The 139800-nt window shown below is 37.1% G+C and overlaps 1 protein-coding gene across 1 annotated transcript; it reads left to right on the top strand.

Moving 5' to 3' along the window:
• Positions 1–24108: 24108 nt before the first annotated feature.
• LOC123824824 (leucyl and cystinyl aminopeptidase) lies at positions 24109–120477 on the top strand. Its single transcript, XM_045848232.1, has 18 exons — positions 24109–24289; positions 67399–68239; positions 70120–70258; positions 71700–71831; positions 85880–86000; positions 86627–86781; positions 88569–88682; positions 90341–90472; positions 93586–93717; positions 96083–96243; positions 96498–96586; positions 103666–103849; positions 104998–105154; positions 114256–114440; positions 115889–116050; positions 117579–117719; positions 118404–118485; positions 119118–120477. Exons 1-18 carry the CDS (start codon positions 24271–24273, stop codon positions 119247–119249), a joined length of 3078 nt encoding a protein of 1025 aa, XP_045704188.1. The 5' UTR covers positions 24109–24270; the 3' UTR covers positions 119250–120477.
• The last annotated feature ends 19323 nt before the right edge of the window (positions 120478–139800 follow it).

Here is a 139800-nt window from a genome sequence, read left to right as displayed (position 1 = left end):
ATTGTAAATAATGCTGCTGTGAACAAAGGGGTGCATAGGTTCTTTTGAATTAGTGCTTTAGGATTCTTAGGGTATAAATCCAGTAGTGGAATTGCTGGGTCAAAAGGCAGTTCCATTTTTAGTTTTCTGAGGAAATTCCATACTGTTTTCCACAGTGGCTGTACCAGTCCACATTCCCACTAACAGTGCACTAGGATTCCCTTTTCTCTGCATCCCCCATCATGGCCAGTGCTTGTTGTTTGTTGATTAGTTAATGATAGCTATTCTGACTAGCATGTGGTGGTATCTCAATATGGTTTTAATTTGCATCTCTCTGGTGGCTAGTCATGCTGAGCATCCTTTCATAAGCCTATGGGCCCTCCATATTGCTCCTTGGAGAAGTGTCTATTCAGGTCCTTAGCCCTTTTTTTAATTGGATTTTTGTTTTACTGGTGTTGAGTCCTTTATATATTTTGGCATATGAGTTCTTTATATATTTTAGAGATTAAACCCTTATCCGAGGTATCATTGGCAAATATGTTTTCCCATAGGGTTGGTTCCCACTCATTTTGATGATGTTTTCTGTAGCTGTGAAGAAGCTTTTTTAATTTGATATAGTCCCATTTGTTTGTTCTTTTCTTTATGTCCCTTGCTCTAGGGGATATATTGGCAAAAATATTGCTGCATGTGCTATTTGAAATTGTAGTGCCTTCATTTTCCTCTAGGAATTTTATGGTGTCACAGTTTATGTTTAAGTCTTTTATCCATTTTGAATTTATTCTGGTATATGGTGTAAGATCAGGGCTGTTTCATTTTTTGGCATGTACCATTCCAGATCTCCCCAAACCATTTCTTGAAGAGGCTATTTTTACTCCATTTTATACATCTATCCCTTTGTCAAATATTAATTGACCTTAGAGACATGGGTTTATTTCTGGATTTCCTATTATGTTCCATTGACCTATATGTTTGTTCTTATGCCAGCACCAGAATGTTTTGTTAACAGTGGCCTTGTAATATAGTTTGATATCAGGTATTGTGATTCCCTCCAACTTTGTTCTTCTTTCTCAAGATTGCTGAGGATATTCAGGGTCATTTCTGGTTCCAAATAAATTTTTGACATATTTCTTGTAAATCTGTGAAATATGTAATTGGTATAGTGATAGGGATTGTGTTGAATCTATAAATTGCTTTAGGTAGTGTGGACATTTTAATGATGTTGATTTTTCTAATCCATAAATAGGGTACATGCTTCTATTTATTTGTATCTTTCTTAATTTATTTAGTGTTCTGTAATTTTCCAAGTTCAGGTCTTTTACCTCCTTGGTTGTTGATTCCCAGGTACCTATTTTTCTTGTTGCTATAGTAAATGGGATTTTTTTTCCTAATTTTTGTTTCTGATAAATCATTTTTAGTATTTAAAATTGCCTTTGACTTCTGAATATTGACTTTGTATCCTGCTACTTAACAAAATTCACTTATTTGTTTGATTAGTTTTTTGCTGTAGTCTATTGGGTTTTCTATTTACACTATCATGTCACCTGCAAAAAAAAGAGACAGTCTTACTTCCTCCTTTCCAATTTGGACACCTTTTATTTCTTTTTCTTGTCTCATCACTCTGGCTAGAACTTCCATTACTATGTTGAATAAAAGTGGTGAAAGGAGACATCCTTGTCTTGTTCTTGACCCTAGGGAGAAAGCTTTTCATTTTTGCCCATTGAGTATGATGTTGGCTATAGGTTTCCTTTTCTTTTTTTTTCTTTAATATTTTTTATTTTAATTCTTGTTGCAGTACAATTTTCTATCTTTTACTCCCATCCCAACCCACCCACCCAGCCCTCCCCTCCCCCCTCCCATTTCCAGCCACCCCTAGTTTTTATCCATGTGCCCTTTATACTTCTTCCTGTAAACCCTTCCCCTTTTCCCCTGAAATTCCTCTGAAATTCCCCTGAAATTCCCTCTCCTCTCCCCTCTGAACACTGTCAGACTGTTCTCTATTTCAGTGTCTTTGGTTATATTTTGCTTCTTTCTTTGTTTTGTTCTTTAGGTTCCTGTTAAAGGTGAGATCATATGGTATTTGTCTTTCACCGCTTGGCTTATTTCACTTAGCATAATGCTTTCCAGTTGCATCCATGCTGTTGCAAAGGGTAGGAGCTCCTTCTTTCTTTCTGCTCCATAGAATTCCACTGTGTAAATATATCATAGTTTTTTGATCTATTCATTTACTGATGGGCATCTAGGTTGTTTCCAGCACTTGGCTATTGTAAATTGTGCTGCTATGACCTTTGGGATGCATAGGTTCTTTTGGATTGGTGTTTCAGAGTTTTTAGGATATAATCCTAGCAATGGAATTGCTGGGTCAAAAGGCAGATCCATTTTTAGTTTTTTGAGAAAATTCCATACTGTTTTCCATAGTGGTTGTACCAATCTACAATCCCACCAACAGTTCACTAGGGTCCCCTTTTCTCCACAACCTCTCCAACACTTGTTGTTTGTTGCTTTGTTTATGATGGCCATTCTGACTGGTGTAAAGTGGTATCTCATTGTGGTTTTAATTTGCATCTCTCGGATAGCTAGCAATATTGAACATCATTTCATGTGTCTCTGGATCCTCTGTATGTCCTCCTTGGAGAAGTGTCTGTTCAAGTCCTTTGCCCATTTTTTAATTGGGTTGCTTGTCTTCTTAGAGTGGAGTCGTGTAAGTTCTTTATATATTTTGGAGATTAAACCCTTGTCTGAGGTATCATTGGCAAATATGTTTTCCCATACAGTTGGTTCCCTTTTTATTTTAATAGTGTTTTCTTTAGCTGTGCAGAAGCTTTTTATTTTGATGAGATCCCATTTGTTTATTCTTTCCTTTATGTCCCTTGCTCTGGGGGACGTATCAGTAAAAAAGTTTCTGCGTGAAATATCTGAGATTTTCCTGCCTCTGTTCTCCTCTAGGACTTTAATGGTGACATGACTTATATTTAAGTCTTTTATCCAACTTGAATTTATTTTTGTGTATGATGTAAATTGGTGCTCGAGTTTCATTTTTTTTGCATGTAGCTGTCCAGTTCTCCCAACACCATTTGTTGAAGAGACTGTTTTTACTCCATTTTATGTTGCTGGCCCCTTTGCCAAATATTAATTGGCCATAGAGACTTGGGCTTATTTCTGGGCTCTCTGTTCTGTTCCATTGGTCCATGTGCCTGTTTTTATGCCAGTACCAGGCTGCTTTGATTACAGTGGCCTTGTAATACAGTTTGGTATCAGATATTGTGACCCCTCCTACTTTGCCTTTCTTTCTCAAAATTGCAGCAGCTACTTAGGGTCATTTATGATTCCATATAAATTTTTCAAGTGTTTGTTCTATGTCTGTGAAATATGCCATTGGTACTTTAATAGGTATTGCATGGAATGTGTAAATTGCTTTGGGAAGTATGGATATTTTGATGATGTTAATTCTTCCAATCCATGAACACGGTATATGTTTCCATTTGTTTGTGTCTTCCTTAATTTCTTTCTTCAGTGTTGTGTAGTTTTCTGCATACAGGTCCTTTACCTCCTTGGTTAGATTTATTTCTAGGTATTTTATTTTTCTTTTTGCTGTATCGAATGGGATTTTTTTCTTGATTTCTGCTTCTACTGTTTCATTGTTGTTACACAAAAAATGCCTTTGATTTCTGGATATTGACTTTGTATTTCGCTGTTTTGCCAAATTTGTTTATTAGGTCAAGCAGTGTTTTGGGGAAGTCTATAGGATTTTCTATGTACACTATCATGCCATCTGCAAACAATGACAGTTTTGTTTCTTCCTTTCCAATTTGAATGCCTTTTATTTCCTTTTCTTGTCTGATCGCTGTGGCTAAAACTTCCAGTACTACATTGAAAAGAAGTGGTGAAAGTGAACAACCTTGTCTTGTTCTTGATCTTTGTGGAAAAGGTTTTAGTTTTTGCCCATTGAGTATGATGTTGGCTGTAGTTCTCTCATATATGGCCTTTATTATGTTGAGGAATGCTCCCTCAATTCCCACTTTGCTGAGTGTTTTTATCAAAAATGGGTGCTGCACCTTATCAAATGCTTTTTATGCATCTATTGATATGATCATGTGACTTTTGTCTTTGCTTTTGTTTATGTGCTGTATTACATTTACTGATTTGCAGATATTGAACCATCCTTGCATCCCTGGGATGAATCCCACTTGGTCATGGTGTATGATCTTTTTAATGTATTGTTGGATGCTGTTTGCCAATATTTTGTTGAGGATTTTAGCGTCTATGTTCACCAGTGATATTGGCCTGAAGTTTTCTTTCTTTGTTGTGTCTTTATCTGGTTTTGGGATTAGGATGATGCTGGCTTCATAAAGAGTTTGGGAGTCTTCCATCATTCTGGATTTTTTTGGAATAGTCTGTGAAGGATAGGGGTTAGCTCTTGTTTAAATGCTTTGTGGAATTCACTGGTGAAACCATCTGGACCCAGACTTTTGTGTGTTGGGAGTTTTTTTATTACTGCTTCAATTTCATCTGCTGTTATTGGTCTGTTCAGGTTTTCTGCTTCTTTTTAATTAAATTTTGGGAGATTATATTTTTCTAGAAATTTGTGCATTTCACCTAGGTTTTCAAATTTCTTGGCATACAGTTCTTCATAGCAATTTCTTACAATCCTTTGTATTTCTGTGGTGTCAGTTATAATCTCTCCTCTTTCATTTGTGATTGTGTTTATTTGGATCCTTTCTCTTTTTTTCTTGATGAGTTTGCTTAAAGGCTTGTCGATTTTGTTTATCTTTTCAAAGAACCAGCTCCTGGATTCATTGATCCTTAGAATTGTGCTTTTAGTCTCTATGTCATTTAATTCTGCTCTGATCTTGGTTATTTCCTTCCTTCTGCTTGCTCTGGGCTGTCTTTGTTGTTGTTCCTCGAGTTCTTGTAGACATAGGGTTAGACTGTTTGTTTGAAATGTTTCTATCTTTTTTAGGTAGGCCTGTATTGTTATGAACTTCCCTCTCAGGACTGCCTTGGCTGTGTCCCATAAGTTTTGGGTTGTAGTGAGTTCATTTTTGTTTGTTTCCAGAAACTTTTTGATTTCTTCCTTGATCTCATTCTTGATCCATTCATTATTTAATAGCATGCTATTCAATCTCCATGATTTTGAGTGTTTCGGGTTTCTTCCTTTGGGGTTGGTTTCTAGTTTCAGTCCTTTGTGGTCAGAGAAAATGCTTGGTGTAATTTAAATTTTCTCAAATTTGTTGAGACTTGCTTTGTGTCCTATCATGTGGTCTATCTTTGAAGATATTCCATGTGCGTTTGAGAAGAATGTGTATTTTGCTTCTTTGGGATGAAGGGCTCTACAAATATCAGTTAAGTCCATTTCCTCTAGGGCATTATTCAATGCCACAATATCTTTGTTGATATTTTGTTTGGAAGATCTGTCCATTTTTGACAGTGAGGTGTTAAAATCCTCTACTATAATTGTGTTGCTGTCAATATCTTTCTTGAAGTCCTCTAAGATTTTCTTTATGTGTTTGGGTGCTCCTATGTTGGGTACATATATATTTACAATGTTTAAGTCTTCTTGATGGATTCTTCGCTTGAGTATTATGAAGTGACCTTCTGGGTCTCTTTTTATGGCCCTTTTTTGGAAGTCTATTTTGTCTGATATGAGTATTGCTACCCTGGCTTTTTTTTCCTGTCCATTTGCTTGGAAAATTTGTTTCTAGCCCTTCACTTTTAGCCTGTGTATTTCTTTTGTCCTGAGGTGGGTCTCTTGTAGGCAACATATGTGTGGGTCATGCTTTCTTATCCATTAAGCTATTCTATGTCTTTTGATTGGAGCATTTAATCCATTTACATTTAAGGTTATTACTGATAGGTACTTATTCATTGCCATTTTTGTACATGTGTTTCTCTCGTCTCTCTCTCTCTCTCTCTCTCTCTTCCTTCTTTTCCTTAAAGCAGGCCCTTTAGCATCTCTTGCAGAGCTGGTTTGGTGGAGGTATATTCTTTTAGACTTCTTTTATCTGGGAAGCTTCTTATTTGGCCTTCTATCTTGATTGAGAGCCTTGCTGGGTAAAGTAGCCTTGGTTGGAGACCTCTGGTTCTCATTACTTGGAATATTTCTTGCCATTCTCTTCTGGCTTGGAGTGTTTCCATTGAGAAGTCAGCTGTTAGCCTTATTGGGGCTCCCTTGTATGTTACTTCCTGTTTCTTCATGGCTGCTTTTAAGATTCTCTCTTTGTCTTGGTATTTTGCCATTTTAATTATGATGTGTCTTGAGGTGGGCTTCTTTGGGTTCCTCTTGATTGGAACTCTCTGTGTTTCCTGGATTTGTGTGACTTTTTCTCTCATCAAATTAGGGAAGTTTTGCATCATTACTGTTTCAAATAGGTTTTCTATCCCTTGCTCTTCTTCTTCTCCTTCTGGTATCCCTGTTATATGGATATTATTACGTTTCATATTGTCTTGCATTTCTCTTAACCCCTCTTCATTCTTTCTGAGCCTCTTCCCCTTTTCTAGCTCTTTCTGGGTGTTTTGTTCTACTTTGTCCTCCAATTTGCTAATCCAATCTTCTGCTTCATCGATCCTGCTTTTCATTCCTTCTACTGTGTTCTTCAGTTCAGAAATTGTATTCTTCATTTCCTCTTGGGCCTTGTTGATAGTTTCTATTTCCTTTTTCATGTTGATATATTTTTCAGTGAGTTCATTGTAGCTTCCCTGTAGTTTCTGGTAGCTCATTGTGAGCTCATTGAGCTTCCTGATAATCATTGCTTTGAACTCAATATCTGATAGTTGAGTTGCCTCTATTTCATTTAGCATTCTTTCTGAGGCTTCCTCCTTTCCTTTCATTTGGGGATTGTTTCTTTGTCTTCCCATTGTTTGTGAGACTCTTTTGTTAGCCTCAGCTTCTTAAATTGATCTGTTCTGGCTCCCTGGGTTTGTGGTGTGAAGTTCTGTGGTAGAATACCAGTGAGTTTCAGTGGTGCAGTTTCCTTGATCTCCTGAGCTCACTGGTCTTGGGCTGTCATTTAAGTTGGCTCTGTGTTTGTCTTTGGGTTTTGATTGTTGTTGGGTCTTTCTTTGGTGCTTCCTTCTCACCAGCTGGTTAAATGAGGGTCACTCTGTCCACCACCTCTTGTATTTTGTTGTGCTGGTGAGGGCAGGTTTTGTTGAAGCTGGTTCTTCCATGTGTATAAGGTTTTGAGGATTTTCTCTTGCTCTTGTTCAGTTGTTTGTACTGGGTACTGTCTCTACTGTTTAGTTATATTTCCAGATAGGTCCTGGATTGAGGTTTGTGTGGTTTCCACTCCCTCCTTCACCTTTTTCTATTGTTATCTGTTAGTGGTTCCTTTGTTGTTGGGTTTCCTCATCCAGTGGGTATCCTGGTGTTCACTTCCACCTACACTTTTTTGTGATCTGTTGGAGGGGGAAGGCAAAACGACTTAAGACAGCAAGAGAGTATTCTATGATATTTACAGTAGCAGCCAGGAGAGAAGAGATAGGAGATCCTTTGACTATGTATAGTATTAACTGTGATCCTCCACCCAGCTAGCTGATTTTTAGAAAGGATGGAAAGAAGATAAGACTCTTACTGGGAAAGGAAGGATTGTGAGTTGGATCTATAAAGCAGTGAGGTTGTGGGAGGTCAGATTCTGAGGTAAGGTGAGAGTAAAGGATAGTAAATAGGTGTAGTATGTGAGAGAATAGAGTTAACCACTACAGTAATAGAGTTCAGGAAATTTTGAAGTGGGCTAAGATCTGGGAGGGGTGTTGTGAAGTATTTACAATTGCATGGAACAGCAATTATTTACAATAATATTAGAGCAACAGTCATACAACAGAATCTATGAGATCTAGATAACAAGAATAGGGAGTATAGAACCTTGAGTAGTGTGCTAATGGGACACAGGTGAGGTGAAGGACAGTACATTAGCAATACACTATAAAAGAGATATCAGGGGAAACCTGTCAAGTGATACAATAATATATCAGCCTAGCAAAGCATACTATACAGAAAAAAGAGGAATACAAAAATACTATTAAAAAAGATGTAAGAATAATAGAAAAATAATAATACAAATATGCAATAATTTGAAGGCTCTCTAATAGCAGAGTGAAATTTGTTTCACTGTCACAGCTGTTGTGATTCCCCTTCTTTGGGTTCAACTCTGGTCTTTTCACAGATCCAGGTTTTTGTCTCACTTGTAGGTATTTAAAAAATAAAAATAAAAAAGGCAGATGAGGGAAGGAAGAAGAGATAAAATTGGAGGAAAGAAAGGAGGAAGGAATAAAACAAGAAAGCAGGAAAGAGAGTGAAAAATTAAAAGAGAATAAAAATAATAAAAATTAAAAAGTTAAGAATTTAAAAAAATAAAATAAAATTAAGTCTCTCGGTTTCAAAGTGGTCAAACCAGTTTTTCTGGTCTTGCTGGCTGCGGCAGGCTGAGGGGTGATTGGTATGGCTTTTCTTCCTTCGGAATCAGCACTTGGTCAGTGGTGCACTGTCTGGGGAGCTATGGTGGCTCCTGGGCCCTGCGTCCTGGATGTGGGAATCAGTTCTTTCTGCAGGGTTACTGCTGTGGACTGGGGTGCAGGGATGTGCTCCCATGCACGAGCACTCGAGCGCACATGCCCTCGGCCAACTGCCTCACCCTTCCCAGCGGTATGGGGGTGCACAGGTCCTCCACACAAGCACAACTCTGTGCAAACTTGGGATCGCTGCCTGGCTGGGTGGCAGGGAGGCGATTACTGTAGGAGAATTCCCCAAACAGTGTCTGTCTTTCATCCTTCCTCTTGAGAAATTCCTCCTATTCAAGCCTGCCGCTCCACACCTCAGCCTGGCTTCTCCTGCAGGCCAACTCTCCAGCCAGACCGGTGACTATGAGTGTCAGGGCCCACTGCACGACCCAATCCTGCCAGTGTCCACAGCCTCCGAGGGTGCTCACAGCCCTTGTGTGTTTGCTAGCAACTGGGTTCTTCTCAGTGCCTCTCAGACCCTGTTTGGCTGGGGAGGGAGCTGTTGTCCCAGCTCTCTCCCAAGGACTCTGTGGTAAACCTGACAACAGGCGCTGGGCCTGGGGCTGCAGCCCCCTGACCCCGTGCTGGTCCCTGGGACCTACCGTATTGCAGCACTCCTCTCACAGACAGGTTTTTCAGTTCTGCCACAATCCTTGGTCCCCTATTTTCACATATGCTGAGGTGTGTTGGTTGCTTGCTCGTCCACTCCGTAGATGGGCCAGGATTCTCTCCCGTGTGCAGAGGGAAGCTGAATGTGCTCCTTCCTACTCCGATGCCATTTTCCTCCCCGGCTAAAGGTTTCTTGCTTGTGGTTCTTACTATGTTGAGCTGTGCTCCTTCTATTCCCATTCTGCTGAGCGTTTTTTATCATAAATGGATGTTATACTTTATCAAATGCTTTTTCAGCATCTATTGATGTGATCATGTGATTTTTGTCTTTCATTTTGTTTACATGGTGTTTTACGTTTATTGCTTTGTGAATATTATACCATCCTTGCATCCCTGGGATGAATCCTACTTAATCATAGTGTATAATCTTTTTAATGTTTGCTGGATCCAATTTGCCAGTATTTGCCAGTATTGTGGAGGCTTTAGCATGTATGTTCATCAGCAATATTGGCCTATAGTTTTCTTTCTTTGTTGTGTCTTTACCTGGTTTTGGAATTAGAATAATACCACTCTCATAAAAAGAGTTTGGGCCCTGGCTGGTGTGGCTCAGTGGATGGAGCACTGGACTGTGAAGCAAAGGGTTGCCAGTTTAATTCCCAGTCAGGGCAAATGCCTGGGTTGTGGGCCAGGTCCCCCAACCTGATGTTTCTTTCCCACTCTTTCTCCTCCCCTTTCCCTCTCTCTAAAAATAAATAAAATCTTTTTAAAAAAATAGTTTGGGAATCTTTCTCTTCATGAATTTCTTGGAGTAGTTTGAGAAAGATAGGACTTAGCTCTTCCCTAAATGTTTGGTAAAATTCCCCTGCAAAGCCATCTGCTCCAGGGCTTTTGTGTGCTGGGAGTTTTTTTATTATTGCTTCAATTTCACTAATTGCTATCAGTCTATTTAGGCTTTCTGCTTCTTCTTGATTTAGTTTGGAAGATTATATGTTTCTAGAAATTTGTCCATTTTGCCCAGGTTATCAAATTTCTTGGCATATATTTGTTCATAGTAATTTCTTGCAATCCTTTGTGTTTCTGTGGTATCAGTTGTAATTTCTCCTCTTTTGTTTCTGATTTTATTTATTTGGGTTTTCTCACTTTTTTTCTTAATAAGTCTGGTTAAAGGCTTATTGATTTTATTTATCCTTTCAAAGAATCAGCTCCTGGGTTTAGTGAGCATTTGAATTGTTCTTTTAGTCTCCATGTCATTTAATTCTGTTCTGATCTTGATCATTTCCTTCCTTCCACTCATTTTGGGCTTTATTTGTTGTTCTTATTCTGGTTCTTGTACATGTAGGGTTAGGTTGTTTATTTGAAATCTTTCTATCTTTTTTTATGTAGGCCTGTATTGTTATGAACTTCCCTCTTAGGACTACATTCTCTGTGTCCCATAGGTTTTAGGCTGTTGTGTGTTCATTTTCATTGTTTCCAGAAAATTTTTGATTCCTTCCTTGATCTCACTGTTAATCCATTCATTATTTAATATCATGTTGTTCAACCTTCATGAATTTGAATGTTTATGGGTTTTTTTTCCCTGAATTTTAATGTTTATGGGTTTTTTCCCCCTGAATTTTAATGTTTATGGGTTTTTTTCCCCTTGAGGTTGGTTTCTAGTTTCAATCCATTGTGATCTGAGATGCTTGATATGATTTCAATTTTCATGAGTTTGTTGAGGCTTGTTCTGTGACATACTATATTGTCTATCTCCGAAAATGCCTCATGTACATTTGAAAAGAATATATTTTGCTTTTTTGGAATAATAGTTTCTGTATATAGGGATTTAATCTATTTGATTTAGAATGTTATTCAATGCCACAATATCCTTGTAGATGCTTTACTTGGAATATCTATCCATTGTTGACAAAGGGGTGTTAAAATCCCCTACAATGATTGTGTTGCTACTGATATCTTTCTTAAAGTCCTCCAAGATTTTCCTTATATATTTGGGTGCTCCTATATTAGGAGCATATATTTTCAAGGCTTATATTTTCTTGATGGATTGTTCCCTTAAGTATTATATAGTGTCCTTCTTTGTATTTTATTATTGTCTTTGTTTTGAAATCTATTTCAACTGATATAAGCAATACTACCCCAGCTTTTATTCATGACTGTTTGCTTGGACTACCTCTTTCCATCTTTTCATTTTCACTCTGTGCAGATGTTTTTTTTCTGAGGCAGGTCTCTTGTAGACAGCATATATGCAGGTCATGTTTTCTTATCCATTCAACTACCCTATGTTTTTTGATTGGAGCATTTAACATTTACATTTACATTTAAGGTTTTTATTCATAGGTACTTATTCACTGCCATTTTTTCCCTTTGTATCTGTGTTTCTCTCTCCCTCTCTCCCTCCCCCCCACCGCGCTCTCTCTCTCTCTCTCTCTCTCTCTCTCTCTCTCTCTATCTCTCCCCATCTCATCCAAGTACTAACCAGGCCCGACCCTGCTTAGATTGTGAAATTGGGCAAGTTCAGGGCGGTATGGCAGTAGATATCTCTGTCAATTTCTCTTTCTTTTTCTTCATCTTCTTAAAGCAGTCCATTTAGCATCTCTTGCAATGCTGGTTTGGTGAAGATATGTTCTTTCAGCCTTTTTTCTTTTGCCTGGGAAGCTCCTTATTTCAACTTCTGTTTAAAATGAGAGTCCTTCTGGGTAGAGTAGCTGCTTGCAGGCCTTTGCTTTTCATCACTTGGAATATTTCTTGCCATTGTCCTCTGACTTATAGTGTTTCTGTTGAGTAATCAGCTATAGCCTTATCAGGACTCCCTTTATGTTACTAGCTGTTTCTCCTTTGCTGCCTTTAATATTCTTTCCTTGTCTTTAAATTCTGCCATTTGTACTATGATCTCTCTTAAAGTGTGCCTCTTTGGATTCATCTTGATTGAGACACTCTGGCTTCCTGGACTTGCATGACATTTTCTCTCATCATGATAAGGAAGTTTTCTGTCATTACTTTTTCAAACAGGTTTTATATGCCTTGCTCCTATTCTTCTTTTGGTAGTCCTATGATATGGATATTATTACATTTCATTTTGTCCAGCAGTGCCCTTAAACCCTCTTCATTCTTTTTGAGTCCTTTTTGTTTTTGTGGCTTTGTCTGGGAATTTTTTCTTCCTTGTGTTCCAGCTTGCTGATTTAATCCTCTGCTTCATCCAGCCTGCTTTTAATTCTTTCTACTGTGTTCTTCACTTCAGAAATTGTTTTCTCATTTCCTTCTGGTTTTTATTGATAGTGTCTACATCCTTTTTCATGCTGATGTGTTCTCAGTAAGTTCTTTGTAGCTTGCCTGTAATTCTTTGCAGTTCTCACTTAACTCATTGAGTTTCCTTATAACCATTATTTTGAACTCAATGTGTGATAGTTTACTTTCCTCTATTTCATTTAGCACTCTTTCTGTGATTCCTCCTTTTCTTTCAATTGAGGGGTATTTCTGTCTTCCCATTTTCAGCGACTTTTCTTGTTTGTTTCTGCCTCTTAGACTGATGTGCTTTGACTCTCAGTCTTTGTGGTGTGAATTTCTGTGGTAGGAGACCTGTGTGATTAGTGGTGCAGTCTCCTTGATCTCCTGAACTTGATGCTCTTAAGGTGGCCCTTATGCCCTTTATGTTGGCTCTCTGGGTGTAATTGAGTTTTGATTATTGCTGGGCCATTCTTTGGTGGGTCCTTTCCTCCAGCTGGTTGACTGACAGTCAATCCACCCACCATGTCTTCTGTGCTCTTGTGCAGGTGCTGCCAGAACAAAACCACAAGCCCAGGAAACTGCTCACACCTGCAAAAATAACACTCACCCATAATAACACTATTAACAGCAAACGAGCCACTATTAAAAAGGGTACAAAGAGATTAATACTATTATAAGAAAGGACAAATGAATATGAGATGACTAACCAAAAGAAAAATGATTTGAGAGGGTAGGGTGAGGATCAATAATAAGAGTAGGGAGTTGGGACAAAGTGAAAAGAGAAAGTAAATTTTACATCATAAATAAAAAAGGGAGGAAAGAAGGCAGAATGGAGCAAGAAAAGGGAAGCATATAGTATTAGGTTTAAACAGAAATTTAAAAAATATAGTGAGAGAGAAAGAAAAAATAAGTAAATAAAAAAATAGAAACCAAATTGGAGAAAATATCCACCAAGCACTATCAATAACAAATGAGCAGATTAATATAGTTGGGATATGAATAAGAAGGAAAAAAGAAAGAAAAGCTTAAGAGATATCTAGAGGAAAGAGAAGTAATTTTGAGATGACAGGGGCAGAAGGAATACTAAGAGTGAGGATTGAAAACCAGGCTAATGCAGGGAAAAAGTAAAATTTGAGACAAAAAGAAGAAAGGGCAAGAGGAAGGCAAAGTGGAGTAGGAGATGGGAATGGTAACATTTGAGATTTAAAATACCAAAGTAGTGAAGATCTAGAGATAAAACTGAGGAAATGCAACAACAACCATCCTATCCACAACCAAGGATCAGAGGTTGATAAAGATGGAGAGAGAACTAGGGTATTTTAAGATTGGGAAAAAAATGTGAGATGACCAATGACAAGGAAAATGGATTTGAGGACTGGAGGTAGGAGAAATAGAAAGAGTGTAGAATGAAAAGAAGTCATAGCAAGAGAGAAAACAAAATTTAAAACAAAAATAAGAAGAGGGAAAAAGAAGGTTAAATGGGAAAAGTGAAGGGAGGAGCAAAAGATGAGATTTGAAATAAACTATAATATTAAAACTAGTGCCCTAATAGGCACAAACTTGAAAGACAAGAAATGAAAGTTAAAAAGCTATGCAGGAAAGAAAATACCTCAAATGAAGTATGAAGAACACGCTGGATTTCATCTTGGTAACATCCAGTATTTACCACTGTTTTTTCTTTCTTGATCTTCCTCTAGTGATGTCAGATGGTGTCCCTGTCTGGCCTTAGGCAGCCTGTTCCAGACTACCTGGGATCCACAGTCTATGGCTATCTGCTTCACTTGTAATATAGTCACTTTGTATTTAGCAATCAGGTCTAAGCATCATAGCCTGGGGCAGAGTAATTCCTGTGGGTGGGGCTACTACATCTCTTCGGGCTGATGCAAATTGGAGGGGAGTGGTCTGCCTGAGCAAAAGGTCTTCCTGAACAAGGAGGTGAAATCATTCAACACCAGAATCTTGGCAGCTGCTTTCTGAATTCTCTCCCCAAAGCCACCAACCCCAGTCTCTCCTCGAGTGTCTCTAGTCCACTCTGCTCCCTCTTTGCTGGAGCCCAGGGTAAGTGGCTGCAAATGAAACTTTATATGTTGGCCCTCTAAAAGACTCTCTATGTCTCCAGCTGTCTCTCTATGGCAGAGAGAAACCCTGCTGCTTTTCACAGTTGGATCTTATCTTTATTCCTTCCTAGTTCTGGTGCTGTATGCTGGGGAGCCCAGCTTGGGGTTTAGACCCCACACTTCTTGGGGGAACCCTCCCCTGCCCACTGAAATATTTCTCCAGGACTTCAGCTGCCATCCATGGGAGCTCAGCCAGCCCTCTCACATCTCCTTCACACTCCCTACCAGTCTCACTGTGATGAAGCTGTTTCTTCTGTCTGTCCTTGGTTATAAGTTTTCTCTCCAGCTAGTGTTCAGTTGGCTATTCAAGATGATCTCTCTACAATTTAGTTGTAATTTTAGATTGGTCCTGGGGAGAGGTTAGCCTAGCTTCAACTTAGTCCTCCACCATCTTGGATCTCCTTGCTTCCTGAAATCTTAATCTCATTAAACTCATGTCTTCATAAAGAAGAAAGGTGAAAAGGAGTGTGAAAGACTGGGTATGTGGGGTGGAAGCAAATGTATATTTTATATCTTAATATTTTAATAGATGGTAACAGATTATTTTTCTGAAAGGGGTATTAATTTACTTTCCTCTTACCTTTATATCCTGTACTTGTTAGTAATAAGTGTTAATTTCTTATATCTAGTAATACTTTCCATGGTAAAGTATAGTTTCCCTAGATATTTATATAGCTATGCCACTAATTTGTCTTGATTGTTTTCTGTTTGATAAATCTTTTTGTATCCTGTTTCTTTGAATTTTTCTGTATCCTTTATTTTCAGATGAGTCTTTTATACAGACTAGACCTGAATTTTGTTTCCTATTAGATTCCCCATCTTGGGCAGGTTGGGTTTTGTCATCTGCCCCTTCAACCCCCACCCCCAAGCCACTCTCAAAGGCATAAAAACTGAAGCTTCAGGTGCCTTCAAGGTGAATGTTGATTTCAGCCTCTGCCTATCCCTCGGGGTTCCTGCATTCACTTCATTTTTGATCCATGAGTATTTCTTTGTTACTTTCAAGAACATCAGTGCAGTAAAGCAATTTAAAATATTATGTATCCTACATTTTTATTTTTAGCAAGAAGGTCAGCCAGGGTACCTAGCCTAGCATATTCTCAGAGGTCATAATAATTTCTTTTCCAACCTGCAAATGCCTAACACTTTTACACATGAGGTTCCTTAGTACAGACATTTGTTAGTTGTATTAACTGTGTCGTATTGATTTCTCATAAATGAGGTTGTGGGATGCCTAACACTGTATCATACTTAGGAAGCTAGCAGTATAAACAGATGGTGTTTTCAGAACTTAAATCAGGAAAATTTTCCAATATTCATAGGGAGAAATGGTTTAGAAGGTCTGAAAAATGTAGACTTAACTAACAAGATAGAAAAACATTTCTATGCCTCAATCACTTCTGCAAACTTTACTTTTCAGCTATCACTTCAAGAGCTTATACTAATTTGTTCTTCTATTCCCAGGTCTTCATCTTCTACCCTGCTCCTAGGTAAAGTCAAAACACTGGTTTCCTATTATCAGTAGATAACTCATTAGTTCTCATGTTTAGGTTTTTAGCCACATAATTTCCATGCTTCAAAGTTCATGCCTCCTTCTGCTGAACTATTCCATATTTCATTCTTTGAATATAACACTTCAGGTTTGTGCCTCTACAAAGAATTCTTATGTTAATACAACCTAGCCTGCCCCTTAGTCATCCAAAGACTTCAGTTGTAAGTACAAACCTCATTTTAAAGTAGGCAGAATAAACTGTCTAAGACTTAGGAGATACAAAAGAAATTATTTAAGTTTTGAAAGCTTATTCACCTTTAAAATTGGTTTCCAGTAAACTGAGTGGGAAAATTCTCATTCCTTTTTAATATGATGAGTTGGAATTGAGAAAAGGTTAAATAAAACATTCTAAAAATTTAAATAGAGAAAGAGGTAGGATGGGGAGAGGGGAACTTTTTCTAAAACAGAAACAGTGGTCTCCATGCTATAAGACTGTTAGTGTATAATCTTATTTTCTTTCTATTCATACCTGGAACTATGGAACCAAATACTAAAAACAGGAATCTTACAAGACCAAACAGAACTTTTTAGGTGTTAAGTGGTAAACAGACAATGATAAAGATCAAAGAAAAGGTCAGGTCTGAAACAACTATGCACAATCTCTGTGAACCTGACAGATTCCACAGGAGCCAGACCTTCTGTCCTGGGTAAGTTAATTCAGCTCACACTGAGGGACTGAATTCGGGTCACTGAAGCAATAAGAGAGAATGGATAACACTTAAAAGTTTGCATTTTTTTGTCCTAAGTTGTGCCCTATCTGTATTTAGATGATAGTCATGATGCGACTGATCAAAGCTCTGTTTAAAGTGTAATGTTCTCTATTCTAGGAAAGCCATTACCAAATAGGAAAAATACATTATTCTCCTAGTTTCAGATCATTGTTTCTTTGTGAATCCTACCTGTTTGTGTTTTAAGGCAAGGCAATATACTGTTAGCTCCACTGTATCACTTGAAGACCAAGGAAGAAATACCACTTGAGCTGTTGGCCTTGCAAATCCAAATCTAAAAAAAGTTCTATATAAAACAATAATAATAATAAAGCCTCATAGATTTTGTTTCAAATATATTTTTCCTTATCCAGTTGCCTTCTATCATTATTACAGATCATTCCTTTGGGCTAAAGAAATAAAATATTAAATTATAACTCATTTGTCATGCTTTAGTGTGACTTAAAAAAATTAATAGTTATTTCTTCACAGCTAGTTGAGAAAAGGGCCCTAAGGAGAGAGAGAGAGGACCCTGAAGCTGGGGGAGAGGATTGGGGTAGGGGTGGGGTGTGGCATGGATTCTGGAGTGAGGACACTATCCCCAAAATTACTGGTTGGATAGGAAGATCTGGAGGGTAGTATCTGCCCCTTATTCTAGGGTGTTGAATACGGGTGACCTTTGACAAATATTTGTTGGCTGTGTGATGCAGCACCTAGAAATGAGGGAGAAAAATTGAAAAAATGGGACCTAAGAGAACTTGGAGATAAGCCTACTTGGCAACTTTGTTTCAGGCTGGTCCTGCTGGTACATGATTGTATGCTTCTGTGGCATGTATTATGCATTATGCGTATATCCCATGAGCTTGTCCTTTTTGGTCCAATGTACTGTAGGTGCCTTAAAAGCAAAACTTCAGTCCTGTTTTTGTTGCTGTTGTTGTTGTTCTCTTTGGTGCTCTTGTACACCGCAGGCACATCACAAATGCTACTGACTGACTGACAGTCTGTGTTGGCAGCTATCAGCCAGAGGGAGGAAAAAAGCATCTGAGTCAGCCCAGCATCAGCCAAGAATCACAGCCAAGTGTAATTTTCTGCTTAAATATTGCAGGACCTTCTCGTGCTAAAAAACAAATAAGAACCTGAAAGACATAATTTATGGGAATGAAACTTAGACTCTATTTCAGCATAGATGTAAGAAATAAAGGGAGATAAAAACTGAATCAGTATCTTCAGGAGTATAAACATCTCCCTAGAAAAAACAAGTCAATCAAAAATTCCAGCTAGATGTCATTTCTAAAAATAACTGTTATATCTTCTGTCTTTTATAGAAGAGGGCCGATGATTGGTTCCCATGGCTGAAGCAGGGCCCAGCATCCCTGCCCTTTCCTGGCCTAGCTGGACCCGTTGAACACAGGTTTTATGCATCTAGTCAGCACCAAAAACTTGGTTTTCTCAGGACATCATTATTTTAAATGATCAGGTTGGAATATGTCAGCATTGTATAAATTTGTTCATTCTTGCATTATACTTTGTGAGTCTAAACTTTTTTACATGCAATCCACGTGGTATTAAAGTTTACAGTTCACATTTAAAAGTAATAGCAAATACATTTTTAATGCTTATTTTGTGCCAGTCTCCTTAAAAGACTTTTAGTGTGTACATTCCTCTTTTCCTCACAATAACCTTAAGGATGGAGTGCTTGTCCTTAGTTTATAAAAGAAAAAAGAAAGCCCAGGGAGATTAAACAATTTGCCCAGTCACAGAAGCAATGGTTTTAATGTATTCAGAGTTGTGCACCTGTAATTGTGGTCAATTTTAGAACATTTTTCATCATCTTAACAAGAAACCCTGTACCCATTAATAGTCACTTTCCATTCCTCCATTCCTTCAGTTCTAGGCAACCACTAATATTTCTGTCTCTGTAAATTTGCCTAGTCTGGACATTTTGTATAAATGGACTACTCCCATATATGGTCTTCTGTAACTGGCTTCTTTGATGAACGTTTGTGTTGTTTGATGAACATTTCTTTTGGCTATTATAAATAGTACTGCTATGAACATTATTGTCCAAGTTTTTGTGTGGACAGAAATTTTTAATTCTTTGGGCATATACCTAAGAATGGAATTGCTGGATCTAACCACAACTCCGTTTAGCTTTTAGAGGAACTGCCAGTCTATTTCCAGCACAGCTATACCATTTTATATTCCCACCAGCAGTGTATAAAGGTTCCAATTTCTTTATGTCTTTGCCAACAGTTATTAGTCTCTAGCTTTTTTATTCTAGCCATCCTATGCCTGTGCCTACCTATGCTGTCAAGTGGTACATCATTGTTGTTTTGATTTGCATTTCCCTCATGGTTCATGATATTGAACATCTTTTCATGTGTTTATTGGCCATTTGTATATTTTGTTTGCAGAAATGTCTATTCTGATCCTTTGTCCATTTTCATTGGATTGTTTGTTTTTAATCATTAAATTGTAGGAATTCTTTAAGTATTCTAGATATAAATCTCTTGTCATTCTGTAGGTTGTTTTTTCACTTCTTGATGTTATACATGAAAATCAAATCTTCCTAGATGCTTATCTTCAACCTTATTTCTTTTAGAAAGATGCTGCTATGACAAGTTTAATTGTGTTTACACAAAATCCATATGTTGAAGTTGTAACCCCCAGCATCTAGCCAGGAGATGCCTGAACATGCATCTTTCCCTGGTGCCTTCAGAGGGAAGGCCTTGCTGACACCTTGATCTTGAGTGCTAGCTTCCAGAACTATGAGACAAAAATTTCTGTTGCTTAAGCCACTCAAATTGTGATTTTTTTTTGTTTTTGTTATTGTTTTTTTACAGCAGCCATAGCAAACTAATGCAAATGCCTAAGATTTATTTTTCCATTTTAGTAGTTACTTTCAGGTCAAAGTTCAAGGTTTAATAATATATCATTTTTCTTGTAATCCTAGTTATATTGATCAATTATATGAAAAATTGCATTGAATTTGGCTCTATTTTTACTTTTCTTGTACAGTGGCTTAGGCTTTAAAAATATTATCAAAATATTATTAAAATACAAGTGTTTATAACTTTTAGTGAACATTTAGATTGCATACCTGATATTTTGGCTGCTTACCCCCCTTTTACCCTTCTGAATAAGAAACATGGTTTTGTCTAATTCCTTCTGCCACGCCACCCCATGTGAAATACAGGAACTGATTTTAAACTCAGCACTCCTAAACTGCTTTGTCTAAGAAACTGATCATGGTAAACTTGTTTTCATTTCCAGTGATTTGCTTAGAAATAAGCAAAGTACAGTTTTGGCAAGTAAAACCTAAAGAGAATTCTAATGGGGCATTTCTGAGAAAAGTTTCCTTGCTCTTAAGAAAGACAAATCAGAGAAAAGTTCCTTCTTCCTCCCTTGATGCAGCCTGTTTGAGCTCACAGCACTCAGTCTTTCAGAAAATTGCTCACAGAGTGCACAGAGCAAGAAGGTGAGTTTTTTGTAAGGTTAGAGAGCTGTGACTAAAGACTGCCTTATCTCTGGGCTTGTTATGTGAGATGATACATTTCCTTCTTATTTAAAATTGTTAGCATTTTGTTTCTGTGTTTCAAAGCATCTGAACTCATAGAGAAGTATTCTTTCTTGATAACCTTTTGCTTTATTTGGCTGAGTCTTTTTTTGCTAATGTCTAAGCTATATAAGAACTCTGTTGGATAATTATTCTATTGTTGTTGTTTTTTTAGTGCTTTAAACATTGCCTAATTTGGTATAACTTCAAACATCACTCATTGATGCCGAGCATGTATGCTGCAAGAGGGTTACCAGGGTAATGAGATGCTGACTCCTTTCGTTCTTGGGATGGCTGAGTAGAGTCTAGAGTAGCTGGAAACCTCATAGTGATCATCTTGTCCTGGCAGCAAACAGCATCCTCCATTTATTTAAGAGTCCTGAACAAATATTTTCAAATGTATATACTGAATTAATGTATAATTTAGTGCTTATTTCAAAATAATTAGAAAGAACATTTAATACTGCTAAACCTAAAGTTGACATGGAATATCAATAAATTAAGTTGGAATTTCAATTAAATCATTAATGGAATATCTTTCTAGTAGCCTGAAGTTAGCTATATTTCTCTTCCCAGATCATAGTTAGCCATATCCCTTTCACAGATCATTTTTATTTCCCTGTGGAAACAGGGAAGCAACAGCAAATTTCAGGGCACTGGTTTAGAACAGAGGCCACCTGAGTCCCAGCCCCAGTCTGCCGCTGGACTGTGAATAAATCTAACTTTTCCAGATTTCAGTTCCTCATCTGTTAAACTGAGGCTTGGATTAAAGATCCAGGCCATGTGCAAGTGCTTTACTTTGATTAAAAAAAAAAAGTTCTTATATTCATTGATTAGCAAGTTTGTTGCTTCTTTATAAATAAAGGCTATTTGTTAGTTAGGGAGCTTGCATTTTTCTTTTTGCTATTTGTTACATTATTCTTAGCCTTCCAGTTTCTTTCTTTTCAAGTGTTAAATGGTAGAAAGCAAGGATTCTGAAATAGTAATGGGTATAGCAGATAATGTCACACTATCTCCTCTGATAATGAGTAGCAACTTCTTGGCAGTTTAAAGTATTATGCCCTTAAACTAAAGAGGAAGTTCTGTGTGGGAGGCTAGAAAGAGGTTAAAGACTGAAACATGATGGGTTTCAGCAGTGAATGTGTGAAATTGTGTTCCCTCACTGAGGCTTTATGAAGTCAAATGTAAAGTGTGGTATTCCCCCTAAAAAAAAATAAATCCAGAATAAAACAAAACACAATTCCTTATTCTTTTGAGGGCAGGTAGAATACTGAAACACTTTGGGTTTGCATACTTTTATCTCCAGAATTTTTTAAATCTTTAAATCGTTCTTAATGACTCTCTCTCTCTCCTTCTCCCCACCCTACCCCGTGTAGGAATGGGGGGTGGGGGGTGGGAGGCAAGAGTCTGGCAAAGAGAGAAAAAAGAAATTATTTGTCTCTTTGTCAAAGAAATCTCAGAAAGACATGATAACCCATCTATTAGTGTCACGGTGAAGCATTTTTACCACAAGTCTCTGCAGAAATGAAATATTTAAGACAAAACACAAGATAATGTATTTCACACTTAAAAGCATAATAGACTCTAACTTACAGGTGAGGTGAGGGGATTTAACAAGCTGTGGAGTTTTAAATATCTCTGATCCTAAGTACTTTGGTTGCAAAAATAACTCCAAAGGGACCTGACATGTCCTAAAATATAGGGAAGAGCCTCTTATCTAAGCAATACAATGTGCAGGGTTCTTTTAACGAAATCCAGTCCTGCATAAAATATCTGAACACTGATGTACCAGCTGAGGTTCACTTCCTATTTTTGGTTAAGTTCCCTGGGGTGGAGGTAAGGGACAGTCTAAAGGCTCTGGTTATTTTTATTTAACAGTGAGGGGAGGAGCAGCTTTGAGATATCATATGATACGGGCACCTTTCCTGTACTGATCATATACACACCATTTAATATAGAATAAGATAGAAGATCTTTGGAAGGGTGTTCAACATTGCAAGTTAACTGGAACTCCAAATACCATTGCATCCATTCCCATGTTCATTCAAATATTTATTGCAGTTATCTGGGGATTAGGAAGACAATCCTTGAAAAAGATAATGACTGTGCCTTTACGAAGCTTGCATTCTTGAGAGGGAGTTTGATAATAATAAAACAACAAACGAAAACATTGTTTTAGAGAGTGATGAGTGCTCTAAGAAAATTAAGCAGTAGTCCATGTTTGTGCTTATTTTCGATTGTGTGGTCAGGAAAGGGCTCTCTAGAGTTGACATATGAGTTGAGACCTAAATGACAAGAAGGAACCAGCAGGCAAATTACCAGTCAGAAGGAACAGAGCTTTGCATGAGGAACGTGCTTGGATGGAACTTGGCTACTTCCAGGATCTCCAAGAAGCCCTTTGTGGCCAAAGCCATGATCACGTGTAGGAGATGAGGTCCCCAGAATTAGGTAGAGTTTCTTTTTTATTCTAAGCGCGATTATTGTTCCCTGGAGGTTTTAAAGTGGAGTGGGAAGTGTGTAATTTAACACAATTGACATTTACTGTATAATATTGCACTTGAGTTTTACTTCTTTTAAATATAATTTCTAATTCCCATGCGGGTCAAAGGACACCTCTGCTGCTCCCTGTTTGCCCAGGCTGTTTTGCGCTCACCGGCTTGTTTGCAACCAACGCCCTGCAGCCTGCTGTTGACAGCCTCTGAGGAGCCTGTGACAGTTGGCAGGCACAATGAGGCACAGTGTAAGCCAAATTGCGGCAGCAGCCAGGGATGCGGAGCAGAGAGAGTGGGAGAGAGGCAAAGGCTGTGGCCTGGAAGGGCTGCGGCCTCCGCTATGAAAGTGGCAGTGGCAGTATGCACACTGAGCAAGGGATGAGGGAGTCAGCCCAGATGAGCCTCCCACGGGGCTCACGGGGCCCCTAGTTGCTCCATCCCCTTGGTTTGCCAGGACTGCCCAGATTTGACATCGGAAACAATGGTGGCAAGGGGCTGGAGGCAAAGGCGCCAGGGCTAGGGTGGGGGGTGGCAGGGCTGGTTAACGGAGCTTCTCTGCCAAGGCCATGGACTCTAGCGGTAGCACCCCCCAGAGCCGCAGGTGTTGATTTAGGGCTGGCTCCCGCTAGTCTTCTGATCACATTCTGCGGTGCCCAAGGTCTCCGGTTTATCCAGTGCCGGGTTTCGTGATTCGCCGGCCTGTAGAGGCTACACCAGAACTGCCAGCCTGAGGATAGGTTCCCTGGGGCGCCTCCGCCTGCCTTCTGTCTCTTGGGGTACGCCCACTTGGGACCATTCTGTTGCGGGCCAGCAGCTCTGCGGAGACTGTCCACGGCGCCACCTCTTTCGAGTCTTTCGTGAAGTGAGCGCCCAAAGCCGTTCTCCAGTTCGGGAGTGAACCTTCACCCGCAGGCTCCTGCTCTGCCTTCAGATCTCGGCTACAGTGGCACCTTTCAGCCAGTCCTGTCTTCACCAAGTCACCCGAATTAGCACCCCATTGACTCTCCATCACATCACCCCGATTTAATGCTCAGTGGAGCAGCTATTTCAGCCTCGTGTGTCTTCTACGCTGGTTTATTGCCTGCTTCCGGAATGTCTGCTTCACGGGGCAACGGCTGTGTTTTTCCACTTCGGTGCTGAGTTCTGGATGCCTAGGATCGTGCTGGTCAGGACACAGTAGGCCCTCACCTTTGCTGACCATGGGCCTGAAGAGACTGACACACCGGCTTTCCAGATGGGGGTGTGGCTTGTTTACACCCCGCCCATGGACCCGCCCTCTGCTCCAATCCGCTTCAACCCTTCCTCTCCCCTAGTTGGCATCAGGCCTTGCGAAACGTTTTCTTCTTTCTGCCCTTACATTTTCTGCAGCTGTCGAGAAAACCCGGAAAGGCGGAGTCACGGAGCTGCGGAGCGGCTCCGACCCTAGCAGCACCTCCCTAACATCTCTCGTTAGCCTCGCTGGGCATGCTCAGTCTGCAGGGCCGCTTCAGCCCTCCGCGTAGCAAGCTGGGGCGCTCGGGCTGCAAGGAGCAGTGGCGGGGGGAAAATGGAGCCCTTCACCAGTGGTGAGTGGGCAGCCAGAGGGCCCGGGAAGGAGCTCTCTGGATCCCAGAGGACTGTGGGCAGTCGTAACCCGAGGGGTCGGGATACAGTTGTTCCCACGGAGGGTTTTCTGAGAGGGTTTGGGGGTGGGGAGATGGGACGGGGGGAGGCAGCTGGGAGGCTCCGGGACAGGGGTCCGGCAGAGCCCAATGCTGGGCCGGGGACTGGCGTGAAGGTCAAGACCGCCGTCTTCCAGGGTGGGGATGGGAGGCTTCGGGTGCGGCTGGATCCGATTCTCCGCTCTGTGGCCAGGTGGGCAAACGGCAAAGTTTGGGCTGCTGAACACAGAGGAGGGGAAGTGGGAAAGTTGGCAGCAGTGTTTGCCCCGAATAAGGTGGTGTGCGTCACGGCCTCTGCCCAGCTAACTTCGGTGCTGCGCTGGGAGCTGTCCCCCTGTCCTTCAGCGAGTTGCAGGCGTGACTTTTCCTAATAGGACGTGTTGGGTTAGGGAGCTTGCGGGTTCATTTAGGGGAAAGAAGGGAAACTTGGGGAGAAAGGCTGGCCTCCCCCCTGCTCAGCCCGAGGAGGTGCCTGTCCGCATCGCCACTCTCACGTCTGTCGCTGAGGCGCTGCGCAGGGCGTTCAAGCTTCCTTTCCTCGGCTCCGATAACATAGTTTTCGGTGGAAGGCTCATTAGATATGGAGGGTCCGTCACGGTGATATCACAATGCGACTTGAGCGGAGAGTCAGAGTCGAGTCGGAGTGTGCAGGATATCCTACAACAGTCACAGCCCTGTACTGAATGCAGAGAATAAATCCCGCCCTAGATAAAACGATGGCTTTTGTTTGGAACAGAAGTGCCAGAGTTACAGTATAAGGGTGAGATGCCTAGCCATTTTTGCGGCGTTGGTTATATGAATTTTGTTTGGGATAGAAAGTAGGAAAGCCATCAAGGGATAATTCATACTTAAACAGAGAATTCATTTTCTAGTTGACGTGTTTTCCTGCTCGAGGTCGGTTACTTCAGGTAGTTTGTCATGTTAATAGAAGACAAGTCTACCGCTGTTTGGGTGGGTCATGGTCACCCAAGAGACAGAGACATTGACTGCTATACATCTGAAACACCATCCTCACTTTGTTGTATGTTGTGCTTCATTCATGGGCTTGTGAACTACTCATTATATTCTTCCTGTTTCTACTTCAGAATGCTTTATTCTACTGCCATCTTCCTGTCTGTACTGTTTAATCAGGCTTAATGATAGCAACTGTAATTCCAAATCTCATTCAGGTTCTATTTGTAATCACAAAGGCTCTAAGAAGAGTCTGGTGAGTTACTAAGACAATTATGGAAGAGTGGGACAGAAAAGAACCTTGAAGACCATCTGGTACTTTAGTGTAATATATGTTTAATACAGATCGTTACATCCTTTCATATGACTCTTTGAAGGCTTTTTCTTTGTTCTAGGTAGAATGCTTGGAGCGTCCATCTTTCTAGGATGTTAAATATGAAATTTCTTTTAAATTAAAAAAAAGTTTCCACAGCAAGGCCAAGTCATCCATTTGGTCAAGAGCATGGCTAGCTGATTTTGTGAACCCGTGCCTACAGAATGAAAGTACATTCTCAAGTCTTAAAATTGGAGCCTTTTCTTCTCTCTTAGAACATATTCTCCTAGATATGAATGTTTACAAATTACTACATTTGGGAAGGCAGTAGAAAAGTCCTACAGATGAAAACAAAAAAGAAGCAAACCTTCAACTTTCATGTAGGAAATTGGATTTATAATCCTTTCCTGTCTTCCAGATTTTCACTGCATGCTAGAGATAGTTTGGCAATGCATCATTTTAGTTAATGTAAATCCTTTACCAAGGAGAATAGAAGCTACAACGTTTGAAGTCACAAGAAATGAGCTCCTAGCAATTTGAGGTACTTTTCAAGGTGGACTTTTTTCTTGGTTTTTGTTTTTAATTTCAGAAATTTTGAAGGATAACTGTAGAATTCTCTAGTGTTTTCAAATAGGGCATCTTTGTACATCTTTGTACATCTTTGTTTTCAAATATGCATCTTTATATGTACAAAGTATACATACATTTAATTCTTCTATAGGTCTGGGTGTTCTGGTGCAGAGTATTTCATTTCCATTGAATTTATGATTGCAGGAATTGTCAAGCTTGGTATTAGCTTTTGTTTCAAATTCATGCTCTTTTAGTGAAATCTTCAGTGCTTATACTTTCTCATGTATCCTGTATATGGAAAGAGTTGTGAGAGCTTAACAAAGACAGTTTTAGTTTCAGGACCACATATCGTTCAGTTAAAATCTTGTCAATGGTTTTACCCTGTGCCCTATAAATGTGTAAAGAAGGCAAATTTAGTTTCTATTTTGTCATTTTGGCTTTTAGTATTCATCTATTCCAGTAGGGCTTTCTGAACTTTGTTAAAACTTGCTGCTGCCAAGGTTCTTTTTCCTTGTGCCCTGCTCTTTGCCCGCTGATAATGTGAACACCCTATGTTAACCTGTCCAGATAACACCTCTATAACCCATTTAATATACACATCTCCAGAAAAGGCTTATAATCAGGGTCCTTAGTGCCAGGAATTCCTGTTTGGCTCAGGAGATATTTTTGGTTTTGCCCTGGGGAGGGACTGCTATTATGCTGAGGATTGTATATATCTATACTGGTTTTGGATCTTTGGTGAGTTGTTTTTTTTTTTTTTTTTTTTTTTTTTTTTGCGGGGGGGTGGGGATGGGGGTGAGATGTGCTAAACCAGTACTCAAGAGTTTTAACAGTAACTATTTTGTCCTGCTAGGCAGGTAGAGAGAGGTGAAACTAATAGAAAGTGGTATTTATATATTATCAAAAAACAAACACAAAAAGCGGCAGCAACCCTCTAGACCTTTAGATAGATGTACTGTTGTAGATTAGGGCAAGTTATTATTTGATGACTGTCAAGCTTTATTTGTCCTCCCTCGTGCATTCAGGGTTGGGATATTTCAGAGTATTTTAAATTTTTGTTAAAGAATATAAACACAAGGGCTCACCCTCAGAATCTGATTGAGGAGGTCTGCGATTGTTGGGCCTAGGAATATGTGACTTCATTTTGAGGATGTTAGAATTATTCACCAGAAGGTAGCAGATTTAGGATTTGGAGGCATATTGACAGAGAAGGACTTTTAATCCTTATGTGCTGTGTTGAATGTGTGTATATGTGTATTTCCCCCCTGTGCTTTGTAGGCCTAAAGGGAATCTAGAGGGTAAAAAAGCATTGATATTTGAAGTCCCAAATCTGAAAACATAACTTAAACAGTTAGTCATTTTTTTTTCATATGAACAAAGCCCCCAGAAATTTCTTTAGCACTACAGCCTAGTGCATAATCAAACAGGGGGGACTTTCCTGTCTTACAAAATTATTTTTGTTTTTGTTTTCAAATGCAATCCAATTGAAAGTATTCCCAACTTCCATAATGAGAATCTGGACAACAAACTAGATATTCATGGTTTAAGGCAGTATGAAATTGTGATTTCATCTTTTTATGTTATAAAATAATAATTGTCCTATAGCATACATTTAAAAAAATTTAGCATCATCTATCAAAAATGTGAGCTTACCACAGTTTGTTTATATGTTTTACATCTTTTGTTCTATGATAAATTACTACAATGAGAGAAAACCCTTAAGAAATGGAAGATAGGAGTTTTTCTCTCTGATAGAATGTAAGTTAAACTCTGTTTTTAATCCAGCTGTTTTGTTTTTATTTTAGTTAAGGGGAAGAGGAACTATATAGGAATTGAGTGTTAACACTTAGTAATCTAAGGTTGAGGCAGTAACTATAAACCAATTTAGTTTTTAACTGGGAAGCAGTGTTTGAAAATTTCTTTGCTTTACACAACCTCTAGAAAAGAGTGTCTTGAAACAAGATAAACAACATAGTTTAGATGCAATTGAAACTAGTGATTATCATTTATCTGTAGATGATCCTTGAGAACTCAGCCTGAAAGATATATAACCAGAAAGATTGGTTATGAGGAAATTATCATATAAAAATAAGCAAGAGGTGATTTCCTCTTCAGTGATTCAATCAGATACCATTTTTTGAATGCCTATTACAAAGTGGATTTTCTGCTAAGCACAGTTATACAAATCCCACAAACCTGTCATCCGATAATGCTAATCTCAGTGACAGAAATGAAATGCAAGAATCTAGCTTTGTTCCCATGCTGATATATAGAAGTGAAAAAGCAATAACAGTTTAAGACAATTTTCTAATTATGAAATAAATGTACAGGGTTGTCTTTATAACCTATTCATATAATATTTGTCACCAAAAAGTTCACATTTCTACTGTAAATATTCCTGTTAGGAAACAACAGCATTTTTACCCTCTCTATGAAAGTGTTAGGAAATCTCAGAAGTTGTGATGGAGCTAGGTTAGACCCCTGCTTCCTGGAAGTTGAGGTGAGGAGGATAGTGCAGACAAGTTCTATAAATTTGTTACCTAACCTCTTGAAAACTGTAGGTGGTTGGAGGTGACGCAAATACTACCAAGCCTTTCCATAACACTAGTGAAGCAACACAAGAAAGTTTTTTTTCTTTTTTAAAAATTTGAATCAATAGACATGTACCTTTTCTGAGAGTTCACAGGAAACAAGGATTGGAAATCTTGAAGCCCTTGTGATAGTACAGTTCCTGTGTATCTAGGGGCTTTTTTAGAGAAGGCTGATCATTGTCCTAGTGTTCTTCTGCAGTTATTGACAGTAAGAGTTCCTATGTCAATGCAAGAGGGATCAGGGTTCCTCTGTAACCTGATTCATTATTCTAATCCATTTGCAATTATCCTGGGAGGTCCTGTAGGATATGGACTCAAAAGATTTTTAGGAAAAATTGGGACTTAGAATTAATGATGAAGATGAAAGAAATATAGAGATTTTAGGGAAAGGAGGAAGCTGATAGGCAGAGATTTTCAAAATAGTCATGCCTTGAGCCTTGCAAGTCTGGTTCAGAAAAGAGCCTACTTTGGAGAGTGAGACATTGTTATATGAAGTTGAAAGACAGAATCAGAGTTGGAAGGGGGAGGTAGGTGGATCTGGTAGGACAAAATAAATTGAGGGCTGAGGGGAATGAATGAGTTGAGATTGGCATTTGGAGGCCCTGGATGGAGATAGAACACATTTGCCATGAGTTTAATTATACAATGTACTTCTTTCTTTCACAGTCAGAAATTCAATTACATGTATGTTAGGACTGTTCACTTTCATGAAAGTTTTAAATTTCAAGAAAAAAAGGACAAAGAGGACTGTAGAGCCATTGACCTTGTGGTACCATCCTGGTAGTAGTGACTGTTCTTTGTTTCCTGGTTTTACTTCACTTTTCTACTGATGCTTATGGTTGAATAATGAGCCAAATAATTTTTTTTAACTCCAAGATTAGCATCTAAACTAGAAGGAAGCCAGTTTTTTTGCCAAATAAAGAAAATTCAGGCTTCCAAAGGAGTTGAAAAACAATGGAAAATCAAGTTCAACTGCAGAAGATCCTTTGTGTTCCAGAAAACACTTTTAAGAGTGTTTTCTTTAATGAAGGTCTTCCTGGGCATCTCTCCCATGTATTTTAAGAATGCAGTCGCCAAAACAAAACTCAAGCCAATTGTCTGAATTTCTGTAGGTTGGGGGGCTGGGTGGTCCAGTCTTCTGCAGTCCCCCTGTACTTTTGGGGGAGGTCAAGCCAATGATCTGGGATGAAGGGAGTAAAAGGCATCCTGATGTTTCTGTGGGGAGAGCTTCATAAGCTGGGAGAACAGGAAGGAGAATGGGAAGTGCAGTGGGAGAACAGGTATCTCTGCGGGTTGGTTGTGCTCCTTTCCTTCCTGAGCCCACAGCGATGTTGACCTCAACGGTGTGGTAATGTTTCCCGGACACCTAACTACCTCATGTGTCACAGAGGAACTTTCTGGTGGGCGAGGGGGCTTTGGTTCATAGTATTTCTCACATTTGAAACTTGTAAGATTTAAAATAGTTGTTAGAATATTTATCACCTCAACAGCATTACATTATCCCAAGTTTTTCTTTAGAGGAAAAATGCATGGAAGTTTGGGAGTAATTGAGTAGAGTAAGTAAATGTTTAAAACATCTTTAAGTTGCTTTTGGTCATGTGATTTGAAATCAGAAAGTAGTGTAATCCTTGTCTAGTTTCTTCTTGTTTCATAACTGTTGAAAGGGCCTCAATGGTTAAGTAAGGGAGGCTGCTGTGGCCCTTGGGGCATAGTGAGAGGAGCTAGTGTGCTTGATTTATCAAGATCAACTCCATGAGTTTGAGGTAGTTTTTCTGCTTTTAGAACTAAATGCTAAGTACCTAACCAACCCTTTGGGCCACTGACATGTCCTTCCAGTACCTAGATAGGGTGGCTAGATTAAGAAAACAACTCAGACTGAGCATAGAGTATTTGGGTGTTAGTGGGAATAAGAAATGTATTGCTCTTTAAAACAGCAGACTCACTTCCATCTGCATCAATCCAGGCTAGTGAGGCTTGGTAAGCTTCCAGTTGGAGGAAGCACACAGAAAAATAATTGAATGTAGAAAAGAGGGCGTAATATGAATGGAGGTTAGATAAGAAATAGGGTATGTTGCATTAGATACAAATAAGTTACCTTTGTTCGAGTTCAGTTGTTCATTGCAGTTGGCTACATAGTTCTATTTTAATTAATTGCCAATTTGGGAAATACCACAGAGATAAAGACTTGAAGAATTCATGCATAGAAACTTTTCTTGGCAGATAATCAAATGACTGTGATGACTGGTAGAAAAAAATGTGGTTACAATCCAGAGTTTTGGATATCATCACTATTTTTTAAAAAGTGGGTTGATGATAAACTGACCCTCTCATTAAGTTTTAAGTTGATGGCAAGCTTTTCGCTATAGAGATTTAAGACTATCATTTACTTGTGTTTTATCAGTCTGATAAATCAGATGGAAAAGTATTTCAGAGAATTATCAGCAGAATAATGTTTTGTTCAAATCTCTCTGAGATCAAGTCTAGCAAATATATTTACTGATTGAAGTACTTTCTAACTCATAAGCATTCTATGTACATCGAAGGGTTCTTAATACATTTCTTTTGCAGATCTCATTCAATGATATTCATTCTCTATTAAATCACTTACAGGTATTCATTATGCCTATTGCCATTTTTCATTTTAAATGAGGGATTATGGTAGATTAAGATTATTTTGAAATTATATTCAGGTAGTTGATTGAATTAAAAATAAACTTTTTAACTTTATATCTTTAAAAGATATTTGCCACTTTGTAGATTTGCTTGAGAGATTAAGGGGCATAAATGTTAGGCATTATTGACAATTTCAATTGCTTTTTATAGCTGACTCTAAGAGATACCATGAGGATCGTCTCGGATTGTGGAACCTATGTTATGAAGAAAGAATAAAAAATATATATTATGAGCTCTGGCTGGTATAGCTCAGTGGATAGAGTGTGGGCTGCAAACCAAAGGATCACTGGCCCAATTCCCAGGCAGGGCACATGCCTGGGTTGCAGGCCAGGTGTCCAGTGGTGGGGGGCACACGAGAGGCAACCACACATTGATGTTTCTCTCCTTCTCTTTCTCCCTCCCTTCCCCTCTCTCTAAAAATAAATAAACAAATAAAATCTTTAAACTAAAAAAATATTGTGAAAAAGTTTGATGTAAATATAAACATTAGGGTAATTAATTTAGCCTAGGAAAGGAAAAGGAAATTGAAAATTAAGCTCAAATAACTTTATTTCCCCTTATGAGGGTGTTGGCTAACTTTTAAATGGCAAAAAAAGGCATGTCTGATTAATATCATAATATTAATAGGATAAGGAATACTGTTTGTCTGCATTCTTTAGTCCTTGAAATATTATGTTCCTGTTGTTAACTTGATGCTTTTTAGATGTCCCCTAGCCAGAAATTTAACTAGAGTGTTTTTCCTGTGGGATCTATGGTGTTTTTGAATACTGGTTGTTCAGAAGAAATAAAGGGTTTTTACTAGAGCTTTGTACATTATTGTAAATTTTATTTTTCTTTTGGCTCTATATTAAGTCCATTGTAGATAACAACCAGAGAAAATAATTACAGAAATATATATATATATGTATATGTATATATATTTATTTATTAGAAGATATTATACAAAAATGTTTTTAGGAAAGGAATACTTTGAGCTGGATGCTATTTTATTGAAACTAGATAATAGTGGGGTTTAAATCTACTTATGATTTTTTTCTTTATTCACCCTTTTTTGTGTGTGTTGAATTTCTTCCTTTTTAAGTCATGCTAATAGTTTTTCTTAATTTCTTATTTTGTTCACCAAGACTAAACATAGAACAAACCAAAATTAGTTTTGCATGTCTTCTTGGAAAGTCAGGAGTTGGGGTCAGAGAAAAGCATAGAGTGAATATTTTAGTACAAATTTTCTTGCATACCATTTTAAACTGCTTCAATTAACAGGTATTTATAAAATTTATTTTTGACATGCCCATACTTACCTCTTTTTAAAGATATAATATATTTTTAAAAAGATATTCCCTCAAATAAATATGTTAAAATATACATTAATTGTATGTAACTTGTGCCAAGCTTTGTTCTTAAAGCTGTAGTACAAATATGGATGCAGCATGGCCTCTGTTTTTGAGGAGCTTATAGTCCAGCAGAATTAAATTTTAAAAAAGGTATATGAACACACAAAATAGTACATTCTCTTAAAAACTGTCAGGCTTCTCTAAGAAGCACAGGTCTGATAGTATACCATTTTCCTTAGATACACTTGGTTTTGTACTTTCAGTTTTTTTTTGTTTGTTTGTTTTGGAGATCTATCCATGATGATGATAGATGTATCGATCTATCTTATTTTTATGACTGCTACATAGTGTAGCATAATATAGAAGAGTGATTCAGATGGTTACATTCAAATCCTGGCTCCTTACTACTAGGTCTGTGCTTCTTATTTAAAGATAATAGCAAGATGTTCTATTATGTTTAGTTAAAAGACTGAAAAAAATATGCACAGAAACTCAAACTTTTATTGTTTTTAGCTGAGGTCTAAGATTCGTGGTAGTTTGACATACTCCAGCCATAGTGAGATTTTCAAAATTAGAAAACAAATGGTACTTCCTACATCTTGTCTACTGAAGGCTTCAGGCCAGTATAGGAGGATTCTTTTCATTTCATATTTATTAACAATGATCAAGTATTTGTAACACTTTCAGGGAAGTGTGTAAGAGTAGAATAGAGGAGCTATTCATTTCTACATTCAATTTGATTCTGTCTTAGATGTGTTTTTCTGGTTCCTTTAAGCAAATGTAATATGCAACACCTCATTCATACAAGTAGAACTTGTTCCAGTCTTAGATTAGGTATTAAATATATTTTGTCTGTTAGTTGGGGTTGGAGTAGTTAAGAATTTAAGACCAAAAGAGGTAGTGTTAACATGAAGATATAGAATAAGGGTACTTCATTAACTGTTAACAAGGCCTGTATTTCATAGGCATCAGGAATGCAAACAAACATGTCTGTGTTTAAGTTTATACCTATTTTGCTAGGTTTCCTCACAGGAAGTGTAATAAGGAGCTACTTTTACTAGTGAATTTGTATGTCTGCTAGTTGACCATGACAGCCTTATTTATTATTATTATTTTTACAGAAGGATTGTAACTTGGCAGCAGCTTTTGGCTCTGAGAATCTGTTATGAATCATGGCAGTTTAGCTCCTTACCTCTACCCTGCCAGGAGTCTCCAGAACTTTTTTCCCTACAGAGATAATATTTTCAACTTTTGAAACATATCAGATAGTGATTTTGACCAAATGGCAAGATGAACTGTCTATATGGAAGGACTGCATGGGAATAAAGTAGAGGCATTTCTCATCTTGGGCCAGAATTACTCCTAGGAAGACAGGGTTGAGAAGAGAGTGTTTTTCCACAGGAGTAAATTATTGGAGTCCACTTTTCTGCCCAGAGATGCTCAAAGAAGCATTAATGATATGTTACAAAAGTATAGGTACCACTTTTTAGGACTCCATTTTCTAAATGGTTAATACCACATTTTGAGTTTTATATAAAGAATGTACATGCTTGTTCAGCCAGAGACCATCAATTATGCACGACAAATAAAAGCACAGCTCTCTGGTATTTGGTTGCTGCTAGAGTTGCCACCTAACATAGTGTTCCATGTATATTAGATATTCAATAAATGCTATCTGAAACTAACATTAATTCACATAACTCAGAAACATTTAAATAACAATATTATTTTGTTTGTTTTCTCTTAATTTAGATATTTTTCTTTTTTTCCTAAGTAAAGTTGAATTTCAATGCTTTTTTCTTTTTTTCTATAAATTTCTCTATAGCAAATAAGAGTAATTCCAAGTCACTTTTTTGGGGGGAATATTCTTATGAGTGTTCATTCATCTTCCCTTTTCACTGAAATGTGTTTTGAGTGCTTGTTGTGTTTCAGACACAGCAAGTGCTTAGTATAAGAAAGATAGTGCACATAAGACATGGTCTCAGTGTGTGAGGGGAAAAAGATGACGGGTAAGGGGAAGCAGTCTCTTACTCAGAAGTGTTTTCAAAATCAAAATTAAAGAATGACCTAACATTTTCCTCCTTCCTTCATTGCTAGAGAGTTGCTGTGCCTTTGAGACCAAAGTGGTGCAGTTAAATCAATTTCTCTTACAGCAGTACTGTAGGGCTTCTGGCTGACCTGGTATGGGGTACTTTTGCTCTTCATTAAGAAGACACAAAACAGTTCCCAAACCAATTAGATTCAACTTTTAAAAAGTAATTTTTATATCCCAGAATTGATAAGAAGGCATGAATTGATCATATATAAGCATTCATGTGGCCTTATGGGAAGAGTACAGGAAGTGAGGCTACATCATTGCTGTCAATTAGGCAAAGTCATTGAGAGGCAAGATTCTCTATTAGTTTATAAAACAGAATACTAATGGTATGAGTTGATAAAACAGAATACTAATGGTATGAGCAGGAATGTGAAAGCATGAAACTAACCAGGATGAAGCAATGTAGATGTTTTTGTCCTAATGTTAATCAAAGGATAAAAATTAAATGACATTTGGAGAAGAACAAAACCAATACAATTCTTTAGTGGCACATAGCATAAATTATGGTTGTGAACTGTGAAGACATTAATTTAACATCATCTTTCTTTTAAAAAAAAACCCTCCATTTTCCCCCTTTTTTACTCAGTATATTTATGGAGTACTTATATGAAAACAATATAGGTAGTGTATTAGTAAGCTCAGGTTTCCATAACATAATACCATGGACTGACCGGGTTGAGTGGTTTAAACAACAATAATTTTCTTTCCTTACATTTTTGGTCTGGAGGTTAAGCATTCAAGATCAAGGTGCAAGGCATGGTTGGTTTTCCGTGAGAGCTCTCTTCCTGGCTTGCAGATGGCCACCTTCTTGCTATGACCTCACATGCCTTTCCGCCATGCTTGCAGAGAGAGCTGTGGTGTCTCAGATGTCTCTTGTAAGAACATCAGTCTTATCAGCCTTACCCTTATGACCTCATTTAACTGTAATTATGTCCTTAAAGGCCCCATGTCCAATAGTCACACTGGGGGCTAGTGCTTAGATATGAATTTTTTTTTGGTGGGGGTGGGGCACTCAGTTCAGTCCATAACAGGCAGTCTTCGATTTGGATGATTTGGTTACCTTACAGTAAAGAAGATGTGTATTTTTCATAGAAACAAATCATTGGAGTCCACACTCCTTTCTGAGAATGCTCAAAAGAGTGTATATGGTTAATTTAAGTTCAGTAATTTTTTTTCCTACACCCAGTTTCCTTCCTGCCCAACTAGAGAGTGATTCAGATCTATATTTATGTTTCTTACCTTATGTATTTATATGCTTTTTCAAACAATATCCTGAAACTTCTACTCTTGCATAATTTTTTACATGTCAAATAATACTTTAGTGAAAAATAACTATTTTCCAAATGAAACAATTATTGAAAGGCATTATTTTACATTGTAGAATGTAAATGAAAATGGCAAATAACCTCTTATTAAGAAAATAGTTTTAACCTTGAAGACTGGCTGAAGGAGCATTAGTGATTCTCAGGGTACATTCCACATCTTCATAACTATTACTTTAAACATTTAATCTGCCTTTTACAGGGATTGGAGAGGAATACCTTAGGAGTCCACAGGAAGTAGAAAATGGAACTGTGGAAATTAGGCAGCAGGTTTCTTAAGATAGATCTAGGTCACAGGAGAAAGAAATGTTCTAGCCAGGCATATCTGACAAACCATGTATCAGGTGCCTTGTTATTTGAGGATTGTACAGTTATTTATTTCAGCCCTGGACAGTTCTAAACTAGAGTGGACACACAATTTTAGAATACTCTTTAATTATCTTAAAAACGACAGTTGGATTTTATCTGTTTTGTGTTTAAACCTGAGAGTTTTCAACCCGCTGCCCCTCTTTCCCAAACCCCCTCCCTCCAACATATACATAATATGAACACATCATTTAACTTCTTAGCCCTTTAGTGGTTTCTTAGACTTACTTTAATTTTAGTGAATTAAAGGCCTGCATGGTTTAATTCAATAATTTTTTTTTACTACTTGTCCTGATTTGTGAAGTCCAGAATGAATTAAAACCCTTTGTCCCATGTCTCCCTTTAAAAAAACTAGAACGAACCCTCTTTTTCTTCTTGTGGTATTTGGGTCCACTAATGACTAGCATTGATCTATGTAAAACTGTTTTTCCCCTTGAAAACATATCTGCACCCTCATGTTCATAGCAGCATTATTTATAACAGCCAAGACATGGAAACAACCTAAGTGCCCATCAATGGATGAATGGATAAAGAAGTTGTGGTACATATGTGCAATGGAATATTACTCAGCCTTAAAAAGAAAACAAACAAAAAAAAAAACAAGGAAATCCTTGCTCTGGCTAGGTGGCTCCATTGGTTGGACTGTCATCCTTCATACCAAAAGGATGCTGGTTCAGTCCCCAGTCAGGGTACATACCTAGGTTGTGGGTTCAAACCGTAATGAGGGCATATACTGGAGGCAACTGATCAATGTTTCTCTCTCACATTGATGTTTCTCTCTCTCTTCCTCCCTGCCCCCTCTGCTCCCTTCCTCTCTAAAATCAATACAAATACCCTTGGGTGAGGACTTTAAAAAAAGAGGAAATCCTACAATTTGTTACAACATGGATGGACCTTGGAGGATTTATGCTAAGTGAAATAAGTCAGAGAAAGACAAGTATTGTATTTGTCTTATATGTGGAATCTAAACAAACAAACAAACAAAAACCCCAAAACACTAAAAACCAACAAACACACCAAACACATAGAAAATGAGGACAGATTTGTGGTTACCAGAGGCAGTGTGTGGGGGAGAGGGACAAGATGGTCAAGAGGTACAAAATTCCAGTTGCTGGATAAATTAGTACTAGGGATGTAATGTACACATGATGACCTTAGTTAACACTGCTGTATGATATATAGTGAAGTTATGGAGCAGATCCTAAGAGTTCTCATCACAAGGAACATGTTTTATTGCATCTATCCATATATGAGATGATGGCTGTTAACTAAATGTATCGTGGTAATCATTTCACAATACTCTGTGTAAATCAAGCCATGTGCTTTATACCTTAAACTTATATAGTGATGTAAGTCAGTTATAAGTTCAGTTAACTAAATTAATGTACTGTAAAAGTAGGTCATATACCCAACCATCTTAATCCACACATTTAAAGTACCTTGAAATACTAACAGAATTAGTTCTTCACTCTGTTGTTCACAGTAAGTGTCAGGAACACTTTGGAACAGAAGACCATTTATGGTTCCTTTGTGTGAGTTAACAAAAAGTAATTGTGGAACAAAGGCCTGAAGCCTGGCATGTGATGTGCAGTAATTGTTCAAACGAATAAGGCTTGCAAATTGGCCTTGGTATAATTAAAATCAGAGTACCTAGGTGTTGTATTTTCCTGGTTCTTAGTTTTCCATTTTTTAAACTTAAAGTTAAAGCAAACAAAATCTACATGTTATTCCTCCCTCCATCCCCATTTCAAGGCAACAACTGTCTTGTTTTCTGTCACTATAGATTAGTTTACGTTCCCTAGAATTTTATACAAATGGAATTAATAGATTTTATATAAATAGAATCATATACTATCTTTTTTAGCCTTTTTTTCAATCAGTGTAATAATTTTGAGATTTTTCTATGGATATCAATATTTAGTTTCTCTTTTAAAATTGCTGAATAATATTCTATTATGTAGATATAACATAACTTGTTAATACCTTTTAATAGATATTTGTTTTTGGTTATAAATAAAGCTGTTGTGAACATTCAAATACGTCTTTGTGTAGAGATTAATTTTTGTTTGTCTTGGTTAAATTCCTAGGAGTTGATTGGTTGGGTCATCTGGTATCTGTAGGTTTTAAATTTAAGAAACTGCCAAGTTTTCCAAACTGGTTATTTCACGTTTCCATTCAGCAGTATTACGCTAGTGCTTCTCCATATCCTTGCCAACACTTGGTATGATTAATCTTTTTAATTTTAGCCAGTCTAGTGGGTTCATAGTATCTCAATGTGGTTTTAATTTGCATTTCCCTTGAAGAATACTGGTGTTGAGCATCTTTTCATGTTTTGTTTTGTTTTTTTGGTCATTAGTTCATCTTGCTTCATGAGTTGGCTGTTCAGATCTTTTGCCCATATACAGAGTTGTAGGAGTTCTTTATGTATTCTGCATTTACTTTTACCAAAGATATAAATATATTTGTGTGATATATAACATATGTATTATATAGGGTGGGACAAAAGTAGGTTTACAGTTGTTCATATAGAAAATAATACAATAGTGAATAAATCTTAATACAAGAATAAACTGTTTCATGCACTCACAACTGTAAATCTACTTTTGCCCCACCCTGTATGTATTGTACGAACATATATAATAAGATACACACACACACACACACACACACACACACACATATTTATCAAAATACTAAAGCTGTTGCTCTATGAAATTCTAGCTTCCAGTTTTCTGTTAAGAAATGCATGGTACTTTTAATTGTTATTACCCTCTATATAATGTATATTTTTTTCTAGCTGGTTTCAGAGTTTTTCTTGACTTTTTTTTAGTAGTTTATTTGTGTCTTGGTTTGGTTTTCTTTGAGCTTATTCTTTTTAAAAAATATTTTATTTATTTATTTTTATAGAGAGTAGAAAGGAGAAACATCTGATCAGGGGACTCTTGCATGCCCCCAGCTGGGGACCTGGCCCATAACCCAGGCTTGTTCCTTAAGCGGGAACTGAACTGGCAACATTTCAGTCTGCAGACACTCATTCCACTGAACCACACCAGCCAGGGCTGGGCTTATTCTTTTGTTAGGTTCATTGAACTGTAAATTTGTATCTTTCACTATATTTGTAGAGTTTTAGACCATAGTTTTTTTCTGGATGATTTTCTGCCCCAATATTTGCTTACAATGCATGTTAGTCTTTTTGATATTGATTAATTTGTTGGTGTTGAGGCACGGCTCCTTTTTTCCCCTCAGTATTTCTTTTCTCCCTGGTATTGATATTGAGGCACTGTTCATTTTTTCTCAATCTTTCCTTTCTCTCTTTTATTCAAATTGAATAACTTCTGCTTTTCTTTAAGAAATGTAATATGTGAATCATAATTAAAATTGACCATCAGCTGAACTTACAAACCCCCTGATAAAAAGCTGGCATAAACAGCTGCAGGGTTTTCAGTGAAACAGTGGCTCAGTGAATAAATCTAAACTAAACCTTAAAAATCTCATGCAATATGATTTGCCGCAAACTTTACATTGCTAATTGAAACACTTTTTGAGAAAATTTGGTCAAATTCTGGGTTATAGAGTGTCATTTTACTCTGTCAGCTAAGACTGAGCTCTATGTCCAAACATGTGGTAGTGTAGTTATTTTTTTTTTGCCAATGATGACCAAATGTTGAAACTGTTCTTTGTAAGAAGATAGTAATGAAATGTGTTAGAAATATTTGCATCAAAAACATTTTAAAAATTAGTAAATAAAGTTTTATCACTTAGCCAGGAAACTCTAATATTAATAATTATATAGATTCTCTCATCCCAAATGTTATATTTTACTGTATTGGGAGGCAGGTAAGTGCTTACTACAGAAGAAAAAAGGAGACAGCATATATTTTTCTCAAAAAATCAGCTATAGCACATGAGAAATTTATCTTAAAATATAATTTTTTCAATCATATCTGCTCTCTGCTTTGTTTGAGATCAAGATGGAACCATGTTGCTTGGTCTTGAACTGTCAGTTTGTTTGTTCCCTGCAATGACTTCTATTCTTCTGGTTTGGTCTTGAAGTCTTGAGAATTCATTTTATTATAAAATGTAAAAACTCATTTTTAAATAACATATTAAAGCTCTCTTTGCCCTTTTTAAAGGAAAAGGGCTATCTAAAATAGAGTAATAACTTGTAACATCCTATAGATTTGCTATTTTAATTGATGAACGCTTGAACAATGCTAGGATGTTCTATTATCTGAAAAATATTCATTGAAAAAAAATTGTCTGCCATGGTGCAAGAACAAATGACTTCTCTGAGGTTACTTAACCATTTCCGGCATCTGAGAAAGTAGTTGTTTTCACATCACCTAACTGAATATAGGTAGAACTAAACTTAGCTAAGTGATTCTGTGGCTAAAATGCAGTTTCACTTCCATCTTCCTGTAGAGAAGTTAAAAATTAAAAATTAAAAACAAGAAATCTCCTTGGTTCCAGTTGTTTTTACTAATTAGCTGAAAAACTTTGGACAGAAGTTAATTGTTTTATCTTTAAAATATAAAAGGTTAACATATCTCTTAAAAAGCTTCTAGTTTTCTAAAATAGCAAAAAAATAAAGTTTCCATAAAATGGGCACACATTGTGTTGTATTTGAATAATTTCTTAATCTTAATGAGAAAGGGGGAACATCCAGCTTATTGCCCATGATGGAGCAGTAACACAGCGAATGTAACTGGGTAATATCAAGCAGCACCTTTTGAAGACCTACCATGCGCCTGGCCAAGACAGTTGTGGAAACCACAGTGGCAGTGTCTGACACATGGTGGTGGCTGTGTTAACTGAGGCCAAACCTCCGTGCAGCTCTTCAGTTCGGACCCTGAAGTGGCTCTGTGACCACCCCAGCTCCAGAGGCTGTGGAGACATGAAACATTCGCCTGGCAGGAGGGACCTGGCTTGACACTCCCAGGCTATTTTAAGTCATATCATGTGGTGTTAGAGGGTTTAGCTACTACAGTAAAAAAAATGTAGGTTTGGAACTGGGTTGTGTCACTTACTAGCAAGTTCTTTAACCTCTTACCCTCTCACTTCTTCATCTGTAAAATATTGGAATTAGATTAAATAAGCTCATACATGTAAAATGCTGATTAATAATACAGAAAGCTAATAATTTTTGAACACTTACTATGTGATAGGCTCTGTTCTAAATCTTTTACTTGTATCTTATTTAATTCTCACAATTCAATAAGATAGGTACTGTTATCTCCAATTTACAAATGAGCACACTGAGTTTAGAAAGATGAAATAACTTGTTCAAGGTTACACAGGAAATGGCAGAGAATATCTCTAGTTCCAGACATTCTTACATACTCTGCTGTGCTCAGCCCATTGTTAGCTCATGCTAAAGCCCTTAGTGAATGTTGGTTTTTATTATTTTTATTGGTAGTGGTGTCAAAATGGGGGTGGTCATGATGAACTTTGGTTTTACTTTTTTCAGCGTCTAATCTGGTCCTATTCTAGGACCTTAGAGGCAAAGAGCATCCTCACTTCCATGGATGAGGGAGGTAGGAACTATGGAGTCAAGTACATCAAGGCCTTTAGGCTTTGGAAAAAGGCCCACAGATGCACACAGGAGTTTTTGTATAAAGAATGCAAAGTGTTCTGAATGCCAGGTGTTCTGCTCTCTCCTTATATGTTCGACTTGAAGTCCAAAATAACCATGAGGCCCTGCATGTGTTTCAAAGATTCCACAGAATCGTAGGACTGATATATCTATAATATAATATCACTTTTGTCTTAGGGGTGAATTAGCCTATAAGAATAGTACCTACATCAAAATAAGTATATGTATCAATGATGGATAAATCAGTTATCTGTTGCTGCATAATAAATCACAAAACAATGGGTTAAAACAACCACCATTTACTTTGCCCATGATTTTCTTTAAGTCAGTAATTTATACTGAACCTGGATGTTTCTTCTATTGATTTTGCCTGAGGTCACCTGTAGTAGCAATCTTCTGGCAGGTTAACTTGGAGCTAGAAGATTTAAGATAGCTTTGCTCACATATCTGACAGTTGGTGCTGGCTGTTGGCTGGGCTCATCTTTCCATGTGGCTCCTCATCCACAAGGAGTCCAGCTCAGATTTCTTCTCACAGGACCCTCAGGTCAGCAAAAGAGAACTAGTGAAAGCTACAAGGCCCCTAAGCCTACAATTAGAAATATTTCATCATCACTTTTGCTGTATTCTATTGGTTAAAGCAAATTACAAGTTCAGTATAGATTCAAGGAGTGGAGATAATACACTCCATCTCTTAATAAGTCTCATGGAAGATTGATTAGCAAATTCTGTCCTGGTGTCCAGGTCCCTATTTCACTGACCAGGACCATATCTAAGACATGCCAACAGTGTTGATACAGCATCTTGCTGTATATAATGCACACTTTTTTGCCCAAACTTTTGAGGGAAAAATAAGGATGCACATTATACGTGGGTAGCACGTAGCACTAATGCCTAGTGTATAATGTATGTGCTCCCATGTTAAAGCCATGGGCGTGTGTTACACACAGCAAAATATGGGTAATTTTTCATTAATTTCTTTACATCATGAACAGATTAAAACATGATCTGTGTGTGTGTGAGTGTTTCCCTATTACTTAACATATAAAAAGAAAAATAATAAAAACATTCAACATGCCCATAACTTCATTTGGCAGAAATAACCAACATTAACATTTTTATTCACAGCATGTCCAACTGGACAAATATTTATTTATTTAAAATTTTATAACCTGCCTCTTAATACTATATTTTGAACACCTTTCCATGTTTAAGATGGATGTAAATAATTTTTATGTCTGCATAACATTTTATTGATATGAATATATGTATCCTCTGTTGTTACACATGTAGGTTTTCTTTTTCTTACTATGTAAACAAAACTGCTGTAAACATTCTGTAAATGTGTGTAGATTCTCTTAGGATAAATTCCTCTTACCAAGTTACTTGGTCAAAAGAACTAGGCTTTTGGCATGTATTGTTGAGACATGATTTTAAAAATCCTCTGGTTTAAACTCATCAATGAGTATAATTTTGCAGAGCTAGGTATATAAGTATCTTAGTAAAATTGTTCTTTAGACACACACAAGTTAATGTACACCTTGTGGTTTGTGTTTGGAGGGAATTTGGTATACTCTCTTGACTGTCAGAACAAGCTCTTAGATGTGAGCCTTAGACATCTGTTTCCCTTTAACATATCTCAAACATGATAATTTTTAAAACTTAGGTAAAAACAGAAACTATAAACATGTCAGCATGTAAACTAAGTTACTGATACCATCTTATTGACTAAAGCTTTTATTTTCTATATGGTTCCACTGGTTAGAGTTCTACATCTTTCTGCTTGTACATGATATGTGCGGCCCAAGATACACCCATAAATTCTAGGTCCTTTTTTTTTTTCAAGTGGTTTGAGCTTAGACACCTTGAAGCCTCGGAGCAGAAATCCTTCTAGGACCCCTCTCCCCCAATCTTTTTGCTTTTCTTCCTAATCATTTGGCAGCAGTGTTATTTTGGGGTTTAACTTTGGTAGGGTCTTTCTAATACATAACCCAGTTTTCATGGACACTCTTCTTTTTTTCTATTTTCTCATTTAATTCAATAATTATTACATGATTACAGTTATAATTTTAACTAGCATAAATTGGTTGGAGAACAGACAACTAATTCTTTGTAAGAACACAACTGCTCTGCTGGGGGGGCATAAGTGCTTGGACCTTCTAGAGAGTAGCCCTTTAGTTACAGGCATTCACTGGGCACACAGCATTGGCAATGTCTTTCAGAGGAAATGGAGAACATTGGTTAATTTCATGGACATAAGTTAAAAGAAGATCCACATTGTTTATTGAGATAAAACAGTTCCTTTACTGAAAAAATGACCCCTCTTTTATTATGTTATTCTTGTTTTACAAGTTAAGGTTTGTATTAAACTACAGGTATTTAGTTCTTTCCTTGATTTGGATATTAAATGCTGTATTTAAAACATTTCACTCCAGATTCCTATGTGCTACAGCTCTTGATTTTGTTTGATACTCTCCTTGGTCATTGGCATTTTCTTGTAGAGTACCTGCCTCCTTTTCCTCTTAAATGTTCTTCTTGGCAGATAATTTAAAATAATGTGCTTCATAACTACAGCATTAAACTAGCAAGTAGTTTATCTTCTTTGCTTCTTCCTCCTAGCACCAAAATGTTGATTTTTGCTCATAGAAATACAAAACTGCACAGAAAATAGCAGTGGTGATTAGACACAGTGAATATAATGTAGTGTAGCATTTGAAGATGGTGGAAAATTTATTGACTAAACATTTTAGTTTGGTAAAGTAAAATCAACATCTATGTCATACTGTCCTTTAGGTTTGTTTCAACCAGAAAATATTAAGCATTCTATAAATTTAAATTTCCTTCATCCAAATCGTAGCTGTCATTTGATACATTTTATTGTGTAAATGCAATTAGAGCAAATGAGTATAGCCTTTATAGTTACACTTAATCCCTAGGTTTATTTTGTTAAGAGTTGTAGTGTCTTCACAATCAAAGCAGCCATTTGACAAATGTGTTAGAAGTCCAATGACTTAAAATGTAAAACCTTAAAATATTAAAATTTCTGTGAAACAGAGTTATCTGAAGTTACCCTGTTTCACACTGGCTGGAATCTTCCATGGACACTGCTTGTGCTGATTCTCAAAGACATCAAGAGGCCAGAGTTGTTGCCTGTGTTTTATCACTTGGTATTTATGGCACAGAAGACAAAATCAGGTGTCTGGACTCTCTTCTTTCTTTTTTTTTAAGATTTTATTTATTTTTTTAGACAGAAGGGAAGGGAGGAAAAAAGAGTGAGACAGAAACATTGATGTGTGAGAGAAACATCTACTGGTTGTCTCTCTCATACCCCCAACTGGGGACCAAACCTGCAACCCAGGCTTGTGCCCTGACTTGGAATCGAACTGGCAACCTTGCAATTTCACAGCACTCAGGCCACTGAGCCACACCAGCCAGGGCTAGGCTCTTTTTAAATCATGAATTTATCTACTGATAAGTGCTGTGAGCAACATTTAAGAATCGTCTTTTTAAAAGTTGTGAGGGGGGAAATTGTACTGATGGATCTTAAAGAATAATACTAGTTGTGAAGGGCGAATTTGTACTGATGGATCTTTAAGAGTAATACTAGTGTGCTTGGCTGAGAAGTAAAGGATGTGTTTATTTGCTTATGATTTTGAAGCTCCTACCCTAGTTACTTAATATATTAACAATCAATTCTGTATTAATGTAGCACTTCATAGTTTGCAAAGTATTGTGACCCACTTATTTGATGATGATAATCTAAGCAGACAGGGCAGTTATTATCCCCATTTACCAGTGAGAAAACTGAGGTTCCAATACATACTTAAATGGTAGAGCCAGAATTAGAATCTCCAGGTTTCTATTTACTACACTGTATGCCTCCTAAACCATAATGGATTTAAATTATTTACTGAATTTGAGAAAAGAAGAGGAAATGTATTACAATGTGTGAAGAATCACTGTCCAGGAGAAATGGAATGCAGTGACTCAGAGCCCATAATCATTGAAGTAACTACTAAGCCCTGCCCTACAGCAGATATTAGAAGGAACTTGGAAACCTCTTAGCATACTAATTCTATCTTATTACAAGCCTCAGTAAACCTGGGTTCAGCCTTTGGAAAGTTTATGAGCAGACATAGAAAATTTTCATTAATTAGTATTTCCTGTTCATGTATTGGGTATTGCTACTTTCACCTTTTCAACATTTATTGCAGGCTTCTTCCCTGCTAGGTACTAAGGATACAAAAAGGAATGACACAAGAGCCATGGCCTGGAGGGATTAATCTAATTCCAGTGTGAAGCAAAATTTATCATTGTAGTTTACTTGTGCAGAAATTCCCTTCCCTATTCGGTAAACTAGGTCTTGAAAAGTTTCTAAAGCCTCTCTCCTTCAGCTTCTAATTCTTTAATAAGCAAAAATTTACCAGTACTGAAATGTACCCTTGTTCTAGAAAAGTATATGAAGCAACTTTTACAACTCAGTATTTCATCCTGAATGCGAAAGCCTGTGTAAGCATGTAGTATGAACAATTTCATTTTCCAGGTTTGAGAGGCTGCCACTGGAGTGTAGTGTGGAGAGCGGTGACTCATAATTTGGGAATGATTGTTTTGATCTCTCCCAGCAGTTTCTGTAGAACATTGGCAGGGCAGCCAGCATAATTAACACTGCACAATCTAATTATAAACACAACTCTGTGGAAGGTGGCTACAGAGAAGCAAGCTTGTACTGGATAATTTTCCAACTTGGCAGCATTACTTTAGAATAATGACTAGATAATGTCAAGTTTACTCTAAATCTCGCTTTTCCTAGATTGTCCTGATTTACCATAAGGAGGAAGGAATATCTGTGGAAGTCTCACTGGGTTATTTTTTTCAGGGCCCATTTAAGCATTTCTTTATTACAGTCCTTCTAACCTTTTCATACTAACACAATAGTTAGGCATCTTAATGTTTAGGGGAGAAGAGGGGAAGGTGTCATAGTAGGACCCTTTTTCCAAAAACAGTTGAGTTGTTTTTTAAAAGGTGAAAGAAACTGGGGATTTCAAAACATTACATTGGATCAATATAATAAAGAGGGAGAAAAGACAAGCCTTTTGGCTGAGGAGTAAAGATGGTGGGATAAAGGGACAGTGATGAAGTGGACACAGCAGCCATGCATGCTTGGGAGAAACCAAGGAGTTTGCAATATGTGTGTGGTCTCACACTGGTCAGAGGTAGAGCAAGCACTGTGCATCCCTGGAGGATTTGGGGAAATGGGGTTTAGAACCAAGGACTGATTTAGTTAGTTTATATATAGGTTTGGTCATCGGGTCACTGAGATTCAGAACCAAAGTGCTCTAGCTATGGAGAATGGTTCATATAATTGTAACTTGAATAATTATAACCTGTTCATATAATTATAACCTAAACATTTATAACCTGATTGGGTAGTATGGTTGTATTTGGGCAGAATGAACCTCAGAGTTGTGATTACCCTAAATGAAGTAGGTGCTTTAAGTCAAATGCCCAAAATGAGGCAGAAATAGATGATTTAGGTAAAGTTTTTTGACTAAAATACTTTTAAAAAATATTCACTGATGATCTGTTTATTGATTTTAGAGAGAGAAGAAGGGGAGGGGACGGGGAGAGAGAAACACATCCATGTGAGAAGCATTGATTGCTTGCTTCGCAACCAGGGATTGAACCTGAAACCTAAGTACGTGCCGACTGGGAATTGAACCCACAACCTTTTGGTGTACAGGATGATGCTGCAACCAACTAAGCCACTGGCCAGGGTTTAAGAATACTTTCTTACTTTTGAAGAGATTGTAAGAGGTTTCAAAGAACTCTAATTCATTTTGAAAACTTAGATTTATAAAAAAAATTTCCCTAGGTTTTTATGGGTTGACCAAAAAGTTTGTATTTTTTCCCATGAAATAAAAGACACATTTTTCATTTTCACCAGTAAGTTTATTTATTGATTTTGATACTTTTAGTATGTCAGCTATCTCCCATGTGGTACAACATTGATTATTCTCAATGTCTTTATTTAATCACTGTCAACTTCAACTGGTCTATCTGACCATGGAGCATCACCATACACTGAGAAATCTCTAGCACAAAATGTTGCAAACCACTTTTGACACATTTGATGAGTCACAGCACCGTCTCCATATACTGCACAAATCTTTTTGTGTGTCAGTTGCATTTTTACCTTTCTTGAAATAATAAAGCATAATATGCTGAAAATGTTGCTTATTTTCTTCCATCTTCAATATTAAAATTGCTACACAAAAATCAATTTTTTAATGCACACTGATATAACAACCATCACACTACAATCTAACAAAATTATTTCAGATGAAGATAAAGACAACTAAGTTCTACTAGAACCATCTTACAGGAAAAAAAAAACAACAACAAATGAACAGTTGGGCCAACCCAGTATTGAGTAGGGAGAGAACATGCATTTTCTAAATTTGGGTATAACTATAATTATCACTAGCTAAGTGATTTTATGTTTGTCAGATATTCTTGAAAGAGGACAGAGGTAAGACTGTTGGGCTTCTTAAAGAGGATCTCTGTAGCCCAGGATTGAATTCTGATTTATCTCGTTAATGAACTTAACTAGACTTTTGAGGAGACGTGAACAATTGTTCTTGGAGGTCTGCCAGGACTTGATATTGTGGATTGTTAGGCCAGTTTCTAGAATATGATTTGGAGTCAATGACACTGCTTTCCTGACCTCCTGCAGCTTTTTTTGGTTTGTTAATTTTCTGTTATTTCTCTGTTTCATTAATTTCTGTTTTGCTTTTTATTATTTCTTCTACTTACTTAGGTTTAATTTGATATTCTTTTCTAGATTTTTAGGGTGGAAACTTCTATCATTTATCTTAAAACTTTTTTCTAATATGTACACCTGAAGCAGTAAATTTCTCTCAATTTTGATATGTTATATATTTTATTATTATTTATTTTAAATATTTTCTAAATCCCTCATGGTTTATTCTTTGATCATGGATTATTTAGAAGTTTAATTTCCATTTGCAAATATCTATATATTTAAATAATTCACTATTATTGGTCTTTTAATTGTTTCCATTGTGATGAGAGACATAGTCTCTAAAAAAGCTAGTTTAGTCTTTTGAAATGTATTGAGATTTATATTATAGCACAAAATATAATCATATTAGTGAATGTTTTATGTCTTCTGCAGTTGTTTGGTGAATGTTCTATAAATGTCATTTAGGTCAAGTTGGTTGATAGTATTTTTCAGGTATTCTATGGTTATACTTATTTGTTGTTTACTTGTATTATCAATTATGAAGAGAAAGATCATACAATCTTTAATTATGGTTGTATACGTTTCTGTTTTTCTCTTGAGTTTTATCATTTTCTGTTTTATGAATTTTGAAGCTCTGTTATTAGATACATACTTTTTTAAGATTGGTGTCTTATCCTGGTGAATTTCTTCTTTTATCATTATAAAATTTCATTCTACTTTGTTAACCTATTTGTACATTTAAATTTAAAATGTATCTCTTAAAGACAGTGTATAGTTGAGTTTTGCTTTTTTAAATCCAATATGGTAATCTCCACCCTTTAGTTGGAATATTTAATCTACTTAGTTAATATAATTATTTATGTAGTTGAATTTAAGCCTGCCATTTTGCCATTGCTTTCATTTGTCCCTTTAGTTTTTGTTCTTTGTTTCTCTATTAATGCTTATTTTTGGGTTTATTGGTATTTTTTAATATTTCATTTTAATTCTTCTATTGGCCTCTTAGTTATACATCTTTTAAATTACTTTTTCATTAATTATTATATGACTAATGATATATATTCTTAACTTATTAAAATCTGCTTATAATCACTATTGTACCACTTCACATTTTACGCTTGACCCTTCTTACTTTTTTCTTCTGATTTTCCCCTCTCAATTTACAAATATAATTTAATATAATTCCCCTTATTCACCCTTTCCACGCTCTGTGTTCTTGTTGTTAATATATTTTATCTTTATATGTTAAACACAGCTAACATGTTATTCTTGCTTTAAAGAGATAGTTTTATAGTCTTTTAAAGATGTTTTAAGAAGAATAAAGAACATAAAGTTTTATTTGTAACAACTTATTCACCATTTCTAATATTCTTCTATCCTTCCTGAAATTCTGAATTTTTGTCTGGTATCATTCTTCTCCAGTCTGAAGAACCTCCTTCACCATTTTTTATAGTGTTCATCTGCTTGACATGAATTCTGTCAGCTTTCATTTATTTAAAAGTGTCCTTATCTTGTTTTTTAAAGGGTAATTTCACTGGATATAAAATTCTGAGTTGACAATCTTTTTTTCTCCTAGCACCTCAAAAACATTGTCTGTCATCTTCTAGACCCAGTTGTGATGAGAAGCTTTTGCATTTATTTATTTCTTTTATATAACATTGTCCTCAGGTTTCTTTAAAGATTTTCTCTTTACCTTTTATCTTTAGTAGTTTGAGCATGTTGTAGCTAGGTATGGCTTTCTTTTTATTTATTGTTTTTGAAACTTGGATGAGGTTTTTTTTGATCTGGTAAGTAGTGTTTTCATCAAACTTAATAAAATTTTAACTTATTTTTTCATCTTCTTATGTATGTGGTAGATATCTAATATTGTCCCACAAATCCCTGATGCTGTGTTCATTTTTCTTCAATCCTTTTTTTCGTTTTTTATCATTCTATTACAGTTGTCCTAGTTTTGCCCCCTTGCTCTCCCCTACCACCTCTGGCCCCATCCCCAAGCTCCAACAGTCAATCCCCACCCAGTTGTCCATGTCCATGGGTCATTTATACTTGTTCTTTAACTAAACCCTTCCCCTTCTTTCCCCTCTTGTCCACTGCCCCTTCCTCTCTGGTAACTGTCAGTCTGTTCCTTGTTCCCATGCCTCTGGTTGTATTTCTTGCTTGTTTGTTTTGTTCATTAGGTTCCTGTTATAGGTGAGATTGTATGGTATTTGTCTTTTGCCACCTGGCTTATTTCATTTAGCTTAATGCTCTCCAGTTCCATCCATGCTGTTGCAATAAGTAGGAGCTCCTTCTTTTTTTCTGCTGTGTGGTATTCCATTGTGTAAAGGTGCCATTGTTTTTTGATCCACTCCTTTACTAATGGGCACTTAGGCTGCTTCCAGCACGTGGCTATTGTAAATAATGCTGCTGTGAACATAGGGATACATAGGTTCTTATAAATTGGTGTTTTAGGATTCTTATGGTATATTTCCAGCAATGGAATCGCTGGGTCAGTGGCAGTTTTGTTTATAGTTTTTTGAGGAATTTCCATGCTGTTTCCCACAAAGGCTGCACCAGTCCGCATTCCAACTAACAGTGCACTAGGGTTCCCTTTTCTCTGCATCCTCCATCATGGCCAGTGCTTGTTCTTTGTTGATTAGTTAATGATGGCCATTCTGACCAGCATGAGGTGGTATCTCAATGTGGTTTTAATTTGCATTTCTAATGGCTAATGATGTTGAACATCCTTTCATATGTCTGTGGTCCCTCTGTATGTCCTCCTTGGAAAAGTGTCTGTTCAGATTCTTAGCCCATTTTTTAATTGGATTTTTGTCTTCCTGGTGTTGAGTCATTTGAGTTCTTTATATATTTTGGAGATCAAACCCTTGTCCAAGGTATCATTGGCAAATATGTTTTCTCATAGGGTTGATTCCCTTTTCATTTTGATGATGTTTTCTGTAGTTGTGCAGGAGCTTTTAAATTTGATATTGTCCCATTTGTTTATTCTTTTCTTTATTTCCCTTGCCCTAGAGGATGTATCAGTAAAAATATTGCTGTGTGGGATATCTGAATTTTACTGCCTTCATTTTCCTCTAGGACTTTTATGGTGTCACAGCTTATGTTTAAGTCTTTTATCCATTTTGAGTTTATTCTGGTATATGGTGTGAGTTCAGGGTCTAATTTCATTTTTTTTTTACACATACCATTCCAGATCTCCCAAAACCATTTGTTGAAGAGGCTATTTTTACCCCATTCTATCCTCCTGCCTGCCTTGTGAAATATTAATTAACCATAGAGACATGGGTTTATTTCTTGACTCTCTATTCTGTTCCATTGATCTATATGTCTGTTCTAATGCCAGTACCAGACTTTTGATTACAGTGGCCTTGCAGTATAGTTTGATATCAGGTATGGTGATCCCTCCTACTTTGTTGTTTTTCAAAACTGCTGAGGCTATTTGGGATCATTTTTAGTTCCAAATAAATTTTTGAAATACTTGTTCTAAATTTGTGAAATATTTCATTGGTATATTAATAGGGATTGCATTGAATCTATAAATTGCTTTGGGTACTGTGGATACTTTAATGATGTTAATTTTTCTAATCCATAAGCAGGGTATATGCTTCTACATATTTGTGTCTTTCTTAATTTCTTTAGTGTTCTATCGTTTTCTGCGTACAGGTCTTTTACTTCCTTGGTTAACTTTATTCCTAGGTACTTTGTCTTGTTGCTATAGTAAATCGATTTTTTCCCTAGTTTCTCTTTCTGATATTTCATTGCTGGTATACAAAAATGCCTTTGATTTCTGAATATAGACTTTGTATCTTACTATTTCCCCAAATTCACTTATTAGGTTGAGTAGTTTTTTGGTGGAACCTATAGAGTTTTCTGTGTACACTATCATGTCATCTGCAAACAATTACAGTTTGGCTTCCTCCTTTCCAATTTGGATACCTTTTATCTTTTTCTTGTCTCATCTGTGGCTAGAATTTCCATCACTATGTTGAATGAAAGTGGTGAAAGCAGACAACCTTGTCTTGCTCCTGACCTTTGGGATAAAGCTTTTAGTTTTTTCCATTGAGTATGATGTTGGCTTTAGATTTCTTGTATATGGCCATTACCATGTTGAGATGTGCTCCCTCTATTCTGACTTTGCTGAGTGTTTTTATCATAAATGGGTGCTATACTTTATTAAATGCTTTTTCAGCATCTATTGATATGATCATGTGATATTTATATTTCACTTTATTTATGTTGCATTATGTTTATTGATTTGCAAATGTTATACCATCCTTGGATCCCTCGGATGAATCCCACCTCATCATGGTGTTTGATCTTTTCAGTGTGTTGCTGGATCTGGTTTCCCAATATTTTGTTGAGGATTTTACCATCTATGTTGATCAGCGATATTGGCCTAGAGTTTTCTTTCTTTGTTGTGTCTTTACCTGGTTTTGAAATTAGGATAATCCTGGCCTCCTAAAACAGTTTTGGGAGTCTTCCCTCTTCTTGTATTTTTTGGCATAGTTTGACAAGGATAGGAGTTAGCTCTTCCCTAAATGTTTGGTAAAATTCATCTGGGAAGCCATTCCATCCAGGCCTTTTGTGTGCCAGAAGTATTTTTATTTACTGCTTCAATTTCAGCAGATGTTATCAGCCTGTTCAGGCTCTCTGCATCTTCTTCATTCAGTTTTGGAAGATTATATGTTTCTAGAAACTTGTCCATTTTCCCCAGGTTGTCCAATTTCTTGGCATATAGTGTGTTGTAGTAATTTCTTACCATCTTATGTATGTCTGTGGTATCAGTTGTAGTCTCCTCTTTCATTTCTGGTTTATTTATTTGGGACCTCTTTTTTTTCTTGATGGGTCTGGTTAAAGGCTTGTTGATTACATTTATCATCTCAAAGAACCAGCTGCTAGATTTATTGATTGTTCGAATTGTTCTTTTAGTCTCCATGTTGTTTAATTCTGCTCTGATTTTGATCATTTCCTTCCTTCTGCTCCCTTTGGGCTTTGCATGTTGTTCTTCCTCTAGTTCTTATACATGTAGGGTTAGGTTGCTTATTTGAGAATTTTCTGTCTTTTTTAGGTAGGCCTGTACTGTTATGAACTTCTCTCTCAGGACTACTTTCTCTGTGTCTCATAGGTTTTAGGCTGTTGTGTGTTCATTTTCATTTGTTTCCAGAAACATTCTGATTTCTCCTTTGATCTCATTGTTAACCTATTCATTATTTAATAGCATGTTGTTCAGTCTCCATGAATTTGAATGTTTTTGGGTTTTTTCCTTGCAATTGGTTTCTAGTTTCAAGTCATTGTGATCTGAGAAGATGCTTGGTATGATTTCAATTTTCTTGAATTAGTTGAGGATTGTTCTGTGACATACTACGTGGTTTATCTTTGAAAATGTCCCACGTGCATTTGAAAAGAATGTATATTTTGCTTTTTTTGAGATAAAAGTTTCTGTATATAGGGATTAAATCCATTTGATCTAGAGCATTGTTCAATGCCACCATTTCCTTTTAGATGCTTTGCTTCAAAGTCTATCCACTGTTGACAAAAGGGTGTTAAAATCCCCTACAATGATTGTGTTGCTACTGATACCTTTCTTGAAGTCCTCCAAGATTTTCCTTATATATTTGGGTGCTCCTATGTTGGGTGCATATGTTTTTAAAGGTTATATCTTTTTGATGGATTGTTCCCTTAAGTATTATATAGTGTCTTTCTTTGTATTTTATTATTGCCTTTGTTTTGAAATCTATTTCATCTGATATAAGCATTGCTATCCAAACTTTTATTCAAGTCTGTTTGCTTGGAATATTTTTTTCCATCCCTTCACTTTCAGTCTATGTAGATCTTTTTTTTCTGAGGTAGGTCTCTTGGAGACAGCATATATGCAGGTCATGTTTTCTTATCCATTCAGCTACCCTATGTCTTTTGATTGGAGCATTTATTCCATTTACATTTAAGGTTTTATTGATAGGTACTTATTCATTGCTGTTTTTTCCCTTTGTGCCTCTTTTTTTTTCTCTCTCTCTTCGTCTCAATCTCTTCCTCTTTTTCTTTATTTTCTTAAAGTAGTCCCTTTAGCATCTGTTGCAATGCTGGTTTAGTGGAGATGTATTCTTTCAGCCCTTTTTTTTTTTTTTTGTCTGGGAAGCTCCTTATTTCATCTTCTATTTTAAATGAGAGCCTTTCTGGGTAGAGTAGTATTGGCTGAAGGCTTTTGCTTTTCATTACTTGGAATATTTCTTGCCATTCTTTTCTGGTTTATAGTGTTTCTGTTGAGTAATCAGCTGATAGCCTTGTCAGGTATTCTTCTCCTTCTGGTATTCCTATGATACAAATATTATTATATTTCATATTGTCCAGCAGTCCTCTTAAGCCCTTTCATTTTTTTTTGAGTCCTTTTCATTTTTGTGGCTCTTTTTGGAAATTTTTTTCCTCCTTGTGTTCCAGCTTGCTGATTTAATCCTCTGCCTCATCTAGCCTGCTTTTAATTCTTTCTACTGTGCTCTTCATTTCAGAAATTGTTTTCTTCATTTCCTCCTGGCTTGTATTGTCAGTTTCTATGTCCTTTTTCATGCTGATGTAGTTCACAGTAAGTTCCTTGTAGCTTCCCTATAGTTCTTTGTAGTTCTCACTTAGCTCATTGAGCTTCCTTATAGCCATTATTTTGAACTCAATTTCTGATAGTTTACTTTCCTCTATTTCATTTAGCACTCTTTCTTGTGATTCCTCATTTCCTTTTGATTGGGGATGTTTCATTGTCTCCTCATTTTTTGTGACTCTTCTTGTTTATTTCTCTTCTTAGATTGATCTGCTTTTACTGCCTGTCTTCATGAGGTGATCTTCTGTGGTAGGAGACTTGTGCAATTCAGTGGTGCAATTTCCTTGATCTCCTTAACTTGATGCTCTTGAGATAGCCCTTATACCCTTTATGTTGGCTCTCTGTGTGTAATTGGGATTTGATTTTTGCTGGGCCATTCTTTGGTGGGTCCTTCCCTCCTGCGTGCTGACTGTCACTCCGCCCACCACATCTTGTATGCTGCTGTGCAGGTACTGACAGAACATGACCACACAGCCCAGGAAACAAATTCACTCCTTCAAAAAAAATCCTCACCCATAATCATAACATGAATAGCAGGTGAGCACTATTAATAAAGGTGTGAAGAAATTAAGACTATTATAAGAAAGGAAAAATGAATATGAGGTGACTAAAAGAAAAGTGATTTTGAGAGGGTAGAGGGAGAAGCAATAGTAAGAGTAGGGAATTGGGACAGGGCAAAGAAAGTAAATTTTACATCATAAATAAAAAAGGGAGGAAAGAAGGTGGAATGGAGCAACAGAAAGGAAGTGTATAGAAATTTAAAAACATATAGTGAAAGAGAAAGAAAGGAAAATAAATAAATAGGTAGATAGATAGAATAAGAACCAAATTAAAGAAAGATCCACCACAGCACCATCAATAACAAATGAGCAAAAATTAATATAGTTGGGATGGGACTCAAGGGAAAAAGAAAGAGAGAAAAGCTTAAGATTTGTATAGAGGAAAGAGAAGTGATTTTGAGATGACAGGGGCAGAAGGAATACTAAGAGTGAGGATTGAAAACCAGGCTAACGCAGGGAAAAAGTAAAATTTGAGACAGAAGGAAGGGCAAGGAGAAGGCAAAATGGAGTAGGAGATGGGAATGGTAACATTTGAGATTCAAAATACCAAAATAGTGAAGACCTAGAGATAAAATTGAGGAAATGCAACAACAACCATCCTATCCACAACCAAGGATCAAAGGTTGACAAAGGAGGAGAGAGAGTTAGAGTACTTTAAATTTGGGAAAAAAATGTGAGATGACCAATGACAAGAAAAATGGATTTGAGTACTGGAGGTAGGAGAAATAGAAAGAGTGAAGAATGGAAACAATTATCTCATCATAGCAAGAGAGAAAACAAAATTTAAAACAAAAGAAGAGGAAAGAAGGTTAAATGAGAAAAGTGAAGGGAGGGGCAAAATATGAGATTTGAAATAAAATATAATATAAAAGCTAGTGCCCATTATAATAGGCACAAACTTGAAAGACAAGAAATGAAAGTTAAAAAGCTATGCAGGAAAGAAAATACCTCAAATGAAGTATGAAGAACACGCTGGATTTCATCTTGGTAACATCCAGTATTTACCACTGTTTTTTCTTTCTTGATCTTCCTCTAGTGATGTCAGATGGTGTCCCAGTCTGGCCTTAGGCAGCCTGTTCCAGACTACCTGGGATCCAAAATCTATGGCTGGCAGATTCAGTTGTTAATCTAGTCACTCTGTATTCAGCAGTCAGGCCTGAGCATCACAGGCTGGGGCAGAATAATTCCTGTGGGCGGGGCTATTGCTTCTCCTTAGGCTGATGCAAATTGGAGGGGAGTGGTCTGCCTGAGCAAAAGGTCTTCCTGAGCAAGAAGGTGAAATTCAGCACCAGGATCCTGGCAGCTGCTCTCTGAATTCTCTCCCAAAGCCACCAACCCCACTGTCTCCTCAAGTGTCTCTAGTCCACTCTGCCGCCCCCTTTGCTATTGCTCAAGATAAGTGGCTGGAAATGAAATTTTATGTGTTGGCCTTTTAAAGGACTCTCTGTGTCTCCAGCTGTCTGTCCCTGGCAGAGAGAAACCCTGCTGCTTTTCACAGCTAGACATTATCTGGGCTCTTTCCTGGCTCTGGTGCTGTATGCTAGGGAGCCCAGCTTGGGTCTTAGACCCCTTATTTCCTAGCAGAACCCCCCCATTCCGCCGTCACTGAAATGTTCCTCCAGGACCTCAGCTGCCATCCGTGGGGGCCCAGCCAGCCCTCTCAAAACTCCTCCACACTCCCTACCAGTCTCATTGTGGTGAAGCTGTTTTTCTGTCTGTTCTTGGTTATAAGTCTTCTCTCCAGCTAGTGTTCAGTTGGTTATTCAAGACGATCTCTCTACAATTTAGTTTTAAGCTCTACAATTTCAGATTCTTTGGGAGGAGGTTAGTGAAGCTTCCACCTATTCCTCTGCTATTTTGGATCCCCATGCTTCCTGAAATCTTAATTTCAATAAACTCATGTCTTCAAGTCTTAAGGAGGAAGGGTGAAAAGGATTATGAAAGACTGGGTTTGTGGGGTGGAAGCAAATGTACATTTTATATCCTAATATTTTAATAGATGGTACCAGATTATTTTTCTGAAAGGGGGTATTAATTTACTTTCCTCTTACCTTTATATCCTGTACTTGTTTGTAACAAATGTTAATCTCTTATGTCTAGTAATACTTTCCATAGTAAATTAGTTTCCCTAAATATTTATATTGCCATGTCATTTGTTTTTCTTGATTGTTTTCTGCTTGATAAATCTTTTTGTACCCTGTTTTTTTTTAAATTTCTGTATCTTTCATTTTCAGATGAGCCTTTTATACAGACTATACAGACCTGAATTTTGCTTTCTATTATATTCCCCATCTTGAGCAGGTTGGGCTTTGTCATCTGCCCCCTCTCCACCTCTAGCTGCTCTCAAAGGCATAAAAACTGAAGCTTCAGGTGCCCTCAAGGTGAATGTTGATTTCAGCCTCTGCTTACCCCTCAGGGTTCCTGCATTCACTTCATTTTTGATCCATGAATATTCCTTAGTTACTTTCAAGAACATCAGTACATTAAAGCAATTTAAAATATTATGTATTCTACATTTTTATTTTTAGCAAGAAGGTCAGCCAGGGTACCTAGTCTAGCATATTCTCAGAGGTCATAATAATTTCTTTTCCAATCTGCAAATGCCTAACACTTTTACACATGAGGCTCCTTAGTATAGACATTTGTTAGTTGTATTGACTTGTGTTGTATTGATTTCTCATAAATGAGGTTGTGGGATGCCTAACACTGTATCATACTTAGGAAGCTAGCAGTATAAACAGATGGTGTTTTCAGAACTTAAATCAGGAAAATTTTCCAATATTCATAGGGAGAAATGGTTTAGAAAGTCTGAGAAATGTAGACTTAACAAGATAGAAAAACATTTCTATGTCTCAGTCACTTCTGCAAACTTTACTTTTCAGCTATCACTTCAAGAGCTTATACTAATTTGTTTTTCTTTTCCCAAGTCCTCATCTTTTACCCTGCTCCTACATAAAGTCAAAACACTGGTTTTATATTATCAGTAGATGACTCATTAATTCTCATATTTAGGTTTTTAGCCACATAATTTCCATGCTTCAAAGTTCATGCCTCCTTCTGTTGAATTATTCCATATTTCTTTCTTTGAATATAACATTTCAGGTTTATGCCTCTATAAGGAATTCTTATGTTAAATACAACTTAGCATGCCTCTTAGTCATCCAAAGAAGACTTTAGTTATAAGTACACACCTCATTTTAAAGTAGGCAGAATAAACTGTCTAAGACTTAGGTGATACAAAAGATATTATTTAAGTTTTAAAAACTTATTCCCCTTTAAAAGTGGTTTCTAGTAAACTGAGCTTGAAAATTTTCACTCATTTTTAATATGATGAACTGCAGTTAAGAAAAGAGTAGATAAAACATTCTAAAGTTTAAATAAAGAGGTAGGAAGGATAAGAGGGAACTTTTTCTGAAACAAAAAGTTTTCTCCATGGCATAAGGGTTTCACTCCTCTGCTATCTCAATCCCCCTTTTTCCTTTTTGTTTCTAAAATTGGTATTTGCTAGTGATCTGTCAAGTTCTTAGAGTCTTCTGGTATTTCCAATCTACTAAGTCTATTCAGTGATTTTTAAAAAAATTTTATGTATTGAAACTTTCAGTCCTAGAAATTTCAATTTTTTGCTTCCCTTTGTTTTTTTGTCATTTTAGTTTCTTATCTGAGATTCCCATCTGTTCACATATTCTCTGTAGTTGTTGTTATTGTTGTGTAAACACATTTTCCTTTATTCTTTGAGACATATATATAATAGCTGCCCTAAAGTTTTACTAAATGCAATATCTAGGTCAACTTAAATCCTGTTTCTAATGACTTAGTTTTTCCCTGTATGTCACATTTTCGTGTTTTGTTGAATGTATTCATTTTTATTATGTACTGGACAGTGTTGAAGATCCATTTTTGAGATGCTCAATTTAAGAAAAAATTTCTTTGTAGAGTGTTCACTGTTGTTTTAGTAGGCAGTTTAGTTCCTGGCTGATCACCTTGTGTAAGCTTGGTTTTATATTTTGCTAGGGCAGATCTGTGGATGACACAAGGTTTTCTTCTTAGGCCCTTTTAACATAGCAAGTCTCATCCTTCAAATTCTGTAACCTGTATGAGTTTTATTAGAGCTTGGTTTTAGACTTTGTCAGTGTGGGTCTAGAGTAATCCTTATTCTTGGGTGTTCTTTTGTTCCTAAAGTGCAATCTTTCTATTGTTTCACATAGATGCCCAGAGTGCTAATGAGTTGTCTTTGTTCAGACTGGGTTAGACTGCCAATATATCCTTAAGCTGCTTGACTTCTAGTTTTTCTATTCTATACAAACCTTATTACAGCCACCTTTGTATCTCATGTAGTCCAGCATTGGTTAAGGACTCTCAAGAAGCCCTTGTACAAACTTTTATGGCCCCCCTCTGCACCGTTCCCTCCACTCTGGTGCCCTGTCTGCCTACCAGCCCTGCTCAGTTGCAGTCCAGTTCACTGTAGTACAATTAGGAAATTGTCCTTAGACAGAGAACCTTGAGGAAATGTGAACTCACCTTTTTTTTCCTCTCAGAGCTGACATTCTTGTCTTGTGTGTTATCCAGAACCTCAAAATAGTGCATTATTTTAATAGTTGTTTATAAGAGGATGAAAAGTTTGGAACCTGTTACTCTGTCATATTGGAAGTGCAAGTCTCCCACAGCATTTTTATATGTATTGAAGTGAATTACAGTGGTTTCATAAAAGGGAAAATTCGATCTTAGTCTCTCATAACTAAAGAAGGTATAGTGAGCTCGTGGTGCTCATGAACTGAGTCATTTCTCTTGGATCTTCCTGCCTCTGATCCCCAGTCATCCATTTACTTTACTCTTTTTCTCTTCACATGGGAGGAGAGGGGAACAAAAGACAGAAAGACCATACTTGGATCTTGCATCCTGGATTATATCATGGATATTAAATTGAGCCTATCAACTGGAAAATAAATGTGGTTTGTGAAAAAGTACTATACTTTAGGGGTGAAAGCAGGAATGCCTGCAAGACTTCCTGTGTTTGTGTTTTATGACACTGCTTATACGTTGAGATTTAAGGAAATATGATATGCCAGGAAAAGGGGCTGCTTAGAACATCTTCAAAACTTGTACTCTCTAATGACTGCCTTTCAGATTATGGTGACTTTACATGAGCATTGGGATTGGGGATGGGTAGAGAATTATTTGTCAGATTAGAGCTGTTCAAAATGTCACTCGTTTTGTTCTAAATTCTAGTCCTTTTTAAGCTGAAACATCTTTAAAATAAAATCTCTTTTTTGTGGAAGAGGATCATTTTATTTGATAATTGGCCATCATTTCAGAAATTTAATGAAGTTTCTATTTGGAAATAATCTAGAAGATTTAAATACTGTTTTAGACTTGGAGTTTTTAGCTCTATTTAAATGTGTCATAGAGGCCTCAGAAGAATAATCTTTTATTTTTAGAGCCTAATTTGGTTTCTATATTACCTAATTGAATACAGTGAATCTTGTATCTGCCCAAGAAGCCTTATTTTGATTAAGCTTATTCTTTAAAAATGTTTGGTTTGTTGACCTGGAAATATACCCCATTTCATTTTCTCAGAAAAGTGTGATGGTAGTCTGAAGGGATTAAAGTCTGTGGGAAGTTTCTTCCTTTTAATTTGAGTTGTTTACCATGTTTACCAAAGCTTAACTTTTTGTCATATTATTAAAATTGAAGTCTTTTGTGAATCACTTACTCTCTTGCAGCACCCTCTATGCATTTTCCCCTTAGGTTTTCATCACATCCTCCCTATATTTAACCCTGGATCCACCATTTTCTTTCTCTACTTTAAAAAATTTGTTTCATTTATTTATTTAATTGTGATAAAATATTTATAACATTCTTTCTCTTCTTTTAGTCCTGGGCTGGTAAAAACTGCTAAAAACATTTATGGAGACTGGTGATATGACATATTCCACTGGGCTTATTACCAAACTTCTCAGCCAATCTTTGTCCTTTGTCCACCCTTCCCTGGTTCTCTCCTGTAGCGTCTGTTCTTATTTTTCTCTTCAAGTCACCTATGCCTTCCCTAAAACTGCCTTTGGCTCTGGGCAGATGGGTTGCTTCCTCTGTCACAGAGAACATGGAGGCCATCTGCTGTTTACACCCTCAGCTTTCCATTTGAATACATGCCTCTCTATCTTCGCCTCCTGTTCTTGGAGGCTTGGAGGAAGAGCGTGCTTAGATCCCATAAAGGTTCGTCTCTCTGTTGGAGTTCTAGTGATGTCTCCCTGTCCCTCTGAGATACAGCATTTCCTCTGGTCTACTTCTCCACCTCCATGTTTTGTTGTTGTCTTCCTTCCTCACATAAATACACACTTAAGTTGTTCTCATCTTAAACACAGACAAAAAAAAGTGGATTTAACTCTTCGCTGTGCCATGTTTTCTTTCAGTTTGACCCTATGCTTTTCTCTTGACACAAAACTATGTACCTTGAAAGAAGAGTCTATAGCCCTTGCCTTCCCTTCTTTCCATTCTTTCTTTGGACCACTGAAGTCAGGCTTCTGTTCTTATTACTCCATTGAACACACCTCATAAAAGTCACTGGCTCCCTAGTTGTCAAATCCAGTGGCCTCTTTAGACTTCATTTACTTGGCCTTCCTAAGACAGTGATTTTCAACATTTTTCCTCTCATGGCACACATAAACTAATTACTAACATTCTGTAGCACACCAAAACATGCATTTTTTTGTTGGTCTGATAGGAAAAAATAGGCATAATTTTTATTCATTCACAGTGGATGATTGTTGTTTTGTTGGCTGTTGTCATTTTTTCATTTGACAATCTAAGGGAAAAGAGGTCAGTGCCCCTGACTTTGTCAGGTATTGCATGTTTTAAAAATTCTTGTGGCACACCAGTTGGAAATTCTAAGACATTAAATGCTGACCACATCCTCCTTCTTGAAAACCTTCTTTTGCTTTCAGGGTTTCCTCTGTCCCTGATTTTTCTACTTCTAGTACCTTTTATTTATTCTTCTTTGCTGCCCCTCTTCCTCTGTGCACCTCTTTAATGCTGATGCTCTCTGACTCTTATGTCCCATATTGTCACACTCATCTGCATAATTTTAATTATCACATAATTAAAATTACATGAAAATTCCAAAATCTGAATCTTTCACCCATATCCCTCTTTTGAGTTCAGACCAACATAATATAATCCTTTTAACAGTCCTACAAAATAGTAATGTTTTCCACATTTATAGGTGAGGAAATTGAAACTAACTAAGGCATGTTTGGTAACCTGTTTGAGATCAAGTGGCCAGTGGAAGAGCCACAATTTTAGCCTCTGTCTAAAGTTAGGCCTTTGATTTTATAATATGCTATTAATCAAATATTTTCACCTGGCTAACTGACAGATATTAAATATGTCATGTCCCACACCAAATGCCATCTCATAACTCCATTCTTACTATCCCCTCCCAAAGTAAAACAAGAGCAATAACATGAAAACCTATATTCTCTATCTTACTGAATGGCATTCCTTCTTTTAGTTATCCAAGCCAGAACTGTTGAGAGAATTCACGTAGCCTTTCCTCTATACTTCCCCTGTCTCTCCACCCTACAGGCTCATCCAGCCCAAGCTGGCATCACATGGTTCCTATACATTTTTCTTCTTTAACATGACTTGTAATCATTCCCTCCTTTCTACTTCTACTGCTACTGTGACAGTTGAGAACTTTATGTCAACCCGGATGGCCATTATTGTGACATTCCAACCCACTGCTTCTCATATTGTCTGAGATGAAGAATTAAGGTTTATTGTTTTTGTTTTTTAATTTTTAATACATTGCAGAAGTGTTGTAGGAATATAAAAATGAATTATTGGCAAACTGAAATAAAAAAAGACATATAAAATATAAGTGCCATTTTAAATTCAATAGACATAAAATACTGTGAAGTTGCTATAGTAGTTTTCAAACACTAGTTTTATATGTGTATCTTGCCGCAGGTAGCAAATGGTTTGTGGATCGGCACTGGTCCATAGACAGCACTGAGGGGCACCAGTTCATGGTGTCTGATGAAAAGAAATGTCTGCAGTTTTTCTCAGATTTTAACCACATGGGTCTGTTAGTTAAAACTTAAATATTTTAACTAGGACCTTCTTTGCTTTTGGCTTATATTTAGTTTGTATATGTGGATTTAAGGGGTTTTAGAAAATTTCCTGTTCCTTTAGGATCCCTTCTTTCAATATGAATAAATCCTATGTGAGCAAGGGGTAGTCATGTGTCACATTACAACTTAGTGCTAAAACCGAAGTACACTGATTTAAGAATCTGAAGTGACATTTTCTTAAATAGACTTGAAATGCAGTCTTCATGGGCTGCCTGTAATAAAAGTGATTTTCCCTGGTTTGATATATTTAACTTGATGTGATGGAATACACATACACACATTTGTATCTAACGGGCAGTAAAATAGAGCAGATGGGTTGATGTGCTTCATTTCTGAAAGATTAAAATTCTGTATACATATTAATCTGACTGGGTGATAAATAATAAAAGTTATCTGGATTTTGGTAGGTATCTGGCTAAGCCCTTGTCAAAGATTTGAAGTTAATGAATTGCAGACAAGAGATGCTAAAATGGTCAGACTGTATTTTACCCCTTGGCTTTCAACAGGGAGTAGCTTAGGAACCTAAAAACACAAAAATGAATTTCTAGAGGGATGGATGAATTCAGGGATGGGAATGCTCTAAATAAATATTAAGCTGAAATGAATCATGCCTAGAGTTAGTTTAGAAAATTATTAGATAAAACTATACTGCTCAGACCCCATTATTGCCTGTATCAGGTCTGACGCAGAAAAAAACACATGGGCCAATGCCTAAGAGAACATAATTTTCCCATATGAGATTTTTAAAAAGTCATAGAAGGTCTTTTAGACATTTTTATATGAAAAAGCAAATTAAACAACTAATTGACAGCATTGCCAGATACTCAACAACTACCACACACAGAAAATTTCTAACCACTAAGTATTCATTAAAAGTTTATTTTTTTAAGTTCAATTACAGTAATATTTTCTCAATTAATTAAGTAAATGACCCCTGAACACAACTGAAAAAACAAATCAAAACAAAAAAAAACTTTGTCACAAGAGGTTGGGGCACTCTAAGAGGTTTAGGAGACTAAATTCCCAAGGCAGGTTGTCATAACTAGCAACCTTCTTCCATTTCCAGATCATTCACAGCAGATGGAGAGATGGCAACTTGCTAAACCCACACCTAGAAAGTGATTAAAAGTTTTATTCAAAGAAAACTTGAAACTAGCATACCTTTAATGAAATTCAGGATGGAGAGTAGGTAGGAAACCACAACCTAATTGGGGTCTTTGTGCTCCCCAAATCAAAAAAGGTTGAGATAAAGTGAAGAAAATGTATTTTTGAAAGTTAGTAAAAGAAAAAAAATAAATACCTTTTCTTAATTTGAATTGTAGCAAGTTAAGCTGAGTCACAGAATAACAGATGCTTGCCAGGTAGACTGGGATGGAAGGGAGAAATGATGACATTGCAGGCGAAGGGAACAGAGAGGAAAGAAGGCATGTGGGGGATAATGTGAAATAGCAGCCTGGCTTGTTCTCAGAATAGAAAGCAGTTTGGATGGCAGGAGTGAGTGCAGGAATGGAGTGTCTGGTGTGTAGCTGGAGAAGGCTGAAAGCAGTGCTTCTCAAATTTAGGGAAACATAAATCACCTGAGGATTTGTTAAAATTCAAGTGCAGGGAAGGGACTTGAGAATCCACTCTTCCAAGAAGCTGCAATGTGTTACAGATGCTCTGGTCCACATACCACATTTTGATTAGCAAGACTATAAATTTTATCTTAATATTTATTGATACTTTGTTTCATGGATTGAGTTACCACTATTCAGTTACTTAGTGTTTGTTGAATAACAAGCATTTCTGTTATTGCTGTGGCATAACAGAAGTGGCATTTTATGTCAGTTTTGCTCTGCTGATGGAGAAATAATACCCTTAGCAATTTCATTGCCAAGTGCAAAAGAAATGAATAATTTAGATACAAGCCCTCATCCTGTATTGAATTAGTTGAGTAGGGGGATGCAACATAATAATGGAAAGAATCTGAAATTTGATAACAGATTTTTAGAACTGAGCTCCAGTCTCAGTTTTGTGACTAAATAATTGTGACTTTATGAAGATAAATTAGCCCCTCTTTCTGTTTATTTTTCTCTCATCCGAAATAGTTATAATACTTGCCACTTTGTGGAATTGTTGTGAGAGTTAGAAATGACATGTATGAAGTACCTTGTAGGGAAAAGTAAGTGGGGATTTCAATTATCAAACTTTTGAGCTACATTAAATCTAAAAATATATGATTCTTTAAATAAAGAACATCGAATGATCTGATTCTAGGAGTTACTGATCTATGTGTGATTATTGGCCCATCTACTTTTTGAGTCTTTCATTCTCAGCGACTCTTAGCAAGTTGGAGAGTGTGGTTTTTTGTAGTTTATAAAAGCTCCCACCGCTACCCAGCCCCAAGATCTACTTATACTCATGGTGTATGTAAGTAATACGGTTGTTAGGGTTTTATGTTGTACTTCTGAATGTTCTGGAAGCATGAAAAAACAGATTCGATTGTAGCTTTACCTGATTTCACAGTTCATTTGTCTTATTTTCAGTATTTCTAAACTATGGAAATTTTCTATATAATTTGCCACTTTCGGTTTGCTGTGGAACAGGAACATCCCTCTTCTAGGGGAAAGAATAACTCAGCCTGTGGCTTGGCCATTGTTTAAGCCTGTAAAGGGCTTACCAGTTTGTGATCCTCCTTAGCAAGAATGGGACTCAGAGGAGAGACCCACAGAGGCCCTAAAAACAGAAATTCTTTTAAATCTGGGGTTCTGGTAGAACCATAAGTGGGACATGGACCATTGGTTGGCACATCTCTTTGATCTTACTGACTCCTTACCCAGCGGGTACAGGCGCAGCCAGAGGCAGGCCAAGGCAGGGCTCTCTAAAGCCCAGGACAAGGGTCCAGGCTGTTGGGCAGGAGTATATTAAGGAACTTATTGTTTAACCTCTTACTTTTTGTTTAATACTAGTCCATTTATTTAGCTTTCTTGTTTCATGGCTGTAGTATATATTTATTTATGCCTGAGTTTTTAACAGATACAAGAAAATTATAGCATCTTATTTAATTCAGTATCTCTGAGATGGAAGTAACTCTTAGTGTTAAAAAAATTCTTATATTAAATGTGGTCTCACTAGTAGACATTTCATTATGAGCTTTTCTTCCTAATTCTGTACCTTGTCCTTATGTTTCGGTTTTTTAGATCGGCTTCCGCTCCCTAGGAATATGATTGAAAACAGCATGTTTGAGGAAGAGCCAGATGTGGTGGATTTAGCCAAAGAGCCTTGTTTACATCCTTTAGAACCTGATGAGGTGGAATATGAACCCCGGGGTTCACGACTGCTGGTGCGGGGTCTTGGTGAACATGAGTTGGATGAGGACGAAGAGGATTGTGAGTCATCTGCCAAGCTGCTGGGCATGTCCTTCATGAACAGAAGCTCAGGCCTTCGGACCAGTGCAACTGGCTACAGGCAGAGCCCAGATGGGACTTGTTCAGTACCCTCAGCGAGAACCATGGTGGTCTGTGCTTTTGTCATTCTGGTTGCTGTTTCTGTAATCATGGTGATTTATCTACTGCCCAGATGTACCTTTACCAAAGAAGGCTGCCATAAGAAAAACCAGTCAATGAAACTAATTCAGCCAGTTGCAAAAAATGGGAAGTTATTTCCATGGGCACAATTCAGGCTTCCCACTGCCATTATGCCACTTCGCTATGAACTTAACCTACACCCAAACCTAACCTCAAAGACAGTTAGGGGTTCTGTGACAATTTCACTTCAGGCTCTTCAGGCCACATGGAATATCATTCTTCACAGCACGGGCCAAAATATTTCAAGAGTGACCTTTATGTCAGCAGTTTCAAGCCAAGAAAAACAAGTTGAGGTCCTGGAATATCCACTTCATGAACAAATCGCCATTGTTGCCCCAGAAACCCTTCTTGAGGGACACAATTATACCTTGAAGATAGAGTACTCAGCAAATATGTCGAATTCTTACTATGGGTTTTATGGTATCTCCTACACAGATGAAAGCAATAAGAAAAAGTATGTAGCTCTCTTAAATGATTCTGTTTCTTTGCTCTGGGACAACTTCTGCAATGTGGACTTGCTTGACCACACAAGAGACATTAACTGCAATTCTTTAAATTTTAGGATGTTATGTGTGAAAGAGGAGAATGGTGATTTGGAAGAATGTACTTCTCTTTTATCAAAACCTTGAATATATATTACATATCATGGTGGGGGTAGGGGTATGCAGATGGAAGGAAATAGATAAAGATTTTGTCTATTACAATCTCCATCACAAAAACTTATGTTATTTTGAGTTTTTTATCTTACAAGATGAATCTAGTTTTTTTCTGTCACCTTACAAGAGCTCTATGAGAAGCAGAGTAGAAAAGAGTATGGATTATTCTTTAAGACCTATTTTTCGAATGTGTGGAACTTTTAGGAGGTGCTTAGTGAGATAAAAAAGAGGGTGTGAAGGTGTTTTATGCTTACTGAAATCATTTGTATTATCTTTAATCTTTGCTGATTTACTATTTTTAATGCCCCTGCTATTTTGAAATTCTGACAGAAAAAAATTTTAAAATCTAGGAGAGACTTGGTTTGTAAAAAGAGTGACTCAAAACATAAAAGCATTCAGCTCCCTATTTAGACCGTATATTTTGTACTTTAATCTCAGCATTCATAGCATGTAGTTTAAATCACGGAAAAGATGCAATGCATACTACATACTCTTAAGTAACAATAATGTTAATTCTCTTGTGTGCACAAAGTCCTTGTTAGGTCTGCATAACGCAGTTGGAGCATTCTCTCATATTTCTTTGTAAACCAATATGTGAATTACTGATGCCATTTGGCTAATGTATTGAGAAAAATAGAAATGAGTATTTTAAATCTATTTGAGGACATTTTTTAAATCCTTCTTAAATAGAAAAACAAAAGTAGGATCTGTGGTTCTATTTAGATAAGTACTTTTTCTCTTTATGTAATACTTGAAAACTAAATGGTATGCCGACTCTTTGTAAGATCTGACATTAAAAGTAAATTTATAATTGCAGTGATAGCTTGGATTGCTTGGCTTTAGTTCTCATTCCATAATCTCTCTCATCTCTAAGAATTACAGAATATACATAAAAACAATATTTTTAGTATGCAAACAAACCTTTAAGACAATTCCTTTGTCATATCTTCCAACCAGATTACTGCCCTTGGGGTCCCTTGTGCCTGCTACTACATAATGGGAGGAACAGTGTTATGTAGCAGAGTAAGGTGATTTTTGGTATGGTCATTTGTTATGGTCTGGATTGAGTTGTGGAAAAAATGCTAGAAAAATGGAAGATGGTTCCTTAAAATTAAATAGAATATTTAAAAACCTGTATTTTAAAATCTTAAAATAAACTTGTGAAACTTTGCTGTTAAAAAGTATATATAAATTCATTAACTTACTTGGTTAGGTTAAATGAGTACCTCACAAGAATGTGTATCTGGATGGAAAACAGAAATTTAGAAGACTATTTATACCTTTGAAGATGTCCGAACGCTGTAATTCAGAGCAGCTTTTTTGGCTTTCTCCCACTTTTAATTTTGCTTAGTTATTAGAGAAGTTTTTGTACTTCTTTACCCTTTGGGGTATAATAAAAATAAGTATTTAAACAAGTAAATAAGTAAGATAAAGATAAATAAACAAGATAAAGTAATTAAGGGATAGATTTCTTATTGACTGGAAAATCAGAATATATGTAAATGCCAAATGTGTATTGACATTGCTTGTAGTAAAGGAAAGTTACTCATGTCATGTAAGAGGTAAAGGTAGTTAGTAAATCCAAAAATTGTTGATGGTAGATTTAGGTTCTAGATAAAAAAAAACTGATATTTACTAGGTGCTCAATAACTATTGGATGAATTTGCATTTTTTTTAGATACTTTGCAGCAACTCAATTTGAACCCCTAGCAGCAAGATCTGTTTTTCCTTGTTTTGATGAACCAGCATTTAAAGCCACATTTATTATCAGGATCATGAGAGAGGAGCAACACACTGCTTTATCAAATATGCCTAAGGTACCGTTCTGACCCTTGTTTATAAAATCTTTCTCTTTCTTTGTTGTGAAGACTTGAATTTCTCTTTGCTGTACTGTTGAGAATGAGTAAATTCTTATGCATTTTTATTTTTTCTTAAAATACATAAATAAAAGTTAAAACATACGTTGGAATCAACTGGGAAGTCAGCCTGAGGAGCACTTGAGGAAAGAGAATGGCCTGCTGAGTGTGGAATGTGAGGGCAGGAAACATGAAGTGTGTGCTGTGCACTAAAGATGTATAAAATATTAATACTACGAATGAGTACTGAAGATCAAAGTGATATTTTCTGGGATATGGTGAATTTGCTATTCGAAGCAGTGGAAAGTCATGAATCATTATTGACCTTGGTGTTTTATTGGTTGTTTAAAAAGTCTTGGATGTGGGATGTACATGGGAGGCAGTGAGTGTGTAACCAAGCAGAATTGTTTTTATGCTAAACAGAACTTAGGGGGTTCTTTTTTTGACACCTGAGGGGCAGTGTGCAGTCTGATAGGAGCCTCTCAGAACCCATGTGGCTGGTGGAGAGGAGCAGCCACATTCAGCAGACTATGGAGTGAACCCTTGCAGGCAAGAGAGGACATGGTCTGTCCTTTAACAGGGACGTTACTTGAATAGCTGCACTCCCAACCATACTCATCACCTTAATCTTTCTCTAAAAGAGACAGAATGCCTATTTGCCTTGTATCCCAAAATACATTGCAATTCATGGTCAGAAAATCCTATAAGATTGCTTGTATTCCCTTATCTTTTGCCTACTACAGACTTCTCTAATGACTGTGACCTTGGGGTCACAACTGTTACCTTTGAAACCATTTCAGATCATTTAGTATGATATCTCAGCTTTAGCTCCTTCTTCTGTGAGTATATTTGTAGCATTAGAGAGGAACACTGAGTGCTATATAATAAGGAAGGATTTGGGTTTTGGTGGTGTTTTAAAAGCGAGAAACAGAGCTAATGTTGCTTACTGTCTCCAACTTCCATTTACCTAAAGCCATCTTTTGAGACTAAAAACTCATTAGGGATTTTCACTGTACTTAATATATCCTTATGGTGAAGGATGGTGGAACAGACTAAGACTAAGGCCCATGCTCTGTTTAGAAACTAGTGTTGAGAGAGCCCTGGCTGGTGTGGCTCAATGAATCGAGTGCTAGCCTACGAACCAAAGGGTTGCAGGTCAGGTCCCTATTTGGGGGTGCATGAGAGGCAACCACACACTGATGTTTCTCTCCCTCTCTATCTCCCTCCGTTTTCTCTAAAAATAAATAAATAAAATCTTTTAAAAAAGAACCTGGTGCTGAGAGATTAAAACAGGCCAACATCTTTACTACTTATTTCCTATTTGAATTTTCAGTTTCTCAGTTTGTCACTGTCATTTATTCCCATAATTATAGAATTGTCATCTTTTCCCTTTTGCTTGTAGAAGTCATCAGTCACTATGAAAGATGGACTTATTCAGGATGAGTTTTTTGAAAGCGTGAAGATGAGCACTTACTTGGTTGCTTTCATTGTGGGAGAGATGAAGAATCTGACTCAGGACATAAATGGAACCCTGGTATGTGGTAGTATTTGTCCAAAAGAGAGTGAGAGAATTTCTTTAATGATTTCTGGTAACTGGTTTATGGAGGAAAACAAGCTTTTGGATTGCAGCTCTGTTATTTTTATGCCACAACTCTTACTTTTTGCTTAGTTGTTATTTACTGTTATTAACTGAATATCTTAAAGTCAATAATTTTTAAGTGTCTTTTCATTTTACTTTTATAAGTAAGTTCCAGTAAGACAACATATGGGGTTGGCAAAAGCAGGTTTACAGTTTTTCATATGGTAAATGTTACAATAATTAATGAATGATAATATAGGGACTAAACTCTGTGTTGCATATACTTACAACTATATGTTTAATAAAGCTTCTAGAAATGTGTTATACACTATGGAGGTCACTAGGTTAATGTGACTCAATTCAGATTAAAATTAGAAGACACTTCCATGGCTGAATAAGATGTCTTTTTCATTTATGCCTCCCTACAACAATTTGCATCCACACATGAACAAAAATGCCTTTGTGTAAGCTGTGGGATCCAGCACCACATGCCATGGGAAATGGAGGAGTCTTACCCACCTATGCATCAGCTATTAAACATGCAGACCTTGTTCCTGTCTGTGGATCCTGTGGTGGTCTGTGGACCCCCAGGACTGTAGTTTGCGAGCATATGAAAAACACTCCATTAGACAACTGATTTTCAACCTTTTTCATCTCACGACACATGTAAACTAATTACTAAAATTCTGTGGCACACCAAAAACATATTTTTTGCCAATCTGACAAAAAATAGGTATAATTTTTATTCATTCATACTGGGTGGCTATTGTTGTGTTATCTGTTGTCATTTTTTAATTTGATAATCTAAGGGAAAAAAGGTCGGTGTCCCTGACTAAGTAGTCAGGTGTTGCGTGTTTTAAAAATTCTTGTGGCACGCCTTTTGAAAATCACTGTCTTAGACAATTGCCCCTAGATAAGAGATCCTGAATGGAAGTCCAGATTTCCAGCAGAAAAGTTCTAGCATACTACTGGAGGGAAAAGAAAACAGCATGAGTTTGTATGTATTGGAGAGGTCAGTTAGTAAAAACTGGAGGAGATTACTGCTACTTCAGATGCAAAAACAGCTAGGCAGTACTTCAAAGAACATGAAAAAAATCTAGAAAACATGACATCACCAAAGTACAATAAGTAACCTTCTAGTAACCTGTCCTCAAGACATGGAGATCTATGATTTACCCAGTGAAGATGTCAAAACAGCTGCTTTAAGAAAATTTAAAGAACTATAAGAAAACACAAAAGATGATTCAATGAAATTAGAAAATAACACACAAAGGCAGAAGTTTAACAAAGCTATAGAAATAATAAAAAAGAACCAAACAAATTCTGGGGCAGAAAAATACAATTAATGAAATGAAAAAAAAATGCAATAGAGAGCATTGATATCAGAATGGATCAAGCAGAAGAAAAAATTGGTGCGTTAGAAGATAGGAAGTTTGATATCCTGTCAGAGGAGAATGAAGAAAGAAGCATGACAAAACTGAAGAATGCCTGTGTGATGTGTGGGACCATTAAATGAAACAATTTGTGAACAAATGGAGTTTCAGAATGAGAACAGAGGGAGAAAGGCACAGAAAGACAATTTAAAGAACTAATGGCTGAGAATTTCCCCAAACTGGGGAGAGATTTGGATACCCAAGTTCATGAAGCTCATAGATTCAGTTTAAAGGTATCCTCTCCAAGACACATTGTAATAAACATGCCAAAGAAATCAAAGAGGATCTTAAAAGCAGAAAAATAAAAGAAACATGTAATTTACAAGGAAACGCCCATAAGTTTATCAGTGGGTTCACAGGGTCTCACCAGAACGATAGAGGCCAGGAGAGTAGAATGATCTGTCCAAAGTGCTAAAAGAAATAGAACTGCAACCAAGAATACTCTTTCCAGCGAAGTTATCCTTCAGAAATGAAGGAGATAAAGACTTTCCCACACATAAAAGTTGAGGGAGTCCATTAGCTCTATCTTACAAGAAATGCTAAAAGGACTGCTTCCAGCTGAAATGGAAGGATGCTGATTAGTAACATGAAAGCAAATGAAAATATACAACACATCAGTTAAGTATATAGTAAAATTTAGAATAATACTGTAATATGGGATGCATCAAAAGGATTTTTAAGAGGGATGTTTGGAGTGATAAATGCCTTCATTAAGATAAAAGAAAGATCTTGAATGACCAACTTGACTTTATACCTCTCAGAACTAGAAAAAAAGAGAATAGACTAAACCCAAAATTAGCAGAAGGAAGAAAATAAAGATCAGAGCAGAATTAAGTGAAAAATATGTGCCAGAGAAAACAGAGAAAATACCAAGAAAACTAAGAGCTGTGTTTTGGAAAGATAAACAAGATTGATAGCCTTTAGCAAGACTAAGAAAAAAGGACTCAATATCAGCAATGAATGAGGAAACATTATAACTGATACCACAGAAAATGCAAAGGATTGTAAGAGACTACTGTGAATGATTATAGGCCAACAGTTTGTATAACCTGAAAGAAATGGATAAATTCCTAGAAACATAGAAACTACCAAAAATGAATCATGAAGACATAAAAAATCTAAACAATAGTAGTGAATAAAGAGATTGAATCAGTAATCAAAAACTTCCCAACAAAGAAAAGCTTAGAGTCAGATGGTTTCTCTAGTGATATCCACCACATATTAAAAAAAAAAAATCAGTCTCAAACTCTTTAAAAAAACTGAAATGGAGGGAACACTTATTTTGCAAGGTCAACTTTATCTTGATGCCAAAGCCAGGTAAGGACAATATGAGAATCTATAGGTCAATATCCCTGGTGAATGTAGATACATTAGATTTCTGTGCATGAAATTCTCAGTGAAATATTAACACACTAACTTTCTACAGCACTTAGAAAGGATTATACACCATAATCAAATAGAATTTATTCCTGGGATACAACATATACAAATCAGTAAATGTGTTAGATCAAACTAATAGAATGAAAGGTAAATATCATGTGATCACTTTAATAGATGCAGAAAAAGCATTTTACAAAATGCAGCTTCCCTTTATGGTAAAAATTATCAACAAATTTGTTGTACCTCAACATAATAAAGCCCATATATGAGAAGCCTGGAGCTAACATCATATTCAACAATGAAAGGTTGGAAGCTTTTGCTCTTAATATTAGGAACAGAACAAGGGTGCCCCTCTGACCACTCTTACTCAGGATAGTACTGGAAGAATAGATAAAATGATTAAGCAAGAAAAAGAAATCAAAGACATTCAGATCAGAAAGGATGAAGTAAAATTGTCTTTACTTGCAGAAGATATCTTATATATAGAAAATCCTAAAGATTCCACTAAAAAACTGTTTGAACTCATCAACAAATTCAATAATATTGCAGGATATAAAATTAATATATAGAAATCAGTTCTATTTCTATACATCAACAGTGAAATATCTGAAAAAGAAATAAAGAAAACCATTCCGTTCACAATAGTATCAAAAAAAAACAGTATAATATTGAAGAATTTAACCAAGGAGGTAAAATCTGTATGCCGGGAACTATAGGATTTTGATGAAAGACATTGAAGAATAAACAAATAAATAGAGAGATAACCCTTGTTTATGGGTGGGAAAAATTAATACTGCTAAAATGTCTATACTACCCAAAGCCATCTATAGATTCAGTGCAATCTCTATCAAAAATCCAATAGAATTTTTTATAGAAGTAGGAAAAAATCCTAAAACTTGTGTGAAACTACAAAAGACCTTGAATAGCCAAAGCAATTTTGAGAAAGATGAGCAAAGCTGGAGGCATCACACTTCCTTATTTCAAACTATACTACAAAAGTATAGCAATCAAAACAGTATGTATAGCAATCAAAAGAGTATGTTACTGGTACAAAAATGGACACAGACCAATTGAACAGAATCAAGAGCTGAGAAAAGAAAACCCACATATTATGGCAAACTAATATTTGACAAGGGAGTACAGACCACTGAGTGGGGAAAGGATAGTTTCTTCAGGTATTGGTTTACCAATACCTAGTTTATCTGGGAAAACCAGATAATCACATGCAGAAGAATGAAATTGGACCTTTCTCTTAACACCACTCACAAAAATTAATTTGAAATGAATTTAAGAGATTAAACATAAGATCTTAAACTGTAAAACTCCTAGGAATAACATAGGGAAATAGCTTCTTGACATTGGTCTTAGCAGCAATTTTTGTGCATGATACTAAAAGTACAAGCAACAAAAGCAAAGGTAAAGAGTACTACATCAAACTAAACAGCTTCTGTACAACAAAAGAAACAAAATTAAAGGGAAACCTACAGAGTGGGAGCAAATATGTGCAAATCATATATATAATAAGGGGTTATTATTCAAAATGCATAAAGAACTCATACAACTCCATAGCAAAAATAAACAAACAAACAATACAATTTAAAAATGGGCAGAGGAACTGAACCAACATTTTTCCAAAGAAGATATACAAATGACCAACAGGTACTTGAAACATCACTAAGCTCTAGAGAAATGCAAGTCAAATCCTCAATACAAATCCTCAGGTGAGATTTCACCTCACTCCTGCCAGAATGACTATCTCAAAAAGGCAAGAGTTGAATGTTGGTGAGGATGTGGAGAAAAGGGAACCCTTGTGCACTATTGGGGGGAATGTAAAGTGATACAGCCACTATGGAAAACAGTATGGATATTCCTCAAAAAATTTGTTTAAAAAATTAAACTACCATATGATCCAGCAATTCTAACTCTGGGTATACACCCAAAGGAAATGTGATTGGGAATTCAAAGAGATATCTGCACTCCCTTGTTCATTGCAGTATTATTCACAGTAGCCAAGACACAGAAATAACCTGAGTGTCTGTCCATGAGTGAATGGATAAGGCAGATGTGGTATATATGTACTTGTGGGGGGGCTCCGGCCTCAGGGTGTCCCCAGCCACCATGGATGAGAATAAGTCTACCAAGACATAATCTGTTTGGGGAGGAAAGGTGTCCAATCTCTCAAAGAAGAGTGGCTGGAGCCTTTTCCTCAATGGGCTTTTATTGGGTTCAGTTTGCACAGGAATACAGGTAAAGCTCATTGATCATTGTCAGGCAGTAAGGATCAAACAATAGGTAACATACAAATAACTATGAGGGCTTATTCTGAGTCAGGGTCAGTTAGCTAAAGGGCCATAAAACTTTGGGAAACAAACTCATTTCATGCTTGGACCCTTATCAGAAAATTGAGGGCATTCTTAGCAAAGCAGGTTTCACAGGATTTTATGCATTCTTTCTTAGGCCTGATTGCTCGGGGAACCCGCCCTTTCCAGCACAGGGCTGCACCCACCTCTGGCGGTTTTAGGCTTATGTCAGGCAGGGGAAGTAAGGAAGCCAAGAGATTAGGAGACTTCCTGCAGACAGAATGAGGACTCAGGCTATGTCAAAGCCAAAGGGCAAGGGTCCATCACCCCCTTTCTTCATAGCCCCCCAGGTCCTTCCCTGAGGGACCCTTTCGTGACCTTTCGTGACAGGTCAGGCTCGGGGCCAAGCAGGGTGAAGTAAAGGGGGTATAGGTGACACCCCTGCCAGGGAGATAAGCTTTGTTTCCTTAGTGGCTTATGGTCCCAAGGTCTCTCACTCAGCCTTAGCCATGGGGGGTTACAGCTTCTGAAACCAGGCAGGGTGGTTCCCAGTATGTACTATGGAATATTAGTCAGCCATGAGAAAGAAGGAAATTCTTCCATTTACAACATGGATGGACTCTGAGGGCATTATGCTAAATTACATAAAATCCAAAATTCAAAATTACAAAAAATTACAAAAAATTACAAAAAATCCAAATTCATGGAAATAAAGAGTAGAATGGTGGTTGTGAGGCTGGGGATTGGGGGAAATTGGAAAATGTTGGTCAAAAGGTAGACATTTCCAGTTACAAGATGAGTACGTTCTAGGGACCTAATGTACAGGATGGTGATCATAATTAACAATACTGTATTATATATATGAAAGTTGCTTAGAAAGTAGATCTTAAATGTTCTCACCACAAAACAAAAAAAAATGTTAACTAGGTGCCGTGATGGAAGTGTTAACTAATGGTACTGTGGAAGGCATTTCACAATATATAAGTTTATCAAATCAACATATTATACATCTTAAATTTATACATTATTATATGTCAATTATATCATTAAAGCTGAAAAATTAAATTTAAAATTCACTTCCTCAATCTCAGTAGCCACATTTTAGTGTTTTAGTGGCTAATGGCTAACATATTAGATATCACCAATACTGAATATTTCCATCAATGCAGAAAATTTTATTGACAGCCAGTACTAAATCTACAACATTGTGCAGACTTAAAAGATAGCATAAACATGTAGTTAGAAGAAATACTCCAGGTTATGAAAGTTGAATCTTCCTTTTTTAATAAGCAAATTCAGATTCAGTTTTCTTTTAATCTGAGAGTAGTAAGATTGTTTAAGGGCCTTGTGTATCTGTAATTTGTTAAAATTGATTATTTGTTCTAATTACTATCCTCTGTTTTTCTTTGTCATTAGTGACTATCTATAAATGATTTTTGTTTGGATTTTACATTAATTTTACAGTAGAGACCTAATAAAGCTAATATCTTCACATAGTGACAATATAGAAGAAAAGAGACCTTTTAAAGCTAATAATGATTATCCTTCATGATAGAAATATAATGGAATTCTTTTTCTTCATATTTTTCTTCAAGTCTAAACCAAACAATTTTTCAAAATCCATTCAAAAGGATATTAAGATTGATTTAGTCTTAAAAAACTCCTCTTCAACTATTGCAACACAAATTTAGACCTTGATTTAGATGTTGCAGCTTGATAAAATCTAAAAAGCTCAATCTACAAAGTTAGGTGTGCTGCTTCAAGACCTGGTTGAATACCCAACGACCCTCTTTCACTGAAGCATTTCCTTCTTTCCACAGCTGGGGTTAGTCATTCCCTCTGATCTTTATAGCATTTTAGTTACATCTCTGTTGTAGTTCTTACAAGTTTTTGATATAAAAGCACTGCACTTTTTATTGTGTTCCAAAATGTATGCAGACTCCCCCCCCTTTAGTCCCTCCCTCCCTCCCTGTCTCCCGGTCTCCCTTTCTTCCTCCCTCTGTCCCCTATTCCATCCTTCTCTCTTTTTCTCTCAACTGCTATGTTGGCTTCTTACTGCCTGTAGGGTTACATTCAAATTCATCATTCTGATAATCAAGATTCTCTTCTAAATTAGGCTGTATTTCCAATTGGTAAATAGTATTGAGAGAGAGGACTTTCAGATGACATTTGTTTCTTTTTATTTACATGTATTAGGAAGCAACATGGTTTAGCATAGACTGTGGAGTCTACCTGTATTTAAATCTCTCCTTTACAGTTTACTAGCCATGTGCCCTTGGCAGACTGCTGGTAATCCTCTCTAAACCTCACCTTCCACAATCCTAGTACTGTTTTGCCTGCCCTCTCAAAGTTTAAATTTTTTAATTCCTGTAAAGTGTTCAGTACCTTGCAGATAGTAATACACATGTACACACAGAGGGAAAATACAGTCTTTTTTTTTGTATATGCAAACATATCATAAACTCCTTACATGTGCATAAATATAAATTATCTTTATTATTCTTAATGCTATCCAGTAAAAAAAATTAGCACTATACCAATAAACAATTATTTTATCTCTTTGTAGGAAATGGAGAAGAATCTAACATACAGTTATTCTCTTTGAAGGCAGCTTACACACTCATTCATAAACATATTTTCATTTTATAAACCAAATGAGGGGTAGGCATTAGCTCCATGCTGTTGATGAAGAAACAGTGTGTCAAAGAAGTTTAGTAGATGACCCAAGATTATATAGCCAGTAAGCAATAGTCAGAATTGTACTGTCTACTACAATATGCTGCTTCTTATGCCAAATGACATAAATAACTTCTGTAGATATGGTGACCAGAAATTCAGACTTGGAGTCTAACAAAGGATTTATGCTAAAATGTGGTAGTCTCTAGGATGTTTTCTCTTTTGTAATATTTGGCATAAGGTCTATTTCACAAGATTCAAGAAGGGGGTACAGCTTCACTTACTAATCAATCTTACCAAACAACTAAAAATGTCAAAGTGTACTTTAGATTATTAAACATGTCATGTTCAGTGGTAAAGACTACATTGTCAAAGGCCTAAAGAAAAAGGAACATTTGTTTTATTATTTCTGCCCATTCTTCAGTGTTCTTTAAACTTTTCCCTGACTTTAGGGTGTCAGAATTACCTAGAAAATTCCAGGCCAGTTTTCAAATATACTGCTTTTATCTGTTTTTTTCTTGAGGCTTTTGTTTTACTTTTCCCATTGCCTGATTTTTGTTTTTACCATAGACAGATCTAATTAGTAGAATCAGAATCCAGTGGTGATTAGTCAGATGTGGACTATTTAACATTCAAACAGAACCTTCAACAATATTATTTATATAAAGTTATAATTTTAATTTATTCATATTCAATCATGAACATAGTTTAGTTCCAAGTTTCTACTAACAACATTTCTATGTCAATTTTCTCTTCACTAACCAGGGATATTACTCATAATTTATATCATTCTCTTAAAGTCCCATCTAATCAACTGTTCTGAATAGGTCTGATGCTGTTGGGGGATTTTTTTGTTTGTTTTATTTTAGGAACTTATGCTTTTTTGTGTGTTCAGCTGTCAGTTTATAAAAGCTGGTGCTTTGAAGGAGCAGGCTATGTTATTACCCTGGGTGGGGAATGAGGTTTAGTTTTATTTTTGCTTTTGTTTTATCTAGTTTTTGCTTCTATTAAATTAAGGAACAGATTAAGTTAAACCTAACAAATCTGTTACTCTTCAGTCTTACAGAACCCTTTGTCTGAGTCTTTAGTTGTATCTTTCAGAATTCCTCCTAAGGTCTTAGCAAGAGATCTTGCAAGAAAAGTTTTAGGCTGTTAAGTGTTAAGACCCCAGTGCCAGTTGAGTTCCATTTAGTAGTGTTTAGAGTGCTCTTATCAAGACCAGAATGCTGGTCAAGGCTTTCCTCCTTAAATTAGAATGCTCTCTTTGTTCCTTACTGCTCCTGTTGTTCGCAAAACAAGTTTGATAATAGTTATAACAACCAGATGATTTATCTGTAGTGAGAACTCATGGCACCTATTTTTTTAAATTATATTTTATTGATTAGGCCATTACAGTTGTTCTCACATTTCTCCCTTTGCCCCCCTCTACCTAGAACCCCCTATTCCCTCAGGCAATCCTTCCACCATTGTTCATGTCAGTGGGTCATGAGTACAATGGCTACTCCATTTCCTATAGGGTACTTTACACCCCCTTGGCTATTCTGTAACTGCCTATCTGTACTTCTTAATCTCATCACCTCTTCACCAATTCTCCCCCTTGCCCCTCCTATCTGGCAACATTCAGGTAACTAACTTCTTTTGCTTTTAAGAGTCTCTCTTTACCTTTAACCTTTGGACTTTTAATAAAGTGTCTTGGAGTTGGCCTCTTTGCATCCATCATAATTGTGTGTCTCTGCTTTCTGGACTTGCATGTCTGTTTCCTTCACCAAATTAGGGAAGTTTTCTTTCACTGTTTTTTCAGATAATTTAATTTCTTGCTCTTTTTCTTCTTCTCCTGGCACCCCTCTGAGGCAAATGTTGGACTTCTTAAAGTTTTCCCAGAGGCTGTTTATACTATCCTTGTTATTTTTGGATTCTTTTTGTCTTCTTGTTGTTCTAATTGGGGTTTTTTTGCTTCCTTATGTTCCTAATCACTGATTTGTTTTTGGCTTCATCTATACTACTATTGTTTTCCTATAAATTGTTCTTTATTTCATTTAATATGTCCTTCATTTCTGACTGGGTCTTTTTTTATGCTGCTGAGGTCCTTGCTAATTTCCTTGAGCATCCTTATAACTAGTGTTTTGAACTCTGCATCTGATAGATAGATTGCTTATCTGCTTTTAGTTTAGCTCTTTTTCTGGAGTTTTGATCTGTTCTTTCATTTGAGCCATGTTTCTTTGTCTCCTTCTTTTGACAACCTCCCTGTGTTTGCTTCTATGTATTAGGTAGAGCTGCTTTGACTCCATGTCTTGGTAGTGTGGCCTAATGTAGTAGGTGTCCTGTAGGTTCCAGTGGCAAAGCCTCCCTTATCACCCAAGCTGGGTACTCAAGGAATGCCCTTTGTGTGGGCTGAGTCTACCCTCCTCTTGTAGTTGAGCCTTGGTTGCCATTGGCAGATCAATGGGAGGGATTTACCCAGGCCAGTCAGTTGCAATGACTGACTATGGCCACTAACCACCAACCTCCACCCTCCATGGAGGATCAGCTGTGCAGAGGCAGGGTGGTGGTGCTCCGACATGGCCTGTGTCTGTAGCTAGTCACTGAGTGCCTGGCCCTGGGATTCCTGGGTGGTACAGACCAAGGTCAGCCCCACTTGTGTTTTGCCTGAGGCACACTCCCTGAGCTGTAAGGCAATCTGAGATGGCTGCTACTTGTGCTTGGAGAAATTCCCAGGTAAAGCCAAGCTGTGAATATAATCTGGTTGTCACTATAGGGCTCACTGAAACCAGCTATTTCTTTTTGATAGGATTTGGGAGCCAAGACCAGCAATTCTTATGGAAAAGCAGCTTGGGTGGGCTCATAAGTTGGGTGGAATAGATTCTCTGTGGATCTCCAAGGTGGATCATACAGTGTTAGCCAGGTTGATGTAGTCTCAGATATGGTACCAGCTTACCGGCTCTATGGGGAGAGGGCTCATCAAAGAGACAATGGCCTCTGCTCACCCCGATGCCAGACACTTTGGTCTCTCCGCATATACCACTGGTGCCCTTCAAGTTGCCACATCAGTTCTGGAGCTCAGAGGGAGCGAGTCTGAGTAGGTGAGTCCATGTATGGGTTCCTCAAGAGGAATTGCTGGGGTTTCAGCAGCCTCCTCCACTGACTCAATCCCCACTGTTTTTCACAGAAGTTGTGGGGACTAATCTTCCTGACCCTGCACTCCTGGGTTGAGGGGCCTGGTGTGTGTCTTGGACTTCTCACTCCCCAAGTATCCCTCTCAAATTTTTATCCACATGGGCGTGGGTCTGCATCCACACCCTTCCTACCAATCTGGATGGAGGTGATTTCTATAATTTCATGGTTGTCAGACTTCCCATTCAGCTCAATTTCTGACATTCCTGAGTGACGGTTGTTCTGTATTTTAGTTGTAACTTTGATTGTGTGAACAGGCAAGCCATGGCTTGCCTGTGTCGCCATTTTAAAGTTATTTTTCACACCCATTCTTTTGAGGAAAAAGAAAAGAAGTAGAGGGAAGAGAAAATACCAAATTACCTTTTCCCTTAATTACTGTATTCCAGAAATGGGAGTAAGTGGATTTTTTGGTCAGATTTCAGTTTTATATAAACTTCTTTTCCCCCCTTTACTTCTCTCCTCCAAGGAAAGGTGCTTTTTACATACAGTGATGAAAGTGGCCAAATTGTGTGCCTGGCAAAACGATGTTTGAGGAGAAATCTGGGTGATATGGGTGGTTTCTTTTCTTTTTTTAAGATTTCATTTATTTATTTTTAGAGAATGGGTAAGGGATAAAGATGGAGGGAGAGAACTTCTATGCGAGGGAGAAACATTGCCTAGTTGACTCTCACACACCCACAACCAGGACTGAACCCACAACTCAGGCATGTGCTCTGACCAGAAACTGAACCGGCGACCCTTAGTCTTTTGGAACAATGCCCAACCAACTGAGCCACACTGGTCAGGGCAGGTGATGTTTCTATTGGGATAACATCTTTAGATAATTGCATCAATTATAACATACACATAAAATATGTATGTTTGGAAAAAAACAGGCAGAGATAACAAAGACATCTCAAATTGTAAATGACCTTGGTATAGCATTTATAATGACAGATTTTAAAAGAATTCAGACTATTTTTTTAGTGATAACACTGATTTCTTCAGAGGGGGAAAGATGCAAGGAGTGCACATGTTGGCAGCACGAGCCTGAGTTCCCTTGCAGGTGGTGACTGAATTCTGTAAGCTGTGGTCACAGCCGTGTATCAAGGGCTGCAGATGGCACAGTGCTGGGCTGGTGAAGTACACTTGTCCACATACTGCCAGAGATTTTATTTCTTCTATAGTTACTTTAGAATGCAACTTATTTTTAATTGGCTACCTCTAGTTCTAGACATTTCATTCTTCTAGTAACTGTTGCCACACATGTCTTAGTCACACATATTTTGCCCACTTCTGATGGGACTCTGGTAGTAATGATAATAACTACCATTTATTGAACCCTTGCATTGTGTCAGGTACTATTCTAAGTTCCATAAATGTACTAGCTCATTTAACCCCCACAGCTGTCCTGTGAGGCTAGGAGCTACTTTTATCACCATTTTATAGATGAGGAGACTGAAGTTAGCCTGCCCAAAGTCACACAACTAGCAGTGTTTTGAGCCTGGCACTCTGACTACACAGCCTGCACATTTAATTTTGTTGTTTGTTTAATTTAAAATGTTATCTTTTGCGTTTAACTTTGATGCCATGTTTCCTCCATGTCTCTGTAATTAATGCATATGTTCTATAGACTAAAGCCCCACATGAAGGCAGTTATGACTAAAATCTATTTGATCTCTTAGAAATTGTTGACAGTTTTTCAGTCCTTTAATGGGAGACTAAAATTAATTTAAAGTGAGAGTCCACCAAAGTATTTTGTCCAAATGATGATGAATTATTTAGTGTCTCCATTTCCTACTTTCTGAAATCTTTATTTTAAAATTTTCATTTTCTGCTATGTCTTATCCACATTCCATTTTCCAGGTAAGTATAGAGGGTTTTTTTAATCAATTAAAAAACAATAAACATTGCTTTTTAAAACCCATTTTAACATGACTGTTTAAACTTTGCCTTTTTGAAACTTATTGGATAAGAAATTTAGTCACATTGTATGTGTTTAACTTACACACTTGGAAAATAGAGAAGGAAAGTCTTTGCTGGTGTGGCTCAGTTGATCGCAGTGTCATCCCATACACCAAAAGGCCATGAGTTCAATTCCACATCAGGGCACATACCTAGGTGGGAAGTTCAATCCCCAGTTGGGGTGCATATGAGAAGACAACCAATCAATGTTTTTCTCTCTTTTCTCTGTCTCTCCTCCCTTCTCCTTTCTCTTTCCCTCCCTTTCTTTCTAAAAGCAATGAAAAAAGAAAAAGAGAAAGAATAACAATTTAAATAATGTGGGTGATTGCATCTGCTATCCCCCTGAGTGAGCTTGTGCCCTGGAGTGAATGGGTAATGGGGGCGTGAATTTATCATCCGATTAAGCTGACTTTAGTGAGTATGTCACTCACTGAGTGTTTCATTCTGCTGGGTATGATTACTTTTTGATACAATATGGTCTGTAAAAACAAGCCAACAACTGGGGGAAAAAAAGTAAGCTCTCCCAAGGCTGGAAGAAAAACCAGCTGTGCCATGCTTACTGAAGGAGAATGTGTTGGTCTCTAGTAGGTTTTTCCAGGGTAATTTTCCAAATGTGCAATTTCTGCCTTATGTGTGTAAGTAACTCCCTCTTAATACATGATTCCTCTGTACTGAGTACCTGCCCAATGCCGGGCACTATGACAAGTGGCAAAAGAATGAAGATTTGGAACGGTCTTGATAGCTCATAATCAAAGCAGGGCAACTGGAGGTAATGGAGAGGAAAAAAAAGAATATTGTAAAATTTAATTGGCAAATGCATAAAAATTGCTATAATATCACCCAAAATAGTTTATTTGGATGTTATAATAGCTTTAAAAACAGGAATGATCAAGTGTTTTTTTTTTAACACTGTTGTATATATGGAAGTGACTTGCTAAGCTCAGCAGGTGCTAAAAGAACTATAAGCAAGAGTTTTTGCCCTGAAAAAATCTTGCGGTTCTATGCATTTCTTACATATGCTAATCTTGACAGTGTTCACCTGAATATCATGACATTTTAATTATACCTGCCTTACATCACACATGATGTTTTCTTCTAGGTTTCTATATATTCTGTTCCAGAAAAGATTGGTCAAGTTCACCATGCCTTGGAAACAACTGTGAAGCTTTTTGAATTTTTTCAAAACTACTTTGAAATTCAATACCCACTTAAGAAATTGGGTAAGATTCAAACAGTGCCTCTGATTTTTATTACTATTATTTTGCAAACATTTTTTAAAAAGAACTCTTTCCAAAGTTGTTATAAAAGAAAATCAAGAAATACTTAATGATTTAAAAATTGTTTGTATTTAAGATCATTTAGATTTCTTAAATGTATCTGAATGTGAAGCTTATAACACTTAGCAGTTTATAGGGTTACTACAAAGGTGCTGTGTAAGTGGGAACTTGCTTCGGGCTCAGTCTGGAGTTTAACTCATTCTAACTTCATGAGAAATTTCTGACTCGGATAATGAGAACTGAGTAATGGAAGCTCTGAGTAATGAAGCTGCTTCTAGAACAAAGAGAGTTGCCACTGCACACTGTGAAGGAATTAGGTGTCTCTTTGTTTGCTGAGGAATAGAGTAGCAGTGACTCTACAGGGGTTTCATCAGGTCTTCCCCAGCTGACCTATGGGTGAGCAGCATACAGGGTTAGAGTAAGGCAGGTTCCATTCATTGGGGGTATCAAATGAACTCACTGCCTCCTGATCACTGCCACAGTGATAAAGCAATGGGTAAAATATTTTTATTTAACCAGGGAGTATCTTAAATAAGGGAAAGTTAATTGTTATTTCCTGTTATGTCCAGATTTGGTGGCTATTCCTGACTTTGAAGCAGGAGCAATGGAAAATTGGGGTTTAATTACCTTCCGAGAAAAGACACTTCTGTATGACAATAATACTTCTTCAATGGCGGATAGAAAACTAGTTACTAAAATCATCGCTCATGAGCTGTCCCATCAGGTATTAGCCACCAAGGCTGTTATATCTCATACCTGTGGTCTGTTTCATATCCTGGAGTATAGAGTCAGTTTACATGCAAATAATAATTCACCTTTTTCTTATAGTATTGTTTCATAATAAAACGAAGCTTTTGAACTCAAACAACCTCAGATGAAAGTGCTGTCTAATGTCTGTATAGGACTTTACAGTTTATAAAGTATTTTCACATGTATTATCTCACTTTTCATAACTGCTGTAAGGTAAGTGATAATCCCATTTTACAGATGTGGAAACAAGACTCAGCTTAAGTAAATAACTTGCTCACAGTCACACAGGTACTAAGTGGCAGCACTAGGCCTTAAAGAAGCACTATCTCATCAAGATCTCTCTCTTCTCCCCCCAATAATACACGGCTATTTTGCCTCTGACTAATGCCGGCTGCTCAGTGTACCTTTGCGGGGGCAAAATCTTTTCCTAAGTTGTACTCTCACAACTCTTGGACTGTAGTTGTCATAACTAGATTTATTTTTTCCTCTCCTGCTAGAACTGTATTTTTTTTTATTACTTTTAGAGGGGGAGAGTACTCTTTGTATGACATGGAGGAAAAAAAAAAAGAAAATTACACAGGTACATGAAGCCCCTTCTGCCTTTCCCAACACATTGCCTCTCTTGTGTCCTTGATGAGGTGCTTCTCGGTGCTGGGTGCAGTTCAGAGGTGCCGTGGCGGTGGGAGGACACAGAAGAAGGGTAGGACACGCTCTGGGCAGTTCACTCCCTGTCCCACACTCACCCTGAACACAACTGTGTAGCCTTTGTGAAGACTTCACGACAAGCTGGCATATGAAGCACATGCTTATTTATTCTAAGAGTGTTAGGTGTGTAGAAGAGGAATCTCCTAGGTGATTTCCTCCAGGTCTATTATATCTGGGGCCCCCATTACTACTGGGGAGTATTTCTCTGTTACTTCTTTTTTAGGATGTACAGATCATCTTCATTTGAAACAGGTTTTAAGATAGTATCTTTGAAAAATATGTTCTGGTAATTCTCAAAAATGTTTTGTGTCAGTATCTAGTAACCTTATCATTTTGCTGCTGGTGTGAGTCAAGCCCTGGGCCACACTGACTGCTGCACACCCTGTCACCACACTTTGTTTTAGGGAATGTTGAGATACACTTTTTAGGAGAGTCTCCTGTCTTTTTTTCCCCTTCTTACTTCCTCACAGAAGAAGGCATTTAAGATCTTTCTGATTTTACTAATTTACATGCAGGCCAACTTTCTTAAGGAATGTTGTTTGAGTTATGTCTTGAATCATGTGAGTACTGTCCTCAGCATGGGCAACTGAGGAGCAATGTGAAATGTGGGCTCTCAGACTACAGGAAAATCTGTCACATAGAAATTTACTTTTTAGTTGCTATGGATGGTTGTAGATCAATGGAGAATCATCATACTAACTTGGTATTAAGAGCTAGAAGAATTTTATTATCTAGGAAATCTCATTTTTAATGAGGTGTCTAAAAACTTTTTTTAACCTAGTATATAATGTTTGTTACTTTGATAAATATGCTAATTGTATCTCTTATTTTTTTTCCATTCAATTAGGGTAAAATGTTAAAATTTTATTTTACTTTTAAAGTAAATTTATACAGATTTTGCAAGTCTTTAATTTGAATGTTGTTTGTTTTAACTATAATGACTATTTTAAAGTAATTGTCATCTAGTTATAGGTGATTAATCTAAAAATTTAATTGTTAGAAAATTCTTGAGAATGCAAATATTGTGTTGGTTAGTAGATTGTTTTTTCCCCACAGTGGTTTGGTAACCTGGTAACAATGCAGTGGTGGGATGATCTGTGGCTAAATGAAGGGTTGGCTACTTTCATGGAGTATTTCTCTTTGGAAAAACTATTCAGTGAGCTGTCCAGTGTGAGTACAATGTTTGTCAGGTCTACTGTGAATGCCGGGTGGGGGTAGGGGAAGTCAAATTATATTTGGCATGTATCTTTATGCATTTGCAATAAAGAAAATGATTCTAGAAAGAAACGGTAAAATTGGCCTCTATTACTTGTTGTACCTCTTGAAATCTGACAATGAAAATTATGCCTTTATTTAATTATATATTTCATTGAAAGGTGAAAGTAGGTGAAATTATTTTATACTTTGTAAACATTTGTTGTTAGGGAGAGCTTTTTTTTAAGATTTTATTTATTTATTTTTAGAGAGGGGAGGGAGAGGGAGAGAGAGAGAGAGAGAGAGAGAGAAACAAACATCAATGTGCGGTTGCTGGGGGTTATGGCCTGCAACCCAGGAATGTACCCTGGCTGAGAATCGAACCTGGGACACTTTGGTTCCCAGCCCGCGCTCAATCCACTGAGCTACGCCAGCCAGGGCTCAGGGAGAGCTTTTTAAATTGATTTGCTACATCTTATTTTTAATTGTTGTGATTCTTCTGCTTGAAGAAATTTAGATATAGTTGAAAAGCCTTTTTGCAAAATAATACATTTAACCTATGCATAAAGAAAGAAAAAAATTAAGATATTCTGTGGCAATGCTGTCTGTTATCACTCTGATCATGCTTACAAAGGTGATGTGTAAGTTGATACAAACAAATAATTTACCCTATACAAACCACATTTTGTTCTTGTTCAAAGACTTGAAACAGCATTCTGTTATAGAGAACATAAGGTCACTATGTTATTGGGCTGTATGGAGATGATCCCTACCCTTAGAGATATTTGGACACACCAGGATAGGACATGACACACACTGTCAAATAATTCATGCAACAGGTGGGAAAGCATAAAGATCCCTTTGAACCCTAAAATGCTGTGACTTTCTATAAAATGTCCTGGCTATATGACCCAAAAGTGCTTTAAAACAGGAGTTCTTTTAGAGTTTTCAGTTTGAAATTTTTGTGTAGGTACTGCTCAAAAATTTCAAGTGGTATAGAAGGAACTTATTTTTAGCTAGCAAACCAAACAAGATCCTTTAAATCTGTGTATGTACCTTAATTAAGCAGTGAGATTTGCAGTTTCACCACTTGGTGGTGCCGAGAATGTTTAAAAGCTTCTAATATACTGGTGGAGCTCATCTGCTGAGCTCTCAGAGAATTCTTTCTGTTTAACAGTGAAATTTTATTTCAAATGAACTTCAGTTAAAGGAAATATGCATTTCTTAATAGAAAATCTGGACATGTATAATAAATTAGCTTAAAAACCAGTTATTATTTTTGTTTTTTAATTTCAGAGTTTTAAAATATATGCTAACCTTTTCAGACTATGTTGAATATCAAGATTTGGCATTTGGTTGCTTTAATAACAGAATCTTATTCATCCTTACATTGTTTAGGAAACACTTTTTCATGTGGCCAAGAGGTCATCATTTTATTTTTAAATTTAATAAACATTCATAAATGTCACACTCTTCCTGTATTTTCAAAAGCTTATTTTCTGAAGTTTATTGAATCTGGTTATTTTTTTAATAATGTCCTTAAGCAGTAGTATACTTTATATAAATAATTACTATACTTGCCTTTGCCTTTGATACTGCTCATGATTTCCTAATCTGTTTAATTTTTTTACTAGTATGAAGATTTCTTAGATTCTCAATTTAAAACCATGAAGAAAGATTCCTTGAATTCATCTCCTCCAATATCGTTGTCTGTTCAGTCTTCACAACAGATTGAAGAAATGTTTAATTTTCTTTCCTATTTTAAGGTATTGCTATACATAATTATACCTGCAATAGCTGTTAAATTAATTTTATATGTGAACAAGCTGCATGGTTTAGATTATTTTAAAGGTTGTTATTATTTAAAGTATTATTTTTAGGTATCCTGTTAAAATTTAAGATTCTTGCTTCTATTTAAATCTTGGTCTTAACTTTTTCTGGATTATTTTTTTTCCCTCTGTTTCTGGTTTAAGTTCTCTGACTTCTGGGCAGTTAACTAGATGTTATAGCAATATAGTTTTTAAAGTTGCTTCACTCTTTAGATCTATTGGTAGTATATGTACAGGGAGGGTATTAAGCAAGCCCTTGGCTGTGCTATTCAGAATCAGGGTAAATTCCAAAGTCAGAATTTTCTGAACAAGTAAGCAAACAGGTATTTTAATAATTGAAGATTAGGAGATTCCAAGATGGCTGTGGAGTAGGTGGAAGCTACACTCAGCTCCTTCTGGCACCAAACCAGACTTACAGCTAAACTATAGAATAGTCAAACTGAATAACTAGCTGAAGGACAGCTGAACAGCAGTGTTATAACCAAGGATTTATAGAAGAAGCCACATAGAGACTGGTAAGAAGGACAGAGATGCAGGGAGGGCTGGCCCCTGCACCCACGTGTGGTAGCTGAGAAGCTGGAGGGTTCTCTCAATTCCAAAAGTGCCCCCCCACTGCCCCGAGGAATGTGGGGTCTCATCCTCAGGCCAGGCTTCCCAACCTGAAGCATCACATCTGGGAAGAGGAACCTGCAGATAAAACCCTACTTCCCCAGCCTTCCACAGACAAAAATATGGTGATTGCCAGAGAGAAAGGGGGTGGGGGAAGGGGAAGGAAGACAAAAAGGGTAGTGGAAAGAGACTTGAATTTATGTGGTGTGTGCATGATGCAGTATGCAGATGATCTGTTATAGAGTTGTACACTTGAAAACTATAGGTTTTATTAACCAATGTCACCCCAATAAATTAAATAATTTTTAAAAAAGAATTAAAGATTAGATTGCAAGAACAGAAACACAGACTCCAGGTTTGGAGGTGAATCAAAAACAGAGAATAAAAACCTGACTGAGATCACCATAGGTCAGAAGAACACAGCTATCAGTGCCACTCACATTTGTGTTGGGAAGGAAGGGTGAATGTTATATGTCTTCTTTGCCTCCTTTGTCTTGTGGGTATTAGATTAGTTGATTAATAAATTGAGTTCCTGTGTTAGAGAAGAAAATACATGAAATAAGTGAGATGTAGTCCACATTTTTAATGGGAATGTTATAGCAGAGAGGGAAAGTCGGTATTGCAAGATAGAAAAAGAAATGTTGGGAAAGAATGAGTACTCAAATTTATCATGCAACACCATAGAGAGCAATAGTTACTAAATTCAGTTAATGTATATATGGTAATTTTAATGACTTAACATTGATAAATTTTTACCAGAATTTAAATTTATTTAAAAAGCCATTTGAGTGCTTACTGTGTACTAGTCATTGTTAGTAATTGTAGTTGAATTTTTCAGTTTTCCCCTCAGCTAACATACAGTTTAGAAGAAAAAATACATATCTGTAGCAGATGTAAGAAGTGATATAAATTGGTTTTGGAGATAGATAAATATGATTTCTATTTCAAATCAGGAAGGGCTTCACTGAGGAAGTGGTCATTTTAAGATTGGGAATGATGATGTGTGCATCAGTGAATATAGTGTGACCTTAATAGGTGCATGCCTTATTCTAAATATTAGTGTATATTTACTACCCTGTATGATGCAGACTCTGGCCCACAGTGTCTGCGGTGTTATGGCTGAGATGAGAGAAATTCACATGGACTACCAAGTCCTGTGTAGGAAAGGGGACAGCATGGCCACCCTCTCAAGGAGAGAGAATGCCAAGCTTTGGCGTTGACTGGCTTTTATTGGCTTTAATTTGCATAGGAATATAGGGTGTATATGTAAAGCTCATCCATCATTGTCAGGCAGTAATGATCAAATAGATAACATTCAAAGAACTATGCAGGCTTATTTTGAGTTAGGGTCAAATAGCTAAAGGGCCATAAAACTTTGTGGAAACAAACTCATTTCATGCTTGGACCATTATCGTTTAAATGGAAGGTATTAGCAAAGCAGGTTTCAAAGAATTTTATACATTCTTTCTTAGGCCTGATTGCCCCTGGAGGTTGCCCCTTCCCAGAATAGGGCCGCACCCACCTCTGGCATTGTTTCAGGCTTTGGTCGAGCAGGGGAAGTAAGACAGCCAAGAGATTAGGAGACTTCTTGCAGACAGAATGAGGACTCAGGCTATGTCAAAGCCAAAGGGCAAGGGTCCATCACCCCCTTTCTTCATAGCCTCATGGCCGTACCTGACTTAGGTTATCCCTCCCTTGAAGAATCTTACCTGCCATTGGCTAACCAGTCATGCACTGGGGGCCAGGCAGGGTGAAGTAAATTGGGAAGAGGCAGTGCTCCTGCCAGGGAGATAAGCTTTGTGGCTTATGGTCCCAAGGTCTCTCACTCAGCCTTAGCCATGGTGGGGTTACAGCTTCTGAAACCAGGTAGGGCAGTTCCCAACACCTATACATCCATCAGTTCTAAACATTGGAAGTGACTCTGCAGGAAGAAGAGATCTTTGTTACTTCAGCAACATGATATCCTAAAATTGGAAATTAATGTACTCCCTACCATAGAGACTTTTGAGAGCTCTTCTAATTATTGTCCTCAGCAGAGTGCCCATGAATTGAACTGGTACTTTAAACATTGAGGATAAGAGTGGGGATGCCACATAAAATTTGGCATGTTTTTCTATTAAAAATATATTTACAATCATTTAGCTTTTTAACACTAAGTGAAACAGCAAGTAACTGATAGACCACACAAAATGTCTCATAGTAGAAGTAGTGTGCATGGGGATCTACTTCATTCATTCTTTTGAGATCCTTTAAAATAATTTTTAAGACAATTTTAACATATTCCATATCTGGTTAATGGGACTGAATAACAGTGTATTATAACTAGATTCTATATATGAAAGTATGTGCTTAGATTGATTATATTTTGAATTTTAGATTCTCAATTTTACAAATCTATTATATTCTATTATTTCCCTCTCTTTCTTACTTTTTTTTAATAGGGAGCTTCTCTCTTGTTGATGCTAAAAACTTTTCTTAATGAAGATGTATTTCAACGTTCTCTTGTCCTTTACCTGCATAATCATAGTTATGCATCCACTCAAAACAATGATCTGTGGGATAGTTTTAATGAGGTAAGTGACCTGAATATTTTATTTAGCTCTGAAAATAAGAAGACAGGGATTCTATTTATGTTTTTCTCAAGTATATCCCCTATATGAATAAGCTGTGGTACCAAAGATAGTTATTTAAGAAAGAGAGGGATGGAGCTTAGGATAAATACTTATCCTAAGCAAAAAATTAAAAGAATTGAAAATTCTTTTTTAAAGAGCAAAGAATTAAAAATCAAGAAATGCAAGTACTAGTCTTAATTGTTGAAGGATTGTGTGTGGCCCTCTGTAACCATTTTTATTCAATACTTTAATCTCTATTCTTACTTTGTAGGAAAGTTGTCTTTTCCAAATTAGTGTATATACTATATTTTCATCTTTTTCAAATAAATATTTTTTATTTTTATGATTTTGCAACTTTTCTACCTCTCATTCATGATTTTTTTCTGTACTCTGCCCTGTGAATCCTCCTGTCTTTTGGAGCCATTTTGTCTAGAGAGGATGATACATCACAAGCTGGCTGCCCTTGGCCGCATACTGCCCTTCCATCACATTGCTGTTGGATTTTGTTATGTTTGCAAATATTCTAATAAGCAGTGCAGTTAGGTACATGTTATGCTTCACAGCAGTGCGTGAACCTAGCCTGCATTGTGCATGTATACTAACTGCATGTCCTTATAAGTATTTGAGTTTTTTTAACCTGATCTAGATAAAGTTCTTAATGCTTAGAAGATCACAGACATATTTGGAAATGGATGAAAGTTCTGGATATACTCCCCAGAAAAATCACATAATGCAAAACATCACACTGTTTCAAAGTCATATGGACCCTGTTTAAGAACTTGGCTCTGGATGTTTTTTGTATACTCTTTCTGCTGCTTTGCCTTATCTGAACTGGTATTTTGTAGCTGTTAACCCTTTGCCCAAAAGCCACACCTTTGCTATTCTCTGAGCTCTCTTTGAGAAGAGGGATTAGTCCTTATTACCTAAGAGTTGTTTCCAAATCATTGTTTTTCTTCTTATCATATAGTAGTATTTCAATCAAAAGCTACACTATTTACTTTATACTTGTTATATTATCTCCTGACACGTAGAGTATATTTCTTTCTCCCTCGCTGACTTCAACTTTTGTATCATCATGTTTTCCTATCCCAACCTAGTCCCTAATATTATCCTCAGGTTTTTTAGCATCCACATCAAACTATGCACTGTCCTCTTCATTTCACTTCTGCCTCAAAGACCCAAAAGTGCCTTGCTTTGGAGCAAGCTTGTTTTCTTCCCAACTCTTTGCCCAGAACTAAATAGATCTGGGCCATGAGAAGTGTTAGATTTAATAATCACAATGAATTTGGGAAAATTCGCTCCATCCTTTTCTGCTTTAAATGAACAGGAGTATGGTGATTGAGGTAAGGCCTACCATAGTGCAGTGATATTGTCAAACACTTTAAATACTTGATGATTTTAGTTGCTTGCGAATCAAATCCATATGTAATCTAAAAAAATAATTTGAATCATAAGTTTAAGTCACCTTCTTTAAAGAGATAGTTCTTCAAAAAATTGCTTCTTCATCGATATAAGATGTTTCAGGCATAGTGGGCTTTAGAGGATCTATGAACCTCTGACACTGGATTTTTGTAGATAAATTTATGTAATTATCTGGGGAAGAGGGTCTGGACCATCAGAATAGTTCACCACTGTTCTCTAGGGAAACTTAAAGTCAAGGCAACTGACCTATTTATATTTCCTCCTCTTCCTCCTCCTCCTCCTCCTTCTTCCCCTTCTTTTCTTCTCCTCCTCCTTTTTCTTCTCCTTCTTCTCCTTCCCCTTCCATTTCCCCTTCCTCTTCTTCTTCTTCCCCTTCTCCTTCTTCTTTCTTCTTCTTCTTTTTTTCTTTTCTTCTTTCTTCTTCTGCTGTTTCCTGGCATTTCCACAGTGTTAGTTCTTTAAAAGAAGAACTTTAACATTATGAAAGCTGAGGATCTGGAGAACAGAGAAATCTAGACTCAGCTGATTCATAGGAGTAAGTCCCAGTGCTTCTGACTCAAGACTCCACATTATTATTCACATCCTCAGTGCTAGTACTGTGACCTGAAAGGGCGCTTACTCCTCCTCAGGGGTTTTAATGAACACTCAGTTGATAAAATCTGCTGGTTTTTCAACCATGCCTCTCTCTCTTTAGTTGTTACTTAGTTCTCTTCCAGGTTACTTGTCTTTTAGCAATCGCTTATTTACCTACCTTAGAAATGTACATCAACTCAGCATTGCAGCTTCTTTTTTCTATTAACATTAAGTGTAGCCTTCATAGAATGTGGTAGGGAAAGAGGGAAAGATACAAACTGTAATAAACTGTTTACCTTCAAGCAAAAATAACTTATCCTTTTATTTGTAGGTCACAAACAAAACACTAGATGTGAAGCAAATGATGAAAACCTGGACCCTGAAGAAAGGATTCCCTTTAGTGACTGTCCAAAGGAAAGGAAAGGCGCTCCTTGTACAACAGGAACCATTCTCTTTGAACACGAAGTCTGAAATCCCACCCTCAGATGCAAGGTGCATGCCTTTCTCTCCCTGCTGCCTCTTTTGTACCCTCAAGTTAAAATACTCTGAAATGTTCTGTAATCATAGGTTCTTATAAAACCTCTAACAAGATCATCTTGTTCTGGAAATACCTTGAAAATTTTCACCTTCCTGCCACTCCCCCCAAAAAAACCCCTAAATGAAAAAAGAAAAAAAAAAGACAAATTATATGTAAATAACTGAAATATTGGAAAGCGTGATAATCTTTCAATATTTTCTTTTTATAGCCATCTGTGGCATATTCCACTATCCTTTGTCGCTGAGGGAAGAAATTATTCAAAATATCGATTGGTATCATTTCTGGACAAGAAATCAGGTTTGACTTAACACTTTTCTGATAAGAAATTGGAAAGAACATATTTTTAAACCATCTGACCAAGCAGCAGGAAGGAGTTTACACTTTCCAGTGTGCACACTCTGTGAGCTGGTTTTCTGAGTCACCTACACATGATGTGACTAATGTGAGATTGCGTCTGTGTGTCATGCATAAAATTGGTCTTTCATAGTCATGTGACATAAGGTATGAAAAGTTTCATTGGAAAGTGCCAGCAGTCCTGTTAGAAAATAACAAATGCTGTATTTTTTGTACCCTAGATAAATACTTTATGTTAGTAAGAAGTAGAGCAGTTTCTTAAAGTATGCTCTGCTGACTGCTTTCTGGGGGTAGGCTGGGGTAATGGCATTTTGAGAAGCACTCTAGATGATTCTTTTTTTTTTAAGATTTTGTATTTATTTATTTTTAGATAGGGAAAGGAGGGAGATAGAGAGAGAGAGAGAGAGAAACATCAATATGCGGTTGCTGGGAGTTATGGCCTGCAACCCAGGCATGTACCCTGGCTGGGAATTGAACCTGGGACACTTTGGTTCCCAGCCCGCGCTCAATCCACTGAGCTATGCCAGCCAGGTAGATGATTCCTATGCATAATAAAGTTTGATGCATGACCTAGGTAAATAATTACTACAAAATGTCCTGTAGACATAGTATACATTTTTTGGCAATGAACAAAATGGGACAAGAAATTATGATTGCAATGAGGGGGATAGTAAAATGTAGCTTACCCACAACGAGTCTATAAAAGCAATTGAAATGTAGTTTCTGACCATCTGTGAAATACCTCTGTGAATACCACACTATGTATCCTCTTAATTTGCATCCTGAAAGAACATAACGCTTCTGGGTTCTGCAGGAACCATTAGTGATACTCTACATTTAGGGAAAGAGAAAATTTCTTGTTTGAATTTGGATATGGTGTTCAATCCTGTATTTTTGAGAGTGCAGTATAGCTTAGTGGTTAAGGGAACAAATGTTGGAGCCAGATTGCCTGGTTCCATGGTATGATTTTAGGGGAGTTATGTGACCTCTCTGAGCCTCATTCCCCAAGCTATGGAATGGAGATAGTAGCTATAGTTACTTTATAGAGTTATGGTGAGCATGAGTTCATTTACATGAAACACCTAGAACAACACCTAGCATATATTATATCCTAGATAAATATTTAACCCTATATAAGGGTTAGCTACTATTATTGGTTATTATTTTAAAAATACTTTAAATATCTTATAGCTACTCTACAGAACATCTAGAAAAAGAGCAAATCTTATCGGCCTGTCACAACTACTCTCATGATTATTTCTTAGTCATTTCAAAGTAACTTTTACTTAGTTGATGTCATTGTGTACATGTGATTTTTGTATGTCATTTTTAAAAAAATCACACATATAGTGATTGACTTAACCTTTCCTTATTGAACACTTGATTCACCATATGTCTTTAGGGAAAAAAAAGCTTTAATAAAAATTCGGGCTCTTAAAGTGTTTTTGTTATTTTTCATAGGAATGCTTCTCAAAATGACAACTCTTACCTTTTGTGATTTAATACATATTTCTAAGTTATGCTTCTGTTGTGTGATAACAATTTATGGTGCCAGTTGAAACATATGAGCATACCAATTGCATTGCAGTTTAAACTAGAGTGGAATGTTACAAGAATAATCTCATTATTTAGAAACCCTAAGAACAGTTGATAATGCTTGTTGAATCTAACATAGCTGGAAGTGCTGCCTTCTTTAATGAAAACAAAACTGCATACTTGAAGTGGGCCCTGGAAGGATAGTCTCTGACCTAAGGGACAACAAATAATTTCATCTCCCTGTTTAAAAGAAACCAGTGAGGATTTTTTATAAACCTCCTGATAGTCTGTAAGTTTTGGGTGGTATTAGAAGTAATTGTATAATAAGATATCTGCTTTTATTAGTCCTTTACTTTTTAGCTCAGTTTACATGTGAGCTTTTTATTCCTTGAGGTTCACAGCCCAAAGTCTAGCTCATGTTTTTCTATTAAAACATTTTTTTCCTAAACCCTTACCTGGTAATCTGTTTCCACTCCTCAAAAATTGAGCAACTCAAACACACTTCTCCCCTGGCCTCTGGGTGGCTTTTGTTTATGCTGTTTTCTCTCCTGGAAGGACACTGTTGTCTGTCCACTCCCCCCACACACCCCAACTGCCACCCCCCTCCCCCCACTCCACCACCACTCCCTTGATTTACTGCTCTTCATTCTTCAGATCTCAGATCACCCACTGCCCACTTCAGGAAGCCTTCCCTTACCCCATGGCAAGTTAGATGCCCTGCTTGTGTGCTTTAATAACATTCTCTGCTTCTCTACTTGTAGTACACTTTAAGTACTTTTTCGCATAGCTCTGTCCTCACGTTAGATAGGTCCCCTATTGAAGGCAAATATCATGGCTATAGGAATCACTTTTGCAACCTTAGCACCAGGTAGGTGCAAGAATAATTATTGGATAAATAAATATTGTCTATAATGAAGTGACTCAATTGCAGTTCTCATTGTAAAAAGTTCCAGGAAAAGAGCATTCAAAGCCTGATGAAACGATGTCTTCTGTTTCCTTTCATTTCAAAATATTCTTAGTTAAGGAGAATATACACAATGCGTTGTGATATAATTGGTTTAATTTAGAGTTGGAACTGAGCCACTATATGGTGAAAGCAGTGACTGTTAGTCCCTCTCCTCAGCTGTTACTTCCCTTGCTGCTGCTGCTCTTTTCATTCCTGGCAGTCTGAGTTTTGAGAGTCCACACTGTAAACATTTTGTCCGCACAAAAAGTGATGGACCCTAGGGACAGATGGCTCTTCTTGGTTCTTGATGCTCCAGTGAGAATCACTCTTATTTTAATTTTTTTGATTCTCTTAAGGAATGTAGCATGGCAGTGACTACAGAGGCTTATTGTATGTCATATGACTTCAGTGCAGGGTGTTATCTTGGTAGTTTGTTTAATTATAGTATATTTCCATGTGTTCTAGGGTTGCTGGGTTAGTCCATTAGTTCAATCAAATATAGAAGTTATATTTGGTTAATATCTTTGTCACTTTTCCCCACATACATGAATTTTAACCAAGTAGTAGTTGTACAAAAGAAGGGCTGAACGAGACCATTTTTTTCAAGCTACATATTGAGGAAGTTATACTAAAAAAGTGAGCGTCTCCCTCTCCCTTTTCTTCTTCCTTCCCTGCTCCTCTGTCTGTCTCAATCCATATTGTACTTAGACCTAAGATCTTTAACTATAGAAAAATTTTATATTGACTCTTAACTTGAAACATTCATGTTTCTGAAAGGATATCACTGTGCCAGAAATATTTCCCTGAAACTAAAAAACATGTCATTGGAGTGAAAGGCAATTGGAAAAAAGAAGGAGGAAAATCGTAGTATTAAGATATTTATCATGTGCCATTCTCTGCTCTTGCCTTCCCCGCCCCCTAATAAAATAAAGGAGAAGCGAGGGGTATTGCAGAAAGGAATGCTTTTGAGCAACAGTGGATGCAGTTCAGCTGTATGCCTCAAGCTAGTCCTCTGGAGCAAACTATTCAGGAAATTTTTAACTTTGTAGTAAAAACATGATTTTTGTTTCTATGCTTTAATATTTCTTTATAAAACAGTAGTTGATTTTCATAACTCACTGACAAATGGCTTTATGAAATCAATATTAGATTACTTCATCTGGGCTTCTGCCATTTAAGATTGGAGTTGCTCACTCTTTTTAACTACTCAGTGGATTGTGAAAACTCTACTGTTAATCTGTTAATGATTATAATAAATTAAAAACATGTGAGAATAGCCTCATCCACATTTGAACTGCAAGGATGTATTGACATCCCTTGTGAGCAAAGCCATTATGTTTTGATACCTGTGGTTTTAAGGGTCTCTATTCTGGATCATTCAGAAGACCTGAAAGAGACTAATATGCTGACTCTTTAAATGATAACTCTCCTCTCCATGCTGTTGGCTGTGCTGCTTTATATTTCTGTCATCGAGATGACAGTAATAATATCAAGTATATTCCCAGCTGTGTTTCTGCTCTCTACCATCTGGACTTGGATAGGTTTATGACATGGCAAGTTGCTTGCTTATCAGCCAAGATACTATGTGTTTCAGTATTTTCTTGCATCTATCCAGTGGGCAAATGGCCACACTTATCATTGCTTGCCCCCTTTTATGGGAGAGGGAGATTTGGAGCTACTCAGTCCTTCCCAAGATCCTTTCTTGGTAAAAGATCTGTAGGAAATTGTGTTTGGTGACCTTGAGAGTATTGATCTTTTTGCATTAGCTAATGATAAAGTTAATTTCATTAGTCATAGGTTTGTTTAAAAGGTCTCCAACTTAGAGTAGATAATGTTGCCATTACAGTTATTCCTTAGAACTTCATTCTGCTCCAGAAAAAGGAATAGACCATATTAATATTATTGTTTTTTCTCACCTATTGCTATATCAGCAATCAAACAGAAATTAGTATGGATTTTTTAAAATTTAATCTTTACTCTATATTTTTCCATTACTATTTAGTCTTCTTATAACTCCCTCCCCTCAGCAATCACCACACTGTTGTCCATGTCAATGAGTCCTTTCCCCTTTTTGCTAAATCCCTCCACCTCCTCATCTTCACCACTAGTTGTCATCCTGCTCTACAAGTCTAACCCCATTTTCCTTTAGTACAGAATTTTTAAATGAAAAATACTTTATCTTCTATGCCATGTTAAGACATGATCAGACTGTCTTTTCCATTTTAAATATCTTTTGTACTTTCGGTAGAATTAGGGTAAATAAAGTGTTAAAGCATCTGGTAAATTTTAATAATTTGTGCTTTTGAAGTTGATAGACCTGAAGACTTCAGATATTCAAGGGTTTAAATGTGTTTCTAAAGTATATGTGCAAAAACCTTCACACAGAATTATTATGATAATGAACATTTTAGAACAGTCTAAATGTTTCCAAATAGGAGATTGATTAAACTGTGGTAGGTCTTGAAATAGAATATTATAAAGATATTTGAGCCCTGGCTGGTGTAGCTCAATGGATTGCGTGTGGGCTTGCAAGCCAAAGGGTCACCAGTTGATTCCCAGTCAGGGCACATGCCTGGGTTACAGGCCAGGTCACCACTAGGGGGCACGTGAAAGGCAACCACACATTGATGTTTCTCTCCCTCTCTTTCTCTCTCCCTTCCCCTCTATCTAAAAATAAATAAATAAATTCTTTTAAAAGGGAAGGAGAGAGAGAGAAAGAGAGAAACATCAATGTATGGTTGCTGGGGGTTATGGCCTGCAACCCAGGCATGTACCCTGGTGGGGAATCGAACCTGCAACACTTTGGTTCACAGCCCATGCTCAATCCACTGAGCTATGCCAGCCAGGGTGAAAAAAAATTATATTTTTAAAAAATATATATTTGAACAATGCATGTGAAGACAATGGAAAAATGTCAGGGGTTGGAGTCTGATAGGTGAAAAAGCAGTATAAAAATGCATGCATATATGTAGATCTGTTGTATGGAGTATTACATCAACTACCAGTAAATTGTGTATCAGAACAATCTTGGCAGGAAATATACCCCAAAGTGGTATTATTGTCTGAATTTAGATTATTTTTCTTACCTCTCTACTGCTCTTTCTTTTATGATTTTAAAAATTAGTATTCTTTAAAGTAGGGAAGAAAACTTATATCATATACATTTACAAGCCTTATTTAGATACCTTGAAACCATTTACTATGATACTGTTATTTTGTTAATTCATCTATTAATTACCCAAGTATTTTTTGAGTACTAGGAATATTGTTCTGGGCACGAGAGAGTTACAGTGAAAAAAATAGTTCATGATAGAGCAGATATTCTAATAAACAGTAAACCTTAAGATGCTTAGAAGCATACCCTTAACTATTATATTAAATTCATGTCTTTGTTACCAAATTTAAAGGACATTTCTTGATTAGTAATTTTAAAGATTTTAACATTCACTATGTATATTTTGTAGTCAACTTTTGTAGTAATATGTCTTTTAGCCATGTATTTTGTACCTTATTAATTTAAAATTAATTGAAATGATTCCATACAAATTTTTAACAATTCTCTCAGCATTTCTATATGTCCTGGTGGGGGCCTAAAAAGTACATATCACTTTTCTATTATTTTAACTCAATTATTTTTTAAAAGAGTTTGTTTATTTATTTTTAGAGAGAGGGGGAGGGAAGGAGAAAGAGAGGGAGAGAAACATCAGTGTGTGGTTGCCTCTCACACATTCCCCACTGGGGATCTGGCCTGCAACCCAGGCATGTGCCCTGACTGGGAATCGAACCGGGTGACCCTTTGTTTCACAACCTGTGCTCAATCCACTGAGTTCCACTGGTCAGGACCAATTATTTTTCATTTGTGCCCAATGAGACATTAACTCTTCCCTGATGTTTTGCTACTTTTGAATTATGTAACTTTTCTAAATGGCTTTATTTGTTCTTCCTTTGCTAACGTAGAAACAAAGGTGGAGATGGAACACATTTTATCTAGTTTTCTTAGGTGGTATTCCCTGCTGCCCCATGCTACACGCATTTTCCCTTTCTCCCTGCTTCTCTTTTCTAGCCACTGAACTTGGGAGCCAGTTCTGTGTGTGGACAGACACTATGTATACTTTCTTTCTGGATCTTGAATACTCTCTACCTGGCTAACATATTTTGAGGTCTCAGCTTAGCTATCATTTCTTCCAGGAAACCTCTCTTAAATTTCCCTAGAGGATGAGCATTTCTTCTGTGTACTTCCGAGGAATATCATCAATAGCATTTATATGAATTCTATGTATTAGACTGTAAGGTCTGTGAGAGAAGGAACATAACTACCTTGTTTACCACTAAATAAATAATTGTTAACTGAATGAATAGTAACTTTTGTTGATGTGAAAATAACTGCACCGAAGGCAGAGATTTGGTTTCTTAATAGAATAATAAAATATATGTATAAAATATACCAAATTAATTTTGAAACAAAGCATTCGTTTAATATTTTTTCTTGCCCTATTCTCCTCTCCTTCTCTCTCTCTCTCTCATTTTTGGTCTGTATTAGATGTCATCAATCTTACAGAAGAAGTGCAGTGGATCAAAGTCAATACAAACATGAGTGGCTATTATATTGTACATTATGCAGATGAGGACTGGGATGCACTTATCCAACAGCTGAAAATAAATCCTTATGTCCTGAGTGACAAAGACCGGGCAAACCTCATCAACAATATCTTTCAGCTTGCAGGGTACAGTATGCTTGGTTTTGTTTTGTTTGTTTGTTTGTTTGTTTTTTAACAAGTGATATTGAGAAAAAGAACATTTTAGAAAAACAGTTCAAAAGAAGTATCATGTATTGCCTGTAAGGTATAATTCATTTTGGAGGAACTGGAAAATGTAAGAAATACTCCATGCCTTCAGGGACTTTGTAGTTGATATGGAAACCTAAGCTACAAATATTGAACGGTTAAATAACAAGATATTATTTAAATAATATCTCAAGTATGTAGATGCCAACAAGCAGACTCATATTTGCTGAATACATTGATAGTTCTGACTTTGTTTTATTTTGTGAGGGAATTCTTTTCAAGCAGCACTTGGTTTAAGTGTGATGCTTAGTGCTTACTCACTGGTTTGAGGAACATCTCTGATATCTAGAGCCTCCTTATTTGTGTACTGCTTGCCTCCCCGCTCACCAATGCATTACAGAATCCCAAAGCCAAGAATGGCAGTGAACTTGTGTGTGTAGGTATCTTTGGAATAGGAAGATTACCAGTTTAGGTTGTTAATGGGTCAAGAGACACAAGGAATATTCAGAAGTGTTCCATCTGACTATTCTTGACCTTCCTATCTAGGTTTGTTTTTTAATGAAATTACCTTATATCGTCTCAGTTATCATTGTTATGATTTCTATAAAAAACGTTATTTTTAAAATGTACTCACCATAAATTCACAGTAGACCTCACTTTAACAAGTTTGACAAGCAAATTCCCATATAAACAAATAATTTTTTTTGTGATTCAAATCCTCTTTATGCTACTTGTCTCATCTGGTAAATATAAGTAATTTAATAAATAAATAAAATTAGTACTTTTCATCTTTTATTTCCTAAGATATTATAATACTTTACCTGAATCAGTAGCAATTCACAGGTGACATAGAATAAAAACAAAGCAATTATTTATCTTTTTCCTGAAATGTATCTTTAACCTTGGGTCACACACATGAACTTAATTAAAGGTAATAATATTTAGTCTAACTTTACAGAATGACACTCTAAGCTTATGTTTTAGGTCTTCAAGACTCACCATCTGGCCATACAATTTCTCCCTCAGCATGTGTAGAGTTCATTGGCCTTTCTCAGCATGTTTACTTTTTCTGTTCTTTTACCCTTTAGCCTAGGCAAAGTGCCTCTTCAGAGGGCCTTCAATTTGATTGGTTATCTTGGAAATGAGACCTCCACCGCACCCATCACTGAAGCCCTGTTGCAGACAGGCCTCATCTATGACCTCCTTGAAAAACTGGGGTATATGGATCTGGCCTCAAGAGTAGTGGTAAGTCTGCCTTTTGCCAGCTTCTCTTTGTTACTTGCTTTTAATATAGTTATTCATAATGTTCAGCAGTAATTCAGCTGTAATAGACTGAAAGAGCAACTAGTTAAATTCCATTTTCTTTGCTTTTCTAGAAATCTTTACTTTGAACCAAAACATCATTGCTTACTATGAAGAACTGATAAAGGCTTAGCATGATGTGGTCTCATCTGAATATCAAAATATAGACTTCTTATACTGCTATCACATGAAAAGTTTTCTTTTAAATCCTGGTTTATTTTTATATAATAAATGCTTTAAATGGGCCTTTTGCAAAGTAGTTCTCCCTGTTAATATTCCAGTGGTCAATATAAAATGACAGCCATGTTTGTATTGAGAATATTGTTTAGGAGTCCTTACTGATAGTCTGTCTTATGGATGCCAATGCTGGTGGGTCTGTTTCTCAGCAAGGCATTGAGGGAGGCTTTGTAGTGGAGATTGTTTTACCTTTTTTAAAGCCAATTGCTTGATCTTAATAGTGAACAACTGTTTCTAGACCCTTTCAGTGTTAAACCATTGACTGAGTCATTAAAAGCTTGGAAGGGAGCAATGAATCCTGTGTATTATCCAATTCTCTGAATCTGCCCATTCTAACAACAGGGTTTGCTTTGTAAACTAGTCAGGTTTTCCAGAGACCAAGCAAAAGACAGGTTTCAGGAAAAGGAAGTATTAGACCAGGAATTAGAAAAGGCCTTTTAGAGTTTTAGTGTCCTCACTGGTAAAAGGAAGGGGTTGGATTATGTAACTTTTTTTAACCATCTTTTTTCTACCACTCCTACTGTGCATCCTACTCTGCATCCCATGTAATAAAGTCTTAACACCTGCATGATTCTCAGTGGGGGGAGGGGATTTAGGGCAGGAGGGCCATATGGTGCTTGAAAAGCACCCTTCCTCACAAGTTTCTGATCTGACCCCAAAGGAGCCACCCCCATCCCTACCCACAAGTAAGATGCTTAAGTTAGAAGATTTCTGCGGTCTGTTCTAATTGATGGGTTTTTATCATTCTTCTATTTTTATAAGGCTTTAACTCCCAGCCTTAATAAAAACCAGCACCAGAAACAAGTACATGCCAGTGTTTATTATGTTCTGTACACCATCCTGAGTACTTAATGATGATTACCCTGTTTAATACTCACACAAGCCCAAATAGATATTTCTGCCCTCATTACATATATGAGGAGACTAAATAACTTCCCCAAGTCACTTACCTAGTTGATTATAAAGCTGATATTGAAACCCATATTCGTTTCACTTCAAAGCCTGTTCTTTGTGCTGTGTTACTATATTTTTTAATATATTTTATTGATTATGCTATTACAATTGTCCTATTTCCCCTCTTCACTCCCCTCCACCTGGCACACCCTCTCCCACCCACATTCCCCTCTTTAGTTCATGTCCATGTGTTATAAGTTCTTTAGCTTCTACATTTCCCATACTATTCTTGCCCTCCCCCTGTCTATTTTCTACCTACCATCTATGCTACTTATTCTCTGTGCCTTTTCCCCCTCTCTCCTCCTCCCACTCCCCTGTTGCTAACCCTCTATGTCATCTCCATTTCTGTGGTTCTGTTCCTGTTCTAGTTGATTGCTTAGTTTGTTTTTGTTTTTGTTTTAGGTGTGGTTGTTAATAATTATGAGTTTGCTGTTCTTTTACTATACACATTTTTTATCTTCTTTTTCTTAGATAAGTCCCTTTAACATTTCATAAAATAAGGGCTTGGTGATGATGAACTTCTTTAACTTGACCTTATCTGAGAAGCACTTTATCTGCCCTTCCATTCTAATTAAAAGCTTTGCTTGATAGAGCAATCTTGGATATAGGTCCTTGCCTTTCATGACTTGGAATACTTCCTTCCAGCCCTTTATTGCCTGTGAGGTCTCTTTTGAGAAATCAGCTGACAGTCTGATGGGAACTCCTTTATAGGTAACTGTCCCCTTTTCTCTTGCTGCTTCTAGGATTCTCTCCTTCATTTTTACTTTGGCTAATGTAATTATGATGTGCCTTGGTGTGTTCCTCCTTGGGTCCAACTTCTTTGGGACTCTCTGAGCTTCCTGGACTTCCTGGAAGTCTATTTCTTTTGCCAGATTGGGGAAGTTCTCCTTTATTATTTGTTCAAATAAGTTTTCCACTTGTTGGTCTTCCTCTTCCCCTTCTGGTACCCCTATAATTCAGATGTTGGAGCGCTTAAAGATGTCCTGGAGGTTCCTAAGCTTCTCCTCATTTTTGTGAATTCTTATTTCTTCATTCTTTTCTGTTTGGTTGTTTCTTTCTTCCTTCTGGTCCACTCTATTGATTTGAGTCCCAATTTCCTTTCCATCACCATTGGTTCCCTGTGCATTTTCCTTCATTTCACTTAGCATAGCCTTCATTTTTTCATCTAATTTGTGACCAAATTCAACCAATTCTGCAAGCATCCTGATCACCAGTGCTTTGAACTGTGCATCTGATAGGTTGGCTATCTCTTGGTTGCTTAAAAGTATTGGCTTTGAGGCTTTGATTTGTACTTCCGTTTGAGCCTTTTTTTTTTTCCTTTTTTTGATTTGGTCATGCCTGTTACGTAGTGAGGGGAGGAGCCTTAGGTGTTCTACAGGGTGGGGCAACCCAGTCACTGGGTTGTGACGTTGTATGTGGGGGCAGGGTCCGAGAGGAAACTGTGTCACTTGCTCCTCTCTCCATCAGATTTCAGTACCTGCTGCCGATTCCCCCAAGCTAACTGGGCCTTTCTGGTGTTAATTCCCATGTGGGTGGGCTTGTGTACATTCTAGGACCCCGTTGGTCTCTCCAATACACTCTCCTGTGAGGCTGGGAGTCTCTTCCTACGCCTCAACCACCACAGGTGTTTTCAATCAGTGTCCTGAGGTTCTGTTTCCCGGTGCTGGGACCCTGGGTTGCACAGTCTGTCTCACTGCCCAATCTCTCCCAGTTTGTCTGCATGCAAATGTGGCCTGGACAGCCAGGTGCTTTGTGTGCAGTGACTCACTTCACAGTCACCACCTCACTGGGTCTGCCAGCTGCTTGTGCGCCCAAGGTCGGCCTGCTGTGGTCTTGCACTCAGGGTGCCTTATGCGCCCGGGATGCGTTATGCATCTGGTGCCACTGCTTTTTGTGCCACGACCCCTCTCTGCCTGGCTGCCCAACTCCGCCTTCCTACTGGTCTGGATGAATGTGTATATTTTAACTCCTTGGTTGTCCAACTTCCATACAGTTCAATTTTCTGTCAGATCTGGTTGTTACCTTGTTTCTAAATTGTTGCTGACCTTATTTTGGTTGTGCAAGGAGGCACAGTGTGTCTACCTATGCCTCCATCTTGTCCGGAAGTTTTGTGTTGCTATATTTTAAACTAATTTGTATTCTAACACTGTCATCTTTCCAGTGATACCTTTCTGTTGGGAAAATCAAAGACTTTTCTTTCTTGCTATCATTTCTTCCTTTTTTAAACTGAGATTTTTTTTTAAATTAAAAAGGCTTGAAAAGCTTGTAGACCATGTGTTTAAGGTTTAAAATCACAGACCCATCTCTAGTTATTTACTTGGAAATGAAGTTTTCAAGTTACTACATGAGATTTCTTTTATGTCCAAAATGTTAGCAACAGTGTTTTTTTTGAGTATCGATGTGTATTTCCAAGAAGTATGCAAATAACTTATTGGTCTCTTTAGGGCAAACTTAGAATCCAACATAGACTTTCTCCTGATAATATATTAAAGGAATTGGCCATTTGTTAGTTCAGCTATGGTAGATGGACATTTGGGTTATTTGGAGTTTGGAGCTATTACAAATAATGTTGCTGTAAATATTCTTATATATGTCTTTGGTGAATTTCTATGGGGTATATGTCTGAAAGTGGAATTTCCAAGTCATTACATATGCATCATTAATACTGTACTACCAAATCGTTTTTCAAAGTTAGTTATATCAATTTAACACTTCATCAGCAGTGTTTGAGAATTCAAGTTCTGTTCTGGATCTATTTTTTGCCGGTACTTAGTATTAATAGCAAACCTTTTTTTCTTTTAGCTTTTTTGATGTGTGTCTCATAGTATTGCAAGTTTGGCTTTAATTTGCACTTCCCTAAAGTGAAGATGATTTCCTTTTTGATATTTCTATTGACCATTGGGTGTTCTCTTTTGTACCCAAGTCTTTCAGTGTCAGCCTTTTTCTTATTGATTTGTAAGAGTTCCTTATATATTCTATGTTTGAGTCCTTTGTTGATCATGTCTATTTACAAATATCTTGTCCTACTCCAGCTTGCTTTTTTACTCGATATGATTTTTAAATTAGCATAAATTCTTAGTTTTAAGGTCTGAAATTTGTTTGGCCCAAGATATTCTCTTGTGTTTTTCTTTGAAAACTATTGTTTTATCTTTTATATTTAGATTTATGATCCCTCTGAAATTGCTTTTTGCATATGGTGTGAGGTAGGCATAAATATTAATTTATTTCCAATATAGATATCTAATTGATCCTATACCAGTATACATCATTGTATACATATTTGTTTACTTTGGGGGTTATTAGTGCCATATGAAATCAATATGGGGTAGCATATTATTTCCCTATGGCCTCCATAATAAATTATTACAAACTTGGTCTCTTAAAACAACAGAACTTTGTTCTCTTACAGTTCTGGAAGCCTTAAATTAAGGTGTTGTTGGGGTAGGGTTGGTTTCTACTGACGGAGAATCTGGTCCATGTGTCTCTCTTAGCTTCAGGGGGTTGCTAGCGCTCCTTGGCATTCCTTGGTTTGTAGTTGTATTACTACAGTCTCTGCCTCTGTCTTCACGTGGCATTCTTCCTGTGTTTCCTTGTCCAAGTTTCCTCTTTTAAGGGCACTAGTCATTGGATTTGGGCCCTCCACAATCCAGTATGACCTCATCTTAACTTGTTTACATCTGCAAAAGTCCTATTTCCAAATAAGGTCACATTCGAATAAGGTTCCAGTCAGACATGAATTTGTGGGGGGATACTATTCAACCCAGTATAGGTAGCAATATTAGTATACATCATTCACTCCAGTAATAAGGATCAGTGTTGGTACTGAATATGCCCTGAGGGGAGGCAGAATATCTGTCTACTCAGGAGCTCCACAGCTAGTTAAATTTTGCAGTGGCAGAAGCCACTCTGCCTCTGCCTCTCTCCATTAACTATGTTGAGTTTCAGTGTCAGGAAGCACTCGGTAACCTACCTCAAGCTATCCCTGTGCCGAGAATATACAGGCGAAACACAATTTGAGGAGTTAAACCTTTTAAATATTTTCCTACTATGGCACACAAGTAACTCTCCATCTTCATTCCAGGTGGTGATTTCCAGTTGGCTGGGCAGGGATGTGTTTATTAAGAATGTACTTCAGGGTGAGGTCCAGGGGCCTGGTGGTTAGATGGCAAGTATAGAGGCTGAAGGCTTAGTATGTGATGGAAGAACACAGGTCCTTTTAATGCTGGAGACCCTCATACACTTGATTGTTAGTTAAAAGTCAGCCTAGCTGCAGTTCACCAAGAGTGAAAAATTGTCTGTTTAAAATTCTAGTTTTAGGGAATTTTGGTAGCATTGAAACTCTCAAAATATGAAGTCTGACCTACTATAGTTGGAGGTTGGAATGATAGACATTTCTGAGTCCTTGGACCTAATCCTCAAACAGTATTTGTGGTTAAGACTGGTGTCTAATTCTTTATGCCAAAGGTGTCAAACTCATTTTCACCCAGGGCCACATCAGCCTTGCAGTTGCCTTCAAAGGACCGAATGTAATTTTAGGACTGTATAAATGTAACTACTCTTTAATAGTTAAGCAAGAGCTTGGCACCACCACTGGGTAGAAACAAGTTCTGGGTCAGATAAAACAAGGTGGAGGGCCGGATTTGGCCTGCAGGCCTTGTGTTTGCCACTTGTGCTTTCTGCCATTGTCACCAGAGCACTGTGTACATTTATTGGTCATTTGTTGTATAGGCTGCACGTACCTACATAACACACACCCGTGTATCACATTTTGATTCTGTGGTGTTCTGGTGGGTAGTGTCTGGAGGCACATTTGAGTTGTGTCCTATTGTTCACATATGATGTTAACATCTGATCCCAGCCATATTCCTGTTTCATGACTTATAAATCTGTCATTCTTTTACTTACGAGGGGTTGGTGGGACAAGCCTTTTGAAATAAAAGCTGACACTTTACATTTAAGAAGTTCAGTTGACTCAAGAAAGAACTCCCCGGGCATATCACTGCAAAAGTAAAGCAGTAAATCAAGGTGTAATACATACGTGCCAGCGTCTTTCCATGTTTTGCTTTTAAAATCATTTTGTTTGTTGTTGCATTTTATTGCATATCCAATGTTTGTAGCTTATATGACCCTATTTGAATGTCACTGTAGGAAAAGATTCAAAAGGTTTAACTCTTTGAATTGTGTTTAGCATCAATATATTTCCTCTCCTCACTTGACATTTTTACTCTATGAACTCACAGAGGATGGGATTCTATTGTTCAGTGAGTTTAAATTTCAGAAATTAATTTAGACCCATGGAAAAAATAAATTTAATTTTATGTGTAAAAGGCAAAGGTGATTTGATGTCCTTGCTATGATTTATTAATACTAAAAATATAACCTGGATTACTTATAAAATGATATTTTATATCAGCAGACATTTTTTAAAGAATTATTTTTTAAAGCAAAATACTTTATTTATCATTTGAAATATATTTATTTATTTTCTATTTTTAAAAAATATTTCATTTCTTTATTTATTGAGAGAGGTCAAGAGAGGGAGAAAGAGAGGGAGAGAAATATCACTGTGTGGTTGCCTCTCACACATCCCCTACTGGGGACCTGGCCTGCATCCCAGGCATGTGCCCTGGCTAGGAATTGAACCTGTGACCCTTTGGTTCTCAGGCTGCTGCTCAATCCACTGAGCCACACCAGCCAGGGCCTGAAATATATTTAAAATCAACTATTTGGGGATTTTCTCTTGACTGTTCGGTGTGCAGGGAATAACTAGTGAAATTTGACCCTTGTAATTCCAGTGTAGTAACTATTCAGGAACTAGCCTTAGCATCTTCAAACGTCAGGTTCCTCTAGCCTCTAGTGCTTTAAAGGGCCTTCTCTCTCTCTCTCTCTCTCTCTCTCTCTCTCTCTCTCTCTTTTCCTTTCTTTCTTTTTCTTTTTTTACACTGACCTCTTTATGTTCTAGTTAATTCTAAAGGAGCAATGCCATTTTTCTCCACTGAGCTTTTTAAAATAGTATTTCAAGCATTTGACTTTTTTTTCTCTCATTCCTCTTTTGTTTATGTTTGACAGTTATGAGTAGCTTTTAAATTTCTTGTATGCTTCACTCACTTGGGATGGTGTGCTATCGTGATGCCATTGAGGTCAGGCCAGTGGAGACAGCGTGCACCAAAGCAGTCCTGTGCATTCAATAGGACCTCCTGCGTTGCTTTATGTTCCTTGCAGTATCAATCAGCATGGCCACTATTTTTCCACCTCACATCCTCCTGATGACTCACGAGCTTACTCTCACATTCCACACAGTGTCTGTTCTCTATTTTATTCCTTTTGAAGCAAACAAACAAAAGTGAGTTGACCTGTCATCACAAACTTTGAGTCGTCCTTGCACAGATTTTTTTTTCCATTCTCATGGTCAGATCCATGAGATTTATTCAGAGAAGGTCTTCTGAGAAAATGGCTTCACAATTTAAAAGTCACTGACCAGTATTCATTTTAGGTATTGACAGTGGTATTGATCTGTAAGAATATAATGCTCTGTGAAGAACTTGAACTAATTTTTCAGAGTTTAGAGTTTTTGTATCTGGCCATCTGTGGCACTTGTCTGCTCGAGATGAGACATGATAAGGGTGATGCTGTGGAAGGAGCACTGGGGGGAAGAAGTGCCCCTGTGCTGAGAACTCTGCAGGCAGGTGTGCCTGCAAATTTTTTTCGTTTTGATTCTCCTTATAACTGTGAAGGTTTTTTAAAACATACCTATAAGCATTTTTATTTAAAAAATTTTGCTCCTTTTAGTGGCATTCAAATGCATATTTTATGTGATTTTTTTTAATCCCATGTGTCCCCACCCCTTCCCATGCACCACAGCTGGCAATATGGAAATACTTCCATATCCTATTAACAGCTTTTACACTTTTGTTGTGGGGAGAAATGAAAAAGAAATAAGATATTTGTTGATTTCTTAATACCTTAAGTATACATTTAAGAATGACATCTTATTCAGAAGTAAGAATGGACTGAACAGTGGATGATATTACTAAATGTCTGTTAATTTTTTAAGTGTGATAAGGTGTTATGGTTATATAGAAGAATCTCCTTATTTCTGGGAGTTGCATGTTAAAGTATTTATAATTGAAATATCATGGTATCTGTAACTTACTTTCATATGGTTCAGCTAAAACCATTAAAAAGTATGTGTGTTATAAACATATAGAAACAAAGCAAATGTGAGAATATTAAAAAACAGTAAGTCTAGTATATGGGTGTACATTTTACCATTCTTGTAGCTATTCTGTACATTCAGAATTTTTAAATAACAAGTTGGGGTTAGAAGAAATAACTATAAACAACTTCATTGCCCATAGTCTGTATTTCCTCACTAATTAATTTGTTACAGCATCAAACTAGTTGCTATTTTAAATATTTCTTTAATTCAGAAACATTTAAACATCTACTCATGAGTAAAGAACTTTATTTTTCTGTCACTGCTTTTTGGATTTATGGATTCTAAAGTCATGAGGTCAGGAAGTTCCAACTTCCTTCTAGGATGATACTTCAGAGCAGGAAAACAACTTCTAGCTGAGTACACACAGAAGAAAGGTCCCCCGCTGCACAGAAGTCATTAATTCTTTCTGTGTTACATCATTAAAAGTCTCTCTTGGATATAGCAGCCTTTTGTATAACCTTTGTATTTAATGGTTCATCCCAGCTGTATGTGGGCAGTTGATATTTAATGAGTCATAGCTTGTCACCTCTCCCTTTTCTCTCCTTTGGTAAATGCTGGGGAAAAGAGATCTAGTTTTCCTGATTTTTCTGGTTGTCCTAATTATTTTCCATTATAATCCATTTTATCTGTCTAGACCAGGGTATTTCAATTGCTTCAAAACCAAATTCAAAAACAAACTTGGACTGATGAGGGCAACACATCTGCTCGAGAGCTGCGGTCAGCCTTGCTGGAATTTGCTTGCACCCACAGTCTGGAGAACTGCAGCACTATCGCCCAGAAGCTGTTTGATGATTGGGTGGCATCCAACGGAACTCAAAGGTGATGTGTGCTTCTACTCAGACAGACTCTCTTCTTCTTTACTTCATATCACTTACTAAAACCAGGATCTCCTCACCCTGGGTCAGAAATGTTGTAAAACTGAGTGCTAATGTATGTGAACTCTAGGTACTTATATTCTCAAATAAGATTTTTTAAAAAACTGTGGTAAAATATAACATAAATTTATTATCTTAATAATTTTAAGTGTTCGGTTCAGTAGTATAGTATACTCACATTATTGTTCAACAAATCTCCAGAACTTTATCTTGCAAAACTGAAATTTTTTACCCAAACAACTCCCCACCAATCTCCTCTCTCCATCCCCTGGAAACCTCCATTCGACTTTCTATTTTATGAATTTTTCTACCCTAAATACCTTATGTATGTGCAATCATACAGTATTTGTCTTTCCTTGACTAGCTTCTTTCACTTAACAAAATATTCTCAAGGTTCATCCACGTTGTAGTGTGTGTCCGAGTTTCCTTTCTTTCTAAGGCAGAATAGTCAATCCATTGTATGCAGTATACACCATGTTTTGCATATTCATTCATCCATTGATAGACATTTGGGTGCTTCCACCTTTTGGCTCTTCTGAATAATGCTGCTATGAATGTGGGTGTACAAATATGTTTTTGAAAGCTTTCTTTGAGTTATTTCAGACATATACCTAGAAGTAGGGGTTGCTGGATCATATGTAATTCTGTTTTAAATTTTTTGAGGCTCCGCCACACTGGTCCCCACAGTGGCTGCACTGTTTTACAATCCCACTAGCAGTGTACATGGGTTCCTTCCAATTTCTCCTCACCCTCACCAACACTTGTTATTTTCTGTGTTTTTTTTTTATATCAACCATCCTAATGGGTATGAGATGTCAAAAAGTCTCTTTTAATTTAGGAATAAAACATAGCAAGTGGAGTTAGCAATTAGTAGAAATATTTTGATGAAGTTTGGTTCTCTCTAGATCCCTATGGGGCATTATGGAAAAGTACTCAAGCATCAGATAAAGTGATCATAATAATAGCAGAAAACTGTGCTTCTTCCCCTCTTCTCATCCCTCTCTTTATATTTTTACTATGGCACCTACCACACTGTATTATACCATACATATTTACTGTTCTGTATTTTGTGGTAGCCTGTGAGTTCATGGAGGCCGAGACCGTGTCTCTTTCTTCTCCCCTCTGTCACCCAGCCAATTGCCTGCCTGCTTCTTCAGGGATGCTCAGGGAATAATTGTTGTGTTAAATTGAATTGATATTCCTCACAGTCTCAACAACTAGGAAAGTAACAGCCACTACAGTAATCATTTTCTTCGCTATAAGTTAGTTGCAAAATAGACTCTTCCACTGTGCTGCTCTGCTCCAGTCCCAGAAACATCACCACTAGTCATTTCCTCACCCTTTATATATAGAGGTTTTACTTGTTCTCATATTTGACCACCTCTCTTACAGCCTACCTACTGATGTCATGACTGCTGTGTTCAAAGTTGGAGCAAAAACTAAGACAGGCTGGCACTTCCTCTTAAGCAAGTATGTCTCCATAGGCTCTGAAGCAGAGAAGAATAAAATACTTGAAGCTCTTGCCAGCTCAGAGGACGTACGGAAACTTCACTGGTATGAAACCACCCAAGGAATATGACATATAGAAACCAAAAGCATAACAGTATTGTGCTCCAAGGGTGGGGAGCTCATTTTTCTCTGGGATCTTCCTTTTCCTCCCTGTACTCATAGGCCACCTTCATGTGAATTTGTGAGACATTTCCTTTTGAATATTCAGCTGATGAAGGCCTGTGAATGGGGGTTTCCCATGGGGAGAGAAGGGCAGTGTGTGGGGCCTCCAGACTGGAAGGGCAGCCAGTGGCAGGGTAGAGGAGCTCTGGGAGCCAAGGGAAATAGGGAAGTACCTTGAGATTCAGCACTGGGAAGGACAGAGGGGTGCGTTTGGGTGTCATTGCTTCTCTTGTATACTTTTGCCCAGATAAATCCTAGTGGAGTCCCAGAGATGTCCTCAGCACCTGCCCAGGCCTGCCTTCCAAAGGATGCCCTGTAAATAATCATTTTCTTTAAGGTAGCAGCCAGCCCCAGACCCAAGCAAATGGAGGGAAGTTTTTGTTTCAAGTTAGTAATAATTTTGATTTTAACTGATAGCACCCTAATAAATTCCCATTATAAAGTATTTAAACAATACCTAAGAAAATGTAATAAAATGTGGACATATCTCTCATATGATCCTTTACTTCCATTCTTATTCTGTCTGTTAACAATGTCAATCCTGGTTTCTATATTTATATATAACAACATAGGTTTATACTACACCCAGGGTTTTGTGACTGTCCTTTCAGCGAATTGGATCAGTCTTTAAGATTTGCCATGTCATTTCATAAAGCCTACTTCATTTGTTTTTCTGGCTGTATAGTATTCCTTCATATGGCTCTATCAGAATTTATTAAACCCATTACATCATGAGGAGCACTTGGGTTTTTCTTTTTATTAAAAATGTTGCTGCATTCTTTAGGGGGTATGTGTTTTCCTACTATACACAGATTTAATAGCACAGTAGATACGAACTGCTTATGTTTAAATACACTTTAGTCTTTACTAGCAGTGTAACCTGGGCATTTACTAACCTCCTCAGTTTCTTAAACTGTAAAGTAAGGATAGGTAATAATAATAATTACCTATTTCAAGCATTGTTGTGCTTGCAATTTAGAACATTACTTAGTACATACAAAGTACCAATAAATAATAATATCCCGAAGTATACCTTTATTTTCACATTATTTAAACAGCTCAGTTTTTAAGAGTAATAATATACCTGCCTACTCAAATCAAATAAGATTTTTAACAGAAAAAAATTAGTCTTCAGAATTATAAATTCTACCAGAATTTATTTCTCAAATTCCTTACTCTGTCAAGAACTATTTATTATTATGTCAAAGTATTTTGAGGTATTTATTGCTGAGTTCTTACTTCATTTAAAAAAATGACATTTTCAATCTATTGCTCAATCTTGTACTAACCCAAAATTTATATCCCTTGAATTGCTACAGAGCTTTAATTAGGAGACCAGTACTAATGTAAGTTCAGTCATCACTTCATCATGAATAATTATTTTGGAAGCTAAATCTGCTTTGCTTTTCAGGTTAATGAAAACTAGCCTCAGTGGAGATATCATCCGAACTCAAGAGCTGTCATTTATCATTAGAACAGTGGGCCGAGGCTTTTCTGGAAACTTACTGGCGTGGGATTTTGTCAAAGAGAACTGGGATAAGCTTGTACAGAAGTAAGTTTCTCAGAGAATTATTAGCTTTTAGTATTTGTAGTCTCTGCATTTGAAAACCATTCCCAATATCATATTGGTTTGCAGTAGTTATGATTTGCTTTGAGAGAAAAAATGCTGCAGTGACATTTAACTGAAACACTCAGAAATTTTTACATGTGTAAACATAATTTCCATAATGTGAGTCACATAACTGGTGTTCCAGTTGAGTACTAACCAAGCCTAACTGTGCTTCTCTCCAGGTCACTTAGTTTAGCATGGCCGTGGGCTCTTTCAGAATAGCCATTTAGTTATGTGTGTTGAAGAATGCCTCTCCAGTGCCAAGGAATCAGTTAAGAACTCACACCCAGGTAGATAGCACATGAAGGGTTTTTTTCTTTTAAAACAATAATTAAATTTCTGGATGTTTGATGTGATTTTTGGGTAGATCAAATGGATTAATAATTTATGTCAATATCCCTAACTCTTGCCTTTTCCATCCACCTTTCCTTACCACTGACAGTAAGTACATGCAGAACTCCTGTTACTGAGCTGCAGCTCCCAGCAGCGGGACACTGCTCTTCCTTTGCTACATGTAGCTTACAGCAAAGCATTTCCTCTGCAGTCAGGAACATAGCTTACCAACAGTTGCTTCATTTCTATTTATTTATTTTTGCTCTTTTTGACCTTGTATTTGTGTTTCTTCAGGTTCCATCTGGGTTCCTATACCATACAAAATATTGTTGCTGGATCAACTCACCTGTTTTCAACAAAGGCACATTTGTCAGAGGTTGGTTGTATAAAATGCTAATAAGAGAGGTGGGGTATCCCTGTCCTCTCAGGCTGCTCAGTTTAAGTCAGGTGGCGGCTTTTCCTGTCCCTCCTCTGCCTTGTTCAACGTTAATGATTCTGCACTGGGACTACTTCTAAGGGTGGACGTATAGCAATGAGCAAAAACTCTGATGAGGAAAAATTCTGATTCCATTCTCAACAACACCCCCTTGTCTTCCTGGTACAAGTATTTTTTTTTTTTAATTAAAGCCAATTTATGCCAAGTTTATTTTTAAGTGCTAATGGAATAGTTTTGAAGAATGTCACTCCAAGGGTAAAATTGGGTACTGAGCCTAGATTTAGAGTCTATCTCATTTGCTGTTACTTGGCCATTTTATTTTTTTATATTTAATTTGAAAAATTAATCCTTGTGGGAGTAAGGAGAATGCATTTTAAAAATTACTTCAGATTTCATCATACTTGATCAGTAACTTGATATAAATACCTCAGATATTAAAGTACTTTTCTCCACTTCTTTCAGGATATCAGCAAAGCCATCACTAAATGAAAGTTTATTTGGAAAGGCTAGTCAGAGTTACCTGAGATTTGTTGTTATTTTCCTCTATTGAAATGTTTCTCTGCAACTTACAGGTCCAGGCATTCTTTGAAAAACAGTCAGAGGCAACCTTTCGGCTTCGTTGTGTCCAGGAAGCTTTGGAAATCATTCAGTTGAATATCCAGTGGATGGAGAAGAACCTTGAAACTCTGACATGGTGGCTGTAGCATGCAAAACTGCACCTCATTTTGTCATCCCTCAGAGAGCTTGTTAACTTGGGCTCTGTTTGTTAACTTTTGCAAAAGCCAAGGCAAAGCCAAGGATTGCTGCTGAGTTGTTTGCACTCTTAGGAGTTCTAGTTAGCTCAGGGCCCATCTGTATTTTTCATCAGTCTTTCCTGAAATGTCATTGGGTAGTATGTAGTTATTTATTACAAAATTATATTCACCTATATGCCAATCATCTACAAAAACAATGATTAATTTTTCTACTTTGAAGATACACAAATGAGGAATAAAATCTGTTTTGGAATTCTATTCTATTGCTCGGTATCTGTAAAGTATTGACCCAGTGAACAAGGAAAAATCTACTACGGCAGCCACCATCTTTGCAGGCTGCTGGTTTGTGAGCCATTTGTTGCTTCTTATTGATAGATGTTATTTGAATGTGGTAACAGCTTTAAAAAGTATGACAGTGAAATCAATGAAGCATGCAACTATAGAGAACTAATCTCAGGTGTGCAGATCTACTTTGATTTGGGGTTTTCATTAATCCTTTATTTCTTGGAAAATTTTTAAATAAGATCTGTAACTATTATATTTTTTCTGCAGAATAGCCAGGTGCTACAGAATTTTTAAATTTTTGTTATATTGAGAAGCTAAAAAGGCCAAAAGATTCAATTTTCCCAATATTTAACACTTTCTTTTTCATCTTTCAGGAAAATGTTTCAAACTAAGTTAGCTTTAATTATAATTATTTTATTCATAAATTTCAATATTCTCCAAATCTGTACACCTTTAGTACTCCCTGCCATAGATATACTTTATGTTATAAATAAGTATTTCCACGGTTATGGCAAACATTTTGTTAGTACTGGTATCTTTTATCATGACTTTATCGCTGTTACTAAGAACACAGGTTGTTTTAGTTGCCTTTTGGCATGAAAGACTACAGACACTTTCTCTCTGAATCACACTCATGGATGGATTTTCATTTTATATAATAGAGTAGTACATTAGAAGCATTTTAAGGTAGGGCCTTTGAGAAATTGAACATTTTTATTTGAAGTTCACCATAGTACCTTAAGGAATAAAGAGAATGTGAGATACAGGTACCTTGATTCAGGTTTAATATGGTGGACTTTGAATTTTTTTCTACTCTCAGATACAGAACTTTTCTTTAGTTGAAAATTCATAGTTTTATTTTATCATGGCCAAACTAACAGACTAAAAGTAATGGCCAAGGGAGGGAGGGAGGGAAGGGAAGAGAAGGAAGGGAAGGGAAGGGAAGGGAAGGGAAGGGAAGGGAAGGGAAGGGAAGGGAAGGGAAGAAGGAAAAGGAGGGAAGGAAGGAAAAGGAAAGGGAAGGAGAAAGAAATCCAAAACTGTATGGCATTTTTATTCCTTCTAAAGGGGAAATACTGTACTTGAATTTGTTGAGCTGTGCAGACTTATACCTACATTGTTGCATTTCTTAAATTTTTAGGAGAAAAGCTTTCTTTCTAATAATTCTTATACTTTATATTTTGTTTGACAACATCTTCTGTGTACAAAAAAGACTAACTGCTCATTTGCAAACACTTAAAAACACTCCACAGAATCAGACTATGGGAAAGGTCAGCTTTTTTATTCTGCAAGTATAAAGTGAAAATATGTGGGATTGTGTATAAAATTATATTTTATTTTATGAAAGTATTTTTATATAACAAAGTTTAAAAGGCTGGCAAACTAAAAGATAGCCTTCTTTACTCCCTAGTATGTTTTTGCCCAATTTTATCTTTTCTAAACATTTATCTGTCTGTTTCAGAGTAAAAAATATGATATCCTGAGAATCATGGAATCATCTAAAGATATCTTATTGAAACTGGGGTGATTATAGGTCTTTATTCCTCTTGTGCTTCAGTAAATAAATGATAATTTAGTTGATAATGGAAGTTAGTGAGTTTTTATATTTTTAGAGTGGGGAAAAATAATAAACTTTTGAGGGATATTTTTTGTTGCTGGTTTTTTACCATACTATATTACTGGATTCCACTTTGATACAGAGTTTAAATTTTGCTACTTCTCAAAATCAGTTAAGATACTTCAGTTTTAATCCCCCATCTTTACATTGCTCCTGTAACATGTTAACTGTGCAAATGGCAAATCTTGTCTTGAATTATATCATTTTTTCCTCTGTGTGTGTGTGTGTGTGTGTGTGTGTGTGTGTGTGTGTGTGTGGTAGGGGGTATTATTATAAGTAAAACCTTGTCTAAACTTTGGCTAAAAAAGAATTAACTCATAATGCATTGCTATCTTTGTATTCAAAAGCCATTCATTCCCATGAGACTGGATCATACTATTTGTAGTTTTGTTTGTGAGCCTCACTTCAGATTATTTGCACTTTAGTAAGTCTCACCTCAAATTTTCCCACAGAATCCCGTAGTTTTTAATGTTGTACCAACCCATTATATGATGCTTCTAAAAACTAACCTAAACAAGGAATATAAGGTTAAGTAATAGGTAAAACATGTAGTATAATAAGTTTAATTATAGCTTTTGAAGATGTTTTCCCCAAAACTTTGTCTTAGCAACTGTATTTCTGAGACTTCATATAGATTAAAGCACAGCAGCCAGCACAGTATACTTTTTACTTAAGCATGTAGGTCCATGACACAAGTACTTGTTTGACAAGTATTATGTCACTGCAGAGAGACAGTCTACTTGAATGTAATATAAAAGACATAGCACAGTAGATACTTAGGAAGGGTAGAATAGGAAATCTGGAATTGTGGGACACAAACTTATGCTTTGCAGATCTTAAAGACCATATGAAAGTAGGAATCTAAGGAGTCCAGTTTGTTCTGTTAATATCAAGTGATTGGATATAGTAAACTGCAAAGAGTGCCCACCTCCATCTTAATTTTTTATGTAAATCTAATCAAGAAATTGTGTTCTTTGTTGTTGCTTCAATGTTCATGAACTTTCTTATGGTCACAGGTTCCACGTAGTTCTAATATTCTTTGCCATTTGTTTTCTTCATTTAATTGTACTTTAGCCATTGTGGGCAAAAAGAGCTGGCAGAAGAGCCCCGGGTATGTGGAGGACGTCTGCCACATCCGTCTGACTGGGTACAGAGTAGAGTCCTTTCGGAATATTGGACATTAAGAGAAGAAAGTTAAGTGTCGGGAGTGTCATTAATGATTAGCCTAGTACCAAGTTAGATTTTAAAAGAGTCTACTCAGACAAGCACCTGGACAATCTACAGTCAGATTGCTGAATGTTCACATGATTCCCTTGAGTTTCTCAGGGCTTCAGGGAAGGTGTGTATTGTCACCAAGGGTGGCAGTTCCTGGGCTGAGTTTACAAAATGAGACCTGAATTTTCTGACTATGATGTAGCTCTTCTTCTCCCCTTGCCTTTGTTTTTATTGGAATTAACTCTCTTTTTAAAGAGCTTCCCCCTACCCCCATTTGTATTTTTTAAAAATAATGTATATAATTTTGCTGTTTTTTGCATTCTTTAATTTTGTGCTTCATTCCCTCTCTGCATTGGCAAGTACATACCAAATGTAAAGTGGAGGTCCAAAAGTATGATAAATCTCCTCTTCTCCTTTTCCCTTATTGCCAGCATGGGCAATAGCTAGTAGAATAGTTGATTGATTTCTTTCAGTGGCTATTTGGGCATATATACTTTAAAAATGTACATAGAGTTTTTGATGTGTTTTTATATTCTTTCATTCTGTATATTTTGTCCCGATGAACAGTGAAATATTGTCCACAACAGTCTCTTCTGCCTTCCCGTATTGTCTGTGTGAGCAACATCTGTAGAGGCTTTTATTTCCTTTTTTGGAAGGAGGTTGTGGCATTGAGAGGAGAGCAGAGTATGTTCTTTGAAAAATGTGTATAAGTGTGTTCACCGCTTTTTTGTGGATGTTGTTTCATTTTTGTATTTTATTCATTATTCATGGACATGCGGATATCTAGTGAACCATGGAGGTCCATGAGTATGACAAATGTCCCATTTACCCTTCCCTTTATTGCCTGCATGGACAATTCCTGAGGGTGATTGTTGCTGTCATTTGGATCTAGTCTTATGGGTAGAGGGAGATCAGTATCATTCTTTCAAGTGTACATGAATGTTATGCTGCTTATTTATATTTCATTTTATATGTGTTCTTTTGCATGTGTGCGTAAGTGCTTAATGAAAATTGAGGCCCAGAGAATGACAGATTTCCTCTTTTCCTCATTGCTTCTTTGGACAATAGCTGATAGAATAGTTTCTTTTGTTTTGTGTTGTGCTATAGGAGAGAATGGAGCATGTACGTAATGTATATAAATAAATTTGCTACTACTTTGTATTACTAATTCATTTCGTACTGTGTCCTTCTCATAGGATGTTTAAGTACCTAATGAGACATGGAGGTCCGGATGTATGACAATCTCCTCTGGTCCCTTTCCCTTATTGCCTGTGTGGGCAATGGGTAGTAGTGTAGTTATTGGAGTGGGTTGGGGGAGGGGTGGTCAGGGACAGGCAGGAAGGGATGTGTACTTACTGTATATATCTGTTTTTACTACTGTGTTGTATTATTGCATTGGGTGCCCAGACTGGAAGGTACCTAATGAAACATGGAGGTCTGGATGGATAACAATCCCCTCTTCTCCCCTTCCCTTATTGCCAGAGTAGGCAGTAGCTATGAGAACACTTTATTACTTTCAGGGTTCTTTCGTGGGTATTGGGGTAAACACTGTACTTTTTACTTTCTTATTATAATATTTCATTAGCACCCAATCCTTCACTCGGACATGTAGGTTGCTAATGAACCATGGGGTTCTGGATATATAGCGATCCCCTATTCTCCCTTTCCCTTTTTATCTCTGTAGGCAATAATTTTAAGGTAGTTGGAGTTTTTTGGAGTTTTTTTATGGGGGTTGCTGGAAGGAACTAAGGGCAGGATATACCCTTTTTAAATTGTATATGCAGTGTTTGTTATTATGTTGTGTTATTTCTTTCTGTACTGTGTCCCTTACCTGGACGTGTAGGTACCAAATGAGACATGGAGGTCCGAATGTATGAAAATCTCCACTTTCCCCCTTTCCTTATTGCCTCTGTGGGCAATAGTTTCAGAGTAGTGTAGCTTATTTTTTTTACTCTACCACTCCCTCCCCTAGGAGAGTGGTAATAAGTACTTTTAAAAATATTAATATAAATATTTTTGCTTTTTTCTGTTATTTCATTTTGTACCTAGACTTTTCCATGGACACTTAGGTACATGGTGAAAATTAAAGCTCATCCTATGAAAAAGATCTCCTCCCCTTCCCTATTGCCTGTCTAGGCAGAGACCCAGATCCAAGGGTGCGGTAAATCTTTTCTCCCGTACCCTGTAGCCTGTGTCCATGCACTTAGTATGAGAATACTGCAGGGCTCAGGGTGTGTTTGTTTGTTTGTGGAGGCTTCCAATGGGGAATTGGGTTTTTAGGTAAGATATGTAGTTTTTTTAAATTGTATATAAATGTTTTGCCTCTTTTTGTTGCTCACTTTATTTTGAATATATTTCTTTGCATGACTATTTAGATATTTCGTGAAAATTGAGATTGATTCTATGAAATAGCTCTCCTACTCCCCTTCCCTCATTGCCTGGTGGGCAATGGTAGAAGAATAGATGTTTGGTTGCTTTTTTTGGAGGGGTAGAAGTGTGGGGGAGGTCTGGGTGTGTGTACTTGTGTGGGGTGTGGGTGTGTATATTTTTTAATGTATGTAAATGTTTGCTACATTTGTGTATTATTTAATTTAGTGCTCGGTCCTTTGGTGGGACTTGTAAGGACATAATGAAACATGGAGGTCCAGATTGATGATAGCTTTCCTCTGCTCCCCTTTCCTCACTGCCTGCATAGACAGTAGTTTTATAATTTCAGTTTGTTTTTTAGGGGCTAGGATTATTTGGGTGGGTAGGGCTAGGGGGAAAGGACAGGGTAGGGACTTTAAATATGTATATTTTTTATACTTGGTCCTTTGCGTGGGTGTGTAGGTACGAATGAAAACCGAGGGTCAGTGTATGACAGATCTCCCCTCTGCCCTGCCCCTATTGCCTATGCAGGCATATCAGTGACTAGAATAGTTGCGTGTTGTTTACTGGCTTGTTTGTTGTGGAGGGATTTATATTTTTAGCAGGGAAATATTTTTAATGAATATAAATATGTTTTCATTTCTTTGTGAATGCATTTGTATTTAGTTCAGTGCATGGCTATATGGCGATCTAATGAAAATTGAGTTTCATAAACTGACAGATCATTTCTTCCTCTCCCACATTTTTCCTGTTTTAGCAGTAGCTAGTACAGTTGTTGTTTTGTGGTTAGTTTGTTTTATTCTCTAGCATATATGCCTATAAAGATGTAAATACGCACACATAATTGGCCTCTTTTTTTATTGCTTTCCTTTACTTCTTAGTGTCTTGCAGAGCTCTGAATGTATCTAACAAAAATAAAGTCCCACTGAACCCCTGCCGCCTGACTTGAAGGTGTAGCATGGTGGTGGCGTCACTAACAGTGGGGGGCATGTAGCCAGGAAGGTGGGAGGAGACCCTGGGATATGACGGCTGAGCTGTGATAGCTAATAAGACCCAGCTTTTCCTAGATTGGTTCAAACTGAATGAAATGGTGGGAAGGGACCTGTACTTTGGAAATTCCAGAAAGGCAAGAGGACAATCCTACATAAAAGTATGTTTAAAGTTTGTTGTTGATTAATCTTTCAGTGATTGGTAAGCCAATAAAAGTCCCTTGAGAGTAGCTTCTTTTGAGGCCTGGAATTCTGCTTTTTCCATAGAAGTCTATTGCAGTTTCATCCATGGCATATTCTTGCATACCTGGTAAAAATTATTTTGATTTTTGGAATAAACCTTTTGAGTTATTGCCATGGTTCTAGCGAATGACAAAGTGGGCCCAAAAACTAATCCAAAATGAATTTGGGAGACAAGCACTTCAATCTTTCAACACCCACATATGATAGGGCAAATTGGTCCTTTCCTACCCAAAGCTCTTCTGTGTGGCTACCTCTCCCTCCTCAGTTCTCCACTAGATGGACCATTCCTGGTTTTTTTCCCCCTTTTTTCTTCAGTGCCTGCACCGTTAAATGTTATTTTTAAGTGCACTAAAAAATGTAAGCCATTGTTGCCTCATTAGCTGGATGTTTCTGCATGTATTTCATACATCCAGGCCTGCACGTTTGCTTTCAGCATTCTCAAATCATGCATCACATGGACTGTTCCATCCACTGCAGAGTAAATGTTGAGCCTCCACATTTGTCTATGTTAAAGAAAAGGCATGTGTAAAATCCATCCTTCCTGCCCTCTCTTCCTCCCTCCCTTTCTTCCTCCCTTGCTTTCTTCCTTGGAGCATCCTTTGTTTGTTCTGCAATTTATAATGAATCCAGTGCTGAAGGTTTGCCATATTATTATTACTTTTTTAAGAAATATTGAATGATAGGACTCCTAGAAAATTTGTGGAGATATTATTTACCATATCAAACCCTCAGGTTCTTGTGTTGAAAATTCAGTCTATACTTTGCTGTTACTTATACCTGCTGCTGTAGAAAAAAAATGAGTTTATTCATGACACTTTTAGCTTTGATCATAAATAAAAGAGAAGGGGGCACCTTTTTAAAGTTAGTCATGGTAGTCAGTGATATTTCTGAACAGTTTTTAATTTAAAATACTTCAAAGAAAGTGGAGGTCATGGCTTAACTGAATGAAATGCTCCAGAAGTTGAACTGTGTAAACCACCAGTACAATAATACACCCGTGTGTGCGTGTGTGTGTGTATGAAATGAGAATCACATTCTAATTGGAGCATTAAGCAACAAACTCACATTGAGACAAAACTTAGTCTTACAGCCGTCTTGACTCAAGCCAAGTGTTCTGTGTTGCTGTGAAGTCTCTTTCAAACAGTTTGAAAAGTAATTACTTGGAAACTTGTAAAAGTATTACATTTTTGTATTTAAACACCTATAGAGATCTCCAATTTCTTGAAACTGAGCTTGTGGGTGGAATTCTAAATTTATATAAACAGTATGTCTTTTGTGGAAGATTTTGAAAATAATATGTGTGTATATATGACATTATATATGCAAATTGTACTGTGTCACATAAAGGGAAAAGACTTATTTTTCTTTATATTTCTGATACCTTGTTTGGCATATGACAAGCACTGACTGAAAGGCATGTGTAACTGCAAGCACTGTTGCTTTTTTTGTGTGAGATGAAAATAAAAGTATTTAAATATAAAAATCATGTGGCCTATTTGGATGAAAAAAATTACATACAGGGGTAAGCAAAGGAAGTTTACAATTGTGAGTATGCAAAACAGTTCATTTTTGTATTATTTATTAATTATTATGTTATTTATTTATATTATTATTTTCTCATCCTTACTTATGATTTATCTTTTAGGTAATGATGGCTGGTAATTTAATCTACTTTTGCCCACCCCTATATATAAAGTGGTATGAGATTACAAACTCTACTAGGACTACAGCCATACTTCATTGTCTTTCATAACTTGTTTCATACCTCATCAGGACCCCAGTATCCTTATTGCACATTAACTCAAGGTTTCCTGAACTCACACTGTTGACGTTTTGGGCTGTCCCATGCATTGTGTGATGATGATTAGCAGCATCCCTGGCCTCTAATGCAAATAGCAACTAGATGCCAATAGCAACTCCCTAACCCCCAGTAGGCAACCAAAATGTCTCCAGACATTGTCAAATGTCCCTGGAGTGGGGGGTGGGGATCAAAGCTTTCAGTAGATGCATGGGGCAGGGGGCTCAGTAACAGATGAATTCCATCTAGGGCAATTATTTACTTTTTATTTTAAATATGTAATCTTCATTACATTTTTTCCATTATCATTTAGTCCCCTTTTACCCCCTCCTCACAGCAATCACCACCCTGTTCCTGTTGTCCATGTCCATGAGTCCTTTTTCTTTTTGCTCAGTCCCTTCCCCTACTCCCCTCCCCTCCCACCACTAGCTGTCATCTGTTCTCCATCTATGAGTCTGTCTGTTTTGCCTGTTAGTTCAGTTTGTTCATTAGATTCCACGTATGAAATCATATGGTATTTTCCTTTCTCTCACTGGCTTATTTCACTTAGCATAATGTTCTCCAGGTCCATCCATACTGTTGCAAAGGGTAAAATTTTCCTTCTTACAGCCAAGTAGAATTCCATTGTGTAAGTGTGCCATAGTTGTTTTATCCACTCATCTACTAATGGACACTTGGGCTACTTCCATATCTTGGCTATTGTAAATAATGCTGCAATGAACACTGAGGTGCTTATGTTCTTTCAAATTAGTGTTTTGCTTCCTTCAGACATAGTCCCAGAAGTGGGATTGCTAGGTCAAAAGGCAGATCCATTTTTAATTTTTTGAGGTATCTCCACACTGCTTTCCACAGTGGCTGCACCAGTCAGCATTCCCACCAACAGTACAAAAGGGTTCCCTTTCTCCACATCCTCACCAGCACTTGTTGTTTGTTGATTTATTGATGATAGCTATTCTGATAGCTGTGAGATGGTATCTCATTGTGGTTTGTATTTGCATTTCTCTGATGATTAGTGATGTTGAGCATCTTTTCATATGTCTACTGGCCATCTGTATGTCCTCTTAGAAGAAGTGTCTATTCAGGTCCTTTGCCCATTTTTTAATTGGGTTGTTTGTTTTCTTGGTGTTGAATTTTGTTAGTACTTTATTAACTTTGGATATCAACCCCTTATCAGATGCATCAATGAATATATTCTCCCACTCTGTAGGTTGTCTTTTTATTTTGTTGATGATTTCTTTTGCTATGCAAAATCTTTTTAGGTTGATGAAGTCCCATTTGTTTATTTTTCTTTTGTTTCTCTTGCCTGGGGAGATATATCCAATAAAAAAATTGCTACAAACACTGTCCAAATTTTGGCTGCCTAGGTTTTTTTCTTGGATTTTTATGGTTTCAGTTCTAACATTTAATTCTTTGTTCCATTTTGAATTTACTAGCTTGTGTGTGGTGTAAGAAGGTGGTCATGTTTCATTTTTCTGCACATATCTGTCCAATTTTCCCAACACCATTAATTCAATAAAGTATCTTTAGCCCATTGTATGTTCTTGGTTCCTGTGTTGAATATTAGTTGACTGTAAATGGTGGGTTTATTTCTGGGCTCTCCATTCTGTTCTACTAATCTATGTGTCTGTTTTTATTCCACTACTGGGCTGTTTTGATTACTATGACTTTGTAGTGTAGTTTGGTATTAGGTAGCAGGATTCCTTCAACTTTGTTCTTCTTCCTCATGATTGTTGTTACTATGTGTGGCCTTTCGTGGTTCCATATAAAATTTTGAATTACTTGTTCTACTTCTGTGAGATATGTCATTGGAATCTTGATAGGAATTGTATTGAATCTGTAGATTGCTTTGGGTAATATAGACATTTTAATGATGTTGATTCATCCTATCCATGAACATATCCACTTATTGGACTCTTCTTCAATTTTTTTCTCCAGTGTCTTATAATTTTCCAAGTACAGGTCTTTTACGTCCTTGGTTAGGTTTATCCCTAGGTATTTTATTCTTATTGAAACAATCATGAATGGCATTGTTTTCTTAATTTCCCTTTCTGTTAGTTCATAATTGGCATATAAAGATGCAACTGATTTCTGGATATTAATTTAGTATCCTGCTACTTTGTTGAATTCATTTATTAGCTCTAGTAGTTTCTTGGTGGAATCTTTGGAGTTCTCCAAATACAGCATAATGTCATATTACACTGCAAATAAAGACAGTTTTACTTCTTCCTTTCCAATTTGGATGCCTTTTATTTCTTGTTTTTGTCTGATTACTGTGGCTAGGACTTCCAGTACTATGTTGAATAAGAGAAGTGAAAGCAGACATCTGTGTCTTTTTCCTGATCTTAAGGAGAATGCTTTAGTTTTTGCTCATACAGTATGATGTTGGCTGTGGGCTTGTCGTACATAGCCTTTATTACATTGAGGTATGTTCCCTCTATTCCCACTTTGCTGAGAGTTTTTATCATAAATGGGTGCTGGATTTTAACAAAAGCTTTTTCTGCATCTATTGATATAATCATGTAGTTTTTACCCATCATTTTGTTTGTGTGGTATATTGCATTTGTTGATTTGTGAATGTTGTGCCATCCTTGCATTCCTGGAATAAATCCCACTTGATCATGGTGTGTGATCTTTTTGATGCATTGCTGTATTCAGCTTGCTAATATTTTGTTAAGGATTTTAGCACTGTGTTTATCAGTGATATTGGCCTATAATCTCCTTTCTTTGTAGTGTCTTTTTCTGATTTTGGAATTGAGATAATGCTGTCCTCATATAATGAGTTTGTGAGCTTTCCGTCTCTTGAATTTTATGAAATAGTTTGAGAAGGAGATGTGTTCTGAGTTCTTCTCAGAAAATTTACCTGTGAAGCCATCTGGTCCAGAGCTTTGTTTGTTAGGAGTTCTTTTATTACTGCTTCAATGTCATTAGATGTAGTCTGTCCATTCAGATTCTCTGATTCTTCCTGATTAATTTTTTTAAGATTGTATGTTTATAGGAATTTATCCATTTCATCCAGGTTGTCCAATTTGTTGGCATGTAATTGCTAATAATATTGTTTTAGAATCCTTTGTATTTCTTTCATGTCAGTTGTTATTTCTCCTCTTTCAATTCCAATATTTATTTGGGTCCTTTCTCTTTTTTTCTTGATGAGTCTGGTTAAAAGTTTGTCAGTCTTGCTTGTCTTTTCAAAGAACCAGCTCATGGATTCATTGATCTTTTGTATTGCTTCTTTAGACTCTAATTCATTTACTTCTGCTCTGGTCTTAATAATTGCCTTCCTTCTACTTGTTCTGGACTTTATTTGTTGTTCCTTTAAGTGTGAAGTTAGAGTCTTTCTTTGAGCTTTTTCTTGTTTTTGAGATAGGCCTGTAATGCTATGAATTTCCCTCTTAAGATTGCTTTCCCAGTGTCCTATAGATTTTGGATTGTTGTGTCCTGATTTTCATTTATTTCGAGGTGTCTGTTGATTTCTTCCTTGCTCTCATTGTTGACCCATTTGTTATTTTTAATAACATGTTATTTAGCTTCCATGTGTTTGCATGTTTTTCAGTGTTCTTCTTGTGATTGAGTTCTAGCTTCATAGCACTGTGGTCAGGGAAGATGCTTGGTAAGATTTCTTAAATTTATTGAGACTTGTTTTGTGTCCTACCATGTGTCCTATCCTAGAAGATGTTCCACGTGTACTTGAAAAGTAAGTATATTTGCTGCTTTGGTGGTAAAATGCTCCAAAAATATCAATTAAATTGATTTGATCTAGTGTGTCATTTAAGGCTGCTGTCTCCTTATTGATTTTCTGCCTAGTAGATCCACCCATTGAAGTCAATGGGGTGTTAAAATTCTCAACTATGACTGTATTTCTGTCTGTCTCTCCCTTTATGTCCATCAGGATTTGCATTACATATTTAGGTGCTCCTATGTTGGGTGCATAATGTTTACTAGGGTTATATCCTCTTGTTGGAGTGTTCCCTTTATTGTTATGTAATGTTCTTTGTTTCTTACTGTAGCCTTGGTTTTAAAGTATATTTTGTCAGAAATAAGTATTGCTACCCTAGCTTCTTTTTCTTTTCCATTTGCATGAAATATATTTTTCTAACCCTTTACAGATATGTATGTAGTGCCAGTTTATTGTTAGACTGTATTCCTCTGTGTTTTTTTTTTCTTTTTCTTTCTCTTCTTCTTAAAGCAAGTTGTTGCAGTATTGGTTGGGTGTTAACAAATTCCTTTGGCTTTTTCTTGTCTGGGAAGCTTCTTATTTCTTTTTCTTTTAAGATTTTATTTATCTTTATTTTTAGACAGAGTGGAAGGGATGAAGAAAGAGAGGGAGAGAAACATCAATGTGTGGTTGCCTCTCATGTGCTTCCTATTGGGGACCTGGTCTGCAACCCAGTCATGTGCCCTGACTGGGAATCAAGCCAGTGACCTTTGGTTAGCAGTTTGGTACTCAATCTATTGAGCCACACCAGCCAGCGCAGAAACTCCTTATTTCTCCTTCGATTTAAAATGATAGCCTTGCCAGGTAAAGTAGTCTTGGTTGTAGGTCTTTGCTTTTCATCACCATGAATATTTCACACCACTCCCTTCTAGCCTGAAATGTTTCTGTTGAGTAATCAGATAACAGTCTAATTGGTGTTCCCCTGTAGGTAACTGCCTGCTTTTCTCTTGTGGCTTTTAGGATCCTGTCCTTGTGCTATAGCCTCATCATTTAAATCATGATGTGTGTTAGTGTAGGCCTCTTTGGGTCCAACTTGTTTTAGTGTGTATGTATCTTTCTATCTGAGATGAGTCTCTTGGAGGTAACATATATATGGGTCTTATATTTTTATCCATTCAGCTACTCTACATCTTTTGCTTGGAGCATTTAAACCATTTACATATAAGGTGATTATTGATGGTTACCTATTTAGTGCCATTTTATTGTTAGATTATTTTCTTCTGTGACCTTTCTTCTTCTTCTCCTTCTCCTTCTCCTCCTTCTCCTTCTCCTTCTCCTTCTCCTTCTCCTTCTCCTTCTCCTTCTTCTTCTTCTTCTTCTTCTTCTTCTTCTTCTTCTTCTTCTTCTTCTTCTTCTTCTTCAAGCAAGCCTGTTAACATTTGTTGCAGTACTGATTTGGTATTAACAAACTCCTTTGGCTTTTTCTTCTCTGGGAAGCTCCTTATTTCTCCTCTGATTTTTATGATACTGTTGCTGGGTAAAGTAACCTTGGTTGTAGGTCCTTGCTTTTAATCACCTCAAATATTTCACACCACTCCCTTCTGGCCTGAAATGTTTCTGTTGAGTAATCAGATGACAGTCTAATTGGTATTCCCCTGTAGGTAACTGCCTGCTTTTCCCTTGATTCTCTCCTTGTCTTTTAGCCTTGTCATTTAAATTATGATGTGTGTCAGTTTAGGTCTCTCTGGGTCCAACTTGATTGGAACTTTCTGAGCTACCTGGACTTGTGTGACTTTTTCCTTCACCAGATTAGGGAAATCTTCAGTCATTATTCCTTCAAATAGGTTCTCAATCCCTTGTTCCCTCTCTTCTCCTTCAGGTATTCCCATGATGTGCGTGTTGTTATGCTTCATGTTTTCCAAGATGTTTCTAAAGCTCTCCTCATTTTTTTTAAATTCTACTTTTCTTTTTGCTGCTCTGCCTGATTATTTTTTTTTCTACCTTGTCTTCCAAATCACTGATTTGATCCTATGCTTCATATAACCTACTGTTTTCTTTCTAGTGTATTATTTATCTCAGATACTGCTTTTATTCCTAAGTGATCCTTTTTTATGGTTTCCATGTCCTTTTCCATGCTGTTTTGTATCCTTATAATCATTACTCTAAACTCTCTATCTCATAAATTGCTTATTTTCACTTCATTTAGTTCAACTGGAAAATTCTCTTGTTCTTTCATTTGGGGTCTGTTTCTTTTGCTTCCCATTTTTGGCTGTTTTGTATTTTCTTCCTCAGATTTTAAACTAATCAGCCATTAAACTGATCAGTTGTGAATCAAATCAATCTGTAATCAGCAGTCAGGCTTAAGCACCACAGGGTGGGGCAGAGTAATTCCTAGGGGTGAAGCTATTGCTTCCTCTCATGCTGATGCCATTCAGAGAGGAGTGCTTTGCCTGAGAGAGATGGCTTCTGCAATATGGGGAATGATTCAGCACAGGGATCCTGAGAGATGTTCCCTTAGTTTGCTCCCCAGAGCCACCAACCCCAGACTTTCCTCAAACATCTCTAGTCCACTCTGCCCTCCCTTTGCCGGCACCCACAGTAAGTGGCTGCAAATGAAATTTTGTGCTTTGCTCCTTTAAAAGTCTCTTTGTTTCTTCAGCTCTCTCTCCCTTGCTGACAGAACCCCTGCTGCTTTTCACAGCTGGATATTATCTGGATTCCTTTCTGGCTCTGGTTTGTAGGCTGGGGAGCCCAGGTTGGGGTTTATACCCCACCCTTCTCCCTCCAGCACTTCAGCTGCTGCCTGTGGGAGCCCAGCCAGCCTTCTCACAGCTCTTCTGCACTCTCTATCAGTCGTGTTGTGGTGAAGTGTTTTCTTCTGTCTGTCCTTGGATATAAGGCTTTTCTCTAGCTACTGTTCAGTTGGCTAATTAAGATGATTTCTCTACAATTTAGTTGTAATTCCAGGTTGGTCCTGGAAGGAAGTTAGGGTAGCTTCCATTTACTCCTCTGCCATCTTGGATCTTTGTTTAAATTTTAGATACTTCTTATTCATGAATATCAGCAGTAAATAATTGAAGTAAACCACTATAAATGTGGAGAACACTATGATTCCAATGGACTTTTGGCATGGAGAGTAATAAGACATTTTCTATTATTTTCAAAATCATTTTTAGAATTCATGACACAGAAGAGGAGACCTGGTTATATTTTCTTTTTGCTTCACTTCACTTTATACCATAAAAGCCCTCCCCCTTCAAAACACACACAAAAGCATTGGCATCCAGTGCTTACTAACACTTGTGTGCAAGTTGAACAGTCAATTTACATGCTATACAGGAGAGCTATTACCAGACAGAAAAAAATAAATACTTTTAAATGATGATTACAGTTCACTGTCTGGATCCAACAATTGGAGATACATTTCCAATACTTAATGCATGCTCTTTACTGTTATTTTCCCTCACGGATGGACATTTGGTCAACTGGCCAAAGTCCAGTTGAGGGTAAATGCACTTTGGGGACTCCTGTGACTTCTGTCATTGGCTGAGCTGCATTATAATGAGGACTTTTGCTTATGTATAATTTTCATTCTTAGTTTGCATTCATTTTTATCATGAGAAAACATAATGTAACAACAGTATGAAAGAACCTAATGGAGTTATCAGCATCTGCGATGCTGCCCAAGTTGAACTGTTGATGAGGAGGCAGCACCTTGAGGCCATAGTTTGAAGCCAGGGGACACACAAGACGCCAACCAGCTTAGGAAAGGCTATTCAGGGGAGTCGTCATGCTGCTTATTCAAGTGTCATTTGAGTACAATTTATGTGTGGGGAATTGGAAGCCCTTGTGTCCTGTGCTTTCTTACAGCATTGCTCTTCCTGAAAATGTGACAGAAGAGACCATTCGGTGCTTCTGGAGGGGTGCACGTGTGGGCCCTGTGGGTTTAGTGGCTATTTATGTCTCATTTTCCTTCCTTCCCATGTCTTTGTCATTTTTAATTTTAGCAAAAATATTGAAATGTTACTATTATCCACATGGTAACAGAAGATAACCATTTCTAGAAGTTTAAAGCACTTGAAAGGCTGTGGAGCATAGATGGGCATCAATCAGGACTGTGATTTCTGATTCACACATTTTCACTTTTTACTTATTTCCTACTAGCCTTAGTTTCCTCTATTAATAAAACAGGGATACTAGCTACCTTTCAGGGAGGGTCATTAGCATTAACTAAAATAACCAGCGAAGTATCTAGCACAATTCCTGGTGCAGACGTAGGAAATATCAACTACCAGCTGCTTTCTGAGAGATGTGGATGTTAATACCCTCAGTTACAGATGGAAAAGAGCTTTTAAAATCAGAGAAGCTTATATAGCTTGCCAGTTAGGACATTAGAGAAATAACTGTAGCTAACCCTTTTTTTATATATTTAAGCCTTAAATTTTGCAAAGATTTTGTTAGAGAGGCATTGTAGTATATTACAAAAAACACAAAGCTACATAGGTTTTATAATTGAAATAATATCTTGACTGTCACTGCATTTGGTTAATTATAAATAAGTATGAAATAAAAATCTGACTTGACTAATCAGCAATGGGGGAATATCTATTATGCAGTAAAAACATGAAGAACAGGTATCTGGGAAAGCAGACTTCACAGGTGCTCAGCAGATATTCCTTTTCCTTTCTCTCAGTTTATTTGCCTGAAATATGCAAAAAATTCAAGCATATCCAAGTCTCAATTCTAGCTAGAAAACACTGTATGCAACTTAACAGCATAATATGGAAAAACTGGCCACAGGCAGGATCTCTGTTTGTGCAGGAAGGAGCCTTCCATGTGACCTCGTCTAACCCCCTCATTTTACTGAGAAAGTAAGGGTGCCAGAGGTTATATCTTTGCTAAGACTCCAAGATAAAACATGTTAAATCCGTATATGTGTTAGCATCAGAAATGATTTGTATCACCTTTGAGGCTAATGATGTGCAGTTACCTGCAGGAGACTGATTCCTTCGAGACAAGAATATTAGAATTTACTATTGAAAGTGGTGTTTCATTATTTTAATGTGGACTGTGGAGTTATTAAACTATCCTAACATTTAACTTTTAAACTTGATGATATGAATGATCTAGATATTATAATCCCCGAAGAATAGCCTTTTTTGCATGTTTAAACTAAGTAGGTGGTGTTGAAGTAACCACTCTCAGGTGAAAGATACTGATGTCAGGGAGGTTCAGACAGATTTCTTTCACCCCCAAATGGGGCATCATGAAAGAGGGTGGATTGGCTCACTTGTAAGTAATGTGCTGTAATGGTTGATGAACTGGGTGGAAATTCAGCAACCACACATATAAGGTGAAAATGTGCTGTTTTTCCAAAGTGGTTTGAAGTCAGCCTGAGATGGGCCCTCCCTCTGTCCTCAGGTAAGCCATAGAGTGCCACACCGTGGGCACAGACTGCTATCCTTTCCTACTTCTAAACAGAAAAGTGGTTGAAAGTCACAGAGGGGACAGTAGGAGAGTGAAGTTCCTCTCGCACGCTACAACAAACAACTTCATTCTCACCTGATACTTCTCTTCTACAGAGCCTTTCCTTTTATCTCACTGTTTCTGGGGACTCTGTTCACCTACCTACTTTATCCAAAGTGTCATGTGTAGGCACACACAGACCTTGATGACTGCTCATTGTTGCTCCTAGACATTCCCCTGAACTTGAAATGTCTCCTCTGTGGCATTCTGCCTCAGCAGCTACATCCCGATGCATATGGCCAAGTGCCTCTGGAACTCAATGAGACTAATGGCCCATAGTTAGCAGCTGGCCCCACGATTTAGGGGACCGATCTGTGGCCTTTTGCTTTTGGACACACTCCTTGGAGTTTCACCCCTTACTCCAGGCAGCTTATCGACTGTTCATTTCAAAGAAACACATTGTTCTCATAAAAGGAAACTATGTACCTCTTTAGATTGGCAACCACTTCCCTCCTAACTATGTTTTTCTAAGCTAATATGAAAATTGGCTTATAATATCTGAGCACATCCTGGCTTTGGGTGAGAGAAAACAGCCATAAATTGAACCGGTAGAAGAAGGAAGCCAGGCCACACTTTTTAAATGTTTTTCATGGGTCACTCATTTAATAAATATTTGCAATCCTCCAGTATGCACCAGGCCCTGTGCTAGGTAGGTACATGAGGCCCGACTCTGTAATGTGAGCAGCTGGCTCCAGCTGGGAGAATGCCGCCTGGGTTTTATAAACACTGCCTGCGTGGTGGGTGGTAGATCGTTGAGGGCATTGGTTTATGAGGAACAGAGGTAAAGGGTGTCACAGTGGGAGGCTGTAAGCTATGAGGCTGGTCATGCTGCAGCCACTTCCTAACAGCAACTGCCTTGAGTGGGCTGGGGTTGGTGACACTCATTCCCCAGCCAGAATGCTCCGTCTGCTCATTTGGGTGTGCAGCACGTGAGAAATGGAGGCCTTGCAGCAGATGCTGCTTAAGCACCCACACATTATGCCTTATGTCACTGATTGGGAACTAGGGTGCTTTTGATCTGAGTAGCAACAGGTATTCCTTTCTAAGGGTGTTCTCAGTGAATGACAAGAGGCAAGAAGTTAATTTACTTCCTGTAAAGTGGTCTGATTTAGTCAGCCTTGAAATCCCCAATGACCAGGAAGGGAATCGGGTTGTCCTGAGCAAGACTTGCTCCAGCAGGAGCTCTGGAAGGTGGCGCTTTTCCAGGGCAGCCAGGAGACTCCCCAAAAGGAAGCAGTACATGGGCTTGTTGAAAGCCACCTTATCCCAGGAGTTGCAAAGTACTGCCAGGTCCCTGCAGGCGAGGAATCTTCCCTAGGATCTGTGGAACAAGGGTCCTCATGGGTTTGGCAGGAAGAGTGCCAGTCCTCACCGGTGTTCCTTAGTCATCTCACTGAATTAGCCCATGAGTCTGCTCACCCCATACTGAGACTGAAGTCCTGACCATGGGTTTGCTGTGAAATGAAGTTTCAAGTGACATAACTCCACGTGTACAGAAGAGAACTGCAGCTCAGGCTCCTCTGCCTCCAGCTGCTCTAGGAAATTGTCCTTTTACTCTTTACCAGGCCAGCTCTGTAAGTGGTTGGCAGAAAAACAGAGAAGGGGCATTAAGACCAGATTAATAAGACGGATGGGTGTGTAAGGGTATTGGGCCCTGGACTTCTGTGGGAGAAGGCAGTCTGACAAACATTCTCTCTGTGATGTTGGCAGCTCCAGTCTTCACAAGTGTTTGTACAAGGTGATGACACTCTGAGGCAGGTGCTCCATGATTTAGCATACTGAACAATTGAAGATCCATACATACTACTGGTATGCTTGTGAAGACCCTCGTGAGAGAGCAGGAAGCATCCTGGTGCAGTGGAGATGCTCCCTTGCTTCATGCAGGCCAGCCAGAGACTGGGGATGAGGAGGACAGAAGTAGGTGGATCAGTCTTCTAACATCTCAAATGTATGGAGGCGCCGAGTCCCTCAAATCCTTGTCCCATTGGTGACTGTTGATAAGAAATAATTTCAGGACCTAGCAAAACAGTGGAAGCAGAGGACATAAGAAAAGGAAACTACAAAACAATATCTGTAAATATTGGTGCAAAATCCTTCAACTAAATATTAGCACACTCAATCTAAAAATATATATAAAGTTGGATTTATCTCAGGAATGCAAGGTTGGTTTAATACAAAAAATCAATTAATGTAACATCATATCAACAAAATATCATAGAATAAAAAGTAAAAACAACATGATCATACCAGATGCAGAAAAACATCTGATTAAAAAAATACACTTGCATGATAAAACACTCAACAAAGTAGGAATAGAGGAGAACTTTCTCAAGCTGCTAAAGAGCATGTATGAGAAACCCATAGCTAATATCATCACACCTAATGGTGAATACTGGAAAATGTCCTCCTAAGACAAAAATTTCTATGTGCACTACCCGTATGCAGTCTTGTACAAGGGTTCTAGTAGTATGAGTTGTTAAGAGTAAAATAAAGTAAAATAGTAGTAAAAGGAACTGAGATTAGAAAAGAATAAGTAAAACTATATTTTCAGAAGATATGATCTTATATAGAGAAAACACAAAAGCAGCAAAAAAAAAGCCAAAAACAAAATACAAAAGACTACTAGAACTAAGTGAGTGTAAAAGGTTGTAGAAAATGAGATCAATACTCCAAACTCAATTGTTTCTAAACACTAATAATGAACAATCCAAAAATGAAATTAAGAAGTGAATTTCATATAAAATACCATAAAAAATTAAAATACTTAGAAATAAATTCAAACAAAAAGTTCAAGATTTGTACACTGA

The sequence above is a fragment of the Phyllostomus hastatus genome, unplaced genomic scaffold (assembly GCF_019186645.2).
Source record: "Phyllostomus hastatus isolate PE091 unplaced genomic scaffold, TTU_PhHast_1.1 phas_contig_58, whole genome shotgun sequence".
Lineage (NCBI taxonomy): Eukaryota > Metazoa > Chordata > Mammalia > Chiroptera > Phyllostomidae > Phyllostomus > Phyllostomus hastatus.
Note: the sequence above shows the minus strand (reverse complement) of the source record. Positions and strands in the feature narration are given on the sequence as shown.

What these genes read in the sequence shown, in the direction of transcription:
- LOC123824824 (XM_045848232.1), top strand. An exon ending in CTCATGAGCTGTCCCATCAG is followed by an intron (nt 86,782 to 88,568) that starts GTATTAGCCACC and finishes TTTTCCCCACAG; the next exon opens with TGGTTTGGTAACCTGGTAAC. An exon ending in TGTGGGATAGTTTTAATGAG is followed by an intron (nt 93,718 to 96,082) that starts GTAAGTGACCTG and finishes TTTTATTTGTAG; the next exon opens with GTCACAAACAAAACACTAGA.